The sequence below is a fragment of the Thermobia domestica genome, chromosome 6, assembly GCF_964235325.1.
Source record: "Thermobia domestica chromosome 6, izTheDome1.hap1.1, whole genome shotgun sequence".
NCBI classification, from domain to species: domain Eukaryota; kingdom Metazoa; phylum Arthropoda; class Insecta; order Zygentoma; family Lepismatidae; genus Thermobia; species Thermobia domestica.
In genome coordinates this window covers 55,645,614-55,789,792 of record NC_137459.1, presented here as the reverse complement: position 1 = coordinate 55,789,792, position 144,179 = coordinate 55,645,614, and positions in this window count along the sequence as shown.

Here is a 144,179-nt window from a genome sequence, read left to right as displayed (position 1 = left end):
AGGTATCTTCTGTTTATACTAGCTGCTTTTGGAAAGGATATTTGCAGTGGTGAATGTGTGTGTAAGATCATGCACCATTACAAATATTCGATCCAACGGCAGTTCAAGAGCTGAGAGCACTACTGAAACATTATGCGGGATATACGTCATTTGTAGATATTATTGATGACCACTTGATTATAATGTAATATATCAAATATAAGTATTTAGTGTTACATTAATTTATGATCAAACGTTTTAAGTAATACAATGGAAACATCTACATACCCTTTCTAAATAAAGAATGATTTGGGAATATTTATAGTATAGTGGTTTATTTCCTCAGTGTATTGTATCATCCAAATTAAGAACTGTGAAAGAAATATTCCCTTAAATTTAAGTAGAAACAATTTGTGAAACGTATACTACATGTTACGGTTAGAGTACAAAATAATCAAATTCAATTATTACTGTTGTGATTGAAAGAAACAAGTTTATTGTGGTAGTAATAAATGATCTTAACATTGTTTCCACGTTATAAGTCTTCTTTACTATCCCTTCGACAGTCTTTGGAGCTGTAATAGCAGCTTTAAAAATAGGTCCTAGAGATTAAATTCGTCCAAGTTAACCAAAACATTATATTATTTCTGTGTGAACTAAAATATCCAAACACGCAGATCGGTATTAATTGTCCACCATGTTACACTGTCAAAATATTTAGCGAACATTTTTCCTACAATTTTTATCAATAGATTAATTATTAAGATTATCATTATGATCGTTAATTGCTTTCTTTTTATTACTATAACTTATGAATGTGCAGTATGTACAAAAGTAACTGTAAATATCATTATGTTCGCATATATTATAGTTCTTAGACTTAATTTAATAATTATGATGAATGACAGTGCAAAAGAAAATTTCTGTGGATTTAAAATTAACAGATCCACCACTTAAATGTAAACTTATAAGACTAATATTTGTAATGAAGTGATATTACTTTCCAAGTATATTCAGTTGATTTGAGGTGTTTTTGGAACAAATGATTGCAATGTGAAGTGTGTGTGAGTGTGTGTAACATCATATGCCACTGCAAAGAATCGCTTCAACTGCAGTTCAAGAACAGGTACTTCAAACCTGAAGATAGTTATATTAATAGAAACAATCAATGACCGATTAGCTCTCTCGTGGCATTCAAATGTAACCTTCCATTGTAATATATATGCATATCCGTACACATTTTCCTAAGTAAAGTACGCCTGGCGAATATTTATTGCGTATTTCTCTTCATCTGTTCAATGTAGTGTATTATCCTAATAACGTACATTAAAATAGGTATCTACTGGAAATCTAAGCAGAAAGAAATTGTGAAAGTGTTTAAAATATTAGACGTTCAGAGTGCAACAGAATCATGTCAAATTACCAATGTTTTAATAAAACTGACCAGCAAGCTCTAATATACTGTTATGAAATGAAAATAATAATAATACTGGTTTTCTTTCTGCATCAGAATATTTATTTACAATACCTGTAAATAAATCAAACACATACAAAAAGCATTAAGAAGAAATGTATCTAAAATTATTAAACATTGATTTGATTCCTTTCTATGCATAACGAGGCCATACACGCGAGTTGGGAATGATCTTTTACGACGTTCACTTTAGAAACATCCGGTCTACGTTTTATCTACAATGAATCTATAGGTTTAAAACTTCCCGAGATGGTTATCGTGATCATTGCACCGTTTTGTTTGTACAGATAACAAACGCTTGTGCAATATTAATCTATTCTATTATGCTTGTTGTGTTTATCACATGTTATGTTTTGAATATCCTGTGTCTTTTAATTTAAGGAATCATATAGTATTACAAAACAAAAATTGAATATAGAACCCTCATCAATCTCGTGGGTATCAAGAAAAATAAAATGAAAAATAGATAGATCAAAACAAAAGATGATCTTCCACCGAAAATATCTACGAAAGACTTGACTGCTTTAAGTCGTTAAGCAAAACGCAAGTAGAGGTAAGTAGAGGGCTTTAAAATAACAATATTAATAAAATAGTTCTTCCAAAGCTATACGATTACTGTAGCTACCTTGGCGCGAGATATCTTGATAGAATTTTGAGCAGGAGCTTATATGGTTGCAATTTCACTACCAACAGTCGTTCCAAGTCTTATTCCACAAGACGTGTAAAGAGAACGTCAAATTTCAATTTAACCAATAATAATAATAATAATAATAATAATAATAATAATAATAATAATAATAATAATAATAATAATAATAATAATAATAATAATATGAATGTAGCCTGAAAGTTTAAATTTGAGGTCATAAATCAATATCGTTTATCATTTTCTTGCCAGATTCTACTGTCAGAAAATGAATGTACCATTAAGTTTGAGACGATTTACATTGATACGTTCTTTTATTATCTAATTTCGTTAACTATGTAAGCAATTATATACGATTCATTTTTCATTCCTCGTTATCTTCGTTGCTAGTGATTTTGTGAGTAGTTTGTTAGTGACACATGTAGATAGATTTCGATTTGTAAGACATAATAATGGAATGAAATGTTGGGTGTATATTTATATAACCATGATACAAGTAGGTTTATTGAGATTTTCTGAGATTTTAGAAGAGAGAAATGTAATTTCAAAAGTAATTTTAATTATGTATAGGTTGTAGATATCATTAGATTTAATACGGTATTAACTTTTATGTACACTCTGACAAAATACATTTTGCAAGATTTGGAAATAATAGGTTAATCAATTAACTTACATTTACAAAAATTCTATCCAAAGAAATGACACCAATTTGTAGGTATCTTTCGTTGATACTAGCAATTTTCGGAACGAATTTTTGCAGTGGAGAATGTGTGTGTAATAGGGTGGAGTGAAAAAAGTCATTTTTCTTTTTAAGGAAACGGGTACCCTTCAATGACTGTGTATGAAACCTAGTAACAATTCTGTAAAATATTTAATTTTTACGACGTCATCTTGAGTCTGCGCATTCGGCTTAAAGTTTGAAAATTTTTGATTTTTTTTTACATTTTTACATTTTTTAAGAACTTGAAATAAAAAAAAAAACCCTGAGGGGTAGTCACTAAATAGTAGAACAAGGCCTTAAATATAGACAGGATTTTTAAAAAACATTTTAAGGTGGTGGTTTCAGTCTGCGCATTGGGCCTAAAATCGCCAAATTGTCCGAAATTTCCGATATTTACTATTATTTATATAATCAGTAATATTTTAAAATAGCATATATGTATGACCAGGTCACGTTCTTATAATCAGTATCCAAGCTTTTGATAAGCTTTTTCACAAAACTAGAAAGACATGTTAACTGTGTTGTGTAGGTGTAGTAACGTTAACCTGGTGTAAATCAGCTTGCAGCGCTTCATCCGGGAGCGCTGGCCTTGGCAAGACAGGCAAGTGGCAACTTGAGACTCCCTCCCTCTCTCCTCTCTGACTGCATTAGTCGTGTTTTGACAGCGAGAGTGATAGGAGTGTATTATATCTAGTCGTTGAATTGTATACTTTCCTGTTCTAGTTCAGTTTTCTAGTACTGTGCGTTACTGTGCTTTGTGTGTTTATCACTGCGTTATGGCGTTCCCTAGGACTCGCGGCAAGGGTTTACCTTATCCTATCATAGGTAATGGTCAAGATATGGGCGACGCTTTGCTTCCTACCCGTAGAGATGTGTTAAAATACTAAATTTATGTTTGGAACAATGAAAAAAAATTAGCAAAATGGCAAACCTCTAGTATTTTAGAAGTGTCCAAGATTGTTGTTGACAAGTTAAATTTCTTGTGGGAAAAAGCTTCGATCTCATGCGTAACCCCTAAAGCTATTAGAGATTTATTAAAAAAGAAGTTGTTTTAGTTCAAGCACTCAACAAATCATACAAACGAGACAAAGATAAGGACAGTTACAGAAAAAAACTAGCCGACTTTAACAACAGAGTTGAGGCATTGTTCGATGTTAGTGCATGTAAATGTAAAGATTTTCAACCTTGTAAATGTGATCCCACTAAGAAGGTTCCAATACTTGAACGCAAATTCTTGACCGACCAAAGAACTGTTCGGAAAATGGCGATCGGACATGTTGATATTAAAGTGACATCAGCAAATAAAAATAAAAAAGCAAGAAAAATGATAGAAGAAGAAAGATTGTGTGAGAAACGTTGTGAAGGATATGAAATTGGCTTGTGTAGCAACAATGAGGACGCTATGGACCTAACCGTCCCACTTCAAAAAATAGGTTGTGTTCCAGAAGATGTGGAGGTTGTTTCAGAGGAACCAGTTCCCGGCCCTTCCTCAGCTACTACCATAAATAGTAAACTAGGCTAAACATACCATCGTTTTACCGAGTATGTGATAGGTATGGCGTACCTGATCGCGCAGCAGCAGCTTTAGCCTCTGCTGTTTTACACGATGTACAGTCCACTCATTCTTTCGATAATGTTATAAATGACGTTGTGGTAGACAGGAGTAAAGTAAGACGCGAGCGAATCAAATCTCGGCATGAAGTTCTAAATAAGGAAACAAAGGTAGAAATACAGGCCTTATACTTTGACGGTAGAATTGACGACACCCTTCGTATTCACAAAACAGACGATGGGAAAGTGCACAGAAAGAAGATCACATTTCTTTCATAGATGAGCCTAAATAAGGATCCATCGGTTACACAGTTCCATTGTCTGGGAAAGCCATTGACCTTGCTAATTCTATCGTTGATTACTTTTCTGACCACAATCTTACAATGTCGGAAATAGTTTGCATTGGTTGTGATGGATGCCCTACAAACACAGGAAATTATAATGGTGTAATTCGCTCGCTAGAAGAGAAACTTGGTAGACCTCTGCAGTGGGTTGTTTGCCAATTGCATATAAATGAACTTTCATTACGGCATTTAGTGGAAAAGCTGGATGGACCTACTAGCGGACCAAAAGGATTTGTTGGACCTGTCGGCCAAAGTTTGGCAACGTGTCATACATTGAAAATAGTTCAGTTTGAGCCCATAGAGTTTATTACTGATATTATCGATCGTGGTGATGAAAAAGGTTTTAGTACTGACCAGCAATACCTTTATGACATTTGTAATGCTGTTTCGAGTGGAAAAGTATCTCAAGAATTAGGAAACAGAAGTCCAGGAAAGCTTTCCCATGCGAGATGGTTGACTACAGCTAATAGAATTTTAAGATTATACGTAGCTACAAAAACTCCATCGCAAACACTAAAAGAGTTGGCAACCTTCATCGTGAAAGTTTATGCACCTAGCTGGTTCAGGATCAAGTGTAATCCAAAAGTTTATAATGGGGCTCAAAACTTGTGGGAAACTATAAAGAGTTGCACTTACCTATCGGAAAATTGTACACAAATGTGTCCAAGACAATGGATACTTTGCTCACCATGAAAACATGTTCATAGCTATGTTAGTTGATAAGAGAGACCGTATAAAAAAACTGGCTTTAAGACGTACCATCAAGGCTCGAGCTAAAGAACAAGCCAGCAAACCACTAAGAAGGTTTGAAATCCCGAAAATAAATTTTGAAGCATCAGAGTATGTCGATATGATTGATTGGAATGATGTGGAAGTGACAGAACCACCTCTCACAATGCATTTGAGAAATCAGGATTTGCAAATGTTACTGGAAACCGAGAGTGTAAACATAGCTTCTAACTGCACTCTTTTTGAAATCCCATCACACACGCAAGCGATAGAAAGAGCGGTCAAAGAAGTCACTGCTTCCCCAAAATTGGTCTGTGATAAAAAAGAAAAGAGAAAGCTTAATCAAAGCTAGAATGTTTGATAGAAATATCCGTCCAATATATGATACAAAGAAACAATTTACGTGCTGAAGACTTTTCTTACAGATGTAAGACATGCTCTCATGGTTGGGTGGTTGGGAGGGCATGGATGGGGCTCGAAGTGCAACCACCTCCCCGTGGTGAGTCCTGGGTAGTTTAATAGGAACTAGCGAAGAGTTGCACAACGCAAAGTTGATTAACGAAAGCTATATAAACAAGTTTTGAAAACATCACAAGAGGATATCAGAAATTATAAAACGTTAAAAATATCGGAAATTTCGGACAATTTGGCGATTTTTAGGTCTAATGCGCAGACTCAAACCAGCACCTTAAAATGTTTTTAAAAATCCTGTCTATATTTAAGGCCTTGTTCTACTATTTAGTGACTAGCCGTCAGTTTTTTTTTTTGTTTCAAGTTCTTAAAAAAATGTAAAAATGTAAAAAAAATCAAGAATTTTCAAACTTTAAGCCAAATGCGCAGACTCAAGATGACGTTGTAAAAATTAAATATTTTACAGAATGGTTACTAGGTCTCACACACAGTCATTGAAGGGTACCCGTTTCCTTAAAAAGAAAAATGACTTTTTTCACTCCACCCTAGTGTGTAAGATCATACACTCCTGCAAGTGTTCGGTCCAACGGCAGAACAAGAGCGACGGGTACAAGTGAAACCAGACGGGAGATACAATAACACTTATAAATATGATGAACGATTTCTTAACTTAGCTGTGGTATTGAATGTATGTATTCTTTCAGTGTTAAGCTAACTAAAGATCAAACAATCTAATTAATACTTTATAATTCTGCAAAACTTTACGAAATACAAAGGATTAATAGGGAGAATTTTTTAGCATATATGATTTTATTTGATCAGTGCAGTGTATCATCCGAATGAAATATTGTGCAATAAATATGGACTGGAAATGTATGTAGAAGTGAGATGTGAAAATGTCTATTATACTTGGCAAAAAGTGTGCAAGGTAGTAATTACAATTAAATATTATAATTAAAATGAGTATAAAGGGTTTATGGTATGGTTATATGTTGAAAATGATAATACCGTTTTTATACATTATAGCCCAAGGAACACCAAGGAGGGGGGGGGAGGCCCACAAGTTATTTTTGTTACATTTTGTAATATTTCTAATTGCATAAATAATCTAAAAAAAACTGATATTGTCGAGCTTGACTCAATTCATCATAAATCGTACTTGCTTAGTTTTAGTGTTTTTCTTTTTTTCTAATTTTAAATAAAGAAAGTGATGTGGCCCTCACTGCCCCTCCCTTTGGTAGTACTAGGGGGCTATTCATTGTATACGCTAAGTGTTATATTCTAGTGTTTTTGTTATTTATTTTATTTTCCTTGGAAACAATTTTGGTATTACAACATGCAGGGTACTCTGAGCTACTTTTTGGTGCATTGTTACCAACTATACATTATAAAAATTTAGTATATACATTTTTAATGAGTATTTTTGGCACCTAAATATTTTATTTTCTATTACCCAGGTAGTTTATTTCTTTAAACCTGTTAACACACACACACACACACACACACACACATATATATATATATATATATATATATATATATATATATATATATATATATATATATATATATATGGAAAGAGAGAGAATCAAGTCTAAATAGTGATTGGAAAGAATTATGCTGGTCCATTTCTAGTGTTATCAAGTATTTTCAATCATATAATCTGCAAGCAGCAGCCTGCAACACTGACTGAAGACACATATTTCATAAGAAATTGTCAGTTCATTATTTTGTGACCGTGACTGTATGTGGAAATCTGAAGCAGCATTGGAACAATGGCAAATCGTGTTCTTCGCCAAAATTCAATTGGGAAAGAACTTAAAAAAAACTTTTAAATGAATCTGACATAGAAGTAGTGGGCTCGAATATAGCAAGATGGAAATAACCCTGTAAGATTTTGATTCAAAAGACTCTGATTTGAAGACTTTATTTGATAATAGAAATGGAACAAATTTAAGCAGTGGTACGTTTCTTGCAATGAATTTCTTGTTGTATTCATGATGTTTAGTGGCGTTAGTTTACAAAACTGACATTTAAGTCGTAGCTTGTTTGTCTACGTTTTACATGTTCATTGCATAAGTGCAAAAACCTAAAATTGTGCTACTAGAAAAAATGTAACTTACGTTGTGTTGGGAACACTGTTTCTCTGGTTTCATCTCCTATAGTGTCCAAGGAACGTCCCTCACAGTATCTATCTTTTCACGGAAACAAAATTTGAAAGAATTTCGCCATTCCAAGATAAACTGGGATGGAATTATAAAAGATTAATCCTGAATTCATTGGAATACTGAAGTATACGTCCACTCTTCCTCGTTCTACCCCATTTTACAGCACCAGCACCAAAATGCTTTTAGAAGCCGCCTTTGTACACACACTACGCAAACAAATAACACAAATAGGTCATAGTTACTGACATAAGTATAAATAGTATCTTAAACAATTACACACATATAGTTGGAAATACTGTACTTAGAAACCGAGTAATAGGAGAGAATAAATTATATGATGTCTTTGGTGTTCCATGTAACCCGAAAATACTTTGGTGCTCCTAGAGATAATATAATATACTATATCGAGAAGTGATTCAAGGAACTTCATATGGAAATATTAAAGGTGAAATATTGCGAAAACGATCAACAAGTATATTCGATTAGTTTGTACATCAAACGCGCTATATACTCTAGTTGATAATAGTTGACTACAATGATGCACTCTAGGGAAATCTAATCTACATTTTAACGACAACGGTTCCATGAACGGAGAAATTGTTGGTATGGTAATTAGTCATTAGTTTCTTTACATATGTAATCATAACATACTTATGCTTTTGTGACTGTTGAGTGTTCCGTTTGTTATCTTCTTAAGTAATCAATGTATTTTATTTAGAAGAACTGTAATATTGTAGAAACGAAACATTAAATAATTAAATTTAAATCTTCTTTTTGTTCACCTCAACCATAGGTTGGTGGGCAACATGGAAATTTTAAAACTTTTCTCTCGCAAAATTTTAAAACTCTCAGCACATTGACCCAATCGGAGTGTCGAACAAGTTGACCCAGTATGCTGTTTCTTCTTTTTCATATTATCTTCATGATCTGTCGTCCTTCATTAGCTTCCTTTAGTATGTCTTCATTCCTTTTTCTTTCGGTCCATACGGCTTCGATTAAAGTTTAGTAACTAGAGTGACAACATTTGTAATTACAGAACCATCATCAATACAAAGAGACAATTATGTTTTTTTCGAGAGTGACACATTTCTGCGGAACATAATATTTCTTACTATTTATTAGAAACATTCAGTACCATTCAGGAACATAAATACAGAATATATAAAATCTTATGTACGTTTAGTGTTTTTAATATCAAGAAAAATAGTCAGAATGTACCTTCAAAATCATTTTGTCATTTCATTTCCCTCAAATGGATTCTTTGGATGCCAGTAGTATAAATCTAAAATTGAAATTTTACAAAAGAGAACTTTGAACTTGTTGGCTAATTTGAATCTTTACTGTAAATCATACCGTCCTCTTCCTGCGTTTTGCGCATCTGTCAAATATGAAATACAAGATGTCACTTATGGAACAATGTAAAAGAATTTTTTTACAGACAATCATTTCTGAAGAAAGTTCAGTATCGAATGTTTGGCAACATTTGTCAGATCAATGTGTTGTCTGTCTCGAGAGAAATACATAAGCTATGACCTTTAATTTCAAGGAAAATATTATACTGTCTGAATTTAGCATCCCGGCACTTCAACATTTAATCAATAACTTTCAAAAGTTTGGTTACTGCTTTCAGTGTGACTAGGGATCTGCACGCGATGTAATTTGAAATCATAGCGTCATTTCTCTAGCCGCACTGATTGCAGTTATTAAAATGGAATGAAAGTAATTAGTGTATTGGAAATTCACACCTTTGGGGAAACTCATTTTCTTAATATGGCTCTTTGTTTGACTGCTCTATCCGCAATTCCTTGTTATATCGAAAATTGAAGGACTAATTTTCGAATATCGATGTATTACACATTTAAAAGAAATCGAGAAAATGAAAGGTATAAAGTTTTATATGTTACTAGCATCAATTACCCGCTTCGGTGGGTTAAATTAAGAAAAAAATAGTAATATGCTTCGCTAGTCAGTCACGTTTTACTATTACTAAAGCACTTTTTGATATCGGTCATTTTGGATTATTTTTTATAAATCCCCTTTGTCTCCTCATGTTGCGGGGCACGGCATCTTAAGTGTCACTGTTCATCTCAGCCACCCCGAAAACTATGAATTCGACACCGATGTTAGTCATTTCGATCATTTTCATATATCTCTCCCTCCCCCCACTTCTCATGGCCAAATTTGGATTTCAGCAGCATTGCAACTGTCACTGTTAATCTCAGAGACCTCATAAACTATAGATTCAGCATTAATAACGGTTATTTTTATCATTTTCAAATATCTCCCATCCCTCTCTTCCAAGCTGCGTGGCTGCTGAATTTGAATTTAAACAGCATCGAAAGTGTCACTGTTAATTTCAGTGACCCCATAAACTATAGATTCGACACTAATATAGGTCATTTCAGATTATTTATAAATGTCTCTCCCTTTCCCCCTCTCTTATGTTACACCGTCAAAGTGATATGGCAAAAAACATCTCAGGTTCAAACTTCATCTAGATTGAAAACTTGATCGAGATCATCGGTCACGTGGTACAAGAGTTAATAAGTTTTATTTATTTTTATGTATTTCCCCCTCACACCCCCATCCTCTAAGTTGTGCTGTCAAAGTAAAATAATATAAAACATCTCAGCTCCGAAAATCTTCTACGTTATACATTTGATCAAGATAGATTTTTGGTTAAAGAGTTCTTAAGTTTCATTTATTTTAAGTCCTCCTTAACCATCCCCGAAGTTCCATCTTCAAAGTGAATACACAAATACCATCCCAGGCCCAAATGTTACCTATGTTGACAATTTGATCGATATCCGTCGGGTGGTTCAAGAGTGATGAAGTCACAAAGACTGTTAGTTTCATTTCTATTTGCTTTTTACGTGTATATCTCCCGTTCCCGCCCCCTACGTTGCACTATCAAAGTATAATGATAAAAATTATCCGAGGCCCGAACATCATCTATGTTGAAAATTTGTTCGAGATCGGTTGGGTTGTTCAATAGTTATTCATTTTTATTCATTTTCATATATTTCTTCGCTATCCTCCTCTTCCCCTAAGCTTTACCGTCAAAGTGACATGATAGAAACCATCCCAGGTCTGACATCATCTGTGTTTTAAGTTTGATTAAGATCGGTATGATTGTTTAAGCATGCTGAAGTCACAAAGACATACACTTTTATTTTTGTGCATATATCTCTCCCTCTTCCATCCTTACGTTGCAGCATAAGAGTGAAATGGCAGAAACATCCCAAGCTTGAACCTTATCTACGTTGAAAGTTGATCGGTATCGTCGGGTGGTATAAGAGTTATTAAGTTGTACTCATTTTCATGTATTTCCCCTCCTCCCCTCCCCAATCCCTAAGATATACCGTCGAATCGAAATGATAAAAAAAAAAAAAAACTTCTGAGTTCTGAACCTTATCATTTTCAATCGTTGAAAATTTGATTGAAATCAGTATAATGATTCAAGAGTTATTAAGTCACAAACCTTCATTTTTATCTTTATTTTTATTGTTTTTATATATCTTCTCCTCCGGGCCCTCCCCTACGTTGTTCCGTCAAAATGAAATGAGAAAGATACATTTCGGTCCCAATCTTCATCTACGTTTAAAATTTGATCGAGATTCGTCTCGTGGTTCAAGAGTTAGTAAGTTTTACTCCTCCTTCCTTCTCCTAAGATCTACAGTCAAAATGACTAGCTAAAACCACTCCCATTCCAGAACCACATCTACGTCAAAAATTTGATTGTAATCGATAGTTCGGTTCAAGACATTAAAAGTCACAAACACAGTCACTCTCAATTTTATAATATAGATTCTGAAAGTTGATCCTTGCTTATCTACTGTTTTGTATATTCGGAATACAGAAGACAACACAGTTTTCTACGTTCAATCCGTTTCAAGAATCGATTCTACAATAATTTTGCAGTAGTTGTCTGCACAGACCACTAGGACTGAGGTGTAGTAAACACATGTGGCACAATGCAGGAGCTCGTGATATTTTTACTGAGATCGTGAAGTATTCACTTGAGTAAATTGGGATAAGCGAAGTTGATGAGAGAATTGTCATGTGCTGATGAATGGATTTTATCAAAGCCGTTTCATATGACGTAATGATCTCTTGTATTTTAGCGGCCACATCTTAATTCAAGTTTGATCTTTTACATGCCTAATTCGTGAGACAATATTTGGGGGCTCATGAGTGATTTTTTTCTTAAAGTCGTTTCATATTACCTAGCAAGCTGTTACTCTGGGTAGGGCACATCTTAGATGAACTTTGACCTTTTACAATCCACGAAATTTCAGAAAATTGCGAATTTCTTACCATTGGGTTACAGCAGCTTTTCCTTTGTATATGGCAAATATTTTGGGTTGCAGCTAGAGCGTTATAGCCAAGTTCGGACTATAGAAGTAATATTTTACATATAATATGTGGTTTAGCACTCAATGTACTGCCACTAAAAATTGAGTGAATGTAGAAGAGAAAGGTATCCGCAGTGCTGAATAATCCGTCTGCCTCACCACAGCTTCGAACCCTTTCACTTCTACTTTTGATAGATAACGGCGTACCTGCTGCTTGACTTGTGAAAATGCAATAGTAATGACTCTACATTATATGATTAAGACTCATGTATTTTTTTAAGTTATTTTTGTAAACTTTTACCTTCAAAGTTTGCGTTGTACTTTTAAATTTGGAATTCAAACAATGTGCTCCATGTGTACTTCATATTAATATCTTTATGACTCCTAGTGGTATAAATCACGGTTGTTTCAACACGTTCTGGCGTGATGAGATTACGACCTGTATCGTTTTGAGTGTTTCATTTTATAATACAGATCATATATATTTACACGCATATTAGTTTATGATTTCTTATGTATAAAATCTAGGAATGTAAAACGTTAGGTTACAACGTAGGAACCTCTTACGGAATATGTAATTTAATTTTGTGTGATTCGTCTTAAATATTCATGTGACCTCAACCTCTATCTAAATTTAAATTGAGAAAAGTATAGGGTTTCCCAATTATGTATCCAATTATTTTGTATTCTTGTAATAATGCTTTAGTCATTTGTTGTTAAATACTATGTTTAGAGGATGGTTGTTGTTTTACGTCTCGGAATATATTAACTTTATGCTTGTGCATCTGCATGTTTCTTGAATTTACTGAAAACGAAGAGACAATCAAAAACATGACCATAAACGGACATTTTTCCAAACATCATATGTCTTTCCACTAACATTAGTACAGTACGAAATTAGGACATAAAGAAATATTTCCCTACTACCACTTTGTACAAATATGCATTTATATCTTTAATAAAATTTGTTGCATTCTCTTCCCGATTTGTTGCACAAAACATGTGTTCTTGTTTTAGTTTGTATCTTGGTTTCTGGTAGAGAATGTAAAATGGCAAGGAAGTCTAACAAGAGACGGTAATGTTGCTAGAAGTGTACATAATAAAGAGTTTTAGGCCAAAATTCACATATTTTATTATAAATATTTTTAGACGAAGGTAGTTATGGACTCGTACCTGAAATGCCAAAACTAAATACAAATAAGAAATACGTTCTTTACAATATAATGCAGACGTGTAAGGTGTAATTATGAGCCTGTTAGTATTACCTTAAGTTAGTATTACCTTAATAACATATGAGAAATTAGTTTTTTTTTTGAAAAAAAAATATAAAATTACTAAGTTGTATTAAAGGTGGCACAATACATCTAAGTCGGTGTCGTTTGGAAGATTATAAATGGGGTAATTGACTCAATTACGTAATAACGTGCAATTTTGGGGTTTTGTGTAGGTGGTTCGTACTGTGCTTTCAAATGTCATTAAGTACTTCCTATACACCACTCAAGGATAGTTTCTGCAACATTAACAACCAAACGAACGAATTAACGATTCGTTCTTCAACTGACATTTATAATAAAGAAAAAATATGTTACATTGCAGCGAAATGTAAATAGTATACAGCTAAAATTTTAATTTTTCTTTAAAACCTATTGAAAAGTATAAAATTTAGCTATTGTAATTTACGGTCAACGACATATAATAATAAGTTTAAATTGCAATTACATTTGTGAAAATCTAAAGTTTGTTCAGGGGAAAATAAATCTAAAGTTTGTCCAGTTTATCTTTCTATCTATTTGTTATTTCTTTATGGGCTTTGTCGTACATACTTATTTTCTCATTGGTTTAGGTATAATTGGTACTAAATCAGTGTTCAGTTAATTATTTATGGCGTTGTTTAGTTTTACTTTGTGTTTACGTAACATTAAAATTATTTCTCCTTGTGTGTAAATTAGAAATATTGAGCTTTTAGGCGATTTGAAATCACACTCAAAAGTTCTCTAATATTTGAAAAGTTTGCTCCGTCGACTTCGGTTTTATAATACACACTAGAGAAAACAGAAGAAAATTCGACTTTTTTTTTCTGAATAATAGGTTAAACTATTTAGAGTGTATAGCATAAATTGTTAATTTCTAATTAATTTCTTGCAGATATCAGCTTATAATTTAAACTACTAGTTGAGTATTAAACATTAACCAGAAAAGAGTTTCATAATTCGTATTTTTGTATATATCTAATACATATCTGACTTTGTGTTGTATCTGATAACGCAAAATTAAAAAAAAATAATTATTTTGCAAATATTTTGATAGGGATAAATCTTAAATTTACCATTCTCGGGTGTAATCACTTCTCAATTTACCACCTGCTTCAAGTTAGAGAACTAAATTTACAATGTCCTTCCATGTAGAGGTTCAGATATTCATTTAATACCATTTTCCTGTTTGATTTTCAAGGTTTTCTTTACTTAGGTTAACGACTGTATTGTGTAAACTTCAGTATATAAAGCATGTGAAATAGAAAAAAATAATGACAAGGAATGTCTGGTCCCTACGTGCTTAGCATATTCACACTTAGCAAAATGAAATGGAATGGAATTTTTTAGTTTAACGTCCCACGATTATGCTCTTTAGGCTAAAGGAAACAGTGATTAAGGAACAAAAATGATTATGGACAAATTGGTGATATAAGGATGTAGGAGGAAATGGAAGCAACTGAAAAAAAAAACACGGCACGGCGTAGTCACCACAAAATTACTTGGCCGGGAGTGAAAAAGAGACCCCACGAACAAAAGGTAAAGGCTCTATCACTGAGCCACCGTGCACCCTTCACATACGTTAGGAAATATATCGTAGATCACAAGGTAAACAAAACTCACTTGTAATTAATATTATGAACCTACCACATTAAATTCAATATACTTTAAATCACTAGGACTGTTAATTTTGTCTCGATCAGCAACCTCAGTTTAAGCAGTGACTGGAGTGATGATGCAAATGTGATTGATATCTTACATGATAGTTACGCAATGCTCTGACCAGTCAAGCTATAACACGTGACATTTGACCTTTCTCATAATGCATATAGAAACTCGAATTTATTACTTTACTGTATGCAATATAGATACTATAATCTCCATAGTAGTAAAAGTGGGCGTAATAACAAAATAAAATAGTAATTACTGATATTATAATAAATAATCGTTCATGTAAAATAATAACAAAACAGGTATGCTAGCATATACGTTTAACAAAATCTAGTGATCATTAGTTGAACTATGAATATATGGTGATTTTATTAAGTGTTCGGTTATTCTGAGGGTTTTTTGAAAATGTTCTTACAGATAGCTGGATTGTTTTCTGAATGATAGTATATAAGAAGCATATTTCACAACGTTTTTTTTTTTTGCGTACTATAACTTGTATACTTTCCTCCTGTAATCGCATTTTATCAAATTTTTCACCATCTTTCACTTGTCTTAATCATAGTCTCCCTTAGCTTAACGGAGATACTTGTGAGACGTTAAACATAAAGATTTAATTTTCATTATATTATAGAAACATACAGAATTTTGAAATAGGCTATGTAGAGACCAACTCCTTGCTGGAAGGTAACATCAAGAGACCACATTCATAAATCTAAACGTAACCAAGAAAGATCTGTCGCTTCTCACCCACCACATTCGATTATCGATATGCCATCTAAGACGTATCTTGAATATCGAAATCAGTCCCCGTCAACATCGACGAAAGAAGAAACAGCCTTATGTCGTTGAAAATGCGATGATGAGAATAAGTGGAATGCTATTAAACAACAATAGTAATAAAATAGCCTTGTCTTGGGTATACGGTTACTGCGTGCACGTTGTCGCGAAATGTACAGTTAGGATTTTAAGAAACAGTTTACATCTCGCGTCCTGATGTCGTTTAAGTTCAGAATCTGAGTGCCAAAAATGATGTAAAAATGGAATTTACCTTTATTATTATTATTATTATTATTATTATTATTATTATTATTATTATTATTATTATTATTATTATTATTATTATTATTATTATTATTAATTTGATTGCATTAGAATGTTGTTATTAAAATAGTAAATGCAGCACAAAAGTCGAAATTACCTGTCATAAAAAAGCCATTCATCATTCTCATTATCGATTCTACTATGAGAAAATAGATATATTTGTAATTTTCTAACATGATTTACTTTGATATATTCTCATTCCGTTAATTATATAAGGAGACATATTCAGTTCACAACATTGCTCGTTACCTTCATTGCTAGGAATACCGTAAGTGTTTTGTTAGTTGAAAATGTAGATAAATATTTTGATTTGTAAAAGACAATAACATTGAAATATAGATTGTTAATTTTTACAACCATAATACAAATAAGTTTCATAATACATACGCAATAATAATGGTTTACCCGCAGTAAATCGAATTTCTGCAACTAAATATTGATTTTCTTCATTCTTTACATTTTTCAATTTTACAATTTAAGCAGTTTTTTCGTTACCACACAGAAACGTTACAAGTTCTAAGATTATTTTCATGATATCGAAAATATCTACGTAGAACACACTTGCATTTGTTTCAAGTCTTAGCTCTTTATCGTTCTTGATTCAAAAGATATACGCAATCAAACTTTGGGTTGCCCTACTTTACCGACACATTGTAGCCTTAAAAGTATCGTAGTTATGATTCCTACTGTACAAGTATTAAGTCAAAACGTTAGCATACACCATACAAATCGCCTCCAAAGATATAACTTCCATTTGTAAAGTACGTCCTAAATATTCACATCAAGTGGAACTTGGATTAAGGTAAAATATAAGAAGAAAATATACCATAATTCGATTATATATCAAAATATTCCATATTCTTCTAGTAATTCCTAATTCATATATCTTTGAGGTATATGGTATGTAATACTTATTTGTTACGCATTTGAATATACTCTATTAACTTTCTCCTTGTATATCTACATGCTTCTCGAATTTACTACAAATAATAGACAAACACAGACATGAGAGAAAGAAGTACATTCTTCCAAACATGACATATGTTTGTACTAATAACAATAGTATAGTTGCAAGCAATGACCTAAATTGATGCATGTCACTATTTCCACTTAGAACCAACAAGTATCTATATCCTTAACAAAAAATTGTGCAGTCATTTCCCGATTTCCTTTAACAAATATATGCTCATTTTTTTAACTTTGTATCTACATTTTTTGGAGAAAATACAGAATGGCAAGGATGTTGAACAACAGATGGTATAGCTGCTAGAAGTGTACTAAGTAATTTTTTTTTAGAATAAATACAATATTTTTAATTGCAATAGTTCTAGAAGAAGGTTGTTATTGACTCGTATCCGAACCTCCATACTAAAGTAAATAAAAGGTAATGCCTTCGTTACAAAATATTCAACTTATATTTTGTTAGAGGAGGATTTCAAATAAGGTGTGACTATCAACCTGTGCACTTTGAACTATTAATATGAGTATATTCAGTGAACGAGAAGAGTGACAAACTAAATGTCAGATTAAATTACAGGTAAAAATATTTATAGATAACAGATGCTGCATTCATCGTGACTGTTAACTATGATACTGTACACATTTGAAATTACAGTGTCGGGTTCCCAGTCACAATGGATGTAGCTAGAATACTATCTGAAGATTGAAGAACCAGAAACTGTGACATCGTGTCTTAGTCAAGAAGTGAAATTAAAATACACTAAATATCCGTCGAGAGCTCCTAAAACGGGTTGTTATGTGTAGTGCCTATGATTAGATCGTTCTACTCCTCCCTTCAACTGTATCACATGCGCTAACGTCATTTAAGAAGAAGCTAATTATAATATTTATTACATTAATAATTTAAACTAATAATGAAAATTTGTGTTCTAATGTAAGGTTGAAGTGTTTTTCTTAGTCACGAAATTAGAGCTATTACGTAACTATGTACTTTCATGATTCAAGGAATTTGTTAAATGTTCTGTTTGTCTACGGTATTTTTCAATCGTAAGCCGTTCTTATAGCTCGGAGTAATATTGGGTAAACAGTAAAGACAGCTTCCGCTATTAATCGTCTCTTGAAATGTAGGGTGAAATATTTTTTATTGTTTCGTACTGCATTGTTGCGTCTTTTGTAATAATGAATCTTTTGTCATAATACATTAAGAGTTAGATTATGTTTCCCCCTACTAGTTTGCCTCTATTCCTCGAATGTTAAACGTTATTGTTTGAATAAGAATATATTCTTAATTCGAACACCGAGACAACGTGAAAGGTAAATCTACGGCCAAGGGTCGAACCTAAAACACAATAATGTCTGAAACTATAAGATTGTCGTACCGGGAGGAAAACCTTAGACCATTTTCTCAAAAGTATCGCCTGTTAGACGCTAGCCTAGTAAGCTTTAAGATCAATAACTAGAAGGAATATGATTTTAATATATAAATATACAAAAAGAAGACGAAGAACGAGGAATCATGATTTGAAAAATAGAGAAAAATATTGTTAGTTAAACAGGAAGCTGAAAACCGAGAAACATGGAAGAAACATTTATATATCCAAACTGAAAATTAAGAAGAAAAGAAATAAGAAGGAAAAAGAAAAAACTAACTATTCCCAGAATATTCCAAAAGGAAGAATGCTTAAGATATTAATAATAATAATAATAATAATATTTATTATTATTATTATTATTATCATTATTATTATTATTATTATTATTATTATCATAAGCTCGATTTCTGGGAGAGAATATAGAATAGCAACTTAGTCTAATAATACAAGGTATAAGTGCTTAGAAGTGTACTAAGTAAACTGTTTTAGACTAAATATATTTGGTTCTAAGTTTTAATGTTGTTGAAAAAGGTTGTTATTAACTCGTATCTGAACTTTTATAATAAAAAAGTAGTTCTTTCTTGACAAATAATCAACACGTGTTTTGCTAAAGCAGTATACAAAGTAAGGTGTGATGATGAGCCAGTCCAACTAGTGTAAGTATATTCTCTGACCGACAAGAGAGACACTCCTATTGCCAGATGAAAATTAAAGTTCTAAATATATGTCTGTTGATAACTAATGCTGCTTTCGTCGTGATTGGAATTTATGACACTGTGTACTTCTGATATCACAGTGTCATGTTCCCAGTCACAATGTTTGTAGCTTGAATACCATTTGAAGATTGAAAACCCAGAAACTATGACAACGCACCTTAGTCAAGAAATGAAATTAAACAACACTGAAACTTTTCCGAGAGTATGTCAAACAGATTGTTATAGGTTGTATCTATGATTAGATCTTTCTACTCCCGCCATCAGCTAGATAATAAATGCTAACATTATTTAACATGAAATTAATTATTATATATATATATATTGCATCACACATTTTAATTAATAATGAAAATTCATGTTCTAATGGTTGTGGATAGGTATTTCTCTTAGTCACGAAGTTAGAGATATAAAGTGACTCGGTAGTCTCGAGATACAAGGAATTTGTTACAAGATGAGTTATCCTACGGTATTGTTCAATCGCAAGTTGTTCTTATAGCTCGGAATAATATTGGGTAAACAGTGAGAGCTGTTTCCACCATTAACCGCTTCTAGCACTTCAAATATAGAATAGAATAATTCTCTTTATTGTTTCGTACTGCGATGTTAAATCTTTTTAATAATGCTTTAGCAATAAACAATGTGTATCCTCTTTATAAGTTACTGTGAAAGAGATATCCAGTGGAAATTATTATTTGATTACATGAAGAACCAACAGAAGGGCCTCTGAGACCCACAATTTAAGGGTCATTATTTCTCACAGAAATTAATTTATTTTGTCTTACATGAACTTGGAATATCTAACACATCATATATTTTTGTTTTCTATAATTACTAGGTTTCTAATTACAGTGTTGTCAACTATATGTGTAATTTCTAAGTTTTTTTTGTATTTATGTCAGTTATTACGACCTATTTATTTTCTTTATATCCATCGAAAGATTATTGTGCAGATCAATAGCAACTAAGTACAGTGTAATTTGTGTTCAATGGAGGCTTCCAATCACATTTCGGTATTGTTACGGTAGAATGGAGTGGAATGGGGAAGGGTGGGGTATATTTCAGTATGTTAATGAAGCCTACTATACTTAAAACTTGAGTAAGAATTGAGGAATACATACTTAAAATTTGAGCATAACAGATCCATCAATTCCCTCATTTATGAGTATTTTTTTCTAAGAAAGTATCACTAGCTTTCAGTTATCATCTGCTGATATTAGCTGCATTTCGGACGAAAGTTTGCAGCGGTGAACGTGTGTACAATGTCACATTCCGTTGAAGATTCGCTCCAACGGCAGTTCAAGAGCGACGGTACCACTGCAATCAGATGCAGGATACAATATCACTTTTGAATAGGATGAACGATGCACGAAGAGTTGTACATAAGGAACCCTCATCAACCTACTGATTATCAGTAAAGGAAAATGGAACTTAATATATAAAAACAATGATGATATTTCTAGGAATTTGCCTAGGGCAGGCGTTACCCCCTTAAGTCGTTAAGAAAACATGACAAGGGTAAGATGAGGGCTCTAAAATAATAATACTATTAAAATGGTCCTGTCATGGCTATACGATTACTGTATGTGCCTATTCACAAGATGTCTAGATAGCATTTTCAGTGGTAGTTTATGCTGTTCAAATCTTGCTTCCAGCAGTCGTTTCAGGTGTTGCTGGATCTAGGAGTTAGAAAGGACTTAAAAGAGGAATTTACTTAAATAATAATAATAATAATATTATTATTACGTTACAGTGTCCTTGTTAGTATGGCTAATATAACACAAGTGTCGAAATTTTAAGTCATAAAAATATCATTTATTTTCTTGTTAGATTCTGGAATGAGAAAATACGTGTACCATTAAGTTTCTAAGATGATTCATTTTGATAGATTCTTTAATTTTCTAATTTTGATAATTATGTAAGCAATTACATTCAATTCACAACATTGTTTTTTATTACTTTCATTGCTAGGAATAATGTGAGTGCTTTGTTAGTTGTAAATTTAGATAAACTTCGATTCATAAGAGATAATATAGATTCAATATTGGGTGTCTATAAAAACACCATGGTACAAATATGTATATAGATTTTATTTTGAGTCTTTTAGAAGAGAGAAAGATAATTTGAAAACTAAGTGAAATCATCATGCCGCTATATATAGATGTCATTAGACTTTATAATGGTATTTATGTTTATGTACACTCCGACAGAATAAATTCTGGGGAATTTTGAAATAATAGATGAATAAATTATATGTACATTAGCATGAGTTCTATCTTCAGATGTGACTTCAATTTGCAGGTATCTTCTAGCTGGTTGATACTAGCTGCTTTTGGAAAGGATGTTTGGAGTGGTGAATGTGTGTGTAAGATCATGCACCATTGCAAATATTCGATCCAACGGCAGTTCAAGAGCTGCTGGTATTACTGAAACATTATGCGGGATATAAGTCATTAATAGATATTACTGATGACCACTTGATTATAATGTGATATTCAAATACAACTATTCTGTGTTACATTAATTTATGATCTAACGTTTTAAATAATACAATGCAAACGTCTACAAACTCTTTCGAAATAAAGAATGATTTGGAATATTTATAGTATAGTGGTTTTATTTCTTCAGTATATTGCATCATCCTAAATTACAACTGTGTAAGAAGCATTCACTTAAATCTAAGTAGAAACAATTTGTGAAACATATACTGCATGGTACGATTAAAGTACAAAAGAATTAAATTCAGTTACTACTGTTGAGAATAATTTTAAAAAATTATAGACTCACACTTAAAATTAATAGATTAAAAATTAATAGACTCACGCTTAAATGAAAATTTATAAGACTAATGTTTGTAATGAAGTGATATTAATTTCCAAGTACATTCAGTTGATTTGAGGTGCTTTGGAACAGATGTTTGCAGTGTCACATGTGTGTGTGTAAGATCATATCCCACTGCAAAGGATCGCTGCAACAGCAGTTCAAAGACGACAGGTACTTCAAACCTGAAACGAAACATATTTTTGTTAATGTATATAATCAACGACCGATTAGTTGTCTCGTGGAATGCAAATGTATCTTTTCAGTGTAATATATATATCCGTACACATTTTCCCAAATTAAGTATAGCTGGCAAATATTTATTACGTATTTCTTTTCATCTGTTCAATCTAGTGTGTCATCCTAATAACGTACTTAAAATAGTTATCTACTGGAAATGTAAGCAGAAATAAATTGTGAAACTGTTTAAAATATTAGGCGTTCAGAGTGCAACAGAATCTTGTCAAATTTCCAATGTTTTAAGAAAGCTGACCAGAAAGCTTTAATGTACGGTGTGAAATGAAAATAAATAATAATTGTTTTCTTTAGCATTAGATTATTTATTTAAAATATCTGTAAATAAATCAAGGACTGACAAAGAAATAAAGAAGAAATAAATGTATAATTGTTAAACGTACATTTGATTACTTTCTTCGCTAGACACACCATACACGCGAATTCGTAATCATCGCCTACCAGGTTCACTTTAGAAGCATGCAGATTACGTTTTATCTACAATTAATATATATGGTTAAAACTTCCTGGGATGGTTATCGTGATCATTGGCACCGTTTTGTTTGTACACATAGCACACACATGTGCAATAATTATTTATTTTATTATGCTTGTTGTGTATATTATATGTTTGGTTGTGAATATTGTGCGTGTTTTAATTTAAGGAATCATATAATAATACAAAGCAAAAAAATATAGAACAGTCATCATTATCAAAAAAGATAAAAGGAAAAATAGATAGATCAAAAAAGATGCTATTCCACCGAAAATATCTACGAGAGACGCGGCTGCATTAAGTCGTTAAGCAAAACGCAAGCAGGGGTAAGTGGAGGGTTTAAAATAACATTAATAAAATAGTTTTGCCACGGATATACGATTACTGTATGTACCCTGGCGCGAGATATACAGATAGAATTTTGAGGTAAAGCTTATGTTGTTTCCATCTCACTATCAGCTATCGTTCCAGTTCTTGTTCCTCAAGGCTTGTGAACAGAACGTAAAATTTCAACACAAATAATAATAATAATAATAATAATAATAATAATAATAATAATAATAATAATAATAATAATAATAATAAAATGATTCCGTTACAGTGTTGCTCTTAATATGATGAATGTAGCCTGAAAGTCAAAATTTGAGGTCATAAAGCAATATCGTTTATCGTTTCGTTGCCAGATTCTACTGTCGGAAAATAAATGTACCAGTAAGTTTGTGAGACGATTTACATTGACACGTTCTTTTATTCTCTAATTTCGTTATGTAAGCAATTATATTCAATTCACAGCATTCCTCGTTATCTTCGTTGCTAGTGATATTGTGAGTAGTCTGTTAGTGACAAATATAGATGGCCTAGATTTCGATTTGTAAGAGACAATAACGGAATGAATTATTGAGTGTATATTTATACAACCATGAAACAAATAGGTCTATTGAGATTTTCTGAGATTTTGGAAGAGAGAAATGTAATTTGAGAAGTAAATTTAATCATTACGTTTAGGTTCTAGATGTCATTTGACTTAATACGGTATTAATTTTTATGTACCCTGTGAGAAAATAAATTTTGCAGGATTTAGAAATAATAGATTAATCAATTAACTGTACATTTAAAATAATTCTATCCAAAGAAATGACACCAATTTGTAGGTACCTTTCGTTGACACGAGCTGTTTTCGGAACGAATTTTTGCAATGGAGAATGTGTGTGAAAATCATACACTCTTGCAAATGTTCGGTCCAACGGCAGAACAAGAGCGACGGGTACAAGCAAACGAAACGGGATATAGAATAACATTCATAAATATGATTAACGGTTTCTTAACCAAACAGGGTTATTAAATATATGTATATTTTCAGTCTAAATCTAACTAATGATCAAACAATATAATTAATACTCTATAAGTTCTGCAAAACATTAGTAAATACAAATAATTGATAGGGAGGATTTTGTAGCATATATGATTTTATGCGATCAATGTAGTGTATCATTTAAACGAAGTATTGTGCAATAAATATGGACTGGAAATGTGTGTAGAAGTAAAATGTGAAAATGTCTATTATACTTGGCAGAAAGTGTGCAAGGTAGTAATTACAAATTACAAATATTATAATTAAAATAAGTATAAAGTGTTTGTGGTAAGATTATGTGTTGAAAAAGATAATACTGTTTTTATACATAATAACCCTCGGAACACTAAGGGGGAGCCTCGGAGACCCACAAGTTATTTTTGTTATAATTTGTAAGATTTCTAATTGCATAAATAATCTGAAAAAAATTGATATTGTAAAGCTTGACCCTATGCATCATAAAACGTACTTGCTTAGTTTTTAGTGTTTTATTTTTTCTATTTATAATTAAAGAAAGTGTGTCGGCCTCAGAACCTTCAATGGGAGATCTAAGGGCTATTCAACCAACGCTAAGTGTTATATTAAAGTGCTTTTGTTATTTATTTTATTTTTGTTTGAAGCAAATTTAGTATTATAACATGCACGGCATTCTGAGCTATTATTCTGGTGGAGTGTTTCCAACTGTACATTAAAAATTTAGTATATACATTCTTCTGATTATTTTTTTGCACCTAAATATTTTATTTTCTATTACCTGGGTAGTTTCTTTAAAACCTGCAAACACCTAAATGTGTCACTTTATTTTAAAATCACACACACATATATATATATATATAAATATTCAAGATTCAATGGTAATTGGAAAGAATTATGGTGCTACACCTCTGGTGTAATAAATTTTTTTTAATCATATAATCTGCAAACAGCAGCCTGCAGCACTGACTGAAGTCGCATATTTCATAGGAAATTGTCAGTTAATTATTTTGTGACCGTGACTGTATGTGGGAGTCTGAAGCAGCATTGGAACAATAGCAAATAGTGATCTTCGCCAAAATTCAATTCAGAAAGAACTTTAAAAAAACTTTTAAATGCATCTGACATAGAAGTAGTGAGCTCTAATATAACAAGATGGAAATAACCCTGTAAGATTTTGATGCAAAAGACTGTGATTTGAACACTTTATATGATACTACAAATGGAAGAAATGGAAGCAGTGGTAGGTTTCTTGCAATGAATTCCTTGTAGTATTCATGATTTTTTAGTGACGTTAGTTTACAAAACGGGCAGCTAGTCGTAGCTTGTTTCCTTACGTTCTCCATGTTCATTCCATAGGTGAAAAACCTAACGTTGTGCTACTAGAAAAATTGTAACTTATGTTGTGTTCGACACACCGTTTATATGTGTCGTCCCTTATAGTGTCCATTGAACGTCGCTGACACTGTGTATCTTTCCGCACAAAACAAAATTTAAAAGAATTTCGGCATTCCAAGAATAACCGGGATGGAATTATAAACTATTAATCCTGAATTCATTGGAATACTGAAGTATACCCCACTCTTCCTCATTCTACCTTACTATACAGCATCACGAACAAAATGCTTTTAGAAGCCGCCTTTGTACACACACTACACTGTACTAAGTTGCTACAGATCTTTTTGACATTTTCTACAAAAACAAATAAAGTAAAAAGGTCATAGTTACTGACATAAATGTAAATGGTAACTTAAACAATTGCATACATATAGTTGGCAACACAGTATTTAGAAACAGAAAAGATATTTTTTTTTCAGTGAAAAAAAATGACCTTTATGTTGTGGACCTCGGAGTCCCCCTGCACCCGTTGATGTTTCATGTAACCCAAAATGTACCTTGGTGCTCATAGGGATAAGAAAATATACAACAATATCGAGAAATCATTCAAGGAACTTCATATGAAAATCTTAAAGGTGAAATATGGCGAAAATGATCAACAAGGTTATTCAATTAGTTTGTGCTTTAAACGTTCTATATACTCAAGTTGGTAATAGTTGTCTACGATGAGGCACTCTAAGGAAATCCAATCTACATTTTAACGACAGCGGTTTCATGAATGGAGAAGTCATATAATACTCATATGCAACAATGATCTATCCTGTTGTGACTGTTGTGTGTTTCGTTTGTTATGTTCTTAAGTAATCAATGTATCTTACTTAAAAGAACTGTAATATTGTAGAAACATAACATTAAATTAACTAAATTTAAATCTTGTTCTTCTTGTTCACCTCAACCATAGGTTGGTGGGCAACATGGAAATTTTAAAATTTTCCTCTAGCTTGGGAGAGCTGTTTTATGCTTTGATAAGGCCTCTTCTTCGTAACTGCATTTAGATATTCTATCCTTAGTCTTCCTCTTCTTGGTTTCACTTCTGCCTTTCCCTCTATCATCAAACTGACCCAATCGCAGTGTCGTATAAGATAACCCAGCATGCTGTTTCCTCTTTTTCCTATTATCTTTATGATCTGTCGTCCATCATTATCTTTCATTACTATGTCTCATTACTTTTCCTTTCGGTCCATACGGCTTCAATTATAGTTTAGAAACTAGAAACTATTAAACAGCGTCGAAAGTGTCACTCTTAATCTCAGCGACCCCAGGAACTATAAATTCGACACTAATATCCGTAATTTCTGACTATTGTTAAATGTCTCTCCCCTTTAAACTGTCTTATGTTACACCGTCAAAGTTATATGACGAAAACGATCTCAGGTTCGAACTTCATCTAGGTTGAAAACTTGATCGAGATCGGTCCGGTGGTACAAGAGTTAGTAAGTTTATTTTTTATGTATCTCCCTTCCCATCCCCATCTCCTAAGTTGTACCATCAAAGTGAAATAATAGAAAACATCTCAGGCCCGAAAATCTTCTACGTTGTAAATTTGATCAAGATTGATTTTATGGTTCAAGTGCTCTTAAGTTTCATTTAATTTTAACTCCTCCCTCCATACCTCCGAAGTTCTATCGTCAAAGTGAATAGATAATACTATCCCAGGCCCAAATGTCATCTATGTTGAAAATTTGATCCATATCCATCGAGTGTTTCAAGAGTGATGAAGTGCCAAAAACTGTCAGTTTCATTTTTATTTCTTTATATGTATATCTCCTCTTACCTTTCCCTACGTTGCACAATAAAATTAAATGATAAAAATTATCCGAGGCCCGAACAATATCTATGTTGAGAAGTTGATCGAGATCGGTTGGGATGTTCAAGAGTTATTAATTTTTATTGATTTTTGTATATTTCTTCACTATCCTCCCACTTCCCTAAGCTTTACCATCAAAGTGGCATAAATAGAAACCATGCCAGGTCGGAACCTTGTCAGTTCTGAAATGATAAAAACTTGTCAGTTCTGAACCACATCTATGTTGAAAATTTGATTGGAATTGGTCCAATGGTTCAAGAGTTATTATGCCACAAACCCAGTGACTTTTATTGTTGTTTATATGGTTTTATATATCTTCCCCATCTGCCCTTCCCCTACATTTTCCGTCAAAGTGAAATGGAAAAATATGTTCTAGTCTCAAACTTCATCTATGTTGATAATTTAATCGAGATCGGTCTCGTGGTTCAAGAGTTATTAAGTTTCATTTATTTAAAAAAAAAATATCCCTCTACCCGTCTACTAAGTTCTACAGATCGTGAAATATTCACTTGAGAAAATTGGGATAAGGGAAGATGGTGAGAGAATTGTCGTGTGCTGATGAATGGATTTTATCAAAGCCGTTTCATATGACCTAACGATCTCTTGCACTTTAGAGGTCGCAACTTAACTCGATTTTGACCTTTACAAACTTCGCGAAATTCCAGAAATCGACGAATTTCTGAACTGTGATTTACGGTATCTTTTCTTTTCCCATTGCAAATATTATTGGATTTTACCAAAGGGTTATGCCTGAGTTCGAACTAAAGCAGTAATATTTCACATATTAGGCCTTATGAAGCAATTATTGCCACTGGTACCAAAATTTTCTGAAAGTACACACAGAAAGATATCCTGCGTTCTAAATGATTCATCTATCTCACTACACCTTTGACTCCTTTTCATTGAACTTTTGATCGGTCATAACGGAATGGCTCTACTCTGCTTGAGTATAGGAGATGAAAAATTTTAAGGCTATTCCCTGAATTATTATCTTCAAATTTCCGTCGTATTCGTAAATTATGGTTTGAAGAATGTGTTCTCTATATACTTCGTATCAATGATATGATATGAAGAATCATAATATTATTTGGAAGAATGTTGTCACACTTACTGGAAGGTAACATTTCTACCTGTATCTTCTTGAGAGACCTGTATCTTTAATATTTTAAAAATTTCTCTATATGGAGTTTAGGTTTATGATTCCTTATGTATAAATTTTAGGAAGGTAATGCGTTAGATTACAACATGCAAATTGCTTTCGGAATATATATTTGCCATTTGTATGGTTTATCTTAACTATTAACATGAAGTTAATCATAGGTTAAACTAAAATAAACGAAAATAAATATAGCATTATTGTATTATGTATCAAAATATGTTGTACCTTTGATGTAGTCCTTAAGTAATTTATCTGTAAAAAAATGTGACTATACTATGATTGTTTTATACGATTCTGAATGTATTAACTTTCTACTTGGGCAGATGCATGTTTCTCGAATTTACTGAAAGCGAATAGACAAACACAAACGCCACGAAAGAGTGAGATTCATAAAAGCTTGACACTGTTTTCCGCTTATGACAATATCGCTAACATAGGTGCCAAACTAGAAGAAAAATAAACCAATGTTACTAAAAAAGTAACTGCCGCACAGTAATCGAAATAGCATAAAAGCTGGACAAAACCTCCAAAATTAACGCTATTTTTTAAATTATAATTTCAAAAATGAGCTCGTAATATACTTGATATCAATATCTTGGGTTTTGTAATTAAATCAACTTATGGGACGATTCTGCTAACCCTTTCTGGAATGATTATATTACGACCTCTTAATTTTGTACTATATTTGAAAAGAAAAAGCATGTAGGTTATAATCAATTAATTCTAGTTATTATGCCTTATGTATAAGTTTGAAAAAAGTAAAACGTTATGTTACCACATTACAAAGTGCTTACGGAATATATATTTACCATTTGTATGATTTATCTTAAATAGGCACATGAACTAAACCTTCCATTAAGAACAAAATTTGTTGCCGTCAATTCCTGACTTGCTGTCCGAAACATATTTTCTTTCTTTATAGTTTGTATCTCAGTTTGTGGTAAAGAATGTAAAGTGCCAAGCAAGTCTAATAAGAGGTGGTATAGCTCCTAGAAATGTACTGAGTAAAATTTGTTGGACTAAATTCATATAAAATATATTGTTAGAGGAATGTACCCCTCTCCGTACTCCAATAATAAAATGAAAGCAATAATGCATTATTTAGATAATAATCAAAATGTGTTTATTAGAGAAAAGAATATTGGTAGTAAGGTGTGATTATCAAGTTGCATAGCTTAAACAATTTCTATAAGTGTATTGTGTGAGCGAGAAGGGGAGAGACTCTAAATGAAAGACTAAAATTACAGGTCTAAATACCTGTGATGCTGCTTTCGTTGTGTATGGTAACTATGGTACTGTGTAGTTCTGATATTACAGTGCCATGTTGCCAGCCACAATGGGTGTAGATAGAATAGTATCTGAAGATTGAAGAACCAGAAATTGTGACATCATGTGCTGGTCAAGAAGTGAAATGAAACAACACTGAAACTCCGACGAGAGTTTGTCAAGTGGCTTGTTATGAGTGGTACAAGGATACTGTGATCTCATTTTTTTTATGGATAATTCATTCTACTCCTACCATGAAGATATTCTACTAACTCTGAACTTAGCACTCACGTCACTTCAACAGTTAAGCGAGGAAGATATATAAATTGTGTTGCTGCTTTCAGTGTGACTAGAGATTTGTACGCCATGTACGTATGGAATCATGGCGTCATTTCCCTAATCGCACTGATTGCAGTTATTAAAATGGAATGAAAGTAAATAATATGTGGGTGATGGAAATCTTTGGAAAAATTCGTGTTCTCAAATTCATTTTGCGTTGTAGCTGCAGTTGCAATTCCTGTTTATATAAACAAGTGAATTATTACAATGCAAATATAGATGATTTCACATTTAAGTGAAATCGGGAAAAGCAATGTTATAGTATGTTTTACATATTTGATGTATTATTGTATTAGTTTTTAGTTCATCCCACTGCCTCTATCAACTATGCCACGGCCGTTGACGATATTTACCGAAAATGGAAATATAATATTTATTGTATCATATATTTAATTAATGATGCTATTTTTCTCGAGATGTGAGTCATGAATTTAGATCTGTAAAGTGACTGTAATTTCGTCATTAAAGTAATCTTTTTTTAACAGGATTGTTCAATCTAAGTCATTACTAAAGTTTGCAATAAATTTAGTGTAAGTGACTAATCTATAGGCAATGAATGTAACTAACATATTGGTAATTCAAACCTTTGGAGAAAGTCATGTTATTAAGGTAACTTTGTAGGGTAGCTTTAACCTCAATTTGCTAATTATATAAAGAATTGAACCATTCCAATCAAATTAGTGTCATTATTCGCATTTAAAGGAAATGGACGAAAATAATATGCTTTTATATATTATTCTGAAATTTGATCCTTGCTCAAATACTGTTTCGTATATTTCAATTACAAAAAAAAAATCCAGTTCTGTATGAGTATGATAATTATTTCCGGTGAACTCACATTGCGCGGAATTTGCAGCACTTGTTGCCATACTTTTCTAGGAATCAAGTTTAGTGAAAACATGTAGAACTATGCAGGAGTCATAAACGTATTCGGAACCAATATATTCAAACGTACAGCATGATGGCTTTCAACAGACACATTCTTCTTGACTACTATGATCATCCCCTGTAAACAATTTTCAATATTGCTAAAGTTGAAAATAAATAGTAATTGCATTATATTTTATGTCCCCTGTGGGGGATGCCGGTACCGACACGATTAAACACATGTAGCACAAGGAAGAGGCTGATGATGATTTTCCTCTTGATCGTGTAGCTGATGCACGACTATAAACTGGGACATGCCTAATTCGTGGTACAATATTTTGTGTGCTCATGAGTGAATTTTTCTTAAAGTCGTTTCGTATTACCTGGCAAGCTGTTACTCTGGGTCGGCCACATCTTAGATGAACTTTGACATTTTACACTCCACAAAATTTCAGAAAATTGCGAATTTCTTACCTGTGGTTTACGGCAGCTTTCCGTTTGTTATTTCAAATATTTTCAGTTGCAGCTAGAGCGTTATGTCCTAGTTCGGACTGTAGAAGTAATATTTTCCATACTATATGTGGTTTAGCACTCAATGTAATGAGTGAAAATTGAGTGAATGTAGAAGAGAGAGGTATCCACAGTGTTGAATGATCCGTCTGCCTCACCACAGCTTGGAACCCTTTCACTTCTACTTTTGATAGATAACTTCGTACCTGCTGCTTGACTTGTGAAAATGCAATAGTAATGACTGTACATTATAGGACTAAGACTCATATAATTTTTTAGTGATTTTTGTGAACTTTTACCTTCAAAGTTTACGTTGTACTTGTAAATTTGGAATTCAAAGAATGTGCTCCATGTGTACTTCATATCAATATCTTTATGTCTGCTAGTGGTTTTTATCACGAGCATTTCAACACGTTCTGGCGTGATGACATTACGACCTGTATCGTTTTCAGGTTTTCATTTTATAATACATATCATATATATTTACACGCATATTAATTTATGATTTCTTATGTATAAAATCTAGGAATATAAAACGTTAGGTTTGTAACGTGCCTTAGGTATGACTCCGTCGTGGGCCACCGGCCGTTAATGACCAGGACAAATATCTATAAAGAGAAACATGCCCTACAATAATAATTGTTAAATGAGGGAAATTATGCGAGATCCTTCTAGTGCAAATCCTAACTATATTTTGTATATGAATACTCATCTACAGGATTTCGACGTGATTCAGCTTAGCAAAACAGAAAAAAAAACATGATATAAATAATCAAAAATATGCTGTTAGGATATTGAAATAAAAGCTTATATATATGTGAATTGAAAACTTTATAACAATAATTCAATCAAGAAATATATACTTTCAATGTATTTGAACAAGAATAGTAGTTTCTACATATGTAAATCTATATCCTGATATATATATATATATATATATATATATATATATATATATATATATATATATATATATATATATATATACTAGAAAAACTGTTTTTACTGTAAGTAGATTTAAGGAGTATAATAGAGTAGCAACATCTACCCTACCACAATTCTATATCATTAATTTTCTTTAAAAAAATATATTCAAAATTGTTTTATTAACACGCTGTTAAATAATGCACATAGATAGAAAATATATTTACTCCTAATTAATGTAATACCTTAAATCAGAGAATATAACAAATTAGTATAACAACTCACCCATTTACAAAAGTGATATATAATTCCATTCATTCCCGATTTAATTAAGTTGGTGTCACAGTACAGAACTTTTCATCCACACAATATCGCCAAACCGAAATATCACTTTTCGGAAATTATATACCAATACTTTAGAAATATCTGAATATAGATTTCTTTTTCAGGAATAAACTTTAAAATTCACTAATTCTGAAACGCGTGATATATATAATAACCTTATACACAGTTGAATATAGCAGAACAGATAGTGCCCACTTGCACAGTAGCAATCGAATGGCTAAGCCATCCTCTTCAAGACGTAATTCACCACTTTCCGCCAGAGGCGCTAAGAAAAATACATCTTTATTTCGGGTTGCACACTCCTCAGGCAATACACTCCAAGATTTTTTTTTAAGTGTGGATAAAATTTCCACACGTAACAGGCTACAACATACGAACCTCTTACGGAATATGTAATTTAATTTTGTGTGATTCATCTTAAATATTCATGTGACGTCAACCTCTATTTAAATTTAAATTGAGAAAAGTATAGGGTTTCCCAATTATGTATCCAATCATTTTTTTTTCTTGTAGTAATGCTTAAGTCGTTTATTGTTAAATACTATGACTAGAGGATGGTTGTTGTTTTACGTCTCTGAATATATTAACTTTATGCTGGTGTATCTGCATGTTTCTTGAATTTACTGAAAACGAAAAGAAAAAAAACATGACCATAGACGGACATTCTTCCAAACATCATATGTCATTCCACTAACATTAGTACAGTACGAAATTATTACATAAGTAAATATGTCCCTACTACCACTTTGTACAAATATGCATTTATATCTTTAATAAAAATTGTTGCCGTCACTTCCCGATTTGCTGCACAAAATATGTGTTCTTGTTTTAGTTTGTATCTCGGTTTCTGGTAGAGAATGTAAAATGGCAAGGAAATCTAACAAGAGACGGTAATGTTGCTAGAAGTGTACAAAATAAAATGTTTTAGACATAATTCACATTATTTTATTTTAAATATTGTTAGACGAAGATTGTTATGAACTCGTACCTGAAATGCTAAAACTAAATACAAATAAGTAATACGTTCTTTACAATATAAAGCAGACGTGTAAGGTGTAATTATGGGCCTGTTAGTATTACCTTAAGTTAATATTACCTTAAATTAGTATTAAATAATAGCATATGAGAAATATTTTATTTAAAAATATAAAATTACTAAGTTGTATTAAAGTTGGTACAATACATCTAAGTCTGTGTCATTTATAAGATTATAAGTAGGGTAATTGACTCAATTACGTAATAACATGCTATTTTTGGGTTTTGTGTAGGTTGTACGTAGTGTGCTTTCAAATGTCATTAAGTACTACCTATACACCACTCAAGGATAGTTTCTGCAACATTAACAACCAAACGAACGAATTGACGATTCGTTCTTCAACTGACATCTATAATAAAGAAGAAATATGTTACATTGCAACGAAATGTAAATAGTGTACAACTAGAGTTTTATTTTTTCTTTAAAATCTATTGAAAAGTATAAAATTTAGCTATTGTAATTTACGGTCAACGACATATTATAATAAGTTTAAATTGTAAGTACATTTGTGAAAATCTAAAGTTTGTTCAGGGGAAAATAAATCTAAAGTTTGTCCAGTCTATCTTTCTATCTATTTGTTATTTCTTTATGGGCTTTGTCGTACATAGTTATTTTCTCATTGGTTTAGGTATAATTAGTATTAAATCAGTGTTCAGTTAATTATTTATGGCGTTGTTTAGTTTTACTTTGTGTTTACGTAACATTAAAATTATTTCTCCTTGTGTGTAAATTAGAAATATTGAGCTTTTATGCGATTTGAAATCACTCAAAATTTCTCTAATATTTGAAAAGTTTGCTCCGTCGGCTTCAGTTTTGTAATACACACTAGAGAAAATAGAAGAAATTTCGATTTTTTTCTGAATAATAGGTTAAACTATTTAGAGTGTATAGCATAAATTGTTAATTTTTAATTAATTTCTTGCATATATCATCTTATAATTTAAACTACTAGTAGAGTATTAAACATTAACCAGAAAAGAGTTTCATAATTCGTATTTTTGTATATATCTGATACATATCTGTCTTTGTGTTGTATCTGATAACGCAAAATAAAAGAAAATAATTAATTAGCAAATATTTTTATAGGGATAAATCTTAAACGCTTTACCATTTTCGGGTGTAATCACTTCTCAATTTACCACCTGCTTCAAGTTAGAGAACCAACTTTTCAATGTCCTTCCAAGTAGAGGTTCAGATAATCATTTAATAAAATTTTCCTCTTTGATTTTCAAGGTTTTCGACTTAGGTTAGCGACTGTATTGTGTAAACTTCAGTATATAAAGCATGCAAAATAGAAACAAAATAATGACAAGGAATGTCTGGTCACGTGCTTAGCATATTCACACTTAGAGACCCCATCGGAACTGTTTAAGTGCTGATCCGTGAAAGTTTCACTCCATCAGAGCCTTCATTATAGGACTTTACCCAGCTCTGTTACCACACTCAAAATTCGGGTTAATATGACTCTTTATGACTCAAAAAGAGCTCCTAATCTGAAAAAAATTGAAAAAAAAAGATATCTTTCCACAACATCTTAATTTCCAGACAGTCAATATATTCCCCCCACCAAAGAAATACCCCACCCCAAGAAATATCTTTCTAAATATGTATTTATTTTTTCCAAACAAATTGTATATATTTCAAAAAATAACAAAATATTTATTTATTTATTTTATTTACGGTTTAAATCGTCATTTGTGAGGGATACAGTGGCTAAGTTGTCTCTGGTGTATGGGAACGCTGGTTTGATCCAGGTTCAAGTAAGTCTGTAGGTGATATTGCGCCTATGTTTTTTCTCAGAATATCTAATTTCCTCCCACATTATCATTCCACAAATTCTTTCATCATTAATTACCTGTCCTATTAATCCGTCTCCATTAGTCTAAAGGGCATAATTGTGGGACGTTAAACTGAAATATTGCATTTCATTAATTACCAGCTTAATTTTAGAAAATAACGAATAAATTGTTTCTTAACGTCGATTATTCAAGTTTAACTGCAATAGCATAACAAAAAAAGTCTTTTTGTGTAGATGACATTTTAACAAATAACAAAACACTATTTGTAGACTTACCACTTTATAGTTTCAAGAATAGTTAAAAACAAGTAAATTCCGAGAAGAGCTATGAAAATACAAGATTATTCCTCGTTAAAGACATAAACCTATAATTTACTATATAATATTAAATGTACACTCACGTCAAAAATCATTGTCGTATGTCTATAAATATGTTGTTGTAGGAATATAATTTGATAACGAATTCGCCCGGTATTTTTTTTATAATGTTAGTGTGTGTATAATATGGAAAGACTTGTATGTGGCAAATTTCATTTCAAAAGATCAGTAAATAAGAATAATAAAACGAAAACAAAACTTTCTTGTTCATTAAGCTACATTTAGTTTTACTCATTTTAATTTTCGTATTTATAATTCTTTTCCTATGAAATTTACTACACATATACATTTCACGATTATACATATAGTACCAGTACTAAAAATAGCCTGCAAAATTATCAAATTGTATTCTTACAAGAATTCAGTTATAGATATGTGAGAATCATTTTGGACATGAGTGCATATTTTTTTTTCTTTGAAAAGTAAAAAATTCCCAGTTCTAGTTTAAACCTAGCGTTTCTTTTTTCACAAAGGCTGGAATGGTGATTGCCATACATGATTGTGCTAAATGTGAAAAAAATTAAGGACCAGTCAAGTATCTGCGTAGGTTTTCTCCGATGATACTAATGAAATTTCAAAATCACTCTCATTTATGAAATAATGGTGAAATTGCTTTCTAAACGAGGGAATATTAGTCTAGAGATAAATTTTGCCGTTAAAGATTTGTATTGTTTAAGTGTGTTAGTAAGAACCAATAAAAATAAATATTTCTACATTTGCGACTATTTAATATAAACATTCTGATGCACTCAGCGTGTATGTCTGTAAGTTAATATACAAGACGATAGTTAGGCGTTGTAAAATTCCGAAATTTCAATTCCAGATTCACGTAGCCTAGGTACCATTAACTTGTGTAGATTTGAGAATACAATTAGATTTTATTTCTGTGTAGGTAGCCTAGGAGTGTGGAAGTGTCGTTTTTTTTTCTGATGGCTCTCTCAAGGGCTGCAGTTACTTTTCCTTTGACTACTAAAAGTACCTGTGTCTAAATATCAATAAATTAGGATTTGTAATTAATTTAACATAAATATAAAGAAAAGTAGCATTTATTGCTACACTTGTATTCCAAGAACAGCCTAAATTACCAAAATAGGCTATAGTAATTTTTGGAGGCTTGAACAAAAATCAATTCTGGAGTTAAAAATGTGTAACATATAGTTAGAATCAATTTAACGTCACACGTAATGCTCTTCGGACTTAAGGAGACTATGATTAAAACAAGTATATGATGATGGAAAAAATGTGGGAATGAAAAGTGGAAGGAAACAGAAGAAGCACATGAAAACCCACAGACACGATGTTCTTCAACGCAAATTCACTTGTCTGGGATAAAACAAGAGAGCTCACGCGCTGTACGTGCTTTACGTACGTGCTGTATCACTGAGCCACCGTCTTCAAAGCTTATTATAAGGGTGAATGCATATGGATTGAAATAACATGCAATTACGGTTATTTTGCGTTTTATTTTCTTTGAATGCCACCAGTCTTGAAGCTTTGAGAACGGACAATGTATGTTACATCTCAGGGAACAATATGGTCAAGATAGGCAAAAATTGTAGGTGTTGAAGGTGTTGAAATTCTATATGTAATCTGTATATTAAAAGAAATTAAACTGTAATATGTAACGAGAATCAGTTTCTTAAATTGATTCAGTAATTCCAAGAATGGTTTACTTTTCTGACCTTACTGCTCTATTGTAGAGACAAGCGGTAGGAATTAACCATTACATTGGTTCCAAGATTGATTACATTGGTTCCAAGATAGATTGAATTACGGCAACAGGAAGCATTTTTTTGTATGGGTTCCACATCTTAAAAATATACTTCATCTCAGTTCTGTTTTTCTCCGTTATCTCACGTACCTGTGCAACTTTCTGCTTCAACATTATCTGTTACATAGTAATAATTCCAGGATATAAAAAAGGTTTTTCCTGTGGATGTGGCTTCCAATGGTAGAGTCCATGTCTTACGGTATCCATCTATTGCATTCCGAAGTTATAAAGCCACTATTTCCGGTGTTAATATTGAAATGGATAAAAATTTCCACTTTAACTTCTCGTGATATGCAGCGAGGCTAGGTAGGACGTTGATGATGGGAAGTAATGCAACTTTGGAATGAAAAAAAAATGGGAGAAAACAGAGGAATCAAAGAAACTTCAAGCACACAGTTTCTTCCACCACAAAATTAAATTGGTTCAGGGAATCTTACAAGGGATCTAATGCACTACAAGTGAACGTTCTACCATTGCGCCATTACAACCTCCAGGTATTACGATATTGAATTCGCATAGATTGCAAATGAAATAGAATGGAATTTTTCAGTTTAACGTCCCACGATTATACTCTTTAGGCTAAAGAAAACAGTGATTAAGGAAGAAAAATGATTATGAACAAATTGGTGACATAAGGATGGAAGCAACTTGAAAAAAAACACAGCACGGCGTAGTCACCACAAAATTACTTGGCCGGGAGTGAAAAAGAGACCCCACGAACAAAAGGTAATCGCTCTATCACTGAGCCACCGTGCCCCTTCACAGACGTTAGGAAATATATCGTAGATCAAAAGGTAAACGAAACTCACTTGTAATTAATATTGTAAACCCACCACATTAAATTCAATATACTTTAAATCACTAGGACTGTTAATTTTGTCTCGATTAGCAACCTCAGTTTAAGCAGTGACTGGAGTGATGATGCAAATGTGATTGATATCTTACATGATAGTTACGCAATGCTCTGACCAGTCGAGCTATAACACGTGACATTTGACCTTTCTCATAATGCATATAGAAACTCAAAGTTAATACTCTACTATTTACAATATAGATATTATAATTCCATAGTAGTAAAAGTGGGCGTAATAACAAAATTAAACAGTAATTTCGGAAATTATAATAAATAATCGTTCATGTAAAATAATAAAAACAATTATGTTAGCATATATGTTTAACAAAATCCAGTGATGATTAGTTGAACTATGAACATATGGTGATTTTATTAAGTGTTCGGTTATTCTGAGGGTTTTTGAAAATGTTCTTACAGATAGCTGGATTGTTTTCTGAATGATAGTATATAAGAAGCATATTTCACAACGTTTTTTTTTGCGTACTATAACTTGTTATTGAAATTCCGTGAATTAAAAATACATATTTCCATTAAGCATGTATAACTTTAAAGGTAATTAATTGTCACTGTGGCTCAATGGTATAGAACTTACCTTTGGTGCCTGCTGTCCCTAACTAAGTTTGTGATGGACAATATCGTTTCCTCGGTTTCATCGGGGAAACCCCCGTTTCCTCCTGTAATCGCATTTCATCGAATTTTTCACCATCTTTCACTTGCCTTAATCATAGTCTCCCTTAGCTTAACGGAGATACTTGTGAGACGTTAAACATAAAGATTTAATTTTCATTATATTATAGAAACATACAGAAATCTGAAATAGGCTATGTAGAGACCAACTCCTTGCTGGAAGGTAACATCAAGAGACCACATTCATAAATCTAAAGGTAACCAAGAAAGATCTGTCGCTTCTCACCCACCACATTCGATTATCGATATGCCATCTAAGACGTATCTGGAATATCGAAAACAGTCCCCGTCAACATCGACGACAGAAGAAACAGCCTTTTGTCGTTGAAAATGCAATGAGAAAAATAAGTGGAATGCTATAAAACAACAATAGTAATAAAATAGCCTTGTCTTGGGTATACGGTTACTGCGTGCACCTTGTCGCGAAATATACAGTTAGGATTTTAAGAAACAGTTTACATCTCGCGTCCTGCTGTCGTTTAAGTTCAGAATCTGAGTGCCAAAAATGATGTAAAAATGGAATTTACCTTTATTATTATTATTATTATTATTATTATTATTATTATTATTATTATTATTATTATTATTATTATTATTATTATTATTATTAATTTGATTACATTAGAATGTCGTTATTAAAATAGTAAATGCAGCACAAAAGTCGAAATTACATGTCATAAAAAAGTCATTCATCATTTTCATTATCGATTCTACTATGAGAAAATAGATATATTTGTAATTTTCTAACATGATTTACTTTGATATATTCTCATTCCGTTAATTATATAAGGAGACATATTCAGTTCACAACATTACTCGTTACCTTCATTGCTAGGAATACCGTAAGTGTTTTGTTAGTTGAAAATGTAGATAAATATTTTGATTTGTAAAAGACAATAACATTGAAATATAGATTGTTAATTTTTACAACCATGACACAAATAAGTTTCATAATACATACGCAATAATAATGCACTTTGTGTTTGTTTGTTCTGTATACGATATGTTACGTTGTAAGTAATATAATTTAAAGAAAAACATGACGTGGATAGATCAAAACAAAAGATGGTTTTCCACCGAAAATATTAGGGAAAGAAGTGGCTCCCTTAAGTCGTTTATATATATATATATAAATGATTAATGTGTGTATCTTGGTGTGAGAATCCAAATAGTATTTTCATAAGTAGCCTATGTGGTTCGAAACTAACGTCCATCTATCGTTCCCCGTGTTACTTACTCTAGGGATTAAAAGAACGTAGAAACTAATCAACTAATTAATACTGAAAACAATAATGATTACAGTACACTTGAGATTTTAATTTGGTGAATGCAACAACAAAGCCCAAATCTGAGGTTATAAAATATATCCCTTATATTTTTTTCTTTCATTCTACAAGAAAATAAGTGTCAGTATTTTTTAAAGATGATTTACTTTGATATATTCTTTTATTTTATTATTTACTTTTGTTAATTATGTTTTACGTTTTGTTTGATGTGTTGTCAGGCTAGCGAGCTGTAGCTGAGTAATTTTTTAATAGCCAATTTTTGAATAGAAAATCATGTTGTCAATCATGTGCAAATTCTAATTGCTTACCGTGAATTAATCCAAAACAAATATGTTGCAGCAATTTTTCAACAGTGTTGGGAGGAGCCGCGTTTTTGTCAAAAAGGACCAATTTTAGGATTTACGTCAAAAAATCTTTTTACATGCCGACACTGTATGATATTTTACACATTTTCCCATCGATCGTTAAATATTTATGTATACTGTACATACACACAGGGTTTACCCGCAGTAAATCGCTTTTCTGCAACTAAATATTGATTTTCTTCATTTTGTACATTTTTCAATTTTACAATTTAAGCAGTTTTTTCGTTACCACACAGAAACGTTACAAGTTCTAAGATTATTTATGATATCGAAAATATCTACGTAGAACACACTTGCATTTGTTTCAAGTCTTAGCTCTTTATCGTTCTTGATTAAAAAGATATACGCAATCAAACTTTGGGTTAAGCTACTTTACCGACACATTGTAGCTTTAAAAGTATCCTAGTCATGATTCCTACTGTACAAGTATTAAGTCAAAACGTTACCATACACCATACAAATCGCCTCCAAAGATATAACTTCCATTTGTAAAATACATCCTAAATATTCACATCAAGTGGAACTTGGATTAAGGTAAAATATAAAAAAAATATATATATAGCATAATTCGATTATATATCAAAATTTTATTATTTTTCTAGTAATGCCTAATTCATATATCTTTGAGGTATATGGTATGTAATGCTTATTTGTTACGCATTTGAATATACTCTATTAACTTTCTCCTTGTATATCTACATGCTTCTCGAATTTACTAAAAATAATAGACAAACACAGACGTGAGAGAAAGAAGTACATTCTTCCAAACATGACATATGTTTGTACTAATAACAATTGTATAGTTACAAGCAATGACCTAAATTGATGCATGTCACTATTTCCACTTAGAACCAACAAGTATCTATATCCTTAACAAAAATTGTGCAGTCATTTCCCGATTTCCTTTAACAAACATATGTTCATTTTTTTTTAAAAAAAAAAAACTTTGTATCAAAATTTTCTGGAGAAAATACAGAATGGCAAGGATGTTGAACAACATATGGTATAGCTGCTAGAAGTGTACTAAGTAATTTTTTTTAGAATAAATACAATATTTTTAATTGCAATAGTTCTAGAAGAAGGTTGTTATTGACTCGTATCGGAACCTCCATACTAAAGTAAATAAAAGGTAATGCCTTCGTTACAAAATATTCAACTTATATTTTGTTAGAGGAGGATTTCAAATAAGGTGTGACTATCAACCTGTGCACTTTGAACTATTAATATGAGTATATTCAGTGAACGAGAAGAGTGACAAACTAAATGTCAGATTAAATTACAGGTAAAAATATTTATAGATAACAGATGCTGCATTCATCGTGACTGTTAACTATGATACTGTACACATTTGAAATTACAGTGTCGGGTTCCCAGTCACAATGGATGTAGCTAGAATACTATCTGAAGATTGAAGAACCAGAAACTGTGACATCGTGTCTTAGTCAAGAAGTGAAATTAAAATACACTAAATATCCGTCGAGAGCTCCTAAAACGGGTTGTTATGTGTAGTGCCTATGATTAGATCGTTCTACTCCTCCCTTCAACTGTATCACATGCGCTAACGTCATTTAACAAGAAGCTAATTATAATATTTATTACATTAATAATTTAAACTAATAATGAAAATTTGTGTTCTAATGTAAGGTTGAAGTGTTTTTCTTAGTCACGAAATTAGAGCTATTACGTAACTATGTAGTTTCATGATTCAAGGAATTTGTTAAATGTTCTGTTTGTCTACGGTATTTTTCAATCGTAAGCCGTTCTTATAGGTCGGAGTAATATTGGGTAAACAGTAAAGACAGCTTCCGCTATTAATCGTCTCTTGAAATGTAGGGTGAAATATTTTTTTATTGTTTCGTACTGCATTGTTGCGTCTTTTGTAATAATGAATCTTTTGTCATAATACATTAAGAGTTAGATTATGTTTCCCCCTACTAGTTTGCTTCTTTTCCTCGAATGTTGAACGTTATTGTTTGAATAAGAATATATTCTTAATTCGGACACCGAGACAACGTGAAAGGTAAATCTACTGCTAAGGGTCGAACCTAAAACACAATAAAGTCTGAAACTATAAGATTATCGTACCGGGAGAAAAACCTTAGAACATTTTCTCAAAAGTATCGCCTGTTAGACGCTAGCCTAGTAAGCTTTAAGATCAATAACTAGAAGGAATATGATTTTAATATATAAATATATAAAAAGAAGACGAAGAACGAGGAATCATGATTTGAAAAATAGAGGAAAATATTGTTAGTTAAACAGGAAGCTGAAAACCGAGAAACATGGAAGAAACATTTATATATCCAAACTGAAAATTAAGAAGAAAAGAAATAAGAAGGAAAAAGAAAAACTAACTATTCCCAGAATATTCCAAAAGGAAGAATACTTAAGATAATAATAATAATAATAATAATAATAATAATAATAATAATAATAATAATAATAATAATAATAATATTTATTATTATTATTATTATTATTATTATTATTATTATTATTATTATTATTATTATCATCATCATCATCATAAGCTCGATTTCTGGGAGAGAATATAGAATAGCAACTTAGTCTAATAATAGAAGGTATAAGTGCTTAGAAGTGTACTAAGTAAACTGTTTTAGACTAAATATATTTGGTTCTAAGTTTTAATGTTGTTAAAAAAGGTTGTTATTAACACGTATCTGAACTTTTATAATAAAAAAGTAGTTCTTTCTTGACAAATAATCAACACGTGTTTTGCTAAAGCAGTATACAAAGTAAGGTGTGATGATGAGCCAGTCCAACTAGTGTAAGTATATTCTCTGAGCGACAAGAGAGACACTCCTATTGCCAGATGAAAATTAAAGTTCTAAATATATGTCTGTTGATAACTAATGCTGCTTTCGTCGTGATTGGAATTTATGACACTGTGTACTTCTGATATCACAGTGTCATGTTCCCAGTCACAATGTTTGTAGCTAGAATACCATTTGAAGATTGAAAACCCAGAAACTATGACAACGCACCTTAGTCAAGAAATGAAATTAAACAACACTGAAACTTTTCCGAGAGTATGTCAAACCGATTGTTATAGGTTGTATCTATGATTAGATCTTTCTACTCCCGCCATCAGCTAGATAATAAATGCTAACATTATTTAACATGAAATTAATTATTATATATATACATTGCATCACACATTTTAATTAATAATGAAAATTCATGTTCTAATGGTTGTTGATAGGTATTTCTCTTAGTCACGAAGTTAGAGCTATAAAGTGACTCTGTATTCTCGAGATACAAGGAATTTGTTACAAGATGAGTTATCCTACGGTATTGTTCAATCGCAAGTTGTTCTTATAGCTCGGAATAATATTGGGTAAACAGTGAGGGCAGTTTCCACTATTAACCGCTTCTAGCACTTCAAATATAGAATAGAATAATTCTCTTTATTGTTTCGTACTGCGATGTTAAATCTTTTTAATAATGCTTTTGTAATAAACAATGTGTATCCTCTTTATAAGTTACTGTGAAAGAGATATCCAGTGGAAATTATTATTTGATTACATGAAGAACCAACAGAAGGGCCTCTGAGACCCACAATTTAAGGGTCATTATTTCTCACAGAAATTAATTTATTTTGTCTTACATGAACTTGGAATATCTAACACATCATATATTTTTGTTTTCTATAATTGCTAGGTTTCTAATTACAGTGTTGTCAACTATATGTGTAATTTCTAAGTTTTTTTTGTATTTATGTCACTTATTACGACCTATTTATTTTCTTTATATCCATCGAAAGATTATTGTGCAGATCAATAGCAACTAAGTACAGTGTAATTTGTGTGCAATGGAGGTTTCCAATCACATTTCGGTATTGTTACGGCAGAATGGAGTGGAATGGGGAAGAGTGGGGTATATTTCAGTATGTTAATGAAGCCTACTATACTTAAAACTTGAGTAAGAATTGAGGAATACATACTTAAAATTTGAACATAACAGATCCATCAATTCCCTCATTTATGAGTATTTTTTCTAAGAAAGTATCACTAGCTTTCAGTTATCATCTGCTGATATTAGCTGCATTTCGGATGAAAGTTTGCAGCGGTGAACGTGTGTACAATGTCACATTCCGTTGAAGATTCGCTCCAACGGCAGTTCAAGAGCGACGGTACCACTGCAATCAGATGCAGGATACAATATCACTTTTGAATAGGATAAACGATGCACGAAAAGTTGTACATAAGGAACCCTCATCAACGTACTGATTATCAGTAAAGGAAAATGGAACTTAATATATAAAAACAATGATGATATTTCTTGGAATTTGCCTAGGGCAGACGTTACCCCCTTAAGTCGTTAAGAAAACATGACAAGGGTAAGATGAGGGCTCTAAAATAATAATACTATTAAAATGGTCTTGTCATGGCTATACGATTACTGTTTGTGCCTGTTCACAAGATGTCTAGATAGCATTTTCAGTGGTAGTTTATGCTGTTCAAATCTTGCTTCCAGCAGTCGTTTCAGGTGTAACTGGATCTAGGAGTTAGAAAGGACTTAAAAGAGGAATTTACTTAAATAATAATAATAATAGTAGTATTATTACGTTACAGTGTCCTTGTTAGTATGGTTAATATAACACAAATGTCGAAATTTTAAGTCATAAAAATATCATTTATTTTCTTGTTAGATTCTGGAATGAGAAAATACGTGTACCATTAAGTTTCTAAGATGATTCATTTTGATAGATTCTTTAATTTTCTAATTTTGATAATTATGTAAGCAATTACATTCAATTCACAACATTGTTTTTTATTACTTTCATTGCTAGGAATAATGTGAGTGCTTTGTTAGTTGTAAATTTAGATAAACTTCGATTCATAAGAGATAATATAGATTCAATATTGGGTGTCTATAAAAAACACCATGGTACAAATATGTATGTAGATTTTATTTTGAGTCTTTTAGAAGAGAGAAAGATAATTTGAAAACTAAGTGAAATCATCATGCCGCTATATATAGATGTCATTAGACTTTATAATGGTATTTATGTTTATGTACACTCCGACAGAATAAATTCTGGGGAATTTTGAAATAATAGATGAATAAATTATATGTACATTTCCATGAATTCTATCTTCAGAAGTGACTTCAATTTGCAGGTATCTTCTAGCTGGTTGATACTAGCTGCTTTTGGAAAGGATGTTTGGAGTGGTGAATGTGTGTGTAAGATCATGCACCATTGCAAATATTCGATCCAACGGCAGTTCAAGAGCTGCTGGTATTACTGAAACATTATGCGGGATATAAGTCATTTATAGATATTACTGATGACCACTTGATTATAATGTGATATTCAAATACAACTATTCTGTGTTACATTAATTTATGATCTAACGTTTTAAATAATACAATGCAAACCTCTACAAACTCTTTCGAAATAAAGAATGATTTGGAATATTTATAGTATAGTGGTTTTATTTCTTCAGTATATTGCATCATCCTAAATTACAACTGTGTAAGAAGCATTCACTTAAATCTAAGTAGAAACAATTTGTGAAACATATACTACATGGTACGATTAGAGTACAAAAGAATTAAATTCAGTTACTACTGTTGAGAATAATTTTAAAAAATTATAGACTCACACTTAAAATTAATAGATTAAAAATTAATAGACTCACGCTTAAATGAAAATAAATATATATATTTCACTCTTAAATGAAATTTATAAGACTAATGTTTGCAATGAAGTGATATTAATTTCCAAGTACATTCAGTCGATTTGAGGTGCTTTGGAACAGATGTTTGCAGTGTCACATGTGTGTGTGTAAGATCATATCCCACTGCAAAGGATCGCTGCAACAGCAGTTCAAAGACGACAAGTACTTCAAACCGGAAACGAAACATATTTTTGTTAATGTATATAATCAACGACCGATTAGTTGTCTCGTGGAATGCAAATGTATCTTTTCAGTGTAATATATATATCCGTACACATTTTCCCAAATTAAGTATAGCTGCGAATATTTATTACGTATTTCTTTTCATCTGTTCAATCTAGTGTGTCATCCTAATAACGTACTTAAATAGTTATCTACTGGAAATGTAAGCAGAAATAAATTGTGAAAGTGTTTAAAGTATTAGGCGTTCAGAGTGCAACAGAATCTTGTCAAATTTCCAATGTTTTAAGAAAGCTGACCAGAAACCTTTAATGTACGGTGTGAAATGAAAATAAATAATAATTGTTTTCTTTAGCATTAGATTATTTATTTAAAATATCTGTAAATAAATCAGGGACTGACAAAAAAATAAAGAAGAAATAAATGTAAAATTGTTAAACGTACATTTGATTACTTTCTTCGCTAAACACACCATACACGCGAATTCGTAATCATCGCCTACCAGGTTCACTTTAGAAGCATGCAGATTACGTTTTATCTACAATTAATCTATATGGTTAAAACTTCCTGGGATGGTTATCGTGATCATTGCCACCGTTGTGTTTGTACCTTGCAGTCTACGTTTTACGTACAATGAATCTGTAGCGTTAAAACTTCCTGAGATGGTTATCGTAATCATTGGCCCTGTTTTCTTTGTACACATATCACATGCATGTGCTATAATAATCTATTCTATTATGCTTCATGTGTATATTATTTGTTATGTTGTGAGTATTCTGTGTTTTAATTTAAGGAATCATACAGTATTACAAATCAAAAACAAATATTGAATCCTCATCAATATCAATAAAGATAAAATGAAAAATAGTTAGATCAAAATAAAAGATGCTATTCCACCGAAAATATCTACGAGAGACGCGACTGCTTTAAGTCGTTAAGCAAAACGCAGGCAGGGGTAAGTGGAGGGCTTTAAAAAAACAATATTAATAAAATAGTTTTGCCATGGATATACGATTGCTGTATGTACCTCGGCGCGAGATATTCGGATAGAATTTTAAGCTGGAGCATATGTGGTTTCCATCTCACTATCAACTGTCGTTCCAGGTCTTATTCCACAAGGCTTGTAAAATTTCAATTCTACAAATAATAATAATAATAATAATAATAATAATAATAATAATAATAATAATAATAATAATAATAATAATAATAATAATAATAATAATAATACGGCAGAATATTTTGGTGAATGGAAGAAAAGTGGCCACATTTGAGGTCATTAAAGATTGAATTTATTTCCTTGTTAAATTTTCCAGTCAGGAAATTTATGTGTCAGTAATATTGCAGGATTATTTAGTTTTGCACATTATTTTTAATTTTAATTTCGATGATTGTTTATCAATTACCTTTTACTCACAATATTAATACCCACTTTCATCCTTGAAACTTTACGGAGATTTTTCAAGTTGTAAATTAAGAAAGAATTCGAGTTGTAGGAACTAAATGTGGAATGAAATACAACGCTGATATTTCGCCTTGCATTATATAAATGAGTTTGTTGACAATATTCTGAGTTGTTTAAAAGTAAGAAAAAGCAAATTGAAAAGAGAACAAATTTTTTCCGTTGTAAATGTTGAGTGTTTCATTTGTTCTGTTCCTGAATAATCTGTGTGTGTTTTTAAATGAAACATATAATATAGAACAAGCCAAATAATAAGAAATCAAATTAGAACCACGATCTGGATTATCATTTACAAAAGAGGGTAACAAAATTTGTAAATCCATAACCCTCATAAACCCATTTATGATCAGTAAAGAACAGTGGGAGTTAGGCCATAACACAGACAACATTTTCAGATTAATCTCTTGGTTGTCTCAAAAGAAATACAGAAGCTATGACCTTTAGTTTCAAGGAAGATATTATACTAAGTCTGAATTTAGCATCACGTCACTTTTTCAACATTTAATAGATAACTTTCAAAATTTTGGTTGCTGGACTCAGTGTGACTAGGGATCTCCACCCGAGGCTAATTTGAAACCTTAACGTCATTTCTGTAGACGCACTGATTGAAGTTAAAAATGGAATGAAACTAATTAATGCATTGGTAATTCAAAAATTTGGGAAAACTCATTTTCTTAAGATGGCTTCGTTTGACCACTCTGTCCGTAATTCCTTGTTATATCGAAACTTGAAGCATTAGTTTCCGAATATCGATGTACAACAAATTTAAACGAAAGCAAGAAAAAGAAAGATATATTTGTATATATATATGTTACTAGCATCAATTACCCGCTCGGTGGGTTACTTTAAGAAAAAATAGTAATATGCTTCCCTAGTCAGTCACTTTTTACTATTGCTGAAGCACTTTTAGATGTCAGTCATTTTTATTATTTTTTATACATCTCTTTTCACTATTCATTTGCGGGGCACGGCATCTTAAGTGTCACTGTTCATCTCAGCCACCCCGAAAACTAAGAATTCGACACCGATATTGGTCATTTCGATCATTTATTTGATATATATATATATATATATATATATATATATATATATATATATATATATATATATATATATATATACCCTCTCCCACTCCCCAATTTGTGGGGCCGAATTTGGGTTTCAACAACATCAGAAGTGTCAATGTTAATCTCAGCCACCCGAAAATCTATAGATTCGGCACTAATATCGTTTTTTTTTTATCATTTTTTAAATATCTCTCCCTCCCCCTCTTCCAAGCTGCGTGACTGCATAATTTGGATTTAAACAGCATCGAAAGTGTCACTCTTAATCTCAGCGACCCCAGAAAATATAGATTCGACACTAATACACGTCATTTCCGACTATTTTTAAATGTCTCTCCCCTTTCTCCTCTCTTATGTTACACCGTCAAAGTGATACGACGAAAACGATCTCTGGTTCGAACTTCATCTAGGTTAAAAACTTGATCGAGATCGGTCCGGTGGTACAAGAGTTAATAACTTTAATTTATTTTTATGTATCTCCCCTCCCATCCCCATCCCTTAAAGTGTACTGTCAAATTGAAATAATAGAAAACATCTTAGGCCCGAAAATCTTCTTCGTTATAAATTTGATCAAGATTGACTTTTTGGTTCAAGTGTTGTTAACCTTCATCTAATTTTTAACTCCTCCCTCACCATCCCCTAATCTCTATCGTCAAAGTGAATAGATAAATACCACCCCAGGCCCAAATGTCATCTATTTTGAACATTTGATCCATGTCCATCGAGTGGTTCAAGAGTGATGAAGTCACAAAAGACTGTCAGTTTCACTTTTATTGTTTTACATGTATGTCTCCCCTTCCCCTTCTCTTTGTTGGACTGTCAAATTTAATTTATAAAAAAATTACGAGGCCCGAATAACATCTATGTTGAACATTTGATGGAGGTCGCTTGATTGGTTCAAGTTATTAACTTTTATTCAGTTTCATATACATTGTCCCTATCCTCCCCCTCCCCTAAGCTTTACCAACAAAGTACATAACAGAAACCATCCCAGGTCGGAACCTCATCTGTATTCAAAGTTTGATTAAGATCGCTAAGATGGTTTAACTGTGATGAAGTCAGAAAACAGACACTTTTTTTTACATATATCTCCCACTCCTCTTCCCTTACGTTCCACCCTAAAAGTGAAATGGCAGAAATATCCCAGGCTTGAACCTTATCTTCGTTAAAAGTTAATCGGTATCGGTCGGGTGGTATGAGTTATTAAGTTGTATTCACTTTCAAATTTTTTCCTCCTTCCCTCCCCATCCCGTAACATCTAACGTCGAATCGAAATGATAAAAACTTGTCAGTTCTGAACCTCATCTATGTTGAAAATTTGATTGAAATTGGTCTAATGATTCAAGAGTTATTAAGTCACAAACCTAGTCACTTTCACTTTTATTTATATTGTTTCATATATATATTTTCCCCTCCTGCCCCTCCCCAACATTGTTCCGTCGAAGGGAAATAAAAAAAAACTATTCTAGTTTCGAACTTCATCTACGTCAAAAATTTGATCGCGATTGGTCTTTCAGTTCAAGAGATTAAGAGTCACAGACATAGTCACTTTCAATTTTATAATATAGATTCTGAAAGTTGATCCTTGCTCAACTATTGTTTCGTATATTCGGAATATGGAAGACAACACAGATTTCTACGTTCAATCAGTTTGAAGAATAGCCTGTGATAGAAGTTTGAAATGTAGTTGTCTCCACAGACCGCTAGGACTGAGATGTAGTAATCACATGTGGCGGAATGCAGGTGCTAGTAATACTAGTAATATTTTTACCGAGATCGTGAAGTACCCACTTGAGTAAGTTGGGATAAAGGAAGTTGGTGAGACAATTGTTGTGTGCAGATGAATGGATTTTAAAGCCTTTTCATATGACCTAACGATCTCCTGCACTTTAGCGGTCACATCTTAACTCAAGTTTGACCTTTTACAAACTTCAAAAATTCCCAGAAACCGACGAATTTCTGAACTGTGATTTCCAGTAGCTTTTCTTTTCCCATTGCAAATATTATTGGATGTTACCAAAGGATCATGCCTGAGTTCGAACTAAAGCAGTATAGTTTCAAATATTAGACTTTGTTAAGCAATTATTGTTACTGATACCAGAATTTTCTGACAGTACACACAGAAAGATATCCTGCGATCTAAATGATTCATGTATCTCGCCACAGCTTTGACTGATTTGGGTTGAACTTTTAATCGATCATGACGAAATGGATCTACTCTGTATGAGTTACGGAGACCATAAAATTTTGAGGCTATTCCGTGAATGTGTATTTTCAAATTTTGCGTCGTATTCGTAAATTTTGATTTGAAGAATGTGTTCTCCATATACTTCGTATCAATGACATGATTTTTAGAATCATAATATTATTTAGACGAATGTTGTCACACTTACTGGAAGGTAACATTTCTACCTGTATCTTGTTGAGAGGCCTGTATCTTTAATATTAAAAAGAAATCTTTACATAATTTTAGGTTATGATTTCTTATGTATAAATTTAAGGAAGATAATGCGTTAGATTACAACATGCAAATTGCTTTCGGAATATATATTTCCCATTTGTATGAACTATTAGCATGAACTTAAACATCCGTTAAACTAAAGTAAACGAGAATAAATATAGCATTAGTATATTATGTATCAAAATATTCTGCATTCTTGAAATAGTCCTTAAGTAATTTATTTCTAAAAATGACTAAACGATGATTGTTTTATGCGATTCTGAATGTACTGAACTTTTTCTTGCGCAGCTACATGTTCCTCGAGTTTACTGAAAATGAATAAACAAACACAATCACTACAGATGAGCGACATTCATAAAAGCTTGACATTATTTTCCGCTAATCATAATATCGCTAACATAAGTGGCAAACTAAAAGAAAAATAAACCTATGTTACTTAAAAAGTAGCCGCCACACAGTAGTCGAAATAGCAAAAATACTGGACATAAACCTCCTAAACTAACGCTATTATGTAAATTATAATTTGAAAAATCTGATTCTAATATACTTGATATCAATATCTTGGATTTTGTAATTATATCAATTTGTGGGACGATTCTGTTAACCCTTTCTGGAATTATGATATTACGACCTTTGTATTATTTAGCACTATATGAGAAAATAAAAAGCATGTAGGTTATAATCAATCAATCCTAGTTATGATACCTTATGTATAAGTTTGAGGAAGGTAAAACGTTAGGTTACAACATACAAATTGCTTACGGAATATGTAATTATTTTTTTGTATCATTTATCTTAAATTGGCACATGAAGTGAACCTTCCATTAAGGAAAAATGAAAAAAATACAGTATTATTTAATTATGTATCAAAATAGTATGCATTCTTGTAGTAATGCTTAAGTAATTTATCTTTAAGAAATATGAATACATGTGGTTTTCTTTTTCGTCTTTGAATGTATTAACTTTGTTCTTTTCCACCTACACTTTTCACGAATTTACTGGAAACGAATAGAGAAACACAACCATGACCGTAGAGGGACATTTTCCAAACATGACTTATCTTTCCACTACTAGCAATAATATGGTACCAAACTGTGACATAATTAAATATATGTCATTAATGCCACTTAGATCCAACATGAGTTTATATCTTGAACAAAATTTTATGTTGTCAATTCCCGATTTGCTGTCCAGAACATATTTTTTTTACATTTCTAAATACTTGTGATGGTGCTTTCGTTGTGTATGGTAACTATGGTACTGTGTAGTTCTGATATTGCAGTGTCATATTCCCAGCCACAATGGGTGTAGCTAGAATAATATCTGAAGGTTGAAGAACCAAAAACTGTGACATCATGTGCTGGTCAAGGAGTGAAATGAAACAACACTGGAACTCCGACGAGAGCTTGTCAAGTGGTACAAGGGTACAGTGATCTCATGTTATTTTTGATGGATAATTCATCCTACTCCTAGCATGAAAATATTCTACTAACTCTGAATTGAGCACTAACGTCACTTCAACAGTTAATCGAGAAAGATATACAAATTGTGTTGCTGCTTTCAGTGTGAATAGGGATTTGTACGCTATGTACGTATCGAATCATGGCTACATTTCCCTAATCCCACTGATTGCAGTTATTAAAATGGAATGTAAGTAACTAATTAATGATGCACTTATTCTCGAGATTTTCCATAGTTGTTTATGTTAGTCATGAATTTAGATCTATATTGTGACTGTAATTTCGACAGTCAAGTAATCTTTTTTTTAACTATATTGTTCAATTTAAGTTGTTACTATAGTTTCCAATAAATTTAGTGTAAGTGACTAATCTTTGGGTAATGAAAGTAACTAATATATGGGTAATCCAATCCTTTGGAGAAAGTCATGTTATTAAGGAAACTTTGTAGGGTAGCTTTAACCTCAATTTCCTAATTATATAAAGAAATGAACCATTCCAATCCAATTTGTGACATTATGCGCATTTAAGTGAAATGGAGGAAAATGATATGCTTTTATGTATTATTCATAAGGTTGATGATTGCTCAACTATTGTGTAGTATATTTTAATTACAGAAAAAAACATAGAGTTCTGTATGAGTGTGACAATTATTTCCGGAGAACTCACGTTGCGCGGAATTTGCAGCAGTTGTCGCCATACTCTTTCAGGCTCAAGTTTAGTAAAAACATGTAGCAATATGCAGGAATTAATCATGATTTTCGCGAGATCCTGAAGTTGATGCATTGGAGGTGCCGACTTCGTGGATAAGTCTCTGTGTGCTGTAGAACCGATTATTCCCAAAGGTGTTTCCTGTGACCTCACAATATGTTACTCTCGGACGTGTACATCTTAGCTGAACCTTAATATTTTTTACAATCTTCATTAAACTTCAGAAACCAACGAATTTCTGAGCTGTGATTTACAGCACCTTTCCCTTTCGGGTCGCTTAGTTTGACGGTGCTGAAATGGAGACGTCCATCGTGATAGATGATCCGATTGCCGCACTACACCTAGAACTCTTTCCCTTGTATTATTGATCTAACACGAAATATACAGTTGTGGTGATTGATTTCTGAAAATTTTGCAATATTAATTGCTGTACTTTGTATGATTTTGGATTCATATATTTTTCAAGTTAATTTTGTGAATTTTTATCTGTAAAGTGTCCTTTGTATGTATAAATTTGACTTTCACATATGTGTTCTTTATATAATTCATACTAACAGTTTGGTGTTGTGAATCATAAACGTATTATGAACCAATGTATTCAAACTTACAGCATGATGACATTCAACAGGTACATTTTCCTTGAGTGCTATGATCATCACCTGTAAACAGTTTTCAATATTGGTAGTATGATTTTAAAGTTGAAAAGAAATAGTAATTTCGTTATATTTTATGTCCCCTGTGGGGGATGCAGGGACCGACATGGTTAAACACATGTAGCACAATGATCTTCCCCTTGATCGTGAAGCTGATGCTTGACAATAAACTGGGACATGCCTAATTCGTGGGACCTGGATGATTGGAAGGCTCATGAAAGATTTTTTCTTAAAGTCGTTTCGTATTACCTGGCAAGCTTTTACTCCGGGTTAGCAACAGCTTAGATGAATTTTGAAATTTACGATCCACGAAAATTCAGATAATTTCGAATTTCTTACCTGTGGTTTACAGCAGCTTTTCCTTTGTTATTTCAAATATTTTCGGTTGCAGCTAGAGCGTTATGCCCAAGTTCGGACTATAGAAGTAATATTTTACATGTTATATGTGCTTTAGAACTCAATGTACTGCCACAAAAAATTGAGTGAATGTAGAAGAGAAAGGTATCCACAGTGTTGAATAATCCGTCTGCCTCACCACAGCTTGGAACCCTTTCACTTGCGCTTTTGATAGTAAACGGAGTACCTGCTGCTTGACTTATAAAAACACAATAGTAATGACTCTACATTATATGATTAAGACTCATATATATCTTTTAGCTACTTTTGTGAACTATTACCTTCAAAGTTTACATTGTACTTGTAAATTTGGAATTCAAAGAATGTGCTCCTTATGTACTTCATATTAATATCTTTATGTCTGCTATTGGTTTGTATCACGATAGTTTCAACATGTTCTGGCATGATGACATTCCGACCAGTTTCGTTTTATAATACAGATCATACATATTTACATGCATATTAGTTTATGATATCTTATGTGTAAAATCTAGGAATGTAAAACGTTAGGTTACATCGTACGAACCTCTTACGGAATATATAATTTATTTTTGTGTGATTCATCTTAAATATTCACGTGATGTGAACCTCCCTTTAAGTTTAAAATGAGAAAAGTTTACGGTTTCCCAATTATGTATCCAATTTTTTGTATTCTTCTGGTAATGTTTAAGTCATTTATCGTTAAATACTATGACTATAGGATGGTTGTTGTTTTACGTCTCTGAATATAATAACTTTATGCTTGTGCATCTGCATATTTCTTGAATTTACTGAAAACGAAAAGACAAACAAAAACATCTTATGTCCTTCCACTAACATCAGTACAGTAGTAAATTAGGACATAAAGAAATATATGTCCCTACTACCACTTTGTATAAATATGCATTTATATCTTTAATAAAAATTGTTGCCGTCACTTAGCGATTCGCTGCACAAAACATGTGATCTTGTTTCAATTTGTATCTCGGTTTCAGGTAGAGAATGTCAAATGGTGAGGAAGTCTAACAAGAGACGGTAATGCTGTTAGAAGTGTACAAAATCAAGTGTTTTGGACAAAATTCACAAATTTTACTTCTAATATTGTTAGACGAAGGTTGTTATGGATTCGTACCTGAAATGCCAAAACTAAATACAAATAAGTAATACGTTCTTTACAATATAATCCACACGTGTAAGATGTCATTATTAGCCTGTCAACATTGAACTTTTCATATAAGTATATTTTGTGAGCGAGAAGGGACACACTCTAATATTCAGATTAAAATTAAAGCTGTAATCGTTCTATTAGGATTCCAGTTAGCTTCTTTCAATTTTAAATAATTATACTGATTCATTGGAAGCGATTAGACATACCAAAGATAGTTGATGAGAGTCCATTATTATACGCATGATCTATTTTGCATTCTAAATAACAGTAAGGGAAGAATACCTCATATTTTCCCGTTAAAATATTAGTATACATAAATATCTGCTCCTTGAAAATAATTGGTAATCCTTTCCTATGATAATGTTTTGTTGTAGTTGTATGAATATTTTAAAAGAAACGTTCCTCATATAAACTATCGAAACATTTTAGGATATAACGGCATTACATTGCAATATATTTTTTTATTCTTACTCAACTATGCCTTTTATAAATTATAATAAGAGGCATATAATTATTTCGCCTGAATATCTCTAATTTAATTCATCATGTATCTGCGAATAAAATTTATAGAGTAACACCTAAATTAGTATTACCTTAATAATATATGAGAAATTAGTTTTTTTTTGAAAATAATATAAAATTACTAAGTTGTATTAAAGTTAATACAATACATCTAAGTTGGTGTCGTTTGGAAGATTATAAATGTGGTAATTTACTCAATTACGTAATAACATGCTATTTTTGGGTTTTGTGTAGGTTGTACGTAATGTGCTTTCAAATATCATTATGTACTACCTATACACCACTCAAGGATAGTTTCTGCAACAGTAACAACCAAACGAACGAATATTATTGGTGACCACTTAATTATAATGTGATATACAAATATAAGTATTCAGTCTTTCATTAATTTATTATCAAACGTATTAACTAATACAATGGAAACATCTACAAACCCTTAGAAATGAAGAATGATTTGGGAATATTTATAGAATAGTGGTTTTATTTCTTCATTGTATTGTATCATCCTAATTAAGAACTGTGCAAGAAACATTCACTTATATCTAAGTAGAAAGAATTTTTCTGGAATGTATACTACATGGTACGGTCAGAGTACGAAGGAATCAAATTCAGTTACTACTGTTGTGAGTGAAAGAAACAAGTTTTTGTGGCAGTAATAAATAATGATCTTAGCACTGTTTCCGCCTTATAAGAGTCTTTTTCTCTACTCCTGCGATAGTCTTTCAAGCTGTAACATCAGCTTCAAAAATAGGTCTTAAAGATTAAATTCTTCCAAAGCAATAAAACATTATTTTATTTATGTGTGCACTAAAATATGAAAACTCGCAGAGACGTATGAATTGTCTATGATGTTACAAGAGTAAAATGTCTAGGGTACTTTTGAAACTATTTTTCTATCGATGAATTAATTATTACGATTATCATTAGGATCATTAATTGTTTTATTTGTGTTAATGTAACATATGTATGTGCAGTAAACATCAGTGAAAAGTAACAGTAAATATCATTACGTTTGCATGTATTATAGTGGTTAGACTTAATATAGTAATTATGATGAATGATAGTTCAGAAGAAAATTTCTATGGATTTAGATTCACCAATTAAATTAAAATTTATAAGAATAATATTTGTAATTAAATGGTATTAATTTCCAAGTATATTCAGTTGATTTGAGGTGCTTTGGGAACAAATGTTTGCAGTGTCACGTGTGTGTGTGTAAGATCATGTACGATTGCCAAGGATCGCTGCAACAGCAGTTCAAGAACGACATTTACTTCAAACCTGAAGCAACAGATATTTATATTAATAGATACAATCAATGATCAATTAGCACTCTCCTGGCATCCAAATATAACTTTTCAGCGTTGTAACAAAAACCTGAAATTGTAACATCATTCCTTAGTCAAGAAATGAAATTAAACTGCACTAAAACTCCACCCAGAGCATCTCAAACGGGTTGATATGGGTAGTGTCTATGTTTAGATATTCTACACCTGTCATTAACTATACCACAGGCGCTAAATTCATTTAACTAGAAACTAATTATAATATTTATTAAATCACCTATTTTAAATAATAATGAATATTAGTGATCTAATGTGTGTTTTTAGGTATTTCCCTAAAGTCACGATATTAGAGCTATAAGGTAATTATGAAAAATGATCTTGAAGTTATGCTGGCGTCTACTATTAATCCAATTATCTCGGGATTGCTGCTAGAGAGAATGTTGCTGTACTGAGCTTTCGCTAGCATATAGCGGTAACATCTTAAGAGCTGAAGATGTTACCGCTGTATGGTAACCAAAGCTGAGCACAGCAATATTCTCCCTGGCAGGAACCCCGAGAAGGTGGGGTTAAATGTAACTATGTAGTTTGTAGATACAAGAAATTTCTTAAACGTTCTGTTTTTCGACAGTATCTTTCAATCGTAAGTCGTTCTTGTAGATCGAAATAATAATGGGTAAACAGTGAGGACAGTTTCCTTAGTTAATCGCCACTTCAAATATAGAGTCTAGCAATTCTCTTTATTGTTTCGTACTGCCTTGTTATATATATATATATATATATATATATATATATATATATATATATATATATATATATATATATATATATATATATATATGTCATTATAAATTAAGTATTAGATTATGTTTCCTCCTACAAATTCTCCATTTCTCGAATGTTTAACGTTGTTGGTAAAATAAGAATATAATTTTTCTTCGGGCACAAGAACGTGAAAAGTAATACTATGACTAATCTTAAAACCTGAAACACAACAACGCGTTCAAACTATAAGATTATTGTACCGGGAGTAAAACCTCAGACCATTTCCACCGAAATAGCACCTGCTAACGTTTTCATTAGTCTATTAGGCTTTATCATCAATAATTCTAAAGAATATGATTCTAAATATATAAATACACACTCGTCTAAACGAACATTGTTAATGTAAGGTATCAAGATGTTTATAGCTATAACGAGTTTACTATTAAATGTAATTCTGACTATGAGTCTCTAATTATTTGATCTCACGGATTTCATTTCAAGTACAATTAAACCAAAATACATGTTAAAGAGCCTGGTAGAACTCAAAACAATATAATATGAATTCGGTTCCACATATACAATTTATGTTATTATTTTTGCTTATACAGCAATTATAATTAATATAACATTTATTTTATTGTTTTAAGATTACATAATTAACTTGTGATAAAATTTGTAAGCAATACTTTTGATTTTTTCACTTATTCATTTTGTTTGATGGTTGTACCTCCTACTATTAAAACTAATACTTTGCTGCAATTGAGCCAAGCTTTTCGTTCTAGTCAGTGTAGTTAAATATATATTGTCTACTACGTACAGCTGTAGCTTTCCCATCAGTAATAATGCCATCATAGTATTCTAGAAAAAATTGGGATAGTAAAGTCCATATTATTCAACTAGTACATTGTCCCTTACGTATTTTGATCTAGTTCACAAAAGAGAATGTGTTGCATACACATTTATACAAATATTTTCTTAAAAAGAAAAAAGTTTTCAAGGTTCTTTCCTGTTAGAAAAATATTAGCAATAATCGCAGAAAAAATACATAATTTATATATGATCTTGTACACACAATTCCAAATAATACTGCTTTCTTATAAAGTAGGCAAATATGTACAATATTTTTCGTGTCCACGCGGTACTATAATATTTCTTGATATTTATTGGAAGGATTGAATACGTTTCGGGAATAAATATTCATATATATTGAAAATGAAATGAAATATTTAAGTTTAACGTCTCACGATTATGCCGCTTATCATATATATTGAGACTCACTTATATGTTTGCTTGCTGTTTTAAGTATCAAGCTAAACAATCAAGGTGTGCCTTCAGAATCAATGTGTCGTTTCATTTCCTCAAATGTATTGTTTCGATGCCGAGTTTTGTAACTCTAAAATTGTACTCTTACAGTATATAACGTTGAAATTGTAAGCTAATTTTAATCATCGTTGTGATTTACAGTGTCCCTTTCCTGCGTTCCATGTATCTTAGATATAAATAAACCAGATGATTTATGGCAGAGTGTCAATGATCGTTCACAGACAAACATTTCTGAAGAAAATGCAGTATCAAATGTTTGGCGGACACTGTCAAATTAATTTCTTAGTTGTCTGCAGACAAAACTAATTCAAAGGTTATGAACTTAATCTATAAAAAAATCTCCTAATTCTTAATTTAGCAGTCACATAACTGAAAGATGTAATAGAAAAATTGCATAATTTGGAATGCTGCTTTAAGTGTGACTAGAGATGTGCACGCGATGTATATTTGAAACCATGGCGTCATTTTTCTAGACGCACTGATTGCAGTCATTAGAATGGAATGGAAATAACTAATGCTTGGTTAATGCTTATCTTCAGAGAAACTCATTTTCTTAAAATATCATTCCTTTATAGCTTTAGCTGCAGTTTCCAGTTATATCAACAAATAAAATGTTTCAATGCAAATACCACTTATTTTTAAGTGTAAGCGGAATCAGGAAAAAATAAAGTTTTACTATGTTTCTGTATATTTTTCTGAGGTGGCTGCAATTTCTCAACTACTGTTTTGAAAATTCGGAATACGCCAAAACATAAACAGTTTTACACGCATGTGACAATCGTTTTCAGCAAAGGCACTCTATTGATTTTGCAATAGTTGTATTCATCTAGGGCCCAACTGGATTAAACACGTGTGGCACAATACAGGAGATCCTAACGATCTTCCTGATCGTGAGGTATATGCAGTACATGGGGGGACTGGGACATGACAAATTTGCGGGAAAATCTTCGTTTGTTCATGGATGACTTTTTAAAGTCGTTTCGCATTATCTGACAATCTGTTATTCTGGGATAGATACATCTTAGCTGAACGCGCCTGCATCTCGAGTTTTTTTTTTTTAATATTGCAATAGTAATAGTTCTACTTTGTATGATTTAGGAACTTAAAACGCTTTAAAGTTAGTTTTTTTGGGTTATTATTTTCCCACTTTCCATCGTATATGGAAATTTGGATTTTAAGAATGTTTTAAACACCATCAGTAGCATGGTGTTTATAATCAAAATATTGTCACACCTTTTAGAGTGATAGCGTTTTCACTTGATACATTTTAAATTAATTCATTTAAGTTTACACGAATTATGTGTTATGATTCCTGATGTATATGTCTTAGGAAGGTAAAACGTTAGGTTATAACAAGCTATCTATCTATCTATCTATCTATCTATCTATATATATATATATATATATATATATATATATATATATATATATATATTCAATTTTTATGATTCATTTAACTATTAGCCAGAAGCAAACTTTCCATTAAACTCAAAAATGAGAAAAAAATAGCATTATATACGAGTAGTACCTACATAATTTACCTTTAAGGAGTATAACTATACAATGATTCCATTTTTCGTTTGTAACTCTTTTTTGGTAGCTTTTATGACCTAATAATAAAATTAATACTATGCTACTTTAGAATTAGGCTTAATTGATACTATTTATCGCTGTTAAGTAAATATTTACTTCTACCTTCATGGGTATTTTTTTCACTAGTAAAAGTGAACTCGTAGATTTTAAGTAAATTAATTGTTTGAGAGACTAACGTACATATTAGTAAATTAGTGGATGGGATGTGTCTTACTACTGCATAGTAGTAAGGCATTCCCTTCAAGCACTTTGACAGAACTTACAAAGCAAAAGATGTTGTAATGAAAATTGTGTATTTATTTTTAGAGAGCATAATTTATAGTTTGTTCAGGGTAGAAGGATACCTTAGGTATGTTCAGCAAGAATACATCATGACAAATGCTCTTCTACACACAATTCAATAATAGCATTGTTTTCTTATGACGTAGGAAACTACTATATTCTGTATCGAGAGTGTCCTATTCACGCAGCATATATAATATTTCTTCATACTTGTGGAAAAGATTGACTACGTTTCAGGCATGTATATACATATACATTGAAACACTTATATATGCTTGTTATGTTCAGTCTAAAGAGAAATAATCTTGAATTATATTATTTGGATACAAGTTGTTTAACTCTAAAATTTCAATTCTACAGAATATTTCTTTTAACTTGTCAGTCAATTTTAATATGCGCTATAACTCACGACGTCCTTCTCCTGCGTTTTATGTATTTGCCAAATAAAAAATAAAAGAATATCAGGAGCATTATCTATGCTGTTTGAGAGATAATCATTACTAAACGAAGTTCAGTAGCAAATGCTTTTCAAAAATTGGAAAATTATATACCGGGTGCACCATTTATAATGTCCCACCTTTATACAGAGGAACTAAGAGAGTGAGAAAAGCGAAACTTTGTACAAAGCAACTACAGGAAGGGGGACATCTATTCATGTATTGGGTAACATCACTAGGTGAACAGTGTTGCCAACCCAATATAAAGTTATGATTTTTAAAATGGAATGGCCTAAATTTAATATCATAATTCGAATCAGCAATGAAAACAAAGACGAAAGAGATGACACTCGCAGATCAGTGTTGCATACTTTTTGAGAAATATTGTAAAACATATGTCAAATTTAAACGCCTTTAACACACACAAGGAATGAAGTAGTAACTATTTGTGCACATTAAATGAAATACTGGGAAGAACTCTTTAAAATGACTTCAAGTTTAGAAGGATCAGTTAAACAGTGTTGCCACAACAGAAGAGAGAAAAATTGAGTTTGGAAATAGTGCAATAACTTGGAAAAGGTCCCTAGTACAGTATGGGTTTAAATGCATAGAGGAAATCAGTATGTCATAAGGAGCATTGTCACGTTTATTTGACATCGAAAAGTCAAGTACTTACTAAGATATTCGGTACTCTGTAAAAGCTGAGAATTTTGTGCTGTACAAGATGGTAACGCTGTTTCAAAATTCCCTTTTTTCCCTCTACCTTGGAGAAATATTAAAGTACTAATCTGTTACACAAGTTATATTCTGTGACATGCTGAATTAAAGCAAAATATTTAAAATAATCAAACAGAATATTTTTTCTGTTTCATGAATTTTGCAATGTATGTTACAAATAATTGTTTCTTGATCATCATAAACATATATTTCTTTGATTTAATTTCTTTCTCCTGAATATAAGTTGGAAAAGACAATAAAACGTAGATATTAATAGTTGTAAAATTTGAATTGAAAATATATAGGCTAAGTTCTGTTAAATGGTAGCGAAATTTTTCAGATCATCCAATATTTATACGTACTAACCAATTTTAGGGGACCATACACAACTTATTTTGTATTTCATTCACCATGAAATTAACTACAAATAATGTATAGATTGTCTTTAAGAAGTGAGTTGCATTTATGGATTCATATGTGCCGATTCCCTTATGAGGACCCAAACTTTACGAGTAAAAGTACAGCACGTAGAAATATGCCGTAAAAGCTATAGTGGAACAAACACCAAACAACCCCTGTTAGATGTACATTAAAAACAGGAAATGTATCTGATCGGAAACGGTGGGTCCATGAACGGTTGGATCCGTAGTGAGTTGACGAGTAAACGAATAGAGTGTAAAAAAAATCAAATCTATGCTGGATGGCCACAAAAAACAAGGAAGTATTTAACCTAGTCAGGGCTGGGCCAAAGTAGTGGAAAATCAAGGTGTCTATAGGGACCAGGCGCGGTAGCAAAGGTGGGTATGCTTGTAAACAAAATAGTGTAAACATACTGTGTAAAGAATATTCCATAGTTCTTCTGCAAATTATATACGACATCGTATTAGTTAGAGCAGCGTAACTTTCTGTATAACGTCCCACGTTTATGCCATTTAGGCTAAGGGAGACAATGATTAAGGCAAGTGACTGATGATAGAAGAATTAATGGGATGAGAATGTGAGAGAAAGCGAGAGTACCCGACAACCCCATGGACATGATGTTATCCACCGCAAACTTACTGGATCGGAAATCGTATCAGGGACCCCACGCACCAGAGGTAAGTGCTCTACCACTGAGCAACCGTGCCCTCGCAGTTTAACTTTAAGAAGGCTTAACCACAGTATTTTCCTATTATAATTCAATCAAAATCTTTTGTTTTTTGTACAATGGTTCACAATAATTGTATACAGAATTATGATATACTACAAAATGATATGTCTGAAAAGCGATTATTCTCGAAAAAATACGTACAAACCCATGCATGGTGGTCACTAGAAATTATCGTTTCATCTATTTGAACTGAACGAAGTTGCAAACTCACACGGGCTTTTGTCCGTATGGAGGAGGCATTTCAGCGACAGTGTATATGCGCGTAAAGGAAGACAAGGGAGAGAGACAAGACCTGTGCTACGTGGTCATTATGATGTAACATATTTTGGAGTTCAGGACAAGCAAACGTAGAACTGTGTCCGTAGAAAACAAACACGTCACCACGTGAAAGTAAAACCGAAATGCTTATTTTCGCTTTGTGTTGACGCAAACCTTTAAGTAATGAGAGGGTCCAGGTCGAGAGTCATTTCACGACCGAGAGCTTATGCACGACCGTTTGAGTCACTTTTAGGTTTATTGTGGGTCAGAGTATGGGCTTGATGATTGTTTCTGTTTTTTCTGGTTTCCTTAGATGTGTTGTGAGAAATTCAGTGGTGAACCTGACTGAGGTTGAGTTACACATGATGATAAGCGTTCCTATATCAACATCGAAACTCTATGTGGAAAGAATTCAACTGAAATTTACAATGTTTTGCGGGAGGTTTGTCGAAATAGTGTAGTGGATCATAGCACCGTATTTCGGTGCTCAGCTCGTTTCCTTGAAGGTCGTGTAATCATTGCGGACACCTCAAGATGTGAAAGACCATCAACTGCAACAGACTACACTCCTGAGATTATTGTGAATGACATTTTGAGAGAGGGTCGAGGAAAATATGTAAGAAAATTGCATATGAGACCAACATATCTGTCACTTCACTTTACAGAATTATTACTGAAAAGCTGAAAATGAAGACGAGATGGGTTCCCCATGATCTGAGTAAAGAGCAGAAAGCATGTTGCAAAAGAATCGCAGAAAAATTGCTTCAACGTTATCAAACAGGAGGAGATCAGCTTTTCAAACGACTGTTGCTATTGATGAAACCTGGATACGAGAGTTTGAACCAGAACTGAAGTTTCAGTCGTCACATTAAAACAGTTCAGACTCTTCATGCCCGAAGAAATTCTGCTAGCAACAATCAAACGTTTTACTCACGATGATCTTCGCGTATGATACGAATGGAGAGATGGCTACAATAGAGTGACATAGGGGACGTCTATACCAGGCGTATATTACAAGCTGTTTCTGCGAAATGTTTTGCGTCCGAAAAGTATTGAAAGAAATCCGGACATTCTTGCAGCTGGTGTATTCTGAACGATAATGCAAGACCGCATACTGCTCTACAAGTAAGAGTGACACTTAACAAGTATGGATAAGAAATACTTTCCTTCCCAATATAGTCGTGATTTGAGCCCACCAGACTTTGAATTATTTCCCAAATTAAAAGAACCACTCTGTGGAAAACGCTTTGATTCGATTGATGAAGCTCTCAGTGAGGTGACCCGAGTGATCAGACACCTCAACAATGAAGGTGCCCTATCCGGAATACAGAATTTGCCAAATGTTGGGAAGTTGTCATAAATAAGTATGAAGATTGTATTGAACGCCTGTAAAGATATTTTGTACAATAAATTATTAGCTTGCATAACATCTTTCAGTGTGCAGAACTTTCGAAATGACTGTCGTACAATATATTGCAAAAAATTTCCGAACAGTTGCTAGGACATACTGTTGTAAGTAGCGGTACATCTAAATACTAATTGCAAACATTAGAAGCTATTGGTACCATAACAAATATAACAGTCTATGTGCCACGCTAAATAACAGTATATGAGTCTAATTTCGTAATAATGTTCGCAAAATTTGCGAATCGCAAACGAACGCAGAAACGATGCAATAATAATTATTATTGCATACCGATAATCGAAAAAAAGCCATATTTTAAATTTCGTTAACACAATTCACTGCAGAATGATGCCGTATAAAACATTTAAGACATTCAGTAATTACGACCTAGCAATTGTGTATGTAAGAGAAAACTATAACCAATGATTTTTGTGATATTAATGCAAAATTCACAAATTTTTACGTTTGCTGCAGTATCATAGAAGGAGTTTACTAAATGTATACTAAACTAAGCTAACCAAAGCCAACCTACGTATCCTAACTCATATTTTATGTTCAAGGACAGAAAGAAAGAAAAAAACACCTAAGTAAAATTTCAGTGAATCCCATCAGCACTATATTACAAACATATCACGCATTGTTGTGCGTGAGCCAGTGTATATTACATTACGTCAGTCTTACTACTTGCTAGTACTTGCACTTTGGTCAATTTATTTTCCTTTGAATTTATAGTAAATATGGTGCTTTTTTACTTTTAGCGCAACAAATTTTGAAAGATTTACAGGTAAAAGTCCGTATTTTGCATGAAAAGACATAAAGAACAATTTTCTGCAAGCGATAGAGTTAAATACAAAGTAATACACCTGTATTTTATGTTTACAAGTGTAGATTACCATAGTTCGCGTCCCTCGAATTGGCGTGTGGCATCAGCCAACAAGATCGCAGTGCGCTGTTACTATACCTTCAGGGAGGAACCTATTCATTCATAATTGTCCACAAATACGAACAAAATTAACTATGAATGATTTGATTCCTCCCTGAAGGTTTAGTAACAGTGCACTGTCAATTTATTGGTTGATGCCACACGCCAATTCGGGTGGCGCGTAGTGTAAAGTTCTTACGAGTACTTTACTAGGGATAAAATAAGTGAGTGCATATAAATGATGGTTGTATTAGAAACTATTTTCCACCGGTGCTGTATTTGTGCACAGTGTACATAAGTTGTATTTTATGTTTACAAGTGGAACGCTACAAGTATGAAACCGTGACAAGTATTATTGAAACTCATATCATTACCAAAATCCATTCAGTTCACTGTCATTATTTTTGCATATAGCTACCTTCGTTGTCGCACCTGCTCCCTTCGGACTCACCCCCTCTCTAGAGAAGCCCTTCAGTTTCGCCCTGCTGTGACTCGGTTAGATAGCAATCATGCTTTTTAGTGGCCTACTAGCACAGGTTGTTTCTTGTTTTTTGCATTGCAGTTTTTATGCATACATCCGGACGCCGTATTTACACGCAAATCCTAGAAGAATTTTAATTTTTCAACAATTGATTATGATGGTCCCCTTGAAATTTAACTATTCCATTTGACATGTTTCCATGTCGGCCAGCGCAAATCATTTAGTAAACAATAAGAAGGAATTTGTAAAGAATTGTAATATTTGAACAATTATTTCGAGTTGTACGGCAAAAGTAAAGCTGCACGAGAAATCTTCCTAAAAATGAACTTAAAAAACATTATGTCGAGCTTCACATGAAAGGCAGTAGCGCATTTCAAACTTATTCGATGATTTGTAACTATACATTCAATAAATGAGCTTGACAAATACAAAAGATAACGTGCAGTTTGGAAAGTTGGCGGCAAAGTAGAAATTTAAAAAATACACGAATTTTATGCTACATATAATTAGGTATTTCCAGAAAAAAATGCCTATTTCATTGGTGCATATAGGCTACAACTCATACAGCTAACCTTTGTAGCGATTTATAATATGGTAGCAAAATAATAATAAATAAAAATATACTCAGTTAGGGCCAATGACTTTAAAATTTTAAGTTCCTAAGTGAGAGTTCATTTGTACAAAGCATACCACACAAAGAAATTTGTTTCGTGACCTGATGGGTAATGCCAAAGACTTGGGGAACTATTCCGATATGGGTTACGTCAACGCAAAGCAATATTTAACATTTTGTTAGTGATCATCGGCATAGCAGTTATAATGACTTCTTGCATTTCTTGTATGAACAATTTCTTGAACAATGCTTCCGAATGATCCTCATAGACGTGCAAACGAAGAAAGTGAATAATTATCTTGATTACGGGACTTGGCTACACCCAACAGCTACAATACAGCCAAAGAAATTGTGCTCACAAATCATCATTTGTACTGCTTCAATTGGGACACTCTTACTTATTTCATTCATTCGTGTTTAAAAAAGAAATAATAACAAGTCGGTAATATTTACAGATAATATTGAATTGTTTCGATATTACTCCCCTAAAGTTGCACGAGAATAAGTATATTCACTGCACGAAATAGCTATTAGGTAGGTTTCGTAAACGTATTTCTACCATTCTGTTAAAATTTGAATTGGTATTACTAACTCAAGAACAATTTATATTCACATTACGTTTAATTAGTCCCTTCAAGGACTCATATGGGTTTCATTTCATTGTATGTCCATTGATTAATGTTTTATTTCATTTTAATCATTTCTTCACGATTTCACCAACGCTGAGGGAAAAAAAGGGAATTTTGAAACAGCGTTACCATCTTGTACAGCACAAAATTCTCAGCTTTTACAGAGTACCGAATATCTTAGTAAGTACTTGACTTTTCGATCTCAAATAAACGTGACAATGCTCCTTATGACATACTGATTTCCTCTATGCATTTAAACCCATACTGTACTAGGGACCTTTTCCAAGTTATTGCACTATTTCCAAACTCAATTTTTCTCTCTTCTGTTGTGGCAACACTGTTTAACTGATCCTTCTAAACTTGAAGTCATTTTAAAGAGTTCTTCCCAGTATTTCATTTAATGTGCACAAATAGTTACTACTTCATTCCTTGTGTGTGTTAAAGGCGTTTAAATTTGACATATGTTTTACAATATTTCTCAAAAAGTATGCAACACTGATCTGCGAGTGTCATCTCTTTCGTCTTTGTTTTTATTGCTGATTCGAATTATGATATTAAATTTAGGTCATTCCATTTAAAAAATCATAACTTTATATTGGATTGGCAACACTGTTCACCTAGTGATGTTACCCAATACATGGATAGATGTCCCCCTTCCTGTAGTGGCTTTGTGCAAAGTTTCGCTTTTCTCACTCTCTTAGTTCCTCTGTTATAAAGGTGGGACATTATAAATGGTGCACCCGATATATATATATATATATATAGGGAGAATATTCTGCTAAGTCTGAATCATATCATATCATATCATTTAGAAGTCACGTTATTTCAACATTTTTGTGTTGCTGCTTTCAGTGAGACTAGTGACGTGTTGAAATATATATATATATATATATATATATATTCTGTAGATGTTATGCTATTGAAATCATAATGTCATTTCTCTAGTTGCACTGAATGCAGTTAGTAAAATACAAACTAACAAACGAGTAGATAATGCTAATCTATGGAGAAACTCATGTTCTAAACATTGGTTTACATCAGCAAGTGAAATATTCCAATCTAAACATCATATCATTTTCATTTTTAAGCGAAATCGAAAAAAAGTACAGATGTGTTATGTTTCTATATATTTTCCTGGCAGTTGGTGATTTCTCAGCTGCTGTTTTGAATATCCAGAATAACTTATGTAAAAAATAAGTTTTCAACAGATATGAACATCATTTTCAGGAAATGTACACTGTATAGGTTTTCCGGCAATTGTCGGCATACTTGGTTATGGCCCAAGGGAACAAACACGTGTGGCAAAATGTACAGGCTGCTGATGATTTTTCGCTTGATGCACGTGTAGTTAAAGAAGGACCTTAAACTGGGACATGCAAAGGTGATGGGATAATATTTGTGTGCTGATCTATGGATTTTTCTCCAAGTCGTTTCGTATTGCCTGACAAACTGTTACACTGGGATGGCTTCTTCTTAAGCGAATTTTGACATTTTCCTATCTTTACGACATTTGAGAAAAGAACGAATTAGTGAGCTGTGGTTTACAGCTCATTTCCTTTTTTATTGCAAATATTTTCAGTTGTAGCAAAACCCGTTAGCCTGAGTTGTGACTATAGCAGTAATAAAATAAATGTGAGATGTTATTTAGTAACCGCTGTTACTAATACTAATATTTTGCTGAGGATATTGACAAAAAGGCATCCACGGTTCTAAATTATCCCCCTGCCTCATCTGGGTTTTTGCACCTTTAAATTGTAATTTTAAGTATTCACAGCATATTCGCGCGTCTGCTGCTTGACTGGTAAAAAAATGCTATAGTAATATATCTACTTTATATTATTAAGAATTCATATAATTATGGAACTATTTTCTGAAATATTAACTTTAATGTTTACGTTCTATATCAATTACAATTTCAAAATTGATCTCCCAATGTACTTGATATGAATATTTTGGTTTTTGCAACTATAACGATTTATGGGACGATTCTGCTAACTCTTTCTTGAATGATGATATTACTATCTTTATATTCTTTAGTACTATATTTGAAAATAAAAAACATGCAAGTTAAAATCAATTAATCTTATGTGATGAATCTTTATTTATATATTTGAAGAAGTCAAAATGTTAGGTTACAACATACAAATTGCTTACGGAATATATATTTACAATTTGTATGATTCATCTTAAGTAGGCTTACAAACTGAACCTTTCATTAAGATAGGAATGAGAAAATATAGAATTATTCAATTATATATAAAAATAGTCGGTATTCTTGTAGTAATACTTAAGTAATTTATCTTTAAGTAAAATGAATACATGATGTTAGGTTTTACGTCTTTGAGTGTATTAACTTTGTACTTTTGCACCTACACGTTTATCGAATTTACTGAAAGGGAATAGGCAAACACAAACATGTCCATAGAAGGATATTTTGTCTAAACATGACGTATGCTTCCACTACAAAAAATAGTATAATACCAAAATATGACATAAATAAATATAGGCCTATCCCATTACTACCAGTTAGATCTAAGATGTATTTATATCTTCAACAAGATGTGTTGCGTTAATTCCCGATTTGCCGTCCTAAACATATTTTCATTTTCCTTATTTCGTTTGTTGGTTTATATTTTGTTTGTTGGTATAGAATGTGAAATGGCAAGGAAGCTTAATCAGATATGACATAGGTCCTAGAAGTGTAAGAAGTAAAGTCTGTTAAACTAAATCCATTTGTTTTAAATATTGTTAGAGGAATGTTGTTATTGACCCCTTTCCATTCTTCAATAATAAAACAAAAGTAAGTAAAACTTTTTTTGGAAAATAATCAAGATGTGTTTTTTAAATAGAATATTGGTGGTAAGGTGTGATTATCGCGCTGCATACCTTAAACAATTTTATAAGTACATTATGTGAGCGAGAAAGTGGACACTCTGAAAGTAAGATTAAAACTACAGTTCAAAATACTTGTTGATTAATAAGTGATGCTGCTTTCGTTGTTTTTGGTAACTATGGTACTGTGTTGTTCTATTATCGCAGTACCATGTTACCAATCATAATGGGAATAGCGAGAATAATGTCTGAAGATTGAAGAACCACCAGAAACTGTGATATCGTATCATACTCAAGAAGTGAAATGAAACAACACCAAAACTCCAACAAGATCTTGTCAAATTGGTTGTTACGAGTGGTGCAAAGGTACTATGATCTCATGTTTTTTTTCGTGGTTAACTCATCATACTCCTGTTATCAACTATACCATGAGGGCTAAGGTAATCTAATGAATATTGAAATATAACGTTATTGTATTGCTCATGTAGTTAATGATGCAAATTAGTTTTCTCAATTGTTTTAGTAGATATTTCTCTTAGATATGAAGTTAAAATTATAAGTTGACTAAAGTTTGAACATAAGATTAGCCTTTTCCATCTTCTGTTTGTTATACTTTTTTCAATTGCAAATGGTCCGCATGTTTCGTTACAATATTGAAGTAAAAACTGAGAACTGGCTCCGGTAGTAGTCGCCTATTTAAAAGTAGAGTCGAAGAATTACGTCTATTATTTTGTACCGCCTTGTTTAATTTTCTAGAATATTTACTTCATAATATTATGTTTCCTCCTACAAGGTCTCTTCTACTTATCCAATGTTAATTGTTGTTCACTGAATAAGAATTTAGTGTCCCTTGGGACATCAAGAGAATGTGAAAAGTTGAACTACGGTTGGAATCCGAAACGCCGCAATATAATCAGACTGTAAGATTATCGTACTGAGAGTCGAACTTTACATCATGCCCAGAGATATGCGCGCGCTAGCCCATTACTCTAGTAAGATTTAATATTAATAGATACAAAGAATATTATTCTAGATGTATGAGTATCCATTCATTGCAAACCAATATTGGTAATAAAACATTTTAAAACGTTCACAGATCTAACGAGTTTTGAATGAAATGTGATAATGACTATGAGTCTATTATTACTCCATCTCTTGGATTGCGTTTGCAGTTCCAATAAAATAAGAACTATTCTAGAAGCGTTAACAAACTCAGAATAGTATAATATGTATTCCTTTTCATACGTACAATTTACAGAATTATTTCTGACTCTATAGGAATTATAATTTATATTATATAAAACTTTGTCATTTTTTGAATATATCATTAAATTATATTAAATTGGTAAACAATTCTTTTGATTTGTTCTTTTAATCCCTTCGTTTTATAGTTTTTATCTCGTGCTAATATCATTAATACTATGCTCTTACTAAGCCAAACTTAGTTCGCGCTACTCAGGTATTTAATTCATATTAACTACTACCAACATTTACAACTTGAGTTGTGATAATGAGCTCATACGATTGTAAGTAAATTAGTTGTTTTATAGTGTAAGTTTCATATTGTTAAACTAGTGGGTGTGACGTTTAAGAAAAATGAAGACACAAACTTGCATGCCTTTTTTTTACCAATTTACGATATGAAAATGTTATCAAAATATATACATTTATTTTCTAAAAAGAGCATCGTTTACAAAGTTTGTTTATCATAAAATATTAGTATTACCCGTACCAATAATACAGTTTTATAAATGATCTTGTTCATATAGTTCAATAATAATAGAATTTTCTTATGAAGTAAAGAAATGTGTGTTGATTCAAGAGTGTAATATTCACCCGGTACCCACAACATTTCTTAGTATTTTTGGAAAGATTGAGTAAGTTTCAGGAATATATGTACGGTACAGGAGAGTACTTTTATCTTGTGAGTCAATTTTAATTTCCGTTGTAACTCAGAGTGTCCTTTTCGTGCGTTCTATCTGTATGTCAAGTATAAAATTAAAAATAATAAAGAGCACTGCCAATGTTCTTTGAGAGATAATCATTTCCAAGGAAAATGCAGTATTTGATGTTTGGCAATAATTGCCAAAATTAGTTTGTTAGTTTTCTCGAGACAAATTGAGGATTCACGAACTCTAATTTCAAGTAAGATATTCTACTGTCTCATAAAATATCAGTCACGTCACTTCAACATTTAATTGAAAAGCTTATATAAGTTGGGTTACTGCTTTCAGTGTGAATCAAGATGTGCATGCGTTGTATATATGAAATCTTAGACATTTTTCCTGTCGCGCTGATTGCAGTTATTAAACTGAAATGAATGTAACTGATATATTTGTGATGTAAATCTTTGAAAATAATCTATGAATATTTTACAAAATAAATAATGTTTGGTTTATATTTATCTCTAATGTGATTTTATGTGCTCAGTCTAGGAATTCCATTCTAATTAAGTGCTGTGAAATTAATATCCACTAGAAATCTAAGGGGATGTAAAATTTGAAATCCGATCAAACTCCAAAATAATCTATATAAATTATCAATGATATAAAAAATGAACATAAAGTGTGTATGTAATACGGTTATGTAGTAAATATGATAATACTGTTCTATACATATTAAGATTTATTTACAGAATCGAGAAGTGATTGAATGAGCTTCAGACGGAAACCTCAAAGATAAAACATATCTTTTAGATTATTTTGGTATGTATATTTCTGGTATATATATTTAAGTACACCTCTGAGGAAGAAATCCAGAATATATAAGCATAATAGATTTATCAATTCCTTGTATATTTATGTGCATTGTGTCCAAGGAAGTGAAACCAACTTTTGGACTCATCTGTTGATATTAGCTGTTTTTGGAACGAATGTTTGCAGTGGTGAATGTGTGTAAGTAAGATCATACAGCTCTGCAAAGGTTCGCTCCAACGACAGTTTAAGAGCGACGGGCACTACTGAAACCAAACCAGTAAACGGAGTACCTGCTGCTTGACTTATGAAAACGCAATAGTAATGACTCTACATTATATGATTAAGACTCATATATATATATATTTAGTTATTTTTGTGAACTATTACCTTCAAAGTTTGCATTGTACTTGTAAATTTGGAATTCAAAGAATGTGCTCCATATGTACTTCATATTAATATCTTTATGTCTGCTATTGGTTTGTATTACGATAGTTTCAACATGTTCTGGCATGATGACATTCCGACCAGTTTCGTTTTATAATACAGATCATACATATTTACATGCATATTAGTTTATGATATCTTATGTGTAAAATCTAGGAATGTAGAACGTTAGGTTACATCGTCCGAACCTCTTACGGAATATCTAATTTTATTTTGTGTGATTCATCTTAAATATTCACGTGATGTGAACCTCCCTTTAAGTTTAAAATAAGAAAAGTTTAGGGTTTCCCAATTATGTATCCAATTTTTTGTATTCTTCTGGTAATGTTTAAGTCATTTATCGTTAAATACTATGACTATAGGATGGTTGTTGTTTTACGTCTCTGAATATATTAACTTTATGCTTGTGCATCTGCATGTGTCTTGAATTTACTGAAAACGAAAAGACAAACAAAAACATCTTATGTCCTTCCAATAACATCAGTACAGTAGTAAATTAGGACATAAAGAAATATATGTCCCTACTACCACTTTGTATAAATATGCATTTATATCTTTAATAAAAATTGTTGCCGTCACTTCCCGATTCGCTGCACAAAACATGTGATCTTGTTTCAATTTGTATCTCGGTTTCTGGTAGAGAATGTCAAATGGTGAGGAAGTCTAACAAGAGACGGTAATGCTGTTAGAAGTGTACAAAATCAAGTGTTTTGGACAAAATTCACAAATTTTACTTCTAATATTGTTAGACGAAGGTTGTTATGGATTCGTACCTGAAATGCCAAAACTAAATACAAATAAGTAATACGTTCTTTACAATATAATCCACACGTGTAAGGTGTCATTATTAGTCTGTGAACATTGAACTCTTCATATAAGTATATTTTGTGAGCGAGAAGGGACACACTCTAATATTCAGATTAAAATTAAAGCTGTAATCGTTCTATTAGGATTCCAGTTAGCTTCCTTGAATTTTAAATAATTACACTCATTCATTGGAAGCGATTAGACATACCAAAGATAGTTGATGAGAGTCCATTATTATACGCATGATCTACTTTGCATTCTAAATAACAGTAAGGGAAGAATACCTCATATTTTCCCGTTAAAATATTAGTATACGTAAATATCTGCTCCTTGAAAATAATTGGTAATCCTTTTCTATGATAATGTTTTGTTGTAGTTGTATGAATATTTTAAAAGAAACGTTCTTCATATAAACTATCGAAACATTTTAGGATATAACGGCATTACATTCCAGTATATTTTCTTTTATTCTTACTCAACTATACCTTTTATAAATTATAATAAGAGGCATACAATTATTTCGCCTGAATATCTCTAATTTAATTCATCATGTATCTGCGAATAAAATTTATAGAGTAACACCCAAGTTAGTATTATCTTAATAATATATGAGAAATTAGTTTTTTTTTTTTTTTGAAAATAATATAAAATTACTAAGTTGTATTAAAGTTAATACAATACATCTAAGTTGGTGTCGTTTGGAAGATTATAAATGTGGTAATTGACTCAATTACGTAATAACATACTTTTTTTGGGTTTTGTGTAGGTTGTACATAGTGTGCTTTCAAATATCATTATGTACTACCTATACACCACTCAAGGATAGTTTCTGCAACAGTAACAACCAAACGAACGAATATTATTGGTAACCACTTAATTATAATGTGATATACAAATATAAGTATTCAGTGTTTCATTAATTTACTCGTATTATCAAACGTATTAACTAATACAATGAAAACATCTGCAAACCCTTAGAAATGAAGAATGATTTGGGAATATTTATAGTATAGTAGTTTTATTTCTTCATTGTATTGTATCATCCTAATTAAGAACTGTGCAAGAAACATTCACTTATATCTAAGTAGAAAGAATTTTTCTGGAATGTATAGTATATGGTACGGTCCGAGTACGAAGGAATCAAATTCAGTTACTACTGTTGTGAGTGAAAGAAACAAGTTTTTGTGGCAGTAATAAATAATGATCTTAGCACTGTTTCCGCCTTATAAGAGTCTTTTTCACTATCCCTGCGATAGTCTTTCAAGCTGTAACATCAGCTTCAAAAATAGGTCTTAAAGATTAAATTCTTCCAAAGCAATCAAAACATTATTTTATTTATGTGTGCACTAAAATATGAAAACTCGCAGAGACGTATTAATTGTCAATGATGTTACAAGAGTAAAATTTCTAGGGTACCTTTGAAACTATTTTTCTATCGATGAATTAATTATTACGATTATCATTAGGATCATTAATTGTTTTATTTGTGTTAATGTAACATATGTATGTGCAGTAAACATGAGTGAAAAGTAACAGTAAATATCATTACTTTCGCATGTATTATAGTGGTTAGACTTAATATAGTAATTATGATGAATGATAGTTCAGAAGAAAATTTCTGTGAATTTAGATTCACCAATTAAATTAAAATTTATAAGAATAATATTTGTAATTAAATGTTATTAATTTCCAAGTATATTCAGTTGATTTGAGGTGCTTTTGGAACAAATGTTTGCAGTGTCACATGTGTGTGTGTAAGATCATGTAAGATTGCCAAGGATCGCTGCAACAGCAGTTCAAGAACGACATTTACTTCAAACCTGAAGCAACAGATATTTATATTAATAGATACAATCAATGATCAATTAGCTCTCTCCTGGAATCCAAATATAACTTTTCAGCGTTGTAATAAAAACCTGAAATTGTAACATCATTCCTTAGTCAATAAATGAAATTAAACTGCACTAAAACTCCACCCAGAGCATCTCAAACGGGTTGATATGGGTAGTGTCTATGTTTAGATATTTCTACACCTGCCATTAACTATACCACAGGCGCCAAATTCATTTAACAAGAAACTAATTATAATATTTATTAAATCACTGATTTTAAATAATAATGAATATTAGTGATCTAATGTGTGTTTTTAGGTATTTTTCCTTAGTCACGATATTAGAGATATAAGGTAATTATGAAAATCGATCTTGATGTTATGCTGGCGTCTACTATTAATCCAATTATCTCGGGATTGCTGCTAGAGAGAATGTTGCTGTGCTGAGCTTTCGCTACCATATAGCGGTAACATCTTAAAAGCTGAAGATGTTACCGCTGTATGGTAACCAAAGCTGAGCACAGCAATATTCTCTCTAGCAGGAATCCCGAAAAGATAGGGCTAAATGTAACTGTGTAGTTTGTAGATACAAGAAATTTCTTAAACGTTCCGTTTTTCGACAGTATCTTTCAATCGTAAGTCGTTCTTGTAGATCGGAATAATAATGGGTAAACAGTGAGGTCAGTTTCCTTAATTAATCGCCACTTCAAATATAGAGTCTAGCAATTCTCTTTATTGTTTCGTACTGCCTTGTTATATATATATATATATATATATATATATATATATATATATATATATATATATATATATATATATATATATATATATATATATATTTAAATAATTATGTCATAATAAATTAAGTATTAGATTATGTTTCCTCCTACAAATTCTCCATTTCTCGAATGTTTAACGTTGTTGGTAGAATAAGAATATAATTTTTCTTCGGGCACAAGAACAACGTGAAAAGTAATACTATGGCTAATGTTAAAACCTGAAACACAACAACGCGTTCAAACTATAAGACTATTGTACCGGGAGTAAAACCTCAGACCATTTCCACCGAAATAGCGCCTGCTAACTCTTTCATTAGTCTATTAGGCTTTATCATCAACAACTCCAAGGAATATGATTCTAAATATATAAATACGCACTCGTCTAAACGAACATTGTTAATGTAAGGTATCAAGATGTTTATAGCTATAACGAGTTTACAATTAAATGTAATTCTGACTATGAGTCTCTATTTATTTGATCTCACGGACTTCATTTCAACTACAATTAAAACAAATAACATCTTTAAGAGCCTGGTAGAACTCAGAACAATATAATATGAATTCGGTTCCACATATACAATTTATGTTAATATTTTTGTTTGTACAGCAATTATAATTAATATAACATTTATTTTATTGTATTATGATTACATAATTAACTTGTTCTAAAATTTGTAATTAATACTTTTGATTTGTTCATTTATTCGTATTGTTTGATTGTTCTACCTCCTACTAATAAAACTAATACTTTGCTACAGTTGAACCAAGCTTTTCGTTCTAGTCAGTGTAGTTAAATATATCTTGTCTACTACCTACAGCTGTAGCTTTCTCATCAATAATATAGACATCATAGTATTCTAGAAACAAAAATTGGGGGAGTAAGGTCCATATTATTCAACTAGTACATGTGTTTAAGAAAAGTGGAAGATTGTCCCTTACGTATTTTAACCTAATTCACAAAAGTAGAATGTGTTGCATAGAAATTTATACAAATATTTTCTTAAAAAGAGAATAGTTTTCAAGGTTCTTTCCTGTTAGAAGAATATTAACAATAATCGCAGCACAAATACATAATTTATATATGATCTTGTACACACAATTCCAAATAATACAGTTTTCTTATAAAGTAGGCAAATATATACAATATTTTTCATGTCCACGCGGTACTATAATATTTCTTGATATTTATTGGAAGGATTGAATACGTTTCAGGAATAGATATTCATATATATATTGAAAATGTAATGAAATATTTAAGTTTAACGTCCCACGGTTATGCCGGTTATCATACTGAGACTTACTTATATGTTTGCTTGCTGTTTTCAGTTTCAAGCTAAACAATCAAGGTGTGCCTTCAAAATCAATGTGTCGTTTCATTTCCTCAAATGTATTGTGTTGGATGCCGAGTTTTGTAACTCTAAAATTGTACTCTTACAGGATATAATGTTGAAATTGTAAGTTATTTTTAATTATCGTTGTGTTTTACAGTGTCCCTTTTCCTGCGTTCCTAAATAACGCAGATGATTTATGGCGAAGTGTCAATGATCTTTCACAGACAAACATTTCTGAAGAAAGTCCAGTATCAAATGTTTGGCGACCACTGTCAAATTAATTTCTTAGTTGTCTGGAGAGAATACTAATTCAAAGGTTATGAATTTAATTTGTAAAAAATCTCCTAATTCTTAATTTAGGAGTTACATAACTGGAAGATGTAATAGAAAAATTGCGTAATTTGGATTGCTGCTTTCAGTGTGACTAGAGATGTGCACGCTATGTATATTTGAAATCATACCGTCATTTTTCTAGTCGCACTGATTGCAGTCATTAGAATGGAATGGAAATAACTAATGTGTGGCTAATGCTTATCTTCAGAGAAACTCATCTTCTTAAAATTGCATTCCTTTACAGCTTTAGCTGCAGTTTCCAGTTATATCAACAAATAAAATGTTTCAATGCAAATACCACTCATTTTTAAGTGTAAGCGGAGTCAGAAAACAATAAAGTAATACTAGGTTTCTGAAAAAATTTCTGAGGTGTCTGGAGTTCCTCAGCTACTGTTTTGAAAATTCGGAATATGCCAAAACATAAACAGTTTTATATGCATGTGACAATCGTTTTCAGCAAAGGCACTCCATTGATTTTGCAATAGTTGTATTCATCTAGGGTCAAACTGGATGAAACACTTGTGGCACAATACAGGAGATCCTAACGATCTTCCTGTGATCGTGAAGTATATGCAGTACATGGGGGGACTGAAACATGACAAATTTGCTGGAAAATCTTCGTTTCCAGGTGGATAATTTTTTAAAGTTGTTTCGTATTACCTGACAAACTGTTACACTGGGATGGCTTCTTCTTAGGTGAATATTGACATTTTCCTATCTTCACGACATTTCAGAAAAGACCGAATTAGTGAGCTGTGGTTTACAGCACATTTCCTTTTTTATTGCAAATATTTTGAGTTGCAGCAAAACCCGTTACCCTGAGCTGTGACTATAGCAGTAATAATTCACATGTGAGATTTTATTTAGTAACCACTGTTACTAATATTAGTGTTTCACTGAGGATATTGACAGAAAGGCATCCACGGTTCTAAATTATCCTCCTGCCTCATCTGGGTTTTGCACCTTTAAATTGTAATTTTAAGTATTCAGAGCATATTCGCGCGTCTGCTGCTTGACTGGTGAAAAATGCTATAGTAATAGATCAACTTTATATTATTAAGAGCTCATATAATTATGGAACTATTTTATGAAATATTACCTTTAATGTTTACGTTGTATATGTAAATTACAATTTCAAAATTGTGCTCCCAATGTACTTGATATGAATATTTTGGTTTTTGCAACTATAACGATTTATGGCACGATTCTGCTAACTCTTTCTGGAATGATGATATTACGATCTTTATATTCTTTAGTACTATATTTGAAAATAAAAAGCATGTAGGTTATAATCAATTAATCTTATGTAATGAATCTTTATTTATATATTTGAAGAAGTCAAAATGTTAGGTTACAACATACAAATTGATTACGGAATATATATTTACCATTTGTATGTTTCATCTTAAGTAGGCTTATAAACTGAACCTTCCATTAAGATAGGAATGAGAAAATATAGAATTATTCAATTATATATAAAAATAGTCGGTATTCTTGTAGTAATACTTAAGTAATTTTCTTTAAGCAAAATGAATACATGATATTTGGTTTTACGTCTTTGAGTGTATTAACTTTGTAATTGTGCACCTACACGTTTTTAGAATTTACTGAAAGGGAATAGGCAAAAACAAACATGACCATAGAGAGACATTTTGTTTAAACATGACGTATGTTTCCACTACAAAAAATAGTATAATACCAAACTATGACATAAATAAATATAGGCCCATCCCATTACTACCAGTTAGATCTAAGATGTATTTATATCTTCAACAAAATTTGTTGCGTTAATTCCCGATTTGCTGTCCTAAACATATTTTCATTTTCCTTATTTCGTTTGTTGGTTTATATTTCGTTTGTTGGTAGAGAATGTGAAATGGCAAGGAAGCCTAATCACAGATGACATAGCTCCTAGGAGTGTAAGAAGTAAAGTTTGTTAAACTAAATCCATTTGTTTTAAATATTGTTAGAGGAATATTGTTATTGACCCCTCTCCATTCTTCAATAATAAAACAAAAGTAAGTAAAACCTTGTTTGGAAAATAATTAAGATGTGTTTTTTAAATAGAATATTGGTGGTAAGGTGTGATTATCGCGCTGCATACCTTAAACAATTTCATAAGTACATTATGTGAACGAGAAAGTGGACACTCTGAATGTAAGATTAAAACTACAGTTCAAAATACTTGTTGATTAATAAGTGATGCTGCTTTCGTTGTTTTTGGTAACTATGGTACTGTGTTGTTCTAATATCGCAGTACCATGTTGCCAATCACAATGGGAATAGCGAGAATAATGTCTGAAGATTGAAGAACCAGAAACTGTGATATCGTGTCATACTCAAGAAGTGAAATAAAACAACACTGAAACTCCAACAAGATCTTGTCAAATTGGTTGTTACGAGTGGTGCAAAGGTACTATGATCTCATGTTTTTTTTCGTGGTTAACTCATCATACTCCTGTTATCAACTATACCATGAGGGCTAAGGTAATCTAATGAATATTGAAATATAATGTTATTGTATTGCTCATTTAGTTAATGATGCAAATTAGTTTTCACAAGGGTGTTGGTAGATATTTCTCTTAGATACGAAGTTAAATTTATAAGTTGACTGAAGTTTGAACATAAGATTAGTCTCTTCCATCTTCTGTTTGTTATACTTTTTTCAGTTGCAAATGGTCCGCATGTTTCGTTACAATATTGAAGTAAAAACTGAGAACTGGCTCCGGTAGTAGTCGCCTGTTTAAAAGTAGTCGAAGAATTACGTCTATTATTTTGTACCATCTTGTTTAATTTTCTAGAATATTTACTTCATAAGATTATGTTTCCTCCTACAAGGTCTCTTCTACTTATCCCACGTTAATTGTTGTTCACTGAATAAGAATTTAGTGTTCCTTGGGAAACCAAGACAATATGAAATGTTGAACTACGGTTGGAATCCGAAACGCCGCAATATAATCAGACTGTAAGCTTATCGTACTGAGATTCGAACTTTACATCATGCCCAGAGAATGCGTGCGTTAGCCCATTATTCTAGTAAGATGTAATATTAATAGATACAAAGAATATTATTCTATATATATGAGTATCCATTCATTGCAAACCAATATTGGTAATAAAGCATTTTAAAACGTTCACAGATCTAACGAGTTTTGAATGAAATGTGATAATGACTATGAGTCTATTATTACTCCATCTCTTGGATTGCGTTTGCAGTTCCAATAAAATAAGAACTATTCTAGAAGCGTTAACAAACTCAGAATAGTATAATATGTATTCCTTTTCATACGTACAATTTACAGAATTGCACATAGTTCGCATTACTAAAGGTACTTAAAATATATTACCTACTACCAACATTTACAACTTGAGTTGTGATAATGAGCTGATACGATTGTAAGCAAATTAGTTGTTTTATAGTGTAAGTTTCATATTGTTAAACTAGTGGGTGTGAAGTTTCAGAAAACTGAAGACATAAACTTTCATGCCTTTTTGACCAATTCACAATATGAAAATGTTATCAAAATATACACATTTATTGTGTAAAAAGAGCATCGTTAGAAAGTTTGTTCATCATAAAATATTAGTATTACCCGAAACAATAATACAGTTTTATAAATGCTCTTGTGCATATAATTCAATAATAATAGAACTTTCTTATGAAGTGAAGAAATGTGTGTTGATTCGAGAGTGTAATATTCACCCGGTACCCACAACATTTCTTAGTATTTTTGGAAAGATTGAGTAAGTTTCAGTACGGTACAGGAGAGTACTTTCATCTTCTGAGTCAATTTTAATTGCCGTTGTAACTCAGATGTGTCCTTGAGCTCCTCCGTGGCTAAGCGGTTAGCATACGCGCCTTTAGCGCGGGAGACCCGGGTTCGATTCCCGGCGGGAGCTCATGTGGTTCGGAATCCACGTTAATCAGTAGGTCCACGTCTCATATAGCCTCGCTGCTGAACGGGACGTAAAACTCAAAATCAATCAATCAATCAATCAGATGTGTCCTTTTCGTGCGTTCTATGTGTATGTCAAGTATAAAATGAAAAATAATAAGGTGCACTGCCAATGTTCTTTGTGAGATAATCATTTCCGAAGAAAATGCAGTATTAGATGTTTGGCAATAATTGCCAAATTAGTTTGTTAGTTGTCTCGAGTCAAATTGAGGATTCACGAACTCTAATTTCAAGTAAGATATTATACTGCCTCAGAAAATATCAGTCACGTCACTTCAACATTTAATTGAAAAGCTTATATAAGTTGGGTTACTGCTTTCAGTGTGAATAAAGATGTGTATGCGATGTATATATGAAATCATAGACTTATTTTTCCTGTCGCGCTGATTGCAGTTATTAAACTGAAATGAATGTAACTGATATATTTGTGATGTAAATCTTTGGAAAAACTCATATTCTTAAGATGGGTTTGCTTCGTAGCTGTAGGTGGAATTCCTATTTATATCAACAAGTGAAATATTCCAATGAAAATACCGATTTCCAGATTTAAGTGAACTCGAGAAAAATAATGTTATACTATACTTCTATATATCTTTCTGGAAGTTTGTAATTTTTCAGTTACTGTTTTTAATATTCGGAATACGAAAAGGAAACAGGTTTCTGCGCATGTGATAACCATGTTCAGGGAAGGCACACAGCACGTGGATTTAGTAGCAGTTATTGACATACTCGTGTAAGGCTTAGGTGGGGTAAACATTTGTGGCACAACATAGAATCTACTGACGATTTTCCCGTTATCGTGAAGTTGATGCACTAAAGTAAACTGGGACATGCCAAATTTGTGGGACAATATACGTGTGCTCATTAATGGATATTTTTCCAAAGTCGTTTCGTCTAACCTGTCAATGTGTTAATATGGAGCGTTCAAATGATAGCTGAACTTTTACGTGTTACAATGTTCACGAAATTTCAGATATTTCGGCGAATTTCTAACCTGTGGTTTACAGTATTTTCCCTTCTCGCATTGCAAATTATTCGGATTGTTGCCAACGCATTATGACCGAATTCCAACTATAGAAGTAATATTTTGCATATTAGACGTTGTCGAGCAGTCATTGTTACTGCCATTAAAATTTAACTTAAGAAAATGACAGAGAGGCATCCACTGTGCTAAATTATTCTTCTGCCTCACCACATCTTTGGCTCCTTTGACTTGTTTGTTTATCAATCGCGGTGTATGCATGATCCTGCTGTTGACTTGTTAAAATAATTCAAGATTAATGGCTCTACTTTTTTATGATTTAGGAACTGATATAATTTAAAGTTTTTTTGTGAATTATTATTTTCAAATTTTACGTTCGATATGCAAATTTGAATTTCTAAACTGTACTCCTTATATACGTCATAAAAATATCTTGGGGTTTCTCGGACGATTCTGTCAACACTTTCTGGCATGATGACACTACGATCCGTATTTTCTTGATTGCCACATATGAGAAGAGAAAAACCTGTAGGTTTAAACATGTTATTTATTATTCCTTACGTATAATTGTTACGAAGCTAAAACGTTACGTTAGAACATACAAATTTCATATAGAATATATCATTTACGTTTCTATGGTGCATTCTAAATACTCACTTCAGGCGAACCTTCTATTCAGGTAAAATGAGAAAAAATACAACGTTATTTAAGTACGTATGAAAATTTTCTTTATTCTTGTAGTAATGCCTAAGTCATTCAACATTAAGGGGATCCTATGGTACAATTGGTACCATACGCGTTTTTCATGGTACAATCCGCGGCAAAAAACCTGCAACATGAGCATATAAGTTTATTTTGAAATGACGAAGTCTTTTGCTCCAAAATAAGTGTACACGGAAGGAGGCCGAGCTTTATCCTGGCGTGAAATGAAAGGGCACTGAAACTCCCGCAAGAGCAGTCCAAATAGTTGGTTATGGGTATTGAAGAACTACTACTACTACTACTAGCAATAATAATAATAATAATAATAATAATAATAATAATAATAATAATAATAATAATAATAATAATAGTAAAAATATGTGATTACAGTACCCCGTCGTTCTTAATTTGGTTAATGCAACAGAAGTATTCAAATTTGAGGTGACTAAGAGTGTTTAATTTATTAAAATGTTGGATTGTACAGTGAGAATGTTAATTTCTCAGTAATATTACTAAGTGATTTAGTTATTTGTGCATTATTTTTTTATTTTATTTTGTTAATTATGTATCAGTTATATTGAATTCACAATATTACTTCTTATTTTCATTGCTTGGAACTCTACTAGTGCTCAATTACTTGGAAATTTCTGTAGAATTATTTGGAACTGGTAACTGCCGAACAAAATAGACCGTATATATTTCACCTTGCATGATATAAACGAGTTTGTTGAGAATTTTGATTTGTTGAGAAAGTTGGTTAGAAGTAAGAAAACACAATTTGAAATGTAAATGAAACTATCGTGTTGGTATATGTAGATGTCATAGCACTTAGTATGGTATGTATATTTAAGTACAACCCTGAGGATGAAATCCGGAATATGTAAGCATAATAGATTTATCAATTCATTGTATATTTATGTGCATTGTGTCCAAGGAAGTGAAACCAACTTTTGGACTCATCTGTTGATATTAGCTGTTTTTGGAACGAATATTTGCAGTGGTGAATGTGTGTGTGTAAGATCATACAGCTCTGCAAAGGTTCGCTCCAAAGACATTTCAAGAGCGACGGGCATTACTGAAACCAACGCGGGATACAAAACACTTGTAAATAGGATGAACGAACTTTTAACTAAACCCTGGTGCCTAAATATATGTATCCAGTATTACACTAATAAAAGTCAAACGTTCTAAGTAATACTATATAAATATCTACGAATATTTTACAAAATAAATAATGTTTGGTTTATATTTATCTCTATTGTGTGATTTTATATGTTCAGTCTAGAATTTCCATCCTAATTAAGTACCATGAAATTAATATTCACTAGAAAACTAAGGAGATGTATAATTTGAAATCCGATCATATTGCAAAAGACTCTATAAAAGTTATCAATGATATAAAAATGAACCTAAAGTGTATATGTAATATGGTTATGTAGTAAATATGATAACACTGTTCTATACATAATAAGATTTATTTACAGAATCGAGGAGTGATTGAAGGAGCTTGAGATGGAAATCTTAAACATAAAACATATCTAAAATGTTTAAGAACTACAATTTATTTTCTTTTGTGCACTGAATGCGCAATATATATATATATATATATATATATATATATATATATATATATATATATATATATATATATATATATTGTTCTGAGTTTTAATGTTGCTAAAACAAGATTGTTATTCACTCTTACCTGAACTTTCATAATAAAAAGGTAATTCCTTTTTGACAATAATCAACACGTGTTTTGCTAAAGCAGTGTACAAAATAAGGTGTGATGATCAGCCACTCCAACTAGTGTAAGTATGTTCTCTACGCGACGAGAGAGACTCTCTAAATGCCAGATCAAAATTAAAGTTTTAAATATATGTCTATTGACAACTAATGTTGCTTTCGTCGTGATTGGAATTTATGCCACTGTGTACTTCTGATATCACAGTGTCAGGTTCCCAGTCACAATGTTTGTAGCTAGAATACCATTTGAAGATTGAAAACCCAGAAACTATGACATCGAGCCTTAGTCAAGAAGTGAAATTAAACAACGCTGAAACTTTTCCGAGAGTATGTCAAACGGTTGTTATAGATAGTATCTATGATTAGATCTTTCTACTCGCGCCATCAAGTAGGTAAAAAATGATAACATTGTTTAACATGAAATTAATTATAATATATATTGCATCTCTAATTTTAATTAACAATGAAAGTTCATGTTCTAATGGTTGCTGATTCGTATTTCTCTTAATCACGAAGATAGAGTTGTGAGTGGCTATGTAGTCTCGAGATACAAGGAATTTGTTAAAAGATGTGTTTCCCTACGGTATTTTTCAATCGCAAGTTGTTCTTATAGCTCGGATTAATATTGTCTAAACAGTGAGGGCAGCTTCCGCCATTAACAGCTTCTCCCACTTCGAATATAGAATAGAAGAATTATCTTTATTGTTTCGTACTGCCATGTTAAATATTTTTAATAATGCTTTTGTAATAAACAGTGTTTCCTGCTACAAGTTCTCCAACGTTTCTCGAATAATGAACGTTGTTGGATGAATAAGAATATATTGTTTCTTTGGACATCAAGACAAGGTGAAAGGTACAATTATGGCCAAAGTTGAAATCTGAAACACAACAATGTTTTCAAATTTTAAGATTATCGTACAGGGAGTAGGAACTTGGACTATTCCCACCGAAATAAAGCCTGTTAGTCGCTAGCCGATTAGGCTTCATGATCAATAGCTCCAAGGAATATGATTCTTCTTCAAGCTGTTCATCTTGAAGCTGTTCCGTTTGATGGTTCACCATTTCTAGTCATTATGGATACACTTGTAGGGAAAGGGCTATTGTATCTACTGTTAAATATCGCTGAACCGAGAATAATTCCTGTCCGTTATGAAGATGTAATTGAAATTTTTTTTGGGAACAGGACTGTCCGATTCTTTATCTGACAGTGTCAGCAAAAGGAAGGTTTTTTCCCCTAAGAGAACATATTTTTGCCATGACAAAATCTGTCATTATTATAGATGTGTCCGTCATTGAGAGGTGTCCGTTAAGGTTTCACAGAATTTCTTTTCATCTTTCCACTCTATCATCTTTATGTATATGTGTATCACCTACATGTAGATGTGTATGTGTATCTAGATGTATATGTGTATCCTCTTTATACGTCACTGTGAAAGATATATCCAGTGGAAATTATTTTTGGATTACATGGAGAACCAACAAAGGGGCTTCTGAGATCTACAATTTAAGATGTCATTATTTATCACAGAAATTAATTTATTTTGTCTGATATGAACTTGGAATATCTAAGACATAATATATTTTATTTTCTATGATTACTAGGTTTCTAATTACAGTGTTGTCTACTATATGTGTAATTTTTAAATAACCATTTCTTATTTATGTCAGCTATTACGACCTATTTATTTTCTTTGTACCTATCGAAAAATTATTGTGCAGATCAAGAAGCAACTGAGTACAGTGTAATTTGTGTGCAATGGCGGCTTCCAATCACATTTCGGTATTAGTACGGTAGAATGGGATGGAATGGGGAAGAGTGGGGTATATTTCAGTATGGCAATGAAGCCTACTATACTTAAAATTTGAGGAAGAAATTCAAAAAGACATACTTAAAATTTGAACATAACACATCCTTCCATTCCCTGTGCATTTATGAGTATTCTCTCTAAGGAAGTATCACTAGTTTTCAGTTATCGTCTGTTGATATTAGCTGCATTTGGGACGAAAGTTTGCAGCACTGAACATGTGTACAATGTCACATTCAATTGAAGATTCGCCCCAACGGCAGTTCAAGAGCGACTGGTGCCATTGCAACTAGATGAAGGATACAATATCACTTTTGGATGAATAGGATGAGAGATCTCTTAACTAAACCGTGGTTTTCAAATATGTGTTTCCAGTGTTACACTCATTAAAACCAAAGGCTCTAAGTATTATTTATAAGCATCTACAAATCTTCAACAAACTAAAAATTGATGTTGGAATATTTATCCCATATATGGTTTTATCTGTTCAGTTCAGTATGCCATCGTAATTTAGTACTATCAAATAAATTTTCGCTAGAAATCTAGAAAGAAGTAAAATTTGGAAGGCGATAAGATTGCTAGGGCATCAGTAAAAATTATCAGAGGTATAAAGAAAATGATCATAAAGTGTTTATAATACGGTTATTTGGTGAAAACGATAATACTATTTCTACGTATACATAATAAGAGTTATTTACAATATCGAGATGTGATTCAAGGAGCTTCAGATGGGTATCTTAAAGATGAAATTTGTCGAAACGATTAATAACTACATTATTGATTATTTTTTGCAATGAACGCGACATACAAGCAACTTTGTTATAATTGTCTACGATGGTGCACTCTAGAAACATCCAATCTACATTTTATCGATTATGATTTTATGGATTGGAAAATTTTTGAGGTGATCATTCTGGGTATTATTATTTTTATTCTTATGGCCGTAAAAGACACAAATGCAATATTAATTTATACCGTTGTGACTAATGTATATCGGTGTAGGTGTAGCGTATACTTAGAATTTGTTAAATTTTTGATTAATTTTAAAGTAGCCATATACTATATTACAAACCAAAAAAACATACAAAAAAATGTGAACCACTGCCTAGATTATAGTTGAGGAATCTGGGTAAGAAAAGTTGTACATAACTAACCCTCATCAACACACTGATGATCAGTAAAGAAAAGACTTAGAAAGTACTTAAAAGTGGAATTTACTTAAGTAATAATAATAATGTTATTAGATTACAGTGTCCTTGTTAGTATTTCTCATGCAACACAAAATCGAAACTTTAAGTATTAGAAATATCATTCATCATTTTCTTGTTAGATTCTACTGAGAAAGTGCGTGTACCATTAAGTTTGTAAGATGATTCACTTTGATAGATTCTTTCATTTTCTAATTTTCATAAATATGTAAGCAATTACAATCAATTCACAACATTCGTCTTTTTTACCTTCTTTGCTAGGAATAATGTCAGTGGTAATAACAGATTGAAATATTGGGTGTATATGAAAATAACCATGATGTAAATATGTATATCGATAATATTCTGAGTCTTTTAGAAGAGAGAAAGTTAACTATAAAATATTATTGAAATCATTATGTCGCTATATAAAGATGTCATTAGACTTGATATGGTATTTTTGTTTATGTACACTCCGACAGAATAAATTCTGTGGAATTTTGAAATAATAGATTAATCAATTATACGTACATTTTCATTAATTCTATCCACGTAAGTGACATCAATCTGCATGTATCTTCTAGCTGGTTGATATTAGCTGCTTTTGGAAAGAATGTTTGGAGTGGTGAATGTGTGTGTAAGATCATGCACCATTGCAAGTATTCGATCCAAAGGCAGTTCAAGAGCTGCGGCACTACTGAACCATTATGCGGAATATTAGTCATGTATATATATTATTGATGACAACTTGATTATAATGTGATATTCAAATACAACTACCAAGCCGTATTGCTGTCTTTCAAGCTATAATTGCAGGTTCAAAAATAGGTCTTAAAGATTAAATTCGTCCAAAGTAATCAAAATTTATTTTATTTCTTTGTGCAGTAAAACATGCAAACGCGCAGGTAGGTATTAATTATAAATCATGTTACACTCTCAAAATGTCTAGGGTACCTTCTCTCTACTATTTGCTATCCATTTATTAATTATTAAGATTATCATTAGGATTGTTAATTGCTTTATTTGTATTAATGTAACATATGTATGTGGAGTATGTAAAAAAATGAGAGTAAATGCCATTATTCTCGCATATATTATAGCCGTTAGACTTATTATAGTAATTACGATGAATTACAGTGCGGAAAATAATCGTTGGATTTAAAATTTATAGATTCACACTTAAATGAAAATTTATAAGACTAATGTTTGTAATGAAGTGATATTAATTTCCAAGTATATTCAGTTGATTTGAGGTGCTTTTAGAACAAATGTTTACAGTGTCACATGTGTGTATGTAAGATCACATACCACTGCAAAGGATCGCTTAACAGCAGTTCAAGAACGAGAGGTACTACAAACCTGAAACGAAACATATTTCTGTTATTATATACAATCAATGACCGATTATTTCTCTCGTGGCATGCAAATATGACTTTTCAGTGTAATATATATATCCGCAGACATTTTTCGAAATAAAATATGGCTGGCGAATATTTATTACGTATTCCTTTTCGTCTGTTCAATCTAGTGAATCATCCTAATACAGTGCTTAAAATAGGTATCTACTGGAAATCTAAGCAGAAAGAAATTGTGAAAGTGTTTAAAATATTAGGAGTTCAGAGTGCAACAGAATCATGTCGAATTACCAATGTTTTAAGAAAACTGACCAGCATACTTTAATGTACGGTTATGAAATCAAAATAATAATAATGGCTCTCATTTTGTATTAGAGTGTTTATTTACAATATCTGTAAATAAATGAAGGACAGAAACAAAATGCATAAAAAAGAAAACTCTAAAATTGTTATACGTAGATTTGATTTATTTCTACGCTAAACACACCATACCGCGAATTGGTAATGATCGCCCACCACGTTCATTTTAGAAGCATCTAGTCTACGTTTTACCTACAATGAATCTGTAGGGTTAAAACTTCCTGTGATGGTTATCGTAATCATTGGCCCTGTTTTGTTTGTACACATAGCACACGCATGTGCTATAATAATCTATTCTATTATGCCTCATGTGTATATTATGTGTTATGTTGTGAGTATTCTGTGTATTTTAATTTAAGGAATCATATAGTATTACAAATCAAAAAATATAGAACCATCATTAATATCAATAAAGATAAAATGAAAAATAGTTAGATCAAAATAAAAGATGCTTTTCCACCGATTATATCTACGAGAGACGCGACTGCTTTAAGTCGTTAAGCAAAACGCAAGCAGGGGTAAGTGGAGGGCTTTAAAATAACAATATTAATAAAACAGTTTTTACACGGTTATACGATTACTGTATGTACCTCGGCGCGAGATATTCAGATAGAATTTTAAGCTGGAGCATATGTGGTTTCCATCTCACTATCAACTGTCGTCCCAGGTCTTACTCCACAAGACTTGTAAAATTTCAATTCAACATTAATAATAATAATAATAATAATAATAATAATAATAATAATAATAATAATAATAATAATAATAATAATAATAATAATAACAAGGCAGAATGTCGTTTATTCGGTGAATGGAAGAAAAGTGTCCACATTTGAGGTCATTAAATATTTAATTTATTTCCTTGTAAAATTTTCCAGTAAGAAAATTTATGTGTCAGTAATATTGAAGGATTATTAAGTTTTGCACATTATTTTTATTTTTAATTTCAATAATTTTGTATCAATTATCTTTTACTCCCAACATTAATACACACTTTCATCCTTGAAACTTTACGGACACTTTTTAAGTTGGAAATTTAGAAAGAATTCGAGTTGTAAAAACTAAATTTGGAATGAAATAGAACGCTGATATTTCGCCTGGGTTTATATAAATGAGTATTTTGACAATGTTCCGAGTTGTTTAAAAGTAAGAAAAACAAATTGAAAAGAGAACGAAATCATCTTGATATGTGTAGATGTTCTTGAACTTAGTTTGTTATATATGTTTAAATACACTTCAGATTATGAAATCTGACAAGTTTGAACATAATGAATTCATCAATTCCTGTGCGTTTGTGAAAATTCTGTCTAAAGAAAAGACACCAAATTTCAGGTTTTCAGCTGCAAAGTTTCTTTCCAACGGCAGCTTAAGATCAACGGGCACTACTGAAATCAGACGCGGGATACAAAACACTTGTAAATAGAATGAACGTCCTCTTAACTAAACCTTAGTGTCCAATATATGTTTTAAGTGTCACTCTAATTTACAATCAAACGTTTTAAGTATTACTATATAAGTATGTAGAAATAATTTACTTAATAAAAACGATTGGATTATATTTATGTCATGTTTTTATGTATTCAGTAAAGTATGCTATTATTAATTAAGTACTGAGAAATAAATACCCACTGGAAATCTAAGAATAAGAAAAATGTGGCATGCGATCAGATTGCAAGGTAATCACACAAGTTATCAATGTTATAAGGGAAATGTATATAAAGCGTTCATAGTATGGTTACGTGATGAAAATGATAATACTGTTTTTATACCCAAGATTTATTTACAAATGAGGAAGTGATTCTAGAAGCTTAAGATAGAAACCTTAGCGATGAAATATGTTTAAATGATTAAAAACTACACTTGATTATATTGTGCATGGAACGCTTCATACAAGTAAGTTGGTAACAAGTGTCTACCATGGTGTACTCCAGAAAGATCCAATCTATTTAATACATTCTATCGACAATGTTTATAGAGATAGAGAAGTTGTTGAGATTATCATTGCGGGTACTAGTGTTTGTATTTCTGTACCCATAGCTAACATAGATGTAATAATAATTTATTCCGTTGTAACTGTTGAGTGTTTCATATGTACTGTTCCTGAATAATCTGTGTGTGTTTTGAAAAGAAACATATAATATAGAACAAGCCAAATAATAAACAATCAAATTAGAACCACGATCTGGATTAACATTTACAAAAGAGAGTAACAAAATTTGTAAAAACATAACCCTCAGCAACCCATTGAGGATCAGTAAAGAACAGTGGAAGTTAGTTAGGCCATAACACAGACAACATTTTCAGATTAATCTCTTGGTTGTCTCAAAAGAAATACAGAAGCTATGGCCATTAATTTCAAGGAACATATTATACTAAGTCTGAATTTAGCATCACGTCACTTCAACATTTAATAGATAACTTTCAAAATTTTGGTTGCTGGACTCAGTGTGACTAGGGATCTGCACGCGATGCTCATTTGAAACCTTAGCGTCATTTCTGTAGACGCACTGATTGAAGTTAAAAATGGAATGAAAGTAATTAATGCATTGTGTAGTGTATCATACATGCCCCACCGGAAGTCAAGGAAGGAAATGTACCACTAGTTAGATAATTTAATAATAAGCAATATTTCCTCGCATCATAGCAGCAGCATATACAACACATACATAACGGCACGCTATTAGATTGGATACCCCCCTTAGGCAGATATAATAGAAACCAGAGGCTTTTCCAAATCAAAACATTATCCTCAATTAAAAGGTATACCAATGAACAATTTATTAACGAGATCATATAGAAAAAGTAAACAACAAATATATATATAAGTGAAGCTCTCATAGAACAAGATTTAAATATATAGTATATATTCTCAAATTTCAATTTCAATTAACCTCTCTCTCTCTCTCTCTATATATATATATATATATATATATATATATATATATATATGTAACACGGTAGTAACAGTAGATTAATATCAAATTGTCAAAAAATAATTGAATTTAATTATACATTAAGTTAACACTACTTTTACCTGTATATGAAAAGGGCAACTTCCAATGGTCAACTCGGGAACGAACGATGGCAGGAAGTCTCACAAACACAAAATATCATATATTTAAAAAAAGAAAGAAAACACTGGAGGAAAAAAAACTATAATAAAAAATCACAAACTACAGAACTAAATAACTGAACACTTCCGTCTTCGATCCTTTCCCTCGCTGTCCATGGAATTGCAATTCACAATTTTACACTTAAAAAAAAATCCAACCAATACGCACCCGATTTGAAGTCAATCTGACAAACGGCAGAAGGAATTCAAATCACGGAGCCAGACATGACGTCATGTTCTATACAATAGTACCAGAACAATTAACCAATAGAACACAAAATGAAAGAACCCTTTTTTTTTTTTTTAGAGATATTAAAGTAGAATACACTACATGGTGGGTCCCCCCGGAATTCAAAAAATGGAAAAAACATTTTTTGAATTACCAGAAATATGAAACACTTATGGTAATGAAAACGATTTTGTTAGTAAGGGTGATAGATGAATATGAAGTATGAAAAGACAAAACAACAAACCATAAATAAATAATGAAAGGGACCACCAAATAATATAAAGCCAAATTGACAAAATATATTGAAGCATATCATTAAATATATTGTAGTTTTGGTAAAACACAAAAACCAGAGTAGAGTACTAAATACAAAAAACAGAATAGAGTTATACCATATTATAGAATGTAAACATAACATAGGCTTGAATAAACATTAAATATCCATAGACGATAAGATTCATATCCATTAGGCGCAGAATAATATATCTCAAATAGAAGTGTAGACTGGCCAGTCTTTACAAATTGGAACAAACATGGATTTTTTTTTTTTACAAATCAAACAGCTCCCTTACACCTGAAATAGAAATAAGTGTAAGAACCTCACAAATATTACAGCAAAATTTACAATTCGGGATCAGGAGTTTCACGCATTTCATACTTTTTTAATTGGCTAACATGAGAAGAAAATTTTCGGTTTTTATTTTCGTCTAAAAGAATTACAGAATTCGGACCCGCAAAGGAGTCGATGCGGTAAGGACCAAGCCACAGAGGCGACAAGGATTTACTAACTTTATCTGTTATAGACGACTTAAAGTGAGATTTCCAAAGAACTAATTGGCCTATCTGGAAAGTAACTGGATTATTACGCTGCAGGAAAAGATGCTTTCTATCTTCCCCAGTTCTATGCATATTTTTTAAGGCATCGGACCATACCTCAACTGAATTATGTAAGTTCAGGTCGGAATCCTTTACAGACCATTTAACTAATAAAGGATCTAGGGCTTCACGTCCCAAATAAAGCTCAAATGGTGATGCCTTTAATTCACAATGTTCAGAAACTTTAAGAGAAAATTGGATCGGATATAGGAAATTGCTCCATACCGTCTGATTCTCAGAGCAATAACATCTTAATGCATTCTTTACCGTTTGAACATATTTTTCAGCTGCGTTTCCAGACGCAAAGTAAGCTGAACTACGTATATGTTTGATCCCTAGTCCAAAGAGAAAACGACGAAACTCCTCGCTACAAAAATAACTAGCCCGATCCGTGGATAAAGCAAAACAATGACCAAAACGACAAAATATATCCTTCATTGCTTTAATAATAATTCTACTGGTCGCATTACGTAATGGAACTAAGTGCAAAAAACGGGAGGCGTTATCCACAAGTAACATTATGTACCTATAGCCATTGCTTGGGATTAACGGACCAGCCAAATCACAGTATAAATGTCCCTGGGGTTGTGTTACATATTTAGAAGACAAAAGACCTTGGGGCGTTTCAAAACGTGGTTTCGAGATCTGACATTCATGACATGAGCGCACGTACTGATGCACATCACGAATCAAAGAAGGCCACGTAAAATAACGTTTAATTTTACTAAGTGTTTTAAAATTTCCCGTATGAGTTCCCACCAAAGTTCCAGAGTGATAATATTCCAATACCAAAGGTCGTAAAGACTTAGGCAATAGAACCTTGTAAGGATTATACCGTGCTTTTGTTCTTTTATATAATAAACCACGTGACAAACGATATTCTTTCCAGACATTTCCTGCAGCTTCAGTTTTCTTATAAATATCTGAGATATCCGGATCCTTTATTTGCTCTTCTTTTACATTATAAAATGCTAAAGGAGTATTCAACAGGCTTGAAGCCAAAAATTCACGCTGGTATACCTCCTCATCTATAGGTTCATCTATAAGGTCATACAAACTTGAATCATATATTCGACTCAAAAAATCTGCGTTAATCATCTTGTTGCTAGGTACATGTAAGATATCGAATTTAAATTCTAACAATCTATGAATCATAGTACTATATCGTGTAAATTTTTTAGGGTTACGCAACACGCAAGCTAAAGCATGGTTATCAGTTAATATTGTAAATCTTGAAACAAGATAGTGCTGAAAACGAGTAATAGTATTGTACAAGCTAGCCAACTCCAAGGCAAAGATAGGACGATTATAGTCCGAAGGTTTCAGTTTTCTGCTATAGAACGCAACAGGTTGATAGAAACCACTGGAATCCTTCTGTAGGATCACACTCCCGAACCCTCGCAAACTAGAATCTGCTTCTATAAAAAACCTTTTACTCATATCCGGAATCTTCAAGATAACCTGCTCTTCAAAAGCGTCCTTAATACGAGCTAATGCCTCAGATTGTTCTTTACCCCAAACAAAGGGAATTTTAGGTGATTTTAAGTCGGTTATGGGACGCATAATCTCAGCAAAATTACTAATAAATCGACTATAGAAAGACAAAAATCCAACAAGAGATTTGACACCCTTCCTATTACGAGGAGCAGGTAAATTTCGTATCGCTTCAAGTCGATCCGGAATCATTTGCATAGTTCCTCCACCTACACGAAATCCCAAATAATCTATCTCCGTTTGAAATAAGGAACATTTTTCTGGTGAAATTGTAAGACCTCGTGATCGAAGTCGATCAAGCACCGTCTTAAGTAATGTTTTATGTTCTTCAATTGTATCAGAATAGAGTACAATATCATCAGCATATACTTCGACACCTTGTTCCTTCAAATCGCCTAATACAGTATCAATAGCACGCGCTAAAGCCGCCGTCCCAGTACAGAGTCCCATAGGATGTACCTGAAAATGATAACTTTTATTGTCAAAAGAAAAGCCCGTATATTTCTGACAGGATTCATCCAATACTATCTGAAAAAATCCCCTTTTACAATCGAATCTCGACATAATACGAGCATTAGCCAGTGTAGCAATAGATTCTTCCATGTTAGGGGTGACTATATTATCGGCTTCCACAAGCTTAGATAATTTACCAAAGTTTAGAACTAGCCGTCCTCTACCTGCACTATTTTTAACAATAAAGCAAGGGGAACGATACTCACTAGTACTCTCCACGATAACCCCGTTATCCAAAAGTTCTTTTAAAATTACACGCCTTTCTTGCTTTTGTTTACTAGACATAGGGTATTGTTTTTCACGAAACACAGTATCCTCCTTAACCCGAAACTTGTACTTAAAATCTTTAATTCTGCCGATATTTGATGTAATCACATCAGTATAATCATTTATAATATCCTGTACAAATAAAGGTAAGGTACTATCTTCCTTAATAAGTTCATTATCAATGTTTTCCACAATTAATTTTCTATTTGTATTATCTAGTTTATTAACAGACGATTTGTTATTTAAATTATGCATAACTCTATTGTCAATCGCTAATACCTCATTGCTGTTCGAAGGTACTTCTGAAACACCCTGTACAACATTACATTCAACAGCTGATTTAAGTTGTAGCTCATTTTTATATTCTATTACTTTTTTATTTTGAAAAAAATCTTTATTAGTAGCCGGTGACGTTAAAGACCAAGAATTTAAAAAAGAATTATATTCATTAAATTGATTTAAAGCAGAACAAGCGTTTTTAAAAATAACAGGTTCTTCAGATAAAGCAAAGTTTTGTTTATATTTAGTAACACACTCTTTACCTTGCTGTAGTACTGCTTCCTTATCTCCAACAGGTTGTTGACCGGGAGGCAAGGCTGCATTACGTGGCACCTGGTCTAGTGAGAACTCGCTCGTTGTATCAGGAATGCAACAGGTGTTATGACCTTGACCATGAAAGAGGCTTTTATCTTCACTGCCCAGCTGGTTTTGAACATTTGGTATGTCGCAGGATGTGCGGTTCCTTGTAAGATAACCCATCAAATATGATGTAGAATAAGGACCCGTCTTCCTGCAACCAAAAGGAAAAGGGCCAGAATATTGTCCACAAAAAGGAGGTTTGGAAACATACGTAATGTTGAAATTGTGATCAGGAAAGAATATACTTCGTTCCTTAACATCCAATTTAAAGGCAGTCTGCTCAATAAAAGGCATTTCTAAAGTAATATGTTGGCCACTGGGACAATGTTCGTTTATATACGCACAAAAAGTTAACTCTTGCTTATTAATTCTCAACGGGAGCAAACAATATTTGTGTAACACCAAACGATAGTTTGTAGCAGTACGACCCACAAAGTTCTTAACATGTATTTTTAGGTTCGAATCCCGTTGTAGTAAATACTGTAACACTTCGTTACTTATAAAATTAACACTTGAAGCACTGTCCAAACAGGCAAAGTATTTTTTATCATACAAATCGACTTCAATAAATATACCACCTTTCCCAACTAATGGAGGTAAGGTTCGTACACCACAGTCCGAGGTTCGAATCTGCTGAGTATCAGAATCCTTTTGAAAATTAGACACCTGTCCTTTGTGGAAATTACCCGATCTGTTTCGTACATGAGGATGAACTACACTACGCGATCTAAAGTCACTGCTTTTACGATTTATATCGAATGATGGTCCACCAACAGTTGTTTGATGCTGCTTCGTAAAAAGTTCTAACTGTGAGTAAGCCCTTAAAGAGTTCATAAGTTCATAACGCGTTTGAGGATGCTCACTATAAAATACATGCGATCTAACATCCGGTCTACAACCACTAGCCACCGTTAAGATGTACGTTTCATCACAGATTTGAATATCCAAAATACGTGATACTTGATCAAGTCTACGTGAATATTGTAAGACCCCTTCACTTTCGCCCTGAGGTTTATAAAAATATCTCGTGGTAAGTTGCTGTATAGCCACGTCAGAAAGCAACTCAGTCATCACATATTTACATAAATCTCCCCAGTTCCTCGTTGCTTTAACACTATCCTTAAGACACTGTAGTAATGGATTTCTAGTTTTTGTTTGTAAAGCGTATACCACACAACGAATTGGAAATTCATTACCACTTAAAAAATCGTCAATTTTACATATAAAATTGAACAACTTGTCAGGGTCATTACCATCACAAATTGGAAGATTTTCCACAAATCTATTTAACACCGTCAAAGCAGTATTATCCTCCAAACGGGAAGAATTGGTACGGAGATAAGCGTCATCACCTATGTCCTTTGTATAATCACTATGGCATCTATTACCAGATACTTTACTAGTACGTTTAGGAATAGCACCAGTTGACTTATCAGATCCCGTATTATCTTTATTAACAGGTACCCTAGAAGACATCGGACCCACCTTTCCAGCTATGTCTTCTAACATTTTTCCTAACCTTTCAATTCCAAAAAATAACCTATCAATTTTATCTATATTTAGAGGCGGCGTTTTTACACCATCATCATCAAATCCGGATATAGTATCTGAGGCTACCTTATCTTTATCTACACCTTCGGCCATATTCAATATATAATACGAACAGCAAGGGCATTAACAAACTAATTCAATATGTAAAAAGCCTCGAATTGGTGAGTTTGACTTCAAACCATTTATATGTAGTGTATCATACATGCCCCACCGGAAGTCAAGGAAGGAAATGTACCACTAGTTAGATAATTTAATAATAAGCAATATTTCCTCGCATCATAGCAGCAGCATATACAACACATACATAACGGCACGCTATTAGATTGGATACCCCCCTTAGGCAGATATAATAGAAACCAGAGGCTTTTCCAAATCAAAACATTATCCTCAATTAAAAGGTATACCAATGAACAATTTATTAACGAGATCATATAGAAAAAGTAAACAACAAATATATATATAAGTGAAGCTCTCATAGAACAAGATTTAAATATATAGTATATATTCTCAAATTTCAATTTCAATTAACCTATATATATATATATATATATATATATATATATATATATATATATATATATATATATATATATATGTAACACGGTAGTAACAGTAGATTAATATCAAATTGTCAAAAAATAATTGAATTTAATTATACATTAAGTTAACACTACTTTTACCTGTATATGAAAAGGGCAACTTCCAATGGTCAACTCGGGAACGAACGATGGCAGGAAGTCTCACAAACACAAAATATCATATATTTAAAAAAAGAAAGAAAACACTGGAGGAAAAAAAACTATAATAAAAAATCACAAACTACAGAACTAAATAACTGAACACTTCCGTCTTCGATCCTTTCCCTCGCTGTCCATGGAATTGCAATTCACAATTTTACACTTAAAAAAAAATCCAACCAATACGCACCCGATTTGAAGTCAATCTGACAAACGGCAGAAGGAATTCAAATCACGGAGCCAGACATGACGTCATGTTCTATACAATAGTACCAGAACAATTAACCAATAGAACACAAAATGAAAGAACCCTTTTTTTTTTTTTTTTTTTTTTAGAGATATTAAAGTAGAATACACTACAATTGGTAACTCAAAAATTTGGGAAAACTAATTTTCTTAAGATGGCTTCGTTTGACCGCTCTGTCCGCAATTGCTTGTTATATCGAAAATTGAAGCATTAGTTTCCGAATATCGATATTCTACGCATTTAAACGAAATCGAGAAAAAGAAAGATACACATTTTTATATGTTACTAGCATCAATTACATTACGTGGGTTACATTAAGAAAAAAATAGTAATATGCTTCCCTAGTCAGTCACTTTTTACTATTGCTGAAGCACTTTTAGATATCAGTCATTTTTTTATACATCTCCTTTCTCTCTTCATGTTCCGGGAAAGGCATCTTAAGTGTCACTGTTCATCTCAGCCACCTCGAAAACTAAGAATTCGACAACGATGTTGGTCATTGGTCATTTCGATCATTTATATATACCTTTCTCCCACTCCCCAATTTGTGGAGCCAAATTTGGGTTTCAACAGCATCACAAGTGTCAATGTTAATCTCAGCGACCCGAAAATCTATAGATTCGGCACTAATATCGGTTATTTTTATCATTTTTAAATATCTTTTCCTCCCTCTCTTCCAAGCTGCGTGACTGCATAATTTGGATATAAACAGCATCAAAAGTGTCACTCGTAATCTCAGCGACCCCAGAAACTATAGATCCGACACTAATATCCGTCATTTCCGACTATTTTTAAATGTTTCTCCCCTTTCTCCTTCTTATGTTACACCTTCAAAGTGATACGACGAAAACGATCTCAGGTTCGAACTTCATGTAGGTTGAAAACTTGATCGAGATCGGTCCGGTGATACAAGATTTAATAACTTTAATTTATTTTTATGTATCTCCCCTCCCATTCCCATCCCCTAAATTGTACCGTCAAATAATAATAATAGATAACATCTCAGGCCCGAAAATCTTCTTCGTTTCAAATTTGATCATCATTGTCTTTTTGGTTCAAGTGTTCTTAAGCTTCATTTAATTTTCAACTCCTCCCTCACCATCACCTAAGCTCTATCGTCAAAGTGAATAGATAAATACCATCCCAGGCCCAAATGTCATCTACTTTGAACATTTCATCCATGTCCATCGAGTGGTTCAAGAGTGATGAAGTCAAAAAACTGTCAGTGTCACTTTTATTTTTTTTTTTTTGAATGTATGTCTCCCCTTCCCCTTCTCTTCGTTGGACTGTCAAATTTAATTTCTAAAAACATTTCCGAGTCCCGAATTACATCCATGTTCAACATTTGATCGAGATCGCTTGATTGGTTCAAGTTAATAACTTTTATTCACTTTCACATACATCTTTCCTATCCTCCCCCTCTCCTAAGCTTTATCATCAAAGTACATGACAGAAAACATCCCAGGTCTGAACCTCATCTGTATTCAAAGTTTGATTAAGATCGCTAAGACGGTTTAACTGTGATGAAGTCAGAAAACAGACACTTATTTTTTTTACATATATATCTCCCACTCCTCTTCCCTTACGTTTCACCCTAAAAGTGAAATGGCAGAAATATCAAAGGCTTGAAACTTATCTTCGTTGAAAGTTAATCGGTATCGGTCGGGTGGTATAAGAATTATTAAATTGTATTCACTTTCAAATGTTTTCCTCCTTCCCTCCGCATCCTGTAAGATCTAACGTCGAATCGAAATGTTAAAAACTTTTCAGTTCTGAACCTCATCTATGTTGAAAATTTGATTGAAATTGGTCTAATGCTTCAAGAGTTATTAAGTCACAAACCTAGTCACTTTTATTTATATTGTTTTATATATATATCTTCACCTCCTGTCCCTCCCCTACATTGTTCCGTCAAAGTGTAATAAGAAAAACTATTGTAGTCTCGAACTTCATCTACGTCAAAAAACTTGATCACGATTGGTCTTTCAGTTCACGAGATTAAGAGTCACAGACATAGTCACTTTCAATTTTATAATATGTATTCTGAAAGTTGATCCTTGCTCAACTACTGTTTCGTATATTCGGAATATGGAAGTCAACACAGTTTTCTACGTTCAATCAGTTTCAATAATCGCCTGTGCAAGAATTTTGAAGTGTAGTTGTCTCCACAGACCGCTATGACTGAGATGTATAAATCACATGTGGCACAATGCAGGAGCTAGTGATATTTTTACCGAGATCGTGAAGTATCCAGTTGAGTAAACAATCTCTTGCACTTTAGCGGTCACATCCTAAGTCAAGTTTGACCTTTTTGCAAACTTCAAAAACTCCCAGAAACCGACGAATTTCTGAACTGTGATTTCCAGTAGCTTTTCTTTTCCCATTGCAAATATTATTGGATGTGACCAAAGGATTATGAGTAAATCACTAAAGCAGTAATATTTCACATATTAGACATTGTTAAGCAATTTTTTTTTACTGATATCAAAATTTTCTGAAAGTACACACAGAAAGATATCCTGCGTTCTAAATGATTCATGTATATCGCCACAGCTTTTACTGTTTTGTTTTGAACTTTTAATCGATCATGACGAAATGGATTTACTCTGTATGAGTTTAGGAGACAATAACATTTTAAGGCTATTCCGTGAATGTTTATCTTCAAATTTTCCGTTGTATTCGTAAATTTTGATTTGAAGAATGTGTTCTCTATATACTTCGTATCAATGACATGATTTTTAGAATCATAATATTATTTGGACGAATGATGTCACACTTACTTGAAGGTAACATTTATATCTGTATCTTCTTGAGAGACCTGTATCTTTAATATTAAAAAAATCTTTACATTATTTTTGGTTATGATTTTTTATGTATAAATTTTAGGAAGATAATGCGTTAGACTACAATATGCAAATTGCTTTCGGAATATATATTTGCCATTTGTGTGATTTATCTTAACTATTGGCATGAACTTAAACATCCGTTAAACTAAAGTAAACGAGAATAAATATAGCATTAGTGTATTATGTATCAAAATATTCTGTATTCTTGAAGTAGTCCTTAAGTAATTTATCTCTTAAAAAATGTGACTAGACGATGATTGTTTTATACCATTCTCAATGTATTGACTTTTTTCTTCTTCAGCTACATGCTCATCGAATTTACTGAAAACAAATAAACAAACACAAACGCTACAGATGACTGACACTCATAAATGCTTGACATTATTTTCCGCTAAACACAAAATCGCTAACATAAGAACCAAACTAGAAGAAAAATAAACCTATGTTACTAAAAAAAAGTAGCTGCCACGCATTAGTCGAAATAGCAAAAATCTGGACATAAACCTCCAAAATTAACGCTATTATGTAAATTATAATTTGAAAAATGTGCTCCTAATATACTTGATATCAATATCTTGGGTTTTGTAATTATGTCAATTTATGGGATTCTGCTAACCCTTTCTGGAATTATGATATTACGACATTTGTATTCTTTAGCACTATATGTGAAAATAAAAAGCATGTAGGTTGTAATCAATCAAATCTAGTTATGATACCTTACGTATAACTTTGAGGAAGGTAAAACGTTAGGTTACAACATACAAATTCCTTACGGAATAAGTAATTATTTTTTGTGTCATTTATCTTAAATAGGCACATTATGTGAACCTTCCATTAAGATAAAAATGAGAAAAAATATTATTTAATATTATTTAATTATGTATCAAAATAGTATGCATTCTTGTAGTAATGCTTAAGTAATTTATCTTTAAGAAATATGAATACATGATGTTTTGTTTTCCGTCTTTCAATGTATTAACTTTGTTCTTATGCACCTACACATTTCACGACCTTACTGGAAACGAAAAGAGAAACAAAAACATGACCGAAAAGAGACATTTTCCAAATATGACTTATCTTTTCACTACTAGCAATAATATGGTACCAAACTCTGACATAATTAAATATATGTCATTACTACCACTTAAATCCAACATGAGTTTATATCTTGAACAAAATTTGATGCCGTCAATCCCCGATATGCTGTCCAAAACATATTTTCTTTTTTCATAGCTTGTATCTCGGTTTGTTGGTAAAGAATGTAAAATGGCAAGGAAGTCTAATAAGAGGTGATATAGCTACTAGAAATATACTCAATAAAGTTCGTTGGACTAAATTCATTTAAAAATATATTGTTAGAGGAATGTTGTTATTGACTCCCTCTTTGTACTTCAACAATAAAATGAAAGTAATAATGCCTTATTTAGATATTAATCAAAATGTGTTTATTAAAGGAAAGAATATTGGTAGTAAGGTGTGATTATCAAGTTGCATATCTTAAACAATTTCTATAAATGTGTTATGTGAGCGAGAAGGGGGACACTCTAAATGAAAGATTAAAACTACAGGTCTAAATACTTGTTTATTAATAAGTGATGCTGCTTTCGTTGTCTTTGGTAACTATGGTACTGTGTAGTTCTGATATTACAGTGCCATGTTGCCAATCACAATGGGTGTAGCTAGAATAATATCTGAAGATTGAAGAACCAGAAATTGTGACATCATGTGCTTGTCAAGAAGTCGAATGAAACAACACTGAAACTCTGACGAGAGCTTGTCAAGTGGGTTCTTATGAGTGGTACAAGGATACTGTGATCTCATTTTATTTCTGATGATTAATTCATCCTACTCCTAGCATGAAGTCTCTCTCTCTGGAATGAGCACTCACGTCACTTCAACAGTTAATCGAGAAAAATATTTAAATAGTGTTGCTGCTTTCAGTGTGACTAGGGATTTGTACGCGATGTACGTATGGAATCATGGCGATATTTCCCTAATCGCACTGATTGCAGTTATTAAAATGGAATCAAAGTAACTAATGTGTGGGTGATGCAAATCTTTGGAGAAGCTCATGTTCTCAAAATGACTTTGATTTGTAGTTGTGGCTGCAATTCCTGTTTATATAAACAAGTGAAATATTACAACGCAATACCGGTGATTTTCAGATTTAAATGAAATCGAAAAAAACAATGTTATAGCATGTTTTAAATATTTGATATATTATTCTTTTAGCGTTTAGTTCATTATACTGCTGCTATCAACTATGCCACTGAGTTAACGTTATTTCCCGAAAATGTAAATATAATATATATTGCATAACAAATTTAATTAATGATGCAATTTTTTTCAAGATTGTTGGTAGTTGTTTATGTTAGTCATGATTTTAGATCTGTATTTGAACTGTATTTTCGACATTCAAGTTATCTTTTTTTTAACAGTAATGTTCAATCTAAGTCGTTTATTGGACAAATTTCATTAAAAAATATATTTTTACAGGAATAATGTTCTTGACCCCCTCTCCGTACTTTAATAATAAAATGAAAGTAATAATGCCTTATTTAGATAATAATCGACATGTGTTTATTAAAGAAAAGAATATTGGTAGTAATGAGTGAATATCAAGTTGCATACCTTAAACAATTTCTATAAGTGTATTATGTGAGCGAGAAGAGGGGGGGGGGCACTCTAAATGAAGGATTAAAATTACAGGTCCAAATACGTGTGGTGCTGCTTTTGTTGTGTATGGTAAATATGATACTGTGTAGTTCCGATATTATATTGCCATATTCCCAGCAACAATGGGTGTGGCTAGAATAATTTGTGAATATTGTAGAACCAGAAACTGTGGCATCGTGTGGTGGTCAAGAAGTGAAATGAAACACTGAATCTCCGACGAGAGCTCGTCAACTGGGTTGTTATGAGTGGTACAAGGATACTGTGATCTCATTTTATTTTTGATGTATAATTCATCCTACTACTACCATGAAGATATTCTACTAACTCTGAATTGACCACTCACCTCACTTCAACAGTTAATCGAGAAAGATATACAAACTGTGTTACTCGTTTCAGTGTGACTAGGGATTTGCACGCCATGTACGTATGGAATCACTTCTTGCTAAGAAAATAATATTTTTTCCTCTCGCCTGTAATCCTACCGAAATGGAATTACGTTCCTCTGGTTTCCATGTGACGGTATGTAAATTAGTATTTGAAGAATGTCCTCCTAATATACTTGATAACAATATCTTGGGTTTTGCAATTGTTTCAATTTATGGGACGATTCTGTTAACTTTATCTGGAATGATGATACTACAGCCTTTGTATTCTTAGCACTGCATTAAAAAAAAAAACACGTAAATTATAATCAATCGATCCTAGTTAAGATTCGTTATGTGTGAGTTTGAGAAAGGTAAAACGTTAGGTTACAATACACAAATTGTTTACGGAATATATATTTACCATTTGTATGAATAGGCACAAGAAGTGAACCTTCGATTAAGATAAAAATGAGAAAAAATACAAAATTATTTAATTATGTATTAAAATAGTATGCATTCTTGTAGTAATTCTTAAGTAGTTTATCTTTAAGAAATATGAATACATGATGTTTTGTTTTCCGTCTTTCAATGTATTAACTTTGTTCTTAGGCACCTTCACTTTTAACGAATTTAGTGGAAACGAATAGAGAAACACAAACATGACGGTAGAGGGACATTTTCAAACCATGACTTATCTTTCCCCTACTAGCAATAATATGGTACCAAACCCTTACATAATTAAATATATGTCATTACTACCACTTAGGCCGAACCCGACTTTATAATTTGAAAAAAAAAATAGGCCGTCAATTCCCGATTTACTGTCCAAACATATTTTCTTTTTTTATAGTTTTTATCTCGGTTTGTTGGTAAAGAAAGTAAAATGGCAAGGAAGTCTAATAAGAGGTGATATAGCTACTAGGAATGTACTCAATAAAGATCGTTGGACTAAATTCATTTAAAAAATATATTGTTAGAGGAATGTTGTTATTGACTCCATCTCCGTACTTCAATAATAAAATGAAAGTAATAATGCCTTATTTAGATATTAATCAAAATGTGTTTATTAAAGGAAAGAATATTGGTAGTAAGGTGTGATTATCAAGTTGCATACCTTAAACAATTTCTATAAGTGTGTTATGTGAGCGAGAAGGGGGACACTCTAAATGAAAGATTAAAACTACAGGTCTAAATACTTGTTTATTAATAAGTGATGCTGCTTTCGTTTTGTTTGGTAACTATGGTACTGTGTAGTTCTGATATTACAGTGCCATGTTACCAATCACAATGGGTGCAGCTGGAATAATATCTGAAGATTGAAGAACCAGAAATTGTGACATCATGTGCTTGTCAAGAAGTGGAATGAAACAACAATGAAACTCCGACGAGAGCTTGTCAAGTGGGTTGTTATGAGTGGTACAAGGATACTGTGATCTCATTTTATTTCTGATGGATAATTCATCCTACTCTTAGCATAAAGATATTCTACTACCTCCGGATTGAGCACTCACGTCACTTCAACAGTTAATCGAGAAAAATATTTAAATAGTGTTGCTGCTTTCAGTGTGACTAGGGATTTGTACGCGATGTACGTATGGAATCATGGCGACATTTCCCTAATCGCACTGATTGCAGTTATTAAAATGGAATGAAAGTAACATTTCTATCTGTATCTTCTTGAGAGACCTGTATCTTTAATAATAAAAAAATCTTTACATTATTTTTGGTTATGATTTTTTTATGTATAAATTTTAAGAAGATAATGCGTTAGATTACAACATGCAAATTGCTTTCGGAATATATATTTACCATTTGTGTGATTTATCTTAACTATTAGCATGAACGTAAACATCCGTTAAACTAAAGTAAACGAGAATAAATATAGCATTAGTGTATTATGTATCAAAATATTCTGTATTCTTGAAGTAGTCCTTAAGTAATTTATCTCTTAAAAAATGTGACTAGACGATGATTGTTTTATACGATTCTCAATGTATTGACTTTTTTCTTCTTCAGCTACATGCTCATCGAATTTACTGAAAACGAATAAACAAACACAAACGCTACAGATGACTGACACTCATAAATGCTTGACATTATTTTCCGCTAAACACAAAATCGCTAACATAAGTACCAAACTAGAAGAAAAATAAACCTATGTTACTAAAAAAAAAGTAGCTGCCACACATTAGTCGAAATAGCAAAAAGCTGGACATAAACCTCCAAAATTAACGCTATTATGTAAATTATAATTTCAAAAATATGCTCCTAATATACTTGATATCAATATCTTGGGTTTTGTAATTATGACAATTTATGGGATTCTGCTAACCCTTTCTGGAATTATGATATTACGACATTTGTATCCTTTAGCACTATATGTGAAAATAAAAAGCATGTAGGTTGTAATCAATCAAATCTAGTTATGATACCTTATGTATAACTTTGAGGAAGGTAAAACGTTAGGTTACAACATACAAATTCCTTAGGGAATAAGTAATTATTTTTTGTGTCATTTATCTTAAATAGGCACATTATGTGAACCTTCCATTAAGATAAAAATGAGAAAAAATATTATTTAATATTATTTAATTATGTATCAAAATAGTATGCATTCTTGTAGTAATGCTTAAGTAATTTATCCTTAAGAAATATGAATACATGATGTTTTGTTTTCCGTCTTTCAATGTATTAACTTTGTTCTTATGCACCTACACATTTCACGACCTTACTGGAAACGAAAAGGGAAACAAAAACATGACCGAAAAGAGACATTATCCAAATATGACTTATCTTTTCATTACTAGCAATAATATGGTACCAAACTCTGACATAATTAAATATATGTCATTACTACCACTTAAACCCAACATGAGTTTATATCTTGAACAAAATTTGATGCCGTCAATCCCCGATATGCTGTCCAAAACATATTTTCTTTTTTCATAGCTTGTATCTCGGTTTGTTGGTAAAGAATGTAAAATGGCAAGGAAGTCTAATAAGAGGTGATATAGCTACTAGAAATATACTCAATAAAGTTCGTTGGACTAAATTCATTTAAAAATATATTGTTAGAGGAATGTTGTTATTGACTCCCTCTTTGTACTTCAACAATAAAATGAAAGTAATAATGCCTTATTTAGATATTAATCAAAATGTGTTTATTAAAGGAAAGAATATTGGTAGTAAGGTGTGATTATCAAGTTGCATATCTTAAACAATTTCTATAAGTGTGTTATGTGAGCGAGAAGGGGGACACTCTAAATGAAAGATTAAAACTACAGGTCTAAATACTTGTTTATTAATAAGTGATGCGGCTTTCGTTGTCTTTGGTAACTATGGTACTGTGTAGTTCTGATATTACAGTGCCATGTTGCCAATCACAATGGGTGTAGCTAGAATAATATCAGAAGATTGAAGAACCAGAAATTGTGACATCATGTGCTTGTCAAGAAGTGGAATGAAACAACACTGAAATTCCGACGAGAGCTTGTCAAGCGGGTTGTTATGAGTGGTACAAGGATACTGTGATCTCATTTTATTTCTGTTGGATAATTCATCCTACTCCTAGCATAAAGATATTCTACTACCTCTGGATTGAGCACTCACGTCACTTCAACAGTTAATCGAGAAAAATATTTAAATAGTGTTGCTGCTTTCAGTGTGACTAGGGATTTGTAAGCGATGTACGTATGGAATCATGGCGACATTTCCCTAATCGCACTGATTGCAGTTATTAAAATGGAATGAAAGTAAATAATGTGTGGGTGATGCAAATCTTTGGAGAAGCACATGTTCTCAAAATGACTTTGATTTTAGTTGTGGCTGCAATTACTGTTTATATAAACAAGTGAAATATTACGATGCAAATACCGGTGATTTTCAGATTTAAATGAAATCGAAAAAAGCAATGTTATAGCATGTTTTAAATATTTGATATATTATTCTTTTAGTTTTTAGTTCATTATACTGCTGCTATCAACTATGCCACTGAGTTAACGTTATTTCCCGAAAATGTAAATATAATATATATTGCATAACAAATTTAATTAATAATGCAATTTTTTTCAAGATTGTTGGTAGTTGTTTATGTTAGTCATGAATTTACATCTGTATTTGAACTGTATTTTCGACATTCAAGTAATCTTTTTTTAACAGTAATGTTCAATCTAAGTCGTTTATTTTACAAATTTCATGAAAAAATATATTTTTACAGGAATAATGTTCTTGACCCCCTCTCCGTACTTTAATAATAAAATGAAAGTAATAATGCCTTATTTAGATAATAATCGACATGTGTTTATTAAAGAAAAGAATATTCGTAGTAAGGTGTGACTATCAAGTTGCACACTTTAAACAATATTTATAAGTGTATTATGTGAGCGAGAAGGGGGGCACTCTAAATGAAGGATTAAAATTACAGGTCCAAATACTTGTGATGCTGCTTTTGTTGTGTATGGTAAATATGATACTGTGTAGTTCCGATATTATATTGCCATATTCCCAGCAACAATGGGTGTGGCTGGAAAAATTTGTGAATATTGAAGAACCAGAAACTGTGGCATCGTGTGGTGGTCAAGAAGTGAAATGAAACACTGAAACTCCGACGAGAGCTCGTCAACTGGGTTGTTATGAGTGGTACAAGGATACTGTGATCTCATTTTATTTTTGATGTATAATTCATCCTACTACTACCATGAAGATATTCTACTAACTGTGAATTGACCACTCACCTCACTTCAACAGTTAATCGAGAAAGATATACAAACTGTGTTACTGGTTTCAGTGTGATTTGGGATTTGCACGCCATGTACGTATGGAATCACTTCTTTCTAAGAAAATAATATTTTTTTCCTCTCGCCTGTAATCCTACCGAAATGGAATTACGTTCCTCTGGTTTCCATGTGACGGTATGTAAATTAGTATTTGAAGAATGTCCTCCTAATATACTTGATAACAATATCTTGGGTTTTGCAATTGTTTCAATTTATGGGACGATTCTGTTAACTTTATCTGGATTGATGATACTACAGCCTTTGTATTCTTAGCACTGTATTTACAAAAAAAAGTAGGTTATAATCAATCAATCCTAGTTAAGATTCGTTATGTATGAGTTTGAGAAAGGTAAAACGTAAGGTTACAATACACAAATTGTTTACGGAATATATATTTACCATTTGTATAAATAGGCACAGGAAGTGAACCTTCCATTAAGATAAAAATGAGAAAAATACAGAATTATTTAATTATGTTATAAAAGAGTATGCATTCTCGTAGTAATGTTTAAGTAGTTTATCTTTAAGAAATATGAATACATGATGTTTTGTTTTCCGTCTTTCAATGTATTAACTTTGTTCTTAGGCACCTTAACTTTTAACGAATTTAGTGGAAACGAATAGAGAAACACACACATGACGGTGGAGGGGCATTTTCCTACCATGACTTATCTTTCCCCTACTAGCAATAATATGGTACCAAACTCTTACATAATTAAATATATGTCATTACTACCACTTAGGCCGAACCCGACTTTATAATTTGAAAAAAAAAAAATAGGCCGTCAATTCCCGATTTACTGTCCAAACATATTTTCCTTTTTTATCATTTTTATCTCGGTTTGTTGGTAAAGAAAGTAAAATGGCAAGGAAGTCTAATAAGAGGTGATATATCTACTAGGAATGTACTCAATAAAGATCGTTGGACTAAATTCATTTAAAAATATATTGTTAGAGGAATGTTGTTATTGACTCCATCTCCGTACTTCAATAATAAAATGAAAGTAATAATGCCTTATTTAGATATTAATCAAAATGTGTTTATTAAAGGAAAGAATATTGGTAGTAAGGTGTGATTATCAAGTTGCATACCTTAAACAATTTCTATAAGTGTGTTATATGAGCGAGAAGGGGGACACTCTAAATGAAAGATTAAAACTACAGGTCTAAATACTTGTTTATTAATAAGTGATGCTGCTTTCGTTTTGTTTGGTAACTATGGTACTGTGTAGTTCTGATATTACAGTGCCATGTTACCAATCACAATGGGTGTAGCTAGAATAATATCTGAAGATTGAAGAACCAGAAATTGTGACATCATGTGCTTGTCAAGAAGTGGAATGAAACAACAATGAAACTCCGACGAGAGCTTGTCAAGTGCGTTGTTATGAGTGGTACAAGGATACTGTGATCTCATTTTATTTCTGATGGATAATTCATCCTACTCCTAGCATAAAGATATTCTACTACCTCCGGATTGAGCACTCACGTCACTTCAACAGTTAATCGAGAAAAATATTTAAATAGTGTTGCTGCTTTCAGTGTGACTAGGGATTTGTACGCGATGTACGTATGGAATCATGGCGACATTTCCCTAATCGCACTGATTGCAGTTATTAAAATGGAATGAAAGTAACATTTCTATCTGTATCTTCTTGAGAGACCTGTATCTTTAATAATAAAAAAATCTTTACATTATTTTTGGTTATGATTTTTTTATGTATAAATTTTAGGAAGATAATGCGTTAGATCACAACATGCAAATTGCTTTCGGAATATATATTTACCATTTGTGTGATTTATCTTAACTATTAGCATGAACTTAAACATCCGTTAAACTAAAGTAAACGAGAATAAATATAGCATTAGTGTATTATGTATCAAAATATTCTGTATTCTTGAAGTAGTCCTTAAGTAATTTATCTCTTAAAAATGTGACTAGACGATGATTGTTTTATACGATTCTAAATGTATTGACTTTTTTCTTCTTCAGCTACATGCTCATCGAATTTACTGAAAACGAATAAACAAACACAAACGCTACAGATGACTGACACTCATAAATGCTTGACATTATTTTCCGCTAAACACAAAATCGCTAACATAAGTACCAAACTAGAAGAAAAATAAACCTATGTTACTAAAAAAAAAGTAGCTGCCACACATTAGTCGAAATAGCAAAAAGCTGTACATAAACCTCCAAAATTAACGCTATTATGTAAATTATAATTTCAAAAATATGCTCCTAATATACTTGATATCAATATCTTGGGTTTTGTAATTATGACAATTTATGGGATTCTGCTAACCCTTTCTGGAATTATGATATTACGACATTTGTATCCTTTAGCACTATATGTGAAAATAAAAAGCATGTAGGTTGTAATCAATCAAATCTAGTTATGATACCTTATGTATAACTTTGAGGAAGGTAAAACGTTAGGTTACAACATACAAATTCCTTAGGGAATAAGTAATTATTTTTTGTGTATTTATCTTAAATAGGCACATTATGTGAACCTTCCATTAAGATAAAAATGAGAAAAAAATATTATTTAAAATTATTTAATTATGTATCAAAATAGTATGCATTCTTGAAGTAATGCTTAAATAATTTATCTTTAAGAAATATGAATACATGATGTTTTGTTTTCCGTCTTTCAATGTATTAACTTTGTTCTTATGCACCTACACATTTCACGACCTTACTGGAAACGAAAAGAGAAACAAAAACATGACCGAAAAGAGACATTTTCCAAATATGACTTATCTTTTCACTACTAGCAATAATATGGTACCAAACTCTGACATAATTAAATATATGTCATTACTACCACTTAAATCCAACATGAGTTTATATCTTGAACAAAATTTGATGCCGTCAATCCCCGATATGCTGTCCAAAACATATTTTCTTTTTTCATAGCTTGTATCTCGGTTTGTTGGTAAAGAATGTAAAATGGCAAGGAAGTCTAATAAGAGGTGATATAGCTACTAGAAATATACTCAATAAAGTTCGTTGGACTAAATTCATTTAAAAATATATTGTTAGAGGAATGTTGTTATTGACTCCCTCTTTGTACTTCAACAATAAAATGAAAGTAATAATGCCTTATTTAGATATTCATCAAAATGTGTTTATTAAAGGAAAGAATATTGGTAGTAAGGTGTGATTATCAAGTTGCATACCTTAAACAATTTCTATAAATGTGTTATGTGAGCGAGAAAAGGAACACTCTAAATGAAAGATTAAAACTACAGGTCTAAATACTTGTTTATTAATAAGTGATGCTGCTTTCGTTGTCTTTGGTAACTATGGTACTGTGTAGTTCTGATATTACAGTGCCATGTTGCCAATCACAATGGGTGTAGCTAGAATAATATCAGAAGATTGAAGAACCAGAAATTGTGACATCATGTGCTTGTCAAGAAGTGGAATGAAACAACACTGAAACTCCGACGAGAGCTTGTCAAGCGGGTTGTTATGAGTGGTACAAGGATACTGTGATCTCATTTTATTTCTGATGGATAATTCATCCTACTCCTAGCATGGAGTCTCTCTCTCTGGATTGAGTACTCACGTCACTTCAACAGTTAATCGAGAAAAATATTTAAATAGTGTTGCTGCTTTCAGTGTGACTAGGGATTTGTACGCGATGTACGTATGGAATCATGGCGACATTTCCCTAATCGCACTGATTGCAGTTATTAAAATGGAATGAAAGTAACTAATGTGTGGGTGATGCAAATCTTTGGATAAACTCATGTTCTCAAAATGACTTTGATTTGTAGTTGTGGCTGCAATTCCTGTTTATATAAACAAGTGAAATATTACGATGCAAATACCGGTGATTTTCAGATTTAAATGAAATCGAAAAAAGCAATGTTATAGCATGTTTTAAATATTTGATATATTATTCTTTTAGTGTTTAGTTCATTATACTGCTGCTATCAACTATGCCACTGAGTTAACGTTATTTCCCGAAAATGTAAATATAATATATATTGCATAACAAATTTAATTAATAATGCAATTTTTTTCAAGATTGTTGGTAGTTGTTTATGTTAGTCGTGAATTTACATCTGTATTTGAACTGTATTTTCGACATTCAAGTAATCTTCTTTTTTAACAGTAATGTTCAATCTAAGTCGTTTGTTGGACAAATTTCATTAAAAAATATATTTTTACAGGAATAATGTTCTTGACCCCCTCTCCGTACTTTAATAATAAAATGAAAGTAATAATGCCTTATTTAGATAATAATCGACATGTGTTTATTAAAGAAAAGAATATTGGTAGTAAGGTGTGAATATCAAGTTGCATATCTTAAACAATTTTTATAAGTGTATTATGTGAGCGAGAAGTGGGGCACTCTAAATGAAGGATTAAAATTACAGGTCCAAATACTTGTGATGCTGCTTTCGTTGTGTATGGTAAATATGATACTGTGTAGTTCCGATATTATATTGCCATATTCCCAGCAACAATGGGTGTGGCTAGAATAATTTGTGAATATTGAAGAACCAGAAACTGTGGCATCGTGTGGTGGTCAAGAAGTGAAATGAAACACTGAAACTCCGACGAGAGCTCGTCAACTGGGTTGTTATGAGTGGTACAAGGATACTGTGATCTCATTTTATTTTTGATGTATAATTCATCCTACTACTACCATGAAGATATTCTACTAACTCTGAATTGACCACTCACCTCACTTCAACAGTTAATCGAGAAAGATATACAAACTGTGTTGCTGGTTTCAGTGTGACTAGGGATTTGCACGCCATGTACGTATGGAATCACTTCTTGCTAAGAAAATAATATTTTTTCCTCTCGCCTGTAATCTTACCGAAATAGAATTACGTTCCTCTGGTTTCCATGTGACGGTATGCAAATTAGTATTTGAAGAATGTCCTCCTAATATACTTGATGACAATATCTTGGGTTTTGCAATTGTTTCAATTTATGGGACGATTCTGCTAACTTTTTCTGCTCAAATGATGATACTACAGCCTTTGTATTCTTAGCACTGTATTTAAAAAGAAACACGTAGGTTATAATCAATCGATCCTAGTTAACATTCGTTATGTATGAGTTTGAGAAAGGTAAAACGTTAGGTTACAATATACAAATTGTTTACGGAATATATATTTACCATTTGTATAAATAAGCACAAGAAGTGAACCTTCCATTAAGATAAAAATGAGAAAAATAACAGAATTATTTAATTATGTATTAAAATAGTATGCATTCTTGTAGTAATGCTTAAGTAGTTTATCTTTAAGAAATATGAATACATGATGTTTTGTTTTCCGTCTTTCAATGTATTAACTTTGTTCTTAGGCACCTTCACTTTTAACGAATTTAGTGGAAACGAATAGAGAAACACAAACATGACGGTAGAGGGACATTTTCCAACCATGACTTATCTTTCCCCTACTAGCAATAATATGGTACCAAACTCTTACATAATTAAATATATGTCATTACTACCACTTAGGCCGAACCCGACTTTATAATTTGAAAAAGAAAATAGGCCGTCAATTCCCGATTTACTGTCCAAACATATTTTCTTTTTTTTATAGTTTTTATCTCGGTTTGTTGGTAAAGAAAGTAAAATGGCAAGGAAGTCTAATAAGAGGTGATATAGCTACTAACAATGTACTCAATAAAGATCGTTGGACTAAATTCATTTAAAAAATATATTGTTAGAGGAATGTTGTTATTGACTCCATCTCCGTACTTCAATAATAAAATGAAAGTAATAATGCCTTATTTAGATATTAATCAAAATGTGTTTATTAAAGGAAAGAATATTGGTAGTAAGATGTGATTATCAAGTTGCATACCTTAAACAATTTCTATAAGTGTGTTATATGAGCGAGAAGGGGGACACTCTAAATGAAAGATTAAAACCACAGGTCTAAATACTTGTTTATTAATAAGTGATGCTGCTTTCGTTGTGTTTGGTAATTATGGTACTGTGTACTTCTGATATTACAGTGCCATGTTACCAATCACAATGGGTGTAGCTAGAATAATATCTGAAGATTGAAGAACCAGAAATTGTGACATCATGTGCTTGTCAAGAAGTGGAATGAAACAACAATGAAACTCCGACGAGAGCTTGTCAAGTGGGTTGTTATGAGTGGTACAAGGATACTGTGATCTCATTTTATATCTGATGGATAATTCATCCTACTCCTAGCATAAAGATATTCTACTACCTCTGGATTGAGCACTCACGTCACTTCAACAGTTAATCGAGAAAAATATTTAAATAGTGTTGCTGCTTTCAGTGTGACTAGGGATTTGTACGCGATGTACGTATGGAATCATGGCAACATTTCCCTAATCGCACTGATTGCAGTTATTAAAATGGAATCAAAGTAACTAATGTGTGGGTGATGCAAATCTTTGGAGAAGCTCATGTTCTCAAAATGACTTTGATTTTAGTTGTGGCTGAAATTCCTGTTTATATAAACAAGTGAAATATTACCATGCAAATACCGGTGATTTTCAGATTTAAATGAAATCGAAAAAAGCAATGTTATAGCATGTTTTAAATATTTGATATATTATTCTTTTAGTGTTTAGTTCATTATACTGCTGCTATCAACTATGCCACTGAGTTAACGTTATTTCCCGAAAATGTAAATATAATATATATTGCATAACAAATTTATCTAATGATGCAATTTTTTTCAAGATTGTTGGTAGTTGTTTATGTTAGTCATGAATTTACGTCTGTATTTGAACTGTATTTTCGACATTCAAGTAATCTTTTTTTAACAGTAATGTTCAATCTAAGTCGTTTATTGGACAAATTTCATGGAAAATTTTTTTTTTCCTGGAATAATATCCTTGACCCCCTCTCCCTACTTTAATAATAAAATGAAAGTAATAATGCCTTATTTAGATAATAATCGACATGTGTTTATTAAAGTAAAGAATATTGGTAGCAAGGTGTGAATATCAAGTTGCATACCTTAAACAATTTCTATAAGTGTATTATGTGAGCGTGAAGGGGGGGGGGGCACTCTAAATGAAGGATTAAAATTACAGGTCCAAATACTTGTGATGCTGCTTTTGTTGTGTATGGTAAATATGATACTGTGTAGTTCCGATATTACATTGCCATATTCCCAGCAACAATGGGTGTGGCTAGAATAATTTGTGAATATTGAAGAACCAGAAACTGTGGCATCGTGTGGTGGTCAAGAAGTGAAATGAAACACTGAATCTCCGACGAGAGCTCGTCAACTGGGTTGTTATGAGTGGTACAAGGATACTGTGATCTCATTTTATTTTTGATGTATAATTCATCCTACAACTACCATGAAGATATTCTACTAACTCTGAATTGACCACTCACCTCACTTCAACAGTTAATCGAGAAAGATATACAAACTGTGTTACTGGTTTCAGTGTGACTAGGGATTTGCACGCCATGTACGTATGGAATCACTTCTTGCTAAGAAAATAATATTTTTTCCTCTCGCCTGTAATCCTACCGAAATGGAATTACGTTCATCTGGTTTCCATGTGACGGTATGTAAATTAGTATTTGAAGAATGTCCTCCTAATATACTTGATAACAATATCTTGGGTTTTGCAATTGTTTCAATTTATGGGACGATTCTGTTAACTTTATCTGGAATGATGATACTACAGCCTTTGTTTTCTTAGCACTGTATTTAATAAAAAAAAAAAAAAACACGAAGGTTATAATCAATCGATCCTAGTTAAGATTCGTTATGTATGAGTTTGAGAAAGGTAAAACATTAGGTTACAATACACAAATTGTTTACGGAATATATATTTACCATTTGTATAAATAGGCACAAGAAGTGAACATTCCATTAAGATAAAAATGAGAAAAATAACAGAATTATTTAATTATGTATTAAAATAGTATGCATTCTTGTAGTAATGCTTAAGTAGTTTATCTTTAAGAAATATGAATACATGATGTTTTGTTTTCCGTTTTTCAATGTATTAACTTTGTTCTTAGGCACCTTCACTTTTAACGAATTTAGTGGAAACGAATAGAGAAACACAAACATGACGGTAGAGGGACATTTTCCAACCATGACTTATCTTTCCCCTACTAGCAATAATATGGTACCAAACTCTTACATAATTAAACATATGTCATTACTACCACTTAGGCCGAACCCGACTGTATAATTTGAAAAAAAAAAATAGGCCGTCAATTCCCGATTTACTGTCCAAACATATTTTCTTTTTTTTATAGTTTTTATCTCGGTTTGTTGGTAAAGAAAGTAAAATGGCAAGGAAGTCTACTAAGAGGTGATATAGCTACTAGGAATGTACTCAATAAAGATAGTTGGACTAAATTCATTTATAAAATATATTGTTAGAGAAATGTTGTTATTGACTCCATCTCCGTACTTCAATAATAAAATGTAAGTAATAATGCCTTATTTAGATATTAATCAAAATGTGTTTGTTAAAGGAAATAATATTTGTAGTAAAGTGTGATTATCAAGTTGCATACCTTAAACAATTTCTATAAGTGTGTTATGTGAGCGAGAAGGGGGACACTCTAAATGAAAGATTAAAACTACAGGTCTAAATACTTGTTTATTAATAAGTGATGCTGCTTTCGATGTGTTTGGTAACTATGGTACTGTGTAGTTCTGATATTACATTGCCATGTTACCAATCACAATGGGTGTAGCTAGAATAATATCTGAAGATTGAAGAACCAGAAATTGTGACATCATGTGCTTGTCAAGAAGTGGAATGAAACAACAATGAAACTCCGACGAGAGCTTGTCAATTGGGTTGTTATGGGTGGTACAAGGATACTGTGATCTCATTTTATTTCTGATGGATAATTCATCCTACTCCTAGCATAAAGATATTCTACTACCTCTGGATTGAGCACTCACGTCACTTCAACAGTTAATCGAGAAAAATATTTAAATAGTGTTGCTGCTTTCAGTGTGACTAGGGATTTGTACGCGATGTACGTATGGAATCATGGCGACATTTCCCTAATCCCACTGATTGCAGTTATTAAAATGGAATGAAAGTAACTAATGTGTGGGTGATGCAAATCTTGGGAGAAGCTCATGTTCTCAAAATGACTTTGATTTGTAGTTGTGGCTGCAATTCCTCTTTATATAAACAAGTGAAATATTACGATGCAAATACCGGTGATTTTCAGATTTAAATGAAATCGAAAAAAGCAATGTTATAGCATGTTTTAAATATTTGATATATTATTCTTTTAGTGTTTAGTTCATTATACTGCTGCTATCAACTATGCCACTGAGTTAACGTTATTTCCCGAAAATGTAAATATAATATATATTGCATAACAAATTTAATTAATGATGCAATTTTTTTCAAGATTGTTGGTAGATGTTTATGTTAGTCATGAATTTACGTCTGTATTTGAACTGTATTTTCGACATTCAAGTAATCTTCTTTTTGAACAGTAATGTTCAATCTAAGTCGTTTATTGGACAAATTTCATTAAAAAATATATTTTTACAGGAATAATGTTCTTGACCCCTCTCCGTACTTTAATAATAAAATGAAAGTAATAATGCCTTATTTAGATAATAATCGACATGTGTTTATTAAAGAAAAGAATATTGGTAGTAAGGTGTGAATATCAAGTTGCATACCTTAAACAATTTCTATAAGTGTATTATGTGAGCGTGAAGGGGGGGGGCACTCTAAATGAAGGATTAAAATTACAGGTCCTAATACTTGTGATGCTGCTTTTGTTGTGTATGGTAAATATGATACTGTGTAGTTCCGATATTACATTGCCATATTCCCAGCAACAATGGGTGTGGCTAGAATAATTTGTGAATATTGAAGAACCAGAAACTGTGGCATCGTGTGGTGGTCAAGAAGTGAAATGAAACACTGAATCTCCGACGAGAGCTCGTCAACTGGGTTGTTATGAGTGGTACAAGGATACTGTGATCTCATTTTATTTTTGATGTATAATTCATCCTACTACTACCATGAAGATATTCTACTAACTCTGAATTGACCACTCACCTCACTTCAACAGTTAATCGAGAAAGATATACAAACTGTGTTACTCGTTTCAGTGTGACTAGGGATTTGCACGCCATGTACGTATGGAATCACTTCTTGCTAAGAAAATAATATTTTTTCCTCTCGCCTGTAATCCTACCGAAATGGAATTACGTTCCTCTGGTTTCCATGTGACGGTATGTAAATTAGTATTTGAAGAATGTCCTCCTAATATACTTGATAACAATATCTTGGGTTTTGAAATTGTTTCAATTTATGGGACGATTCTGTTAACTTTATCTGGAATGATGATACTACAGCCTTTGTATTCTTAGCACTGTATTTAATAAAAAAAAAAAAAACACGAAGGTTATAATCAATCGATCCTAGTTAAGATTCGTTATGTATGAGTTTGAGAATGGTAAAACGTTAGGTTACAATACACAAATTGTTTACGGAATATATATTTACCATTTGTATAAATAGGCACAAGAGGTGAACATTCCATTAAGATAAAAATGAGAAAAATAACAGAATTATTTAATTATGTATTAAAATAGTATGCATTCTTGTAGTAATGCTTAAGTAGTTTATCTTTAAGAAATATGAATACATGATGTTTTGTTTTCCGTTTTTCAATGTATTAACTTTGTTCTTAGGCACCTTCACTTTTAACGAATTTAGTGGAGACGAATAGAGAAACAAAAACATGACGGTAGAGGGACATTTTCCAACCATGACTTATCTTTCCCCTACTAGCAATAATATGGTACCAAACCCTTACATAATTAAATATATGTCATTACTACCACTTAGGCCGAACCCGACTGTATAATTTGAAAAAAAAAAATAGGCCGTCAATTCCCGATTTACTGTCCAAACATATTTTCTTTTTTTTATAGTTTTTATCTCGGTTTGTTGGTAAAGAAAGTAAAATGGCAAGGAAGTCTACTAAGAGGTGATATAGCTACTAGGAATGTACTCAATAAAGATAGTTGGACTAAATTCATTTATAAAATATATTGTTAGAGAAATGTTGTTATTGACTCCATCTCCGTACTTCAATAATAAAATGTAAGTAATAATGCCTTATTTAGATATTAATCAAAACGTGTTTGTTAAAGGAAATAATATTTGTAGTAAAGTGTGATTATCAAGTTGCATACCTTAAACAATTTCTATAAGTGTGTTATGTGAGCGAGAAGGGGGACACTCTAAATGAAAGATTAAAACTACAGGTCTAAATACTTGTTTATTAATAAGTGATGCTGCTTTCGATGTGTTTGGTAACTATGGTACTGTGTAGTTCTGATATTACTTTGCCATGTTACCAATCACAATGGGTGTAGCTAGAATAATATCTGAAGATTGAAGAACCAGAAATTGTGACATCATGTGCTTGTCAAGAAGTGGAATGAAACAACAATGAAACTCCGACGAGAGCTTGTCAATTGGGTTGTTATGAGTGGTACAAGGATACTGTGATCTCATTTTATTTCTGATGGATAATTCATCCTACTCCTAGCATAAAGATATTCTACTACCTCTGGATTGAGCACTCACGTCACTTCAACAGTTAATCGAGAAAAATATTTAAATAGTGTTGCTGCTTTCAGTGTGACTAGGGATTTGTACGCGATGTACGTATGGAATCATGGCGACATTTCCCTAATCGCACTGATTGCAGTTATTAAAATGGAATGAAAGTAACTAATGTGTGGGTGATGCAAATCTTTGGAAAAGCTCATGTTCTCAAAATGACTTTGATTTGTAGTTGTGGCTGCAATTCCTGTTTATATAAACAAGTGAAATATTACAATGCAATACCGGTGATTTTCACATTTAAATGAAATCGAAAAAAGCAATGTTATAGCATGTTTTAAATATTTGATATATTATTCTTTTAGTGTTTAGTTCATTATACTGCTGCTATCAACTATGCCACTGAGTTAACGTTATTTCCCGAAAATGTAAATATAATATATATTGCATAACAAATTTAATTAATGATGCAATTTTTTTCAAGATTGTTGGTAGTTGTTTATGTTAGTAATGATTTTAGAACTCTATTTGAACTGTATTTTCGACATTGAAGTAATCTTTTTTTTTTTCAACAGTAATGTTCAATCTAATTCGTTTATTGGACAAATTTCATTAAAAAATATATTTTTATAGGAATAATGTTCTTCACCCCCTCTCGGTACTTTAATAATAAAATGAAAGTAATAATGCCTTATTTAGATAATAAGCGACATGTGTTTATTAAAGAAAAGAATATTCGTACTAAGGTGTGACTATCAAGTTGCATACCTTAAACAATTTCTATAAGTGTATTATGTGAGCTAGAAGTGGGGGGGCACTCTAAATGAAGGATTAAAATTACAGGTCCAAATACTTGTGATGCTGCTTTCGTTGTGTATGGTAAATATGATACTGTGTAGTTCCGATATTATATTGCCATATTCCCAGCAACAATGGGTGTGGCTAGAATAATTTGTGAATATTGAAGAACCAGAAACTGTGGCATCGTGTGGTGGTCAAGAAGTGAAATGAAACACTGAAACTCCGACGAGAGCTCGTCAACTGGGTTGTTATGAGTGGTACAAGGATACTGTGATCTCATTTTATTTTTGATGTATAATTCATCCTACAACTACCATGAAGATATTCTACTAACTCTGAATTGACCACTCACCTCACTTCAACAGTTAATCGAGAAAGATATACAAACTGTGTTACTGGTTTCAGTGTGACTAGGGATTTGCACGCCATGTACGTATGGAATCACTTCTTGCTAAGAAAATAATATTTTTTCCTCTCGCCTGTAATCCTACCGAAATGGAATTACGTTCCTCTGGTTTCCGTGTGACGGTATGTAAATTAGTATTTGAAGAATGTCCTCCTAATATACTTGATAAAATATATTGGGTTTTGCAATTGTTTCAATTTATGGGACGATTCTGTTAACTTTATCTGGAATGATGATACTACAGCCTTTGTATTCTTAGCACTGTATTTAATAATAATAAAAAAAAAAAAAAAAAAAACACGAAGGTTATAATCAATCGATCCTAGTTAAGATTCGTTATGTATGAGTTTGAGAAAGGTAAAACGTTAGGTTACCATACACAAATTGTTTACGGAATATATATTTACCATTTGTATAAATAGGCACAAGAAGTGAACCTTCCATTAAGATAAAAATGAGAAAAAATACAGAATTATTTAATTATGTATTAAAATAGTATGCATTCTTGTAGTAATGCTTAAGTAGTTTATCTTTAAGAAATATGAATACATGATGTTTTGTTTTCCGTCTTTCAATGTATTAACTTTGTTCTTAGGCACCTTCACTTTTAACGAATTTAGTGGAAACGAATAGAGAAACACAAACATGACGGTAGAGGGACATTTTCCAACCATGACTTATCTTTCCCCTACTAGCAATAATATGGTACCAAACTCTTACATAATTAAATATATGTCATTACTACCACTTAGCCCCAACCCGGCTTTATAATTTGAAAAAAAAAAAAAAAATAGGCCGTCAATTCTCGATTTACTGTCCAAACATATTTTCTTTTTTTTATAGTTTTTATCTCGGTTTGTTGGTAAAGAAAGTAAAATGGCAAGGAAGTCTACTAAGAGGTGATATAGCTACTAAGAATGTACTCAATAAAGATAGTTGGACTAAATTCATTTATAAAATATATTGTTAGAGAAATGTTGTTATTGACTCCATCTCCGTACTTCAATACTAAAATGTAAGTAATAATGCCTTATTTAGATATTAATCAAAATGTGTTTGTTAAAGGAAATAATATTTGTAGTAAAGTGTGATTATCAAATTGCATACCTTAAACAATTTCTATAAGTGTGTTATGTGAGCGAGAAGGGGGACACTCTAAATGAAAGATTAAAACTACAGGTCTAAATACTTGTTTATTAATAAGTGATGCTGCTTTCGATGTGTTTGGTAACTATGGTACTGTGTAGTTCTGATATTACATTGCCATGTTACCAATCACAATGGGTGTAGCTAGAATAATATCTGAAGATTGAAGAACCAGAAATTGTGACATCATGTGCTTGTCAAGAAGTGGAATGAAACAACAATGAAACTCCGACGAGAGCTTGTCAATTGGGTTGTTATGGGTGGTACAAGGATACTGTGATCTCATTTTATTTCTGATGGATAATTCATCCTACTCCTAGCATAAAGATATTCTACTACCTCTGGATTGAGCACTCACGTCACTTCAACAGTTAATCGAGAAAAATATTTAAATAGTGTTGCTGCTTTCAGTGTGACTAGGGATTTGTACGCGATGTACGTATGGAATCATGGCGACATTTCCCTAATCCCACTGATTGCAGTTATTAAAATGGAATGAAAGTAACTAATGTGTGGGTGATGCAAATCTTGGGAGAAGCTCATGTTCTCAAAATGACTTTGATTTGTAGTTGTGGCTGCAATTCCTCTTTATATAAACAAGTGAAATATTACGATGCAAATACCGGTGATTTTCAGATTTAAATGAAATCGAAAAAAGCAATGTTATAGCATGTTTTAAATATTTGATATATTATTCTTTTAGTGTTTAGTTCATTATACTGCTGCTATCAACTATGCCACTGAGTTAACGTTATTTCCCGAAAATGTAAATATAATATATATTGCATAACAAATTTAATTAATGATGCAATTTTTTTCAAGATTGTTGGTAGATGTTTATGTTAGTCATGAATTTACGTCTGTATTTGAACTGTATTTTCGACATTCAAGTAATCTTCTTTTTGAACAGTAATGTTCAATCTAAGTCGTTTATTGGACAAATTTCATTAAAAAATATATTTTTACAGGAATAATGTTCTTGACCCCTCTCCGTACTTTAATAATAAAATGAAAGTAATAATGCCTTATTTAGATAATAATCGACATGTGTTTATTAAAGAAAAGAATATTGGTAGTAAGGTGTGAATATCAAGTTGCATACCTTAAACAATTTCTATAAGTGTATTATGTGAGCGTGAAGGGGGGGGGCACTCTAAATGAAGGATTAAAATTACAGGTCCAAATACTTGTGATGCTGCTTTTGTTGTGTATGGTAAATATGATACTGTGTAGTTCCGATATTACATTGCCATATTCCCAGCAACAATGGGTGTGGCTAGAATAATTTGTGAATATTGAAGAACCAGAAACTGTGGCATCGTGTGGTGGTCAAGAAGTGAAATGAAACACTGAATCTCCGACGAGAGCTCGTCAACTGGGTTGTTATGAGTGGTACAAGGATACTGTGATCTCATTTTATTTTTGATGTATAATTCATCCTACTACTACCATGAAGATATTCTACTAACTCTGAATTGACCACTCACCTCACTTCAACAGTTAATCGAGAAAGATATACAAACTGTGTTACTGGTTTCAGTGTGACTAGGGATTTGCACGCCATGTACGTATGGAATCACTTCTTGCTAAGAAAATAATATTTTTTCCTCTCGCCTGTAATCCTACCGAAATGGAATTACGTTCCTATGGTTTCCATGTGACGGTATGTAAATTAGTATTTGAAGAATGTCCTCCTAATATACTTGATAACAATATCTTGGGTTTTGAAATTGTTTCAATTTATGGGACGATTCTGTTAACTTTATCTGGAATGATGATACTACAGCCTTTGTATTCTTAGCACTGTATTTAATAATAATAAAAAAAAAAAAAACACGAAGGTTATAATCAATCGATCCTAGTTAAGATTCGTTATGTATGAGTTTGAGAAAGGTAAAACGTTAGGTTACAATACACAAATTGTTTACGGAATATATATTTACCATTTGTATAAATAGGCAAAAGAAGTGAACATTCCATTAAGATAAAAATGAGAAAAATAACAGAATTATTTAATTATGTATTAAAATAGTATGCATTCTTGTAGTAATGCTTAAGTAGTTTATCTTTAAGAAATATGAATACATGATGTTTTGTTTTCCGTTTTTCAATGTATTAACTTTGTTCTTAGGCACCTTCACTTTTAACGAATTTAGTGGAAACGAATAGAGAAACAAAAACATGACGGTAGAGGGACATTTTCCAACCATGACTTATCTTTCCCCTACTAGCAATAATATGGTACCAAACCCTTACATAATTAAATATATGTCATTACTACCACTTAGGCCGAACCCGACTGTATAATTTGAAAAAAAAAATAGGCCGTCAATTCCCGATTTACTGTCCAAACATATTTTCTTTTTTTTATAGTTTTTATCTCGGTTTGTTGGTAAAGAAAGTAAAATGGCAAGGAAGTCTACTAAGAGGTGATATAGCTACTAGGAATGTACTCAATAAAGATAGTTGGACTAAATTCATTTATAAAATATATTGTTAGAGAAATGTTGTTATTGACTCCATCTCCGTACTTCAATAATAAAATGTAAGTAATAATGCCTTATTTAGATATTAATCAAAATGTGTTTGTTAAAGGAAATAATATTTGTAGTAAAGTGTGATTATCAAGTTGCATACCTTAAACAATTTCTATAAGTGTGTTATGTGAGCGAGAAGGGGGACACTCTAAATGAAAGATTAAAACTACAGGTCTAAATACTTGTTTATTAATAAGTGATGCTGCTTTCGATGTGTTTGGTAACTATGGTACTGTGTAGTTCTGATATTACATTGCCATGTTACCAATCACAATGGGTGTAGCTAGAATAATATCTGAAGATTGAAGAACCAGAAATTGTGACATCATGTGCTTGTCAAGAAGTGGAATGAAACAACAATGAAACTCCGACGAGAGCTTGTCAATTGGGTTGTTATGGGTGGTACAAGGATACTGTGATCTCATTTTATTTCTGATGGATAATTCATCCTACTCCTAGCATAAAGATATTCTACTACCTCTGGATTGAGCACTCACGTCACTTCAACAGTTAATCGAGAAAAATATTTAAATAGTGTTGCTGCTTTCAGTGTGACTAGGGATTTGTACGCGATGTACGTATGGAATCATGGCGACATTTCCCTAATCCCACTGATTGCAGTTATTAAAATGGAATGAAAGTAACTAATGTGTGGGTGATGCAAATCTTTGGAGAAGCTCATGTTCTCAAAATGACTTTGATTTGTAGTTGTGGCTGCAATTCCTCTTTATATAAACAAGTGAAATATTACGATGCAAATACCGGTGATTTTCAGATTTAAATGAAATCGAAAAAAGCAAAGTTATAGCATGTTTTAAATATTTGATATATTATTCTTTTAGTGTTTAGTTCATTATAATGCTGCTATCAACTATGCCACTGAGTTAACGTTATTTCCCGAAAATGTAAATATAATATATATTGCATAACAAATTTAATTAATGATGCAATTTTTTTCAAGATTGTTGGTAGTTGTTTATGTTAGTCATGAATTTACGTCTGTATTTGAACTGTATTTTCGACATTCAAGTAATCTTTTTTTTTAACAGTAATGTTCAATCTAAGTCGTTTATTGGACAAATTTCATTAAAAAATATATTTTTACAGGAATAATGTTCTTGACCCCCTCTCCGTACTTTAATAATAAAATGAAAGTAATAATGCCTTATTTAGATAATAATCGACATGTGTTTATTAAAGAAAAGAATATTGGTAGTAAGGTGTGAATATCAAGTTGCATATCTTAAACAATTTCTATAAGTGTATTATGTGAGCGTGAAGGGGGGGCACTCTAAATGAAGGATTAAAATTACAGGTCCAAATGCTTGTGATGCTGCTTTTGTTGTGTATGGTAAATATGATACTGTGTAGTTCCGATATTACATTGCCATATTCCCAGCAACAATGGGTGTGGCTAGAATAATTTGTGAATATTGAAGAACCAGAAACTGTGGCATCGTGTGGTGGTCAAGAAGTGAAATGAAACACTGAAACTCCGACGAGAGCTCGTCAACTGGGTTGTTATGAGTGGTACAAGGATACTGTGATCTCATTTTATTTTTGATGTATAATTCATCCTACTACTACCATGAAGATATTCTACTAACTCTGAATTGACCACTCACCTCACTTCAACAGTTAATCGAGAAAGATATACAAACTGTGTTACTGGTTTCAGTGTGACTAGGGATTTGCACGCCATGTACGTATGGAATCACTTCTTGCTAAGAAAATAATATTTTTTCCTCTCGCCTGTAATCCTACCGAAATGGAATTACGTTCCTCTGGTTTCCATGTGACGGTATGTAAATTAGTATTTGAAGAAAGTCCTCCTAATATACTTGATAACAATATCTTGGGTTTTGCAATTGTTTCAATTTATGGGACGATTCTGCTAACTTTTTCTGCTGAAATGATGATACTACAGCCTTTGTATTCTTAGCACTGTATTAAAAAAAAACACGTAGGTTATAATCAATCGATCCTAGTTAAGATTCGTTATGAATGAGTTTGAGAAAGGTAAAACGTTAGGTTACCATACACAAATTGTTTACGGAATATATATTTACCATTTGTATAAATAGGCACAAGAAGTGAACCTTCCATTAAGATAAAAATGAGAAAAAATACAGAATTATTTAATTATGTATTAAAATAGTATGCATTCTTGTAGTAATGCTTAAGTAGTTTATCTTTAAGAAATATGAATACATGATGTTTTGTTTTCCGTCTTTCAATGTATTAACTTTGTTCTTAGGCACCTTCACTTTTAACGAATTTAGTGGAAACGAATAGAGAAACACAAACATGACGGTAGAGGGACATTTTCCAACCACGACTTATCTTTCCCCTACTAGCAATAATATGGTACCAAACTCTTACATAATTAAATATATGTCATTACTACCACTTAGCCCCAACCCGACTTTATAATTTGAAAAAAAATATAGGCCGTCAATTCTCGATTTACTGTCCAAACATATTTTCTTTTTTTTATAGTTTTTATCTCGGTTTGTTGGTAAAGAAAGTAAAATGGCAAGGAAGTCTAATAAGAGGTGATATAGCTACTAGGAATGTACTCAATAAAGATCGTTGGACTAAATTCATTTAAAAAATATATTGTTAGAGAAATGTTGTTATTGACTCCATCTCCGTACTTCAATAATAAAATGAAAGTAATAATGCCTTATTTAGATATTAATCAAAACGTGTTTGTTAAAGGAAATAATATTTGTAGTAAAGTGTGATTATCAAGTTGCATACCTTAAACAATTTCTATAAGTGTGTTATGTGAGCGAGAAGGGGGACACTCTAAATGAAAGATTAAAACTACAGGTCTAAATACTTGTTTATTAATAAGTGATGCTGCTTTCGATGTGTTTGGTAACTATGGTACTGTGTAGTTCTGATATTACTTTGCCATGTTACCAATCACAATGGGTGTAGCTAGAATAATATCTGAAGATTGAAGAACCAGAAATTGTGACATCATGTGCTTGTCAAGAAGTGGAATGAAACAACAATGAAACTCCGACGAGAGCTTGTCAATTGGGTTGTTATGAGTGGTACAAGGATACTGTGATCTCATTTTATTTCTGATGGATAATTCATCCTACTCCTAGCATAAAGATATTCTACTACCTCTGGATTGAGCACTCACGTCACTTCAACAGTTAATCGAGAAAAATATTTAAATAGTGTTGCTGCTTTCAGTGTGACTAGGGATTTGTACGCGATGTACGTATGGAATCATGGCGACATTTCCCTAATCGCACTGATTGCAGTTATTAAAATGGAATGAAAGTAACTAATGTGTGGGTGATGCAAATCTTTGGAAAAGCTCATGTTCTCAAAATGACTTTGATTTGTAGATGTGGCTGCAATTCCTGTTTATATAAACAAGTGAAATATTACAATGCAATACCGGTGATTTTCACATTTAAATGAAATCGAAAAAAGCAATGTTATAGCATGTTTTAAATATTTGATATATTATTCTTTTAGTGTTTAGTTCATTATACTGCTGCTATCAACTATGCCACTGAGTTAACGTTATTTCCCGAAAATGTAAATATAATATATATTGCATAACAAATTTAATTAATGATGCAATTTTTTTCAAGATTGTTGGTAGTTGTTTATGTTAGTAATGATTTTAGAACTCTATTTGAACTGTATTTTCGACATTGAAGTAATCTTTTTTTTTTTCAACAGTAATGTTCAATCTAATTCGTTTATTGGACAAATTTCATTAAAAAATATATTTTTATAGGAATAATGTTCTTCACCCCCTCTCGGTACTTTAATAATAAAATGAAAGTAATAATGCCTTATTTAGATAATAAGCGACATGTGTTTATTAAAGAAAAGAATATTCGTACTAAGGTGTGACTATCAAGTTGCATACCTTAAACAATTTCTATAAGTGTATTATGTGAGCTAGAAGTGGGGGGGCACTCTAAATGAAGGATTAAAATTACAGGTCCAAATACTTGTGATGCTGCTTTCGTTGTGTATGGTAAATATGATACTGTGTAGTTCCGATATTATATTGCCATATTCCCAGCAACAATGGGTGTGGCTAGAATAATTTGTGAATATTGAAGAACCAGAAACTGTGGCATCGTGTGGTGGTCAAGAAGTGAAATGAAACACTGAAACTCCGACGAGAGCTCGTCAACTGGGTTGTTATGAGTGGTACAAGGATACTGTGATCTCATTTTATTTTTGATGTATAATTCATCCTACAACTACCATGAAGATATTCTACTAACTCTGAATTGACCACTCACCTCACTTCAACAGTTAATCGAGAAAGATATACAAACTGTGTTACTGGTTTCAGTGTGACTAGGGATTTGCACGCCATGTACGTATGGAATCACTTCTTGCTAAGAAAATAATATTTTTTCCTCTCGCCTGTAATCCTACCGAAATGGAATTACGTTCCTCTGGTTTCCGTGTGACGGTATGTAAATTAGTATTTGAAGAATGTCCTCCTAATATACTTGATAAAATATATTGGGTTTTGCAATTGTTTCAATTTATGGGACGATTCTGTTAACTTTATCTGGAATGATGATACTACAGCCTTTGTATTCTTAGCACTGTATTTACAAAAAAAAAAAAAAAAAAAACACGAAGGTTATAATCAATCGATCCTAGTTAAGATTCGTTATGTATGAGTTTGAGAAAGGTAAAACGTTAGGTTACCATACACAAATTGTTTACGGAATATATATTTACCATTTGTATAAATAGGCACAAGAAGTGAACCTTCCATTAAGATAAAAATGAGAAAAAATACAGAATTATTTAATTATGTATTAAAATAGTATGCATTCTTGTAGTAATGCTTAAGTAGTTTATCTTTAAGAAATATGAATACATGATGTTTTGTTTTCCGTCTTTCAATGTATTAACTTTGTTCTTAGGCACCTTCACTTTTAACGAATTTAGTGGAAGCGAATAGAGAAACACAAACATGACGGTAGAGGGACATTTTCCAACCATGACTTATCTTTCCCCTACTAGCAATAATATGGTACCAAACTCTTACATAATTAAATATATGTCATTACTACCACTTACCCCAACCCGGCTTTATAATTTGAAAAAAAAAAAATAGGCCGTCAATTCTCGATTTACTGTCCAAACATATTTTCTTTTTTTTATAGTTTTTATCTCGGTTTGTTGGTAAAGAAAGTAAAATGGCAATGAAGTCAAATAAGAGGTGATATAGCTACTAGGAATGTACTCAATAAAGATCGTTGGACTAAATTCATTTAAAAAATATATTGTTAGAGAAATGTTGTTATTGACTCCATCTCCGTACTTCAATAATAAAATGAAAGTTATAATGCCTTATTTAGATATTAATCAAAATGTGTTTATTAAAGGAAAGAATATTGGTAGTAAGGTGTGATTATCAAGCTGCATACCTTTAACAATTTCTATAAGTGTGTTATATGAGCGAGAAGGGGGACACTCTAAATGAAAGATTAAAACTACAGGTCTAAATACTTGTTTATTAATAAGTGATGCTGCTTTCGTTGTCTTTGGTAACTATGGTACTGTGTAGTTCTGATATTACAGTGCCATGTTACCAATCACAATGGGTGTAGCTAGAATAATATCTGAAGATTGAAGAACCAGAAATTGTGACATCATGTGCTTGTCAAGAAGTGGAATGAAACAACAATGAAACTCCGACGAGAGCTTGTCAATTGGGTTGTTATGAGTGGTACAAGGATACTGTGATCTCATTTTATTTCTGATGGATAATTCATCCTACTCCTAGCATAAAGATATTCTACTACCTCTGGATTGAGCACTCACGTCACTTCAACAGTTAATAGAGAAAAATATTTAAATAGTGTTGCTGCTTTCAATGTGACTAGGGATTTGTACGCGATGTACGTATGGAATCATGGCGACATTTCCCTAATCGCACTGATTGCAGTTATTAAAATGGAATCAAAGTAACTAATGTGTGGGTGATGCAAATCTTTGGAGAAGCACATGTTCTCAAAATGACTTTGATTTTAGTTGTGGCTGCAATTCCTGTTTATATAAACAAGTTAAATATTACGATGCAATACCGGTGATTTTCAGATTTAAATGAAATCGAAAAAAGCAATGTTATAGCATGTTTTAAATATTTGATATATTATTCTTTTAGTGTTTAGTTCATTATACTGCTGCTATCAACTATGCCACTGAGTTAACGTTATTTCCCGAAAATGTAAATATAATATATATTGCATAACAAATTTAATTAATGATGCAATTTTTTTCAAGATTGTTGGTAGTTGTTTATGTTAGTCATGAATTACGTCTGTATTTGAACTGTATTTTCGACATTCAAGTAATCTTTTTTTTTAACAGTAATGTTCAATCTAAGTCGTTTATTGGACAAATTTCATTAAAAAATATATTTTTACAGGAATAATGTTCTTGACCCCTTCTCCGTACTGTAATAATAAAATGAAATAAATATTGCCTTATTTAGATAATAATCGACATGTGTTTATTAAAGAAAAGAATATTGGTAGTAAGATGTGACTTTCAAGTTGCATACCTTAAACAATTTCTATAAGTGTATTATGTGAGCGAGAAGGGGGGGGGGGGCACTCTAAATGAAGGATTAAAATTACAGGTCCAAATACTTGTGATGCTGCTTTTGTTGTGTATGGTAAATATGATACTGTGTACTTCCGATATTATATTGCCATATTTCCAGCAACAATGGGTATGGCTAGAATAATTTGTGAATATTGAAGAACCAGAAACTGTGGCATCGTGTGGTGGTCAAGAAGTGAAATGAAACACTGAAACTCCGACGAGAGCTCGTCAACTGGGTTGTTATGAGTGGTACAAGGATACTGTGATCTCATTTTATTTTTGATGTATAATTCATCCTACTACTACCATGAAGATATTCTACTAACTCTGAATTGACCACTCACCTCACTTCAACAGTTAATCGAGAAAGATATACAAACTGTGTTACTGGTTTCAGTGTGACTAGGGATTTGCACGACATGTACGTATGGAATCACTTCTTGCTAAGAAAATAATATTTTTTCCTCTCGCCTGTAATCCTACCGAAATAGAATTACGTTCCTCTGGTTTCCATGTGACGGTATGTAAATTAGTATTTGAAGAATGTCCTCCTAATATACTTGATAACAATATCTTGGGTTTTGCAATTGTTTCAATTTATGGTACGATTCTGTTAACTTTATCTGGAATGATGATACTACAGCCTTTGTATTCTTAGCACTGTATTTACAAAAAAAAAAAAAAAAAAACACGTAGGTTATAATCAATCGATCCTAGTTAAGATTCGTTATGTATGAGTTTGAGAAAGGTAAAACGTTAGGTTACAATACACAAATTGTTTACGGAATATACATTTACCATTTGTATAAATAGGCACAAGAAGTGAACCTTCCATTAAGATAAAAATGAGAAAAAATACAGAATTATTTAATTATGTATTAAAATAGTATGCATTTTTGTAGTAATGCTTAAATAGTTTATCTTTAAGAAATATAAATACATGATGTTTTGTTTTTCGTATTTCAATGTATTAACGTTATTCTTAGGCACCTTCACTTTTCACGAATTTAGTGGAAACGAATAGAGAAACACAAACATTACAGTAGAGGGGCATTTTCCAACCATGACTTATCTTTCCACTACTAGCAATAATATGGTACCAAACTCTTACATAATTAAGTATATGTCATTACTACCACTTGGACCGAACACGACTTTATACTATGAAAAAAAATATGCTGTCAATTCCCGATTTGCTCTCCAAAACATATTTACTTTTTTTCATAGTTTTTATCTCGGTTTGTTGGTAAAGAAGGTAAAATGTCAAGGAAGTCTAATAAGAGGTGATATAGCTACTAGAAATGTACTCAATAAAGTTCGTTGGACTAAATTCATTTAAAAATATATTGTTAGAGGAATGTTGTTATTGACTCCCTCTCCGTACTTCAATAATAAACTGAAAGTAATAATGCCTTATTTAGATATTAATCAAAATGTGTTTGTAAAAGGAAATAATATTTGTAGTAAGGTGTGATTATCAAGTTGTATACCTCAAACAATTTCTATAAGTGTGTTATGTGAGCGAGAAGGGGGACACTCTAAATGAAAGATTAAAACTACAGGTCTAAATACTTGTTTATTAATAAGTGATGCTGCTTTCGTTGTCTTTGGTAACTATGGTGCTGTGTAGTTCTGATATTACAGTGCCATGTTGCCAATCACAATGGGTGTAGCTAGAATAATATCTGAAGATTGAAGAACCAGAAATTGTGACATCATGTGCTTGTCAAGAAGTGGAATGAAACAACACTGAAACTCCGACGAGAGCTTGTCAAGTGGGTTCTTATGAGTGGTACAAGGATACTGTGATCTCATTTTATTTCTGATGGATAATTCATCCTACTCCTAGCATGAAGATATTCTACTACCTCTGGATTGAGCACTCACCTCACTTCAACAGTTAATCGAGAAAAATATTTAAATAGTGTTGCTGCTTTCAGTGTGACTAGGGATTTGTACGCGATGTACGTTTGGAATCATGGCGACATTTCCCCAATCCCACTGATTGCAGTTATTAAAATGGAATGAAAGTAACTAATGTGTGGGTGATGCAAATCTTTGGAGAAGCACATGTTCTCAAAATGACTTTGATTTGTAGTTGTGGCTGCAATTCCTGTTTATATAAACAAGTGAAATATTACGATGCAAATACCGGTGATTTTCAGATTTAAATGAAATCGAAAAAAGCAATGTTATAGCATCTTTTGAATATTTGATATATTATTCTTTTAGTGTTTAGTTCATTATACTGCTGCTATCAACTATGCCACTGAGTTAACGTTATTTCCCGAAAATGTAAATATAATATATATTGCATAACAAATATAATTAATGATGCAATTTTTTTCAAGATTGTTGGTAGTTGTTTATGTTAGTCATGAATTTAGGTCTGTATTTGAACTGTATTTTCGACATTCAAGTAATATTTTTTTTTAACAGTAATGTTCAATCTAAGTCGTTTATTGGACAAATTTCATTAGAAAATATATTTTTTTAGGAATAATGTTCTTGACCCGTACTTTAATAATAAAATGAAAGTAATAAATAATGCCTTATTTAGATAATAAGCGACATGTGTTTATTAAAGAAAATAATATTCGTACTAAGGTGTGACTATCAAGTTGCATACCTTAAACAATTTCTATAAGTGTATTATGTGAGCTAGAAGTGGGGGGGGGGCACTCTAAATGAAGGATTAAAATTACAGGTCCAAATACTTGTGATGCTGCTTTCGTTGTGTATGGTAAATATGATAATGTGTAGTTCCGATATTATATTGCCATATTCCCAGCAACAATGGGTGTGGCTAGAATAATTTCTGAATATTGAAGAACTAGAAACTGTGGCATCGTGTGGTGGTCAAGAAGTGAAATGAAACACTGAAACTCCGACGAGAGCTCGTCAACTGGGTTGTTATGAGTGGTACAAGGATACTGTGATCTCATTTTATTTTTGATGTATAATTCATCCTACTACTACCATGAAGATATTCTACTAACTCTGAATTGACCACTCACCTCACTTCAATAGTTAATCGAGAAAGATATACAAACTGTGTTGCTGGTTTCAGTGTGACTAGGGATTTGCAGGCCATGTACGTATGGAATCACTTCTTGCTAAGAAAATAATATTTTTTCCTCTCGCCTGTAATCCTACCGAAATGGAATTACGTTCCTCCGGTTTCCATGTGACGGTATGTAAATTAGTATTTGAAGAATGTCCTCCTAATATACTTGATAACAATATCTTGGGTTTTGCAATTGTTTCAATTTATGGGACGATTCTGCTAACTTGAACATAAAGTGTGTATGTAATACGGTTATGTAGTAAATATGATATTACTGTTTTATACATAATAAGATTTATTTACAGAATCGAGGAGTGATTCAAGGAGCTTGAGATGGAAATCTTAAAGATAAAACATATATTTAAAATTATTGTGGTATATATATTTAAGTACACTCCTAAGGAAGAAATCCGAAGTATGTAAGCATAATAGATTTATCAATTCCTTGTATATTTATGTGCATTGCGTCCAATGAAGTAACACCAACTTTTGGACTCATCTGTTGATATTAGCTGTTTTTGGAACGAATGTTTGCAGTGGTGAATGTGTGTGTGTAAGATCATACAGCTCTGCAAACGTTCGCTCCAACGACAGTTCAAGAGCAACGGGCACTACTGAAACCAGACCAGGGATACAACCAACTTTTATATAAGATGAATGAACTTTTAACTAAACCCTGGTGTCTAAATATATGTCTCTATTTTTACACACATATAAGCCAAACGTTCCAAGTAATACTATATAAATACCTACGAATATTTTACAAAATTAATAATTTTTCGTTTATATTTATCTCTAATGTAATTTTATGTGTTCAGTTTAGAATTTCCACCCTAATTAAGTAATGTGAAATTAATATCCACTAGAAATTTAAGGAGATATAAAATTTCAAACCCGATCAGATTGCGCAATACTCTATTTAAATTATCAATGAAATAAAAAATGAACATGAAGTGTGTATATAATACGGGTATGTAGTAAAGATGATGATACCGTTTCATACATAATAAGATTTATTTACAGAATCGAGGAGTGATTCAAGGAGCTTGAGATGCAAATCTTAAAAATAAAACATATCTTTAAGATTAATTTGGTATGTATATTTGTGGTATATATATTTAAGTACACCCCTAAGGAAGAAATCCGAAGTATGTAAGCATAATAGATTTATCAATTCCTTGTATATTTATGTGCATTGTTTCCAAGGACACCAACTTTTGGACTCATCTGTTGATATTAGCTGTTTTTGGAACGAATGTTTGCAGTGGTGAATGTGTGTGTTTTAGATCATACTGCTCTGCAAACGTTCGCTCCAACGACAGTTCAAGAGCGACGCAAATTACTGAAACCAGACGCGGGATACAAAACACATGTAAATAAAATGAACGATCTTTTAGCTAAACTATGGTGTCTAAATATATGTGTCTAGTGTCACACTCATATAAACGAAACTTTCTTAATAATACTATATAAATATCTACGAATATTTTACAAAATAAATAATTTTTGGTTTATATTTATCTCTAATGTAATTTTATGTGCTCAGTTTAGAATTTCCACCGTAATTAAGTACTCTGAAATTAATATCCACTAGAAATTTAAGGAGATGTAAAATTTGAAATCCGATCAGATTGCAAAAGACTCTATTTAAGTTGTCAATTAAATAAAAAATGAACATGAGTGTGTATATAATACGTGTATATAGTAAATATGATAATACTGTTTTATATATAATAAGATTTATTTAAAGATTCGAGGAGTGATTCAAGGAGCTTGAGATGGAGATCTTAAAGATAAAACATATCTTTAAGATTATTGTGGTATGTATATTTGTGGTATGTATATTTAAGTACACCAATAAGGAAGAAATCCGAAGTATGTAAGCATAATAGATTTATCAATTCCTTGTATATTTATGTGCATTGTGTCGAAGGAAGTGACACCAACTTTTGGAATCATCTGTTGATATTAGCTGTTTTTGGAACGAATGTTAGCAGTGGTGAATGTGTGTGTGTTAGATCATACTGCTCTGCAAACGTTCGCTCCAACGACAGTTCAAGAGCGACGCACACTACTGAAACCAGACGAGGGATACAAAACACTTGTAAATAAGATGAACGATCTTTTAGCTAAACCATGGTGTATAAATATGTGTGTCCAGTGTTACAGTAATAAAAGCCAAACGTTCTAAGTAATACTATATAAATATCTACGAATATTATACAAAAAAAAATATTTTTTTGTTTTTATTTATCTCTAATGTAATTTTATGTGTTCATTTTAGAATTTCCATCCTAATTAGGTACTGTGAAATTAATATTCACTAGAAATCTAAGATGTAAAATTTGAAATCCGATCAGATTGCAAAACATTCTATTTAAATTATCAATGAAATAAAAAATGAGCATGAAGTGTGTATATAATAGTAAATATAGTAAATATGATAATACTGTTTTATATATAATAAGATTTATTTACAGATTCGAGGAGTGATTCAGGGAGGCTGAGATGGAAATCTTAAAGATAAAGCATATCTTTAAGATTATTGTGGTATGTATATTTATGGTATATATATTTAAGTACACCCCTAAGGAAGAAATCCGAAGTATGTAAGCTTAATAGATTTATCAATTCCTTGTATATCTATATGCTATGTTTCCAAGGACACCAACTTTTGGACTCATCTGTTGATGTTAGCTGTTTTTAGAACCAATTTTTGCTGTGGTGAATGTGTGTGTGTAAGATCATACAGCTCAGCAAACGTTCGCTCCAACGACAGTTCAAGAGCAACGTGCACTACTGAAACCAGACCAGGGATACAAAACACTTGTAAATAAGATGAATAAACTTTTAACTAAACCATGGTGTCTAATTATATTTGTCCAGTGTTACACTAAAAAAAAGCCAAACGGTCTAAGTAATACTATATAAATATCTACGAATATTTTACAAAATAAATAATGTTTGGTTTATATTTATCTCTAATGTGATTTTATGTATTCAGTTTAAGATATCTATCCTAATTAAGTGCTGTAAAATTAATATCCACTAGAAATCTAACGAGATGTAGAATTTGAAATCCGATCAGATTCCAAAAGACTCTATATATATTATCAATGATATAAAAATGAACATAAAGTGTGTATGTAATACGGTTATGTAGTAAATATGATAATACTGTTGTATACAAAATAAGATTTATTTACAGAATCTAGGGGTGATAGAGGAGCTTGAGATGGAAATCTTAAAAATGAAACATATCTTTAAGATTATTATGTTATGTATATTTTTTGTTCTGTGTATTTAAGTACACCTATGGGGAAAAAATCCGGAGTATGTAAGAATAATATATTTATCAAATCCTTGTATATTTATGTGCATTGTGTGCAAGGAAGTGACACCAACTGTTGGAATCATTTGTTGATATTAGCTGTTTTTGGAACGAATGTTTGCAGTGGTGAATGTGTGTGTTTAAAACTGTACAGCTCTGCTAACCTTCGCTCCAACGACAGTTCAAGAGCGACGCACACTACTGAAACCAGACCAGGGATACAAATCTTTTGTTAATAAGATGAATGAACTTTTAGCTAAACCATGGTGTCTACATATATGTGTCCAGTGTTACAGTAACAAAAGCCAAACGTTCCAAATAATACTATATAAATATTTACGAATATTTTACAAAATAAATAATATTTGGTTTATATTTATCTCTAATGTATTTTTATGTGTTCTGTTTAGAATTTCCATCCAAATTAATTACTGTGAAATTAATATCCACTAGAAATCTAAGATGTAAAATTTGAAATCCGATCAGATTGCAAAAGACTCTATTTAAATTATCAATGAAATTAAAATGAACATGAAGTGTGTATATAATAGTAAATATAGTAAATATGACAATACTGTTTTATATATAATAAGATTTATTTACAGATTCGAGGAGTGGTTCAGGGAGGCTGAGATGGAAATTTTAAAGATAAAGAATATCTTTAATATTATTATGGTATGTATATTTATGGTATATATTTTTAAGTACACACCTAAGGAAGAAATCCGAAGTATGTAAGCTTAATAGATTTATCAATTCCTTGTATATCTATATGCTATGTTTCCAAGGACACCAACTTTTGGACTCATCTGTTGATGTTAGCTGTTTTTGGAACCAATTTTTGCTGTGGTGAAGTGTGTGTGTAAGATCATACAGCTCAGCAAACGTTCGCTCCAACGACAGTTCAAGAGCGACTCACACTACTGAAACCAGACCAGGGATACAAAACACTTGAAAATAAAATGAACGATCTTTTAGCTAAACCATGGTGTCTAAATATGTGTGTCCAGTGTTACACTAATAAAAGCCAAACGTTCTAAGTAACACTATATAAATATCTACGAATATTTTACAAAATAAATAATGTTTGGTTTATATTTATTAGGGATGGGCAAAACCGGTTTTTATAAAAACAGAAAACCGGTTTCTATAAAAACCGAAATCCGAAAAACCGACATTTCGGTTTTCTCCAAAACCGGTTTCGGTTTTCTCCAAAACCGGTTCGGTTTTTCACCGAAACTGGTTTCGGTGAAAACTTTTCGAAAACACATAAGACTATTTCTGTGGAAATGGATTCGGTTTCCGGAGAACAACGAAACACCATTCTGGTCAGAAATAGAACAAATTTTGAAAAAAAAACGGAATCGGTTTTGAAGAAAATCGAAACCGGATCTGGTGAAAAACCGAACCGGTTTTGGAGAAAACCGGTAACCGGTTTCGGAGAAAACCGAACCGGTTTTGAACAAAACCAAACCGGTTTTTGGAGAAAACCGTTTTTTTTTAATTTTCAAAAACCGGTTTCGGTTTTTCTAAAAACCGAAAACCGAAAAACCGGTTTTTGTGCCCACCACTAATATTTATCTCTAGTGTGATTTAATATATACAGTTTAAGATATCCAGCCTAAGCGAGTGCTGTGAAATTTATATCCGCTAGAAACCTAGTGAGATGTAAAATCTGAAATCCGATCAGATTCCAAAAGTCTATATATATACTATCAATGATATAAAAATGAACATAAAGTGTGTTTGTAATAAGGTTATATAGTAAATATGATAATACTGTTTTATACATAATAAGATTTAATTACAGAATCTAGGGGTGATTGAAGGAGCTTGAGATGGAAATCTTAAAGATAAAACATATCTTTAAGGTTATATTGTTATGTATATTTTTTTATATGTATTTAAGTACACCCCTGGGGAAAAATCTGGAGCATGTAAGCATAATATATTTATCAATTCCTTGTATATTTATGTGCATTGTGTCCATGGAAGTGACACCAACTTTTGGACTCATCTGTTGATATTAGCTGTTTTTGGAACGAATGTTTGCAGTGGTGAATGTGTGTGTGTAACATCATACTGCTCTGCAAACTTTCGCTCCAACGACAGTTCAAGAGCGACGCACATTACTGAAACCAGACGCGGGATACAAAACACTTGGAAATAAGATGAACAATCTTTCAACTAAAACATCGTGTCTAAATATATGTGTCCAGTGTTACACTAATAAAAGCCAAAGGTTCTAAGTAATACTATATAAATATCTACGAATATTTAAAAAAAATAATGTTTGGTTTATATTTATCTCTAATGTGATTTTATGTGTTCAGTTTAGAATTTCCATCCTAATTAAGTACTGTGATATTAATATCCACTAGAAATCTAAGGAGATGGAAAATTTGAATTCCGATCAGATTGCAAAAGACTCTATTTAAATTATCAATGAAATAAAAAATGAACATGAAGTGTGTACATAATACGGGTATGTAGTAAAGATGAT